General features: G+C 45.7%; 1 protein-coding gene and 1 pseudogene across 4 annotated transcripts; both read right to left on the bottom strand.

Moving 5' to 3' along the window:
• Nucleotides 1-55,882: 55,882 nt before the first annotated feature.
• Dnajb6 (DnaJ heat shock protein family (Hsp40) member B6) lies at nucleotides 55,883-113,669 on the bottom strand. Of its 4 annotated transcripts, XM_051152230.1 has the most exons (10): nucleotides 113,518-113,668; nucleotides 99,271-99,361; nucleotides 95,891-96,000; nucleotides 94,448-94,510; nucleotides 93,061-93,171; nucleotides 80,319-80,450; nucleotides 78,871-79,012; nucleotides 77,933-78,003; nucleotides 60,773-61,057; nucleotides 55,883-57,221 (listed from the first exon to the last, which is right to left on the bottom strand). In XM_051152230.1, exons 2-10 carry the CDS (start codon nucleotides 99,333-99,335, stop codon nucleotides 57,139-57,141), a joined length of 1,062 nt encoding a protein of 353 aa, XP_051008187.1. In that variant the 5' UTR covers nucleotides 99,336-99,361; nucleotides 113,518-113,668; the 3' UTR covers nucleotides 55,883-57,138. The 4 variants fall into 4 exon arrangements, with proteins under 4 accessions (XP_051008187.1, XP_051008189.1, XP_051008190.1 ...); XM_051152232.1 differs by lacking the exon at nucleotides 60,773-61,057; XM_051152233.1 differs by lacking the exon at nucleotides 55,883-57,221 and having other exon boundaries at nucleotides 60,201-61,057; nucleotides 113,518-113,639.
• A 10,338-nt stretch (nucleotides 113,670-124,007) lies between these two features.
• LOC127194932 (uncharacterized) lies at nucleotides 124,008-124,163 on the bottom strand (annotated as a pseudogene).
• Nucleotides 124,164-144,179: the final 20,016 nt, after the last annotated feature.

Genomic DNA, 144,179 nt, shown 5'->3' with positions numbered 1-144,179 from the left:
AACCACCACGTGGTTGCTGGGAATAGAACTCAGGACCTTTGGAAGAGCAGTCAGTGCTCATAACCACTGAGCCGTCTCTCCAGCCCAAGGTCCTCAATTTTTTAAATAGCATAAAGGGGTCCTCTTTAGATATCGATACACAAGTCTTCCTAGTTGGTTTTTCTCAAGTTAATTCTTTAAGCATTGTAGTCATCTGCTGTGGTTTGGGCATGGTTTAAGGCTTCATGATTTTACAAGTTTGGTCCTCAGTATGGCTGTGGCGAGGTAATAAGCACTCGGGTCATTAGGGTCACTGATCTTGGAAGAGATTAAGGGATCTCTCATGCAATCCCTAGGATTTTACATGAATCAGTCATGAGAGCAAAAACCCTGAGCTTCTCCCCAGCTTCCTATTTTGACATGTGTCCTCTTTCTTTCACATGTCCCAACCAATGTCATCCATCACGTGGGGACCCACATGGGCTTCTAAGCAGAACCTGTGCCATGCTCCCTGGAGCATCTCCCAAACGATGAGCTAGGTAGGATTCTTTTTGTCCCAGTTAGCCATCCCAGACAGTTCCTTAGAGTGGTGACAAGTGGACTTCTACGCCATCTACAACCCACTTCCTCAGCTTGGGTTTTCTACTGCCTCCAAGCTCCCCTCCACCTCCCAACAGAATAATTATATGCAAGCAAGTTATTTTTAAAAAAAACAGCAACTAGGTAACAATTGGCGTGACACAGGAAGCAACTAATCTCAGTAATTTCCCAACTAAAAACAAAGCTTCTGCCCAAAAGGAGCAAGTTTCTCCCCTCCCCCAACTGTTTCTGAGCACCTAGGTCTTTTCTCCCCCCTTGTAAATTAGTCTTTCTCGGCTATATAAGAGTAAGTCCATTCCTGGCAGGAGACTCATGGAGCTTAGCACTGTACCTGGTGCGCGCTAGGCGCTCACAGCTCTGCACAAGCTTTTGACTTCAGGCAGCAATAGTCCTCAATGGAAGAGCAGGAGGAACAGTCTTTTGGAGCAGCAAGAAGGAACCAAGTCTCCAACCTAAGGAGATGGTGCTCCAAATATTATGCTTCCGTCCAATCGCTTGAGTGTCAGGCTCACTTAAGCAGAGGCTAAGTGGAATGCCTCAGGAATCTGGTCTTAACAAATATGACAAATTAGTTTGACTAAGACCTGGTTAGCACATTGCAAAGCGTGCCAGTGGATGCCTGTCAGAAACGCATGGAATGTACTTAGATGTCTCTTTTCAGTGGGATGAAATGCTGAGAGCTGGAGAAGCCAACTGCAGGGAATGTCCAGGGGTCTGAGGCTAAACACAAGAGTGCCAAGTCTGCACCCTCGATAGTGTCCCTCTGCAATGGGTGTCTCCTCAAGCCTTCGTTCTTCCTTCTTGCTGCTCTTATGAATGAAATTGTGTCTTCCTCACCACATCCCTAACTCCGACGTTGAAGTGTTGGCCCTACTTCTACAGACAGGTGGCCACCAACCTGTCTGTAGATACATACATATCTTTCATGTTATTAAAAAGAAATTTGAAGTTCAGTATTTTGTTTACGGTGATTAAAAACTCGTGTGAATGTTAAGGTGTGGACAACTACTCACAAAACGGCAATATCAGAACATTATGGATAACTGCAAAAGCTCCCAATTCGTTTGAATTTCCTTTCTCTGATACTGTATTTTCTGCCAGCATATTTAGTTGTGATTTGGGTTAAATGCTCTGTTTCATTTGTTCACATGGTCAACAAGTGTTTACTGGGCAATCTTCTTGTAACTGAAATTTGTAAGAAATGAGATTGAGCAAAACCTTGATATTTTCCTACCCTTCTCTCCTACAACTCTTACTCCAAATGATATTTTAAAGTTGATTCTTAAAGAGCAAGTCATCAAATGTATATGACATCAATTTTTAGCCCATTTTCTACAATGAAGACACCAAAGGGTAGATAGTGAGTGGCTGGTGGGGTGAGAGCAGTAAGTCATGCGTTTCTTTGATTGTTTTGATGAAATGGGAAAATGTGGGGGCATTTCCCCAAATGGAGAAATCTTCTCCCTTATGATATACATTTTTGTTTTCCATTTCCAATTGTTAAACTTGAGAACTCTTTTTGTATAGACATGTGTCTGGGGAGCGGGGGAGGGGGGTGGGGGGTGCGCACGTGCGCATCCAAGCCCACCTGTTAGGGCATGCCTGTATATGCACTGTGCACGCGCACATCTTCGGGGCATTTGGAAGCGTGAGTGTCTTCCTCCATCACTCTGCACTGTATGTGTTGAAGCTGGGTCTCCACTGAAGCCAGAGCTTATGCTTTTGACTAATCTAGCCAATCAGCGCACTCCAGAGATCCCTGCCTCCAACACGCCCCGCCCCCCATCTCCTGTGATTGCTCGAGGACCTGCTACCCCCATGCACCTTCTATGTGGCTTCCGGTGAGCTAAGCTCCAGCCAGCCCTCATGTTCTCCTGGTAAACACTTTTCTAGTCTGGGAACTTGGAAGCTGACTTTTTTTAAAGTTTATGCAAGGTGAGCAAACCCGGTTGCTTGGCTGCTGCTTATTCGGACTCCTCAGTGAGGTAGAGCAGTGAGGTAATCAAGGCAGCTTCCTGTTGTTAGCATGGGAAGGCAAGAGTTCAGTTACTTATTGGCTCCATCTTTCTCAATCACTTGTGTTTTATAAAGATATCAGTCATAATAGATGTGTGTGTGTGTGTGTGTGTGTGTTTTGCAGGGCCAATTGGTTAAAACTATATTATAATTATACTAATTATAATGGGTATTTTTTTTAAAGCATCTACAGCACAGACCTCACAGGCAGTCAGGGATTATAAAGTATAAACTGCTGAGTGTTTTCTGGATTAAGCCAAATAAAACAAAAGCCTGAAATTGCATTGGGCAAGCACGAAGATGGGTGCCATCTGTGACAAGTGCTTCAATCCATCGTATTCAACATCTCCTTCCGGTCTGTCGGCTTCATAGATACGGAGACAGTTGATTGACAAGAGGTAGGCGAGGGGAAGCCGGGGGAAAGTGCTGTCTTTACCCCCAAGTCTCCCAGGATATACGACTTGGCTGAACTTGCTTGCATAGTTTTTAGAGAAATACCTCACACATGACGAAGGCAGTTCTGGTCATAGAAACAGGAACTTCTTTATACTGCCCTGGGGTCACAGTCAGAGAGGCCAAGGGAAAGAAGCTTTGCTTTAGGAGTGTGTGTACACAGGGAGAAAGAGATAGGAGGCGGCCTGTGAATACTTTGTGTCATAAAGCCAAGTACGTATGTTCATCCTGAGCCCTGGGGCTCATACATGAGGTACATACCAGCCACACGTGGCATGTGGTTTTAAATTGAGGGAGAGCTCTGCAGGTGCCCTGAATACCGCTCTTTGAAAGAACTGACTTATTGCTAAGTCATTGATAAGATCATAGCCCCAGTACATGCAGAACACTGAGGCCTCAAAAAAAAAAAAGAGGTTTTGAAAGTTGCCAAAGCTTAGGCAGGCATAGTGGTGCACTCCTTTCATCTCAGCCCTGAGGAAGCAGAGGTGGGAAGGTCTATGGGGGTTTGAGACCAGCTTGCTCTACAACGTGCATTCCAGGACAGCCAAGTCTGTCTCAAAAATACAACAAAAATAATAAATAAATTAATTATTCAATTAATTTGCCACAGGCTTGGTCTATACACACATACACCAGCACCACATCTCTCAATGCTATCTAGTGGAGGGTTTTCCCTTTCTAAATTTGTCTTTCAAATTTTTTTTCTGAGAAATAAAAGCAGAAATCATCCTGTGTGCCATCAAAACCCACTTGCTCTCCAGTGCTACATGCTGGGTATTTTCTGAATGGAAATGATAATACATGTCTGTGCAACAAATGGCTCTGTGTTCTGTTCGTCTCTGCTCATTCACCATGCTCTTGTCTGTGCAGGAAACTTGGCCTCAGTGGGTTCCTATCAGGAGTGCACAATCTATAGCCTGTGGGTTGCATGTACTCCAGGATAGCTAAGAAAGTGGCCCAACACAAAATTATAACCTTAAAACATTTTAAGGGTTTTGTTTTGTTTTGTTTTTGAAACAGGCTGTCCTGGGACTCACTCTGTAGACCAGGCTGGCCTTAAACTCAGAGATCCACTTGCCTCCCAAGTGCTGGGATTAAAAGTATGTGCCACTACTGTCCACCATCTTTTTACTTTCTTAATAAATCAATTGTGTGAATTTTGTAGATGACAACAGCATATTGCAATGTCACAAGGCTGAACACACTATGTGAAACATTGAGAATAAAAAGTCAAATAATCTGGGAGGCAGAGGCAGGTGGATCGCCGTGAGTTCGAAGCCAGCCCGGTTTATAAAGCCAGTCCGGTTTATAAAGCCAGTCCAGGACAGCCAAGGCTACTCAGAGAAACCCTGTCTCCAAAAAATAATAATAATAATAAAAAAATCAAATAAGATAATGTATTTAGTATTAGCAATGAATATAAAGTACTAATAATGATGCTGACATCTCTTGACATCTCTTATCTTAGTGTATATCAGCTGCCAACTTCACTACAGTCTTGTGATCCACAATCTTCACTTGCTAGAGGAAGAAGCCAAGACTCAGAGGCAGTAAGAAACTTGGGATGGAGCCAAGGCTCAAACTCAGGCAGTTCAAAAAATCAGACATGAACATGAGAAACAAAAACAACAGGAAAAATATGTTCAGAATGCAGCAAAGCAAATGATAATTGTGGGTAGTCCATGACTGTGAGTCAGGGGAGTCAGTGACCACATAGGCCAGTGTCTAGGCCTCAGGAAGGTTGCCTTGTCTGCTCAGTGGGTGTGTGGCTCTTGCCTGACAGGTTATCAGTATTGGCCTGGAGTGGTGAGATACTAGCTTATTTGAGGTAGAGATGATTTTGAGTGTGTCTGGGAAGGGTCAGCAAAGTGGTAGGAATCCTGGGATGGTTATGTCACATTAGGATTTAAATTCAAGGGTTTCACATAGTGTTCATTCATTCATTTGATAAATAAACACCTGGTAAGTGGCCACTCTCTGGCTAGAAACTTCTCTAGACATGTGGGATACTTTTAATGAATATATCAGAAAAAAAAATTCTTATTATTATAGAGGTTGTCTTGAGACTGAGACAAGCAATAAAATGAGCATAATAAACAGTTATATTACAAATTAAGTCATCTTGTCATCTCAGCCCTCAGGAGGTGAAGTCAGGAGAGTTTTGAGTGCAAGGCCAGCCTGGACAACATACAAGAAACAACACTAACAAAAAATAAGTTAGACAACGGTAAGCATTATAAAAAGAACATCAGGCAGGAGCTGAACGTGGTCCTAGAGGAGGTCAGACTAGGCCAGGGATGAAGTCCTAAGGCAGGAGATGCCTGATGTTTCAGCTAATACGTAGTTAGCAAGCAGGAGGCAAGGTCAGAGAAGGTGCTTGACGTGACACACACGATGCTGTGAGGCTTTTGCAATGCAGACGACAGTGGTAATGGAGGTACTGAAACAAGTTGATTGTGAACATACTTCAAAGTCCACAGACGCACTGATGGGAAAATGGATGTCAGAGGAGGGGCATCGCCTCAGGTGGGAGATGCTACTAACTGTAACAAGGAGACTTCCTCCAGATGGTTTAGATCTAGCAGATTAGAAGAGGCTGTTAGGTGGGACTCCCAGCAACGGGATAGAGGGAAGCTTCTCTTTTGTCTGTACTCGGGACCGTTTTCCTCCTACTGGGTTGCCATGCCCAGCTGTGATATGAGGATTGGTAACCAGTTTTATTGTATCTTATTAGGCCATAATCAGTAGATATCCATTGGAGGCCAGCTCTCTTGAGCTCTTGACTTTTTTTTTTTTTTTTTTTAAGGGAAATGGAGAAGGAGTTGATCTAGGTGAGAGGGGAGGTGGGGGAAGGGTCTGGAAGGAGTGGCAGGAGGGGAAACTGCAGTCAGGATGTAATTTATGAGCGAAGACTAAAAATTGTTTTGTTTTGTTTTATTTTGTTTTGTTTTAAGAGGCTGTTAGACCTTGAGGTGGAGACTTAAAGTCGACTCGGAAACATGGGCTGATGTGTAGAAGAGAAATCTGGGCCAGGAATCCTTGAAACATGAGTGCTAAAACAATTGCAAGAAAGGATGTGGTGGGGCAGAGGGGGAAAAAAGATTGAAGAGGCCAGGGAGGACTCAGAAAGACAACCAGGAGCACCTTCTTCAAAGGAGGAAAGCAACGGGGAAATGCGTCCATAAAGAGGGCCCCTGTGCGAGTCATGTCAGCCTTTCTCCAGGAGTGAGGAGCTGGTTAGACAGTTTTAAGGGTCAGAAAAGCAGCTGCTGCTGCTTTTTTCCTCTCTGCAGCTTGCCTTGACAATTTGCATAATTGAGTCCTGAAAGGCATCTCTGAGTCCAGAGGTCACCAGAGGAACAGTTTGTTCATCATTAGCCCACTTCTTTACCTCCTGTCCACATGAGGTTTCTAGCCAGACTGGAATTTGTTTAAGAAAGCAACACTGGCCTCCGATCCTACACACACACACACACACACACACACACACACACACACACCATCATCGTCATCACCACCACTACCATCATCCTTGAAGCATGCCCCTCCTCTAGTATAGGCTGTATTGTCTTAATTTTCAGTTTCCTAATTTTATAGAGAAAAAGACATACGGAGCCCTGTACTTTTACAATTAAAACCCAAGGTGTCTTACATACACAAATCTTCACCTTTTTGTGCCTCCAGAGTATGTTCTCCAGTCCTGCAGTCCCAACAGCTGGCTCTTACTAAGAACTAACACTGTCCATTCTGAAAATGGATCCACTATTTTTTTTTTCCACTCATTCTGGCTACACTCCTTGCTTTGGAATAAATCCCAGAGCAATTCCAAGGGTTTGACTGTGCATGGTGTGGAAATGAAACAAGGGGAAAACAGAATCGGAGTCCTGTGCAGACGCTGGCAGCAAACAGGAAATCATCTGAAGACTTTGGCCACCGGGTCTGCAAGGTCAGGCCACAGTGAGCTGGGAGGGTAGGCAGAGCAAGGCACTGAGTGTGAGCTAAGGGCATTTGGGAAGCCCAGCTCTGGACTGCTGAGCCTGTGGGTGGAGAGGGAGCTGATAAGAATTCCAGGCCTGTTATCCATCCAACATTCCCAACATCCCTCCACGTCTCGTGGATTTGCTTCCCCGTGAGCTACCAAGCAGCATGTTTATTATATTGGAGAAGCCAGGCATAGCCTGAGAATGGCTAGTCTGGGAAAGGATGGCACAGCGCTGGGGAGGCAGCACCGGCTGTTAAGTCAAGCTGGCTGGGGTTCTGCTTTACCCCTGACCCATTTCTCTTTGACGCCCCACCTCACTTGCCTGGAACCCAGACGTTTCCTTCAAAGAGGACGTGGTGGTATGCCGCCGGAGGAGTGTCTGTGAGGATCTCTGATAAGCTGTAGAGAACAGCTGATTCTGAAAGTGGGCCGCTTCCAGATGCTTCAGTCAGGACTCCGCATACTGGAAAGTTATTATTATGTTTGTTGTATCACGTTGTAGGGGAAATACCATCCAAATGAGTGTTCCACATTGAGGCTACAAAAGATGGTGGTGAGTGTATCGCATTCAGGCAGCTAATTCTCACACTTACACTTTTCCCCTCAAGCTGGGCAATAGCTGCAGCTAGGACTGCAGTGAGGCCAGTACCAACCACTGGTTACCAGTCATCCAGAGCAGTGTGTGTGTGCGCGAGCACGCGTTGAGGCCTTTGTAATGAGAGAAAGGATTTCCCTCAGAACCTCCAACAGTGAAAATTGAAGTGACTTTGTGCCTCTGCCATCAGCACTGACCCATGGAAGGCTCCCTCAACAAGGAGCACATTTAGGGGGATGTTCCACAGGCTCTGGATTTTCTTCTCAGTAAGTGAAGTCTCCCAAGGAAGAACAGATTCAGGCGTAGTCAGTCCTGTTTGCCTTGGGCCTACTGTGTCCCTTCAAGCCTGGGGTATCCCATTATCCCTAGGTACAGCGTTCCCAGCTTCTATCACCAAAGGCAACCCTTGTCCGGGGGGAGCAGGAGACGGATCTGGGGCTCAACTGCCTTGGTCAGAGCTGCCACTAAGGAAATGAGAAGGGCATGTCTCCCCTTCCCGTGACCCAGACTTTACCACTGAGCGGAGATCCCCAGTAAGAGACAAAGTCTTGGTGTGCTGTCACCCACCCCCAAGTACAGGCCTTGAAAGAAGATCACTCGTAATGAGTAAGTTCGTCTAGGCATGAAAACCAAGGAGTGGGGAGAACCAGGGGATTCTTGGTTTCAAATCCCTAATTTGGCCTCATCCTGAGCAATCTTGTTGCTTGTTAGGTAATCTTCGCCCCAACTGGCAGAGCACAGTGGGAGAAGCTGTGGCACCTGTTTGTAGATGACTCAGCCCATCTCAGGTGTTTTAAAAGGCATTTCCTGGAGTTTCTCCCCACCCGAAAACTTCTTCAAAGACTCAGGAAACAGAAACCACCCTCACAATGTTGGAACATTGGGCAGATCCTTTCATATCCCAGACCTGCCATCAGGTCCACAGGCTTCCGTTATGCTTGAGTGGGATGAAAGTACAGATCAGAAGATGCAACGTAGCAGGGAGCAGGGATGTAAAAGGCTAGAGATTTAGTGCAAGCGGGCAAAAAAACAAACAGAATGCACTCTGGGAGATCTACTGGAAAATGCAAAGGGTCTATGAGTGAATGCCAGGGGCCCAACATATGAACCATATGCACAAGGGTACGCCAACCTCCCAAGCTCTGCTAGAAGGCAGAAGGCAAGGGGGAAACTCAAAAAATCACTCAGGGAAATCACTGGGTTCCAACCTGAGCCAATAAGTCTATAGAGAGAGCATTTGGAAGAGGCTGTGGATGAAGGTTAGTGCGTAAAGTGGCTGTGTAGCTTATACACAGTCCTGAGTCTGATCTAGAGCACCACACAACAAGATCTAGTGGCTCACATCCTCAGTCCCAACACTCCAGAAGCAGAAGCAGGAGAATCCAGAACTCAAGGTCATCTTCAGCTTCATAGAGAATTAAAGGCCACCCCAGGGCTGGCTCAGCCAGACAGTGGTGGTGAAGGCCTTTAGTCCCAGCACTCAGGAGGCAGAGGCAAGCAGAGCTCTGTGAATTTGAGGCCAGTCTGGTGTACAGAGCTAGTTCCAGGACATCCAAGGCTACACATAGAAACCTTGTCTAATTGGACTTCTAGTCAGCTGAATAGGAGAGAATTCAAGCCAGGTACAATAAACCTAGCCAACTACCTGTGGCTGGAGAGGTCACTACTTTCCTAAATCAGTATCATTTCTGGCTTCATTCTGAATACTGTTGCTTATCCCCACAAGATAAATGCAGCTCTCACTCCTCATCAGAGAAGCCTCTATTATCAGCACAGAGGCTACTGCAGAAATCCACAACTGGTCAACCCGCAGAGCTAAGGACCAAGGAGTTCCCAGCCCAAATTGGTATATCTACAATGCAACCTATACCAAAGGAACATTGGAGAAGACGGAGTTGAAAGATTATAAAAGTCCTGGCTAGAGAGATGGCTTAGCAGGTAAGACCATTGGCTGCTCTTCCAGAGGTCCTGAGTTCAATTCCCAGCAACCACATGGTGATGCACAACCATCTATACTGAGATCTGGTGCCCTATTCTGGCGTGCAGGCACACATGAAAGCAGAACACTGTATACATAACAAATAAATCTCTTTTAGAAAAGATTATAAAAGCTGTAGGACTAAGACACCCTGCTGCTAGATAGTGCCTTCATGACAAGGAAACAGTGCCCAAAAATATAGCTGCCTAGGCAAGAACTGTGTAAAGACACCACCAACTGATATGCCAATGTGCCAAGACCCTACCCCTAGATGAAGAGCTATAGGCAATCAACAGCTGCTGAGAGAGGGAGCCAGTCTGCTTCTGGGCCAAGGCCCTGTCAAGGTTAACCATCCCCAAGTGGTCAGCCCTAACATGTACACATAAAAGCAACACCACATGGGCTCAGTTAAAGAAAAAGATTGGGGGTAGGGACACAGGAGGAGTTAAATGAAGAAGATGTAAATATTATACTCATGGATAAAATAATAATAATAATAATAATAATAATAATAATAATAATAATAATAATAATAATAAATTTTCAAAAGCCTGGGTCAGGAGAGATCATTTAGTAGCCAAGAGCAGAGGACCTGGGTTCAGTTCCCAGAACCTACATGTTAGCTCACAACCATCCATGACTCCAGTTTCAGGGGACCCGACTTCTTCTTCTTCCGACTCCCCTGGATATTGGGAGCACAGCAGTCTTTGTACTCAAAAAAGCACTGGGAGAACCAGGAATGTTATTCACACAGGGGTATCACCTCAATGGAGGAGATAAAATCAAATATTTGTATCCCATCCAAAAAGCTGAGAGTGTATTTTGTTAATGACCTGGTGACCTTTTTGCTATCTATAGAAGCAGGCCTCACCCAAACCCCCCAAAAGGATTGATTATCCCAGACTCTTCCCTCCCTAGACTGTCACCCATCCTTAGGGGAGATGTCACATGTACTTTATGGCCTGCTGACCCCAATGCTGTCTGTCAGAGACCACACTGGATTCTAGGCCTGTTAGTTATAGAACCCACCTCATGGCCACATGTACTTGGAAAAAGAATTTCTATTATTCACACCTTAAGCTTTATTGTGCACCTGGAATCTCACTGAATGAACTGATTGTTGCCTGCAGCCCTTTTCCCAAATTGTACTGTGTTTTACATTGCCAGCAGTGAACCGCCTGGTATTAGACTTCCTGAAGTCTGATCCAGGTTGATGAAGTCAAAATCTGCTCCAAGTTTTCTTTGTGGGATTCACTTCCCTGTCTGACACCTGTAGGGACCTCCTCACATTGACACCGTGTCCACGCATGATGCGCGCATGCACACGCGCGCACGTGTGTACGTATGTGTGTGTGTGCAGATAGATAGTCCTACACATAAAAGGAATACATCTAAAAAAAATTGTTTAATATATAAAAAAGAACCTCTCTTTTAAAAACACCTCCATCTGCAGGTGATTTAAGCATCACTGCAGTTCTCCAAGGCCTGGTGGAGGATGAGACTTGGAATCCACAAGTAGATGTAAGAAAAAAAAATAGCCCCTGGACACCGAACTATAAGAAAATGAAAGTCTCAGAATGAAGGCTCAGACGGGTCCGGCAGTCTTTCTTCCGGGTGCCTGTTTTTATAGACGGCTGTCAGGTCTGAACCCATAACAAAGAGACGACCTAGCTGCCTGACTGCAGAGAAGTCACGTGTGCTTGGTGATGAGCCTAATCATTCTTTTGCTTTGCAATAGGATCCATGCTGGTGGACTCTAGGCCTCGGTGTGACAGAATGCTGTCTTGGACTCAAGGAGATGCCAGACATTGAACAGTTTGATGGTTCTATGTTAAAATCAGAATGGGACAAACTAAAAGGGGCATTTGACAGTGTTTGCAACCAGTGCGTGGATGCTGAACCTTGTCAGTGACACGTGAAGAGGCTGCTTTCCCCAAGGCATGCCGGTGACCCCATTGTCACCAATCGTATCGTTGTAGCTGGTGGGCTTATTTATCTGTTCCCTGTGCTGCTTTGTTGATTTAAATATCTGTTTCAGTCTGATCAATATTGTTTTTCTTACTGTGGCTCTGTAACATAATTTGAAATCTGATATTTGACATACTTCTAGCATTTTTCTTCTGTGATTTCAAATAAATTTAGCGTTGTTTTCCACCCAGTTCTGTAAGAAGGATTTGTGTTTTAAGGAGGATTGCATGAATCTGTAGTTCACTGCTATTATATGCTGTCATTATATGCACTCGGAAAGCATGCACAGAGCTAGCTATGTGGCTCACACTGCTAATCCCAGCGCTAGGGAGACTGAAACAGGATTCCAGTGAGTTTATCCTAAGCTATGTGATGACTTCCTGCCTCAAACAAACCAAACCAGAAAAAGCAAAAATTTTTCCTTTATCACTGAATAAAATTGTGAGGCATTAAATAAATAAATACACCTCCAATAGTCTATAACAAGAATGAGATTAGAAGAAACTGGTTACTATTTTCTAATTATTAAAAGTAAGTGTTCTTCAAGGAAATCTTGAAATTTGTGGGCAAATGGATGGAACTAGAAAAGATCATCCTGAGTGAGGTAACCCAGACCCACAAAGACACACTTACTTGTATGCAGATATTAGCCACATAATACAGGATAACCACACTACAGTCCACAGACCTGAAGAAGCTAAGTAACAAGGAGGAGCCTAGGCAGGATGCTTAGTTCTCACTCAGAAGGGTAAATGGAGGTCCTCTGAAAGACTCTACCCAGCAGGGGATCAAAACAGATCCTGAGACTCACAGCCAAACTTTGGGGTACAGCTCAGGGAGTCTTATGGAAGAGTTAGGGGATTGAAGATCCTGGAGGGTACAGGAGCTCCACAAGGAGACCAATGGAGCCCACAAATCTGGGCCAGGGGGCCTGCAGAGATTGATGCACCAACCAAGGACCATGCATAGTGATGACCTAGACCCCCTGCTCAGATGTAGTTGATAGGCAGTCCAGTCCCCATGTGGGTCCCATAATATGGGGCATAGGGGCTACCTCTGACATGGACTCTGGTGCCCACTTGCTGGTTACTTCCCCTAGTGTTGCTGCCTTGCCAGACCACAGAGATAGAGGACACAGGCAGTCCAGATGAGACTTGATAAGCTGGGGTCAGATGATAGGGGAGGAGGGCTCCCCCTTTCTGAGGACTAGGGGAGGGAGGAGGCAAAGGAGGAAAGGAAGGTGGGACTGGGAGAAGATGAGGGAGGGAGCTACAATAGGGATATAAAGTGAATACATTAAAATCTCCCATTCAGCGTAGACTCAAGCCAGAGCTGCCTGGAGTCACCCACTGCACTCCTTGAGCTTTTGTATGGCTCCTACTCTCCAGGTCAGTGTTTCCTCAGTCTTACAGTGTAGGTACACAACCACCTGCAGGGTTGGTACAGTTGTGTGGCTAGGCCTCACCCTAGAGTTGCTGTCTGGGGTTATATCTGGGGCTGGAGGCTGAGAAGTGACCTTGAACCCAGTCTCATAAAGCTGGCAGTGGGACACCACAGAGCCACAGCTGGGAGTGCAGCATTAGTGTTACAGAGAACCCACTTGAGCAGTAAACAAACAGTACAAAGCGCAGGCGCTGTGATGATTGGCGGGAACCAGTTGGCTTTTTCAGCAGTTGTAGATGTTCAGTAGGCCCAGGTGAGTGGCCCATACATCAGTGATTTGCTGTGATCATGCGTTTCCCAACTCCTGGCCTGCTTTAGGATGTAACCTGCTAGAGAGCCAATGTTTCCTGAGACCTTTCCACTGGCTTGTGCTCAAGCAGGATGTGACCGATGAGTGTATAGATGTTTCTTTTCCAGCATGCCTGCCAAGATGCCAGACCTCAGCACAGGGATGAGCAGAATGCTGGGCACTGACAGCTGGGCTGGAGCCTGCCAGTCCCAGTCTCTCTGATTTCCACCTCTCTTCCCACAGTCGTCGGCATCCCCTACGAGAGTCTGGATGATAAAAAAGACACTATGAGCATACATTATTTAATTTTGTTTTCCAGTAGCCACATTAAAGCATAAAAACAGATGGACACAGTGGCTCATGTCTGTAGCCACGGCATTCAGGAGGCTAAGGCAGGAGGATTACTGTAAGCTCAAGGCCAGCCTGGGCTATTGTATTAGTCAGGGCTCTTTAGAGCAGTGGTTCTCAATCTTCCTAACTCTTCAATCCTTTAATATAGCTCCTCATGCTCGAGTGACCCCTAGCCGTAGAATTATTTTATTGCTACCCCACAATTATAATTTTGTTACTGTCATGAGTCATAACGTAAATACCTGGTAAGCAGAATATCTGATATGTGGCCCCCTGTAGGGCTTGCGACCCACAGGTTGAGAACCACTGCTCTAGAGGAACAGAATTTATAAAATATGTATGTGGGTGTATATAAATCATATATATGTATAAATTCCACATGTATACACATACATGGGATTTATACACATGTGCACACAGACACACACACACATACACATGGGATTTATAAGACCTGGCTGGGAGCCAGACAGTGGTGGCACATGCCTTTAATCCCAGCACTCAGGAGGCAGAGGCAGACAGATCACTGTGAGTTCAAGGCCAGCATGGTCTACAAAATGAGTCCAGGACAGCCATGGCTAAAACAGAGAAACCCTGTCTCGAAAAAACAAAAGAGAGACAGACAGACAGACAACAGAGAGAGAGAGAGAGAGAGAGAGAGAGAGAGAGAGAGGGCTGGGGTCTAGTTAGTTCAACAATGGCTGTCTACCAAGAGAAAGTCCAAAACTACAGTAGTTGTTCAGTCCCTGAGAGTGGATGCCTCAGCTGGTCTTCTACATAGGCCAGAATCCTGAACAAGTAGGCTCTAACTCACTGAAGGAATGGCCTCACAAAACAAAGAGCAAAAGCTACCTATTCCACCACCTTTATGTAGACCGCCACCAAAAGCTGTGGCCCAGATCAAATGTGAATCTATCCACTTCAAATGATCTGGATTAGCCAGGTGTGGTGGTGTGTGCCTTTAATGCCAGCACTTGAGAGGGGGAAGGCGGCTCTCTGTGAGTTTGAGGCCAGCCTGGTCTACAAAGCAAACATGCAGGGCTCTGTTATGCAGAGTAGGGGGTGGAAAAAAAGATCTGGATTAAAATTCTGTCTTTCCATCTAAAAAAATTGGGTTAAAAGTGAATCTTTCCACTTCAAATGATTTCATTAAGAAAAAATTCCTCATAGAGATACCCAGCTGCTTGCTTTAGTTAATTCCAGATATACTCAAGTTGACAGCCAAGAAAAGCCATCACAGCTATGTAATGAGACCCTGTCTCAAAAACCACACAAACAAAAAGACAGGGGGAATTAATTAAAATGTTGTGTTTAATCCAATAGGATATCAACATGAAATCAATGTAAGAGTGACTAATGGGGTATTTTTACATCCTTTCTCGTCATATGAGTCTTTGAATACTATCTCATGTTTCAGTTCAGACTTAGTACACCTGCAGTGTGGCACCTAGCTTCCTGAGATTGGTGTCTCTGGCTGACCTCTTGGCTCATGTGCATTTGCAGCCCTAGAGGAGACCAAAACTGCAACAAATCATACTGTAAAAGGAAAAAGCATCCAACATATCTACCGTATTTTTTGGACCACAAGATGCACCTGATCATAAGATGTACCCAGTTTTTAGAACAGTAAAACAAGGGAAAATATTATTGTGAATCAAATTAGTACTAGTATAATAAAATATTTATTAAAATATGATAATATTAAACAGTGTTAATTCAACAGGAGGAAAGACTTAGAGACTCAAGCATGTTTCTAGTTTTCTGGAAACCCCAAAATGTGGCCCCACTGGAGTCAAAGAGGGACAAATGGTAGCTAGAGTTTCCTTATTGCTACACATTTTACTGCACCTCCCCTGCCAAGCTCACTACAGCAAGCTGACATGCACCTGCTTACCCAGCAGGCTAAGATCAGCATTCAGCTCAGATCAGTGTGATGGGGGGGACCCGGGGGCAGCGGGGAGAGACCAACCTCTGTGTGAGAAGGGATTTCGGTGATACCACCCACACTTCTTCCTGTTTCCCTGAACACACTGAACCTTGCGCGTGTTCCTCTGTTTGGCACACTGAAGATATCAGTAAGTGACCTCTTTGTTGATGCCCAATGGACAGCAATCAGACCAGAAGGAGCACCTTAACTTTCCCCCCACCTTGGGGCCTGGGAGATGTGTCTTACGGTTGGAAAAATAGAGTATGTTTATCAAAACAAGACTCAGGCTTCCGAAGACCCTTGTCAAAAATAGAATGGCCGCCTCCTAACCCCAGATGTGCCTCATTACAACAGAGCAGGGGAGAGGATTGCGCAGTTGTAAGAAGCTCCTTGAGCAATTGTCTGCATCTTTGCCAGACTCCAGAGAGAGAAAAGTTCTGAATCACCGGATGGAGGAGTGACATTCCACGAGGACTGTCAGGCTAGAGGCCCAAAGCCAAGAAGCCCAGCTCCTTTCCCTGTACTCACATTTGCAGCCTGATTTACATAGGTATGTGTTAGTCACAAGCATTTTAACTGCCAGGCTTAGATTCTCACCCAATTTGTAGAACTGTAGAACAAACACAGTTCATGACACTTTTTTTTTTTTTTTTTTACTCACTTTACATCCCGGTTGTGGCCCCCTCCCTCCTCTCAGTCCCACCTTCATTCTGCCATCCCCCCGTACCCACCCACCCCAGCTCATCAAGTCTCACCAGGACTGAGTTTGTCTTCTTCCCTTGTGGCCCTGGCAAGGCAGTCCTGTCAGGAGGAAGTGATTGGAAAGCTGGCAACAGAGTCCAACATGTCAGAGAGAGCCCCTGCTTCCCTTACTAGGGGACCCACATGAAGCCTGAGCTGCCCATTGGCTACATCTACCTCGGTCCAATCCATACATGGTCCTTGGTTGGTGCTTCAATCTCAGCAGGCCTCTCTGGGCCCTGGTTAGTTGGCTCTGTTGGTCTTTTTGTGGAGCTCCTGTCACCTCCAGGTCCTTTTCTCCTCCCTCCCCCCCTTTTCTACAAGGCTCTCTATGCTTCACCCAACATTTGGCTGTGAGTCTCAGCATCTGTTTTGAACAGCTGCTGGGCGGAGGACAACTCTTCAAGCATAGCAGAGTATTGTTAATAGTGCCAGGAGTTGGTTCTCTCCCATCGGGTGTGTCTTGGTTTGGGTTAGACATTGGTTGGACATTCCCTCAATCTCTGCTTTATCTGTTCTATCTTTATCCCTGCACGTCTTGTACGCGGGGTAAGTTTTGGATCAAAGTTTTTGTGGGTGGGTTGGTGTTCCCCTCCCTCCACTAGGAGTCTTGTCTAGTTAGTGTCCTCTTCTGTCTCCATGGCCCCTGCTACTAGTAATCTCAGCTAGGGTCCCCCTCATATCTTCCCAGGGGCTTATTTCTGACTTAGGTTTCCAGTATGTTGCAGAGATGCCCCCACCCCAAGTTTCTCTTCTCTACAGGCCTTCTATCTCCCACAACTGCTCTCCCCGGGTCTGATCTCTACCCTTATTTCTCTCTGTGCTCCCTCTCTCCAACCACTGCCTCTGTCTATTCTATTTCCCCTTCTGAGTGAGACTTACGCATCCTCCCTTAGATCCTCCTTGTTACTTATCTCCTTTGCGCCTGTGCATTATAGTATGTTTGTCCTGTACTAAATGGCTAAAACCAGCTTATAAGTGAGTACATACCATGTGTGTCTATCTGGGTCTGGGTTACCTCACTCAGGGTGCTCTTTTCTAGTTCCATCCATTTGCCTGAAAATTTCATGACTTCCTTGTTTTTAATGGCTGAATAGTATTCCATTGTGTAAATGTTCCATGGTTTCTTTATCCATTGAGGGGCAGCTAGGTTGTTTCTAAATTCTAACTATTACAAATAAAGCCGCTATGAACATAGTTGAGCAAATGTCCTTGTTCTATGGTGGAGCGTCTTTCAGGTCTCAGCTATACCACACCTGGGCATACATTCATGGTGTTTCTTCAGCTTACTTGCTGGGTGGCTTTTTAACTACAGCAGACTTGTGTGTAGAGACTTGTATACAGGTCCTGCCATCTAGTGGTGAAAGAGACTACTGACACCTGTGGAAAGGAATATGGCCTCCCTGCCTGCAGCACTTAAAGGCTGGTAACATAAAACCATGGGCCAGATGATGAAGTCACTGCTGACATTTTCAGCCGAGGTTCTCCACGTGTGGTTCTTGGACCAGCATCAATAGCACCCTTTGGAACCTGTCAGAAATGTGAATTATTGGGTCCTGCCCCAGAACACTGTAAGAATCTTATTGGTGTGTCAACAAGCCCTCCTCCTTATTCTAAGGCAGGATGCAAGTCAAGAACCACAGCTACAACATAAAATAATGGCACTGTGGTCTTAAAGATTATTTATTTATTATGTTTACAGTGTTCTGCCTGCGTGTACACTTACCTAAAGGCTAGAAGAGAGCACCAGATGTCATTATAGATGGTTGTGAGCCCCCACATGGTTGCCGGGAATTGAACTCAGGACCTTTGGAAGAACATCCACTGCTCTTAACCTCTGAGCCATCTCTCCAGCCTGGCTCTTGGTTTTTTTTGAGGTGAATATTCTGTGGCCATCATAGACAATCTTGGGGGGGTGGTGCACGTGTGCAGGCTACAGAGGAGGATGTTAGGTGCCTCGCTCTATAATTCTCTACTGTATTCCTCAGAGACAGGGTCTCTTACTGAACCTGGAACTAGGCTGGCAGCCAAAACCCCCAGATTGCAGAGGCGCATGACCATGCCCAGTTTTGGTTTGGTTAGGTTTGGTTTGGTTTGGTTTTTGAGACAGGGTTTTTCTATGTAGATTTGGCTGTCCTAGACCTAGCTCTGTGGGCCACGTTAACTTCAAACTCACAGAGATCTGCCTGCCTTTCTCCTATTCAGGATTAAAGGTGGATGCTACGGGGTTGGGATTCAGGCTCCCATGGCTGCTACGGGGTTGGGATTCAGGCTCCCATGGCTGCTACGGGGTTGGGATTCAGGCTCCCATGGATGCTACGGGGTTGGGATTCAGGCTCCCATGGCTGCACAGAAACCACTTTACCATTGCCACAGCCCCTATACTGTATAGAGAGCCAGGTCCTGCTTTGATGTGCTGGCATTTTAAAACACTGTGAGCCTATACTGTGGTTTTTGCCAGGTTAAAAAAGTTACACATATATACCAACTTTTTATTGGTTCTTTATGAATTTCACATCATGCACCCTAATCCCACTCATCTCCCTGTCCCTCCATATCTGCCCTCCCCCCTTGCAACCTCCCCCTCAAGGAAAAACAAAAACTCTTCATGAAAGTTGTGGATTGTCACAGTACATCCCAAACAGCTTAACTTGCAAATGTTCACTGCAGACGAGTCATTGGTCTCGTTCAAAGCTATGTCTTGAAACAAAATTTCAAGAGCACACATAGCTAGACTTTGGCACCCACATGAAGCTGCCCAGGGTTCCTAGTCCCACCTCTGGGCCTGATCACAGTGGATGTGGGGAAGGGTGTGGGTGCCAGCAAGGAGGAGGATGTCTTTCTGCTACCTGGTGTCAGTCAGATCTCTGATTTGAGAGCCAAGTCCTGCTTTGATGTGCTGAGATTTTTAGAACCACTCTGAGCATAGACTGCAGTTTTTCCAGATTAAAATACCTTTAAACAGGGAGCTGGAGAGATGGCTCAGAGGTTAAGAATACTGACTGCTCTTCCAAAGGTCATGAGTTCAATTCCCAGCAACCACAGGGTGGCTCACAGTCATCTGTAACAACAAAATCTGGTACTGTCTTCTAGCCTGCAGGCAGAATGCTGTATACATAATAAATACATAAATTTTTTTAAACTTTAAACATTTTATTTATTATGTAGGGAGATGTTATGAATGTACATCCATGTTATGGTGTGTGTATGTGTGTGTGTAGATGCCAACTTGCAAGAGCTGTGATCTCCTTCCACAGTGTGAGTGGTGGAGGTCAAACTGCAGTTGTCAGGCTGATAACAATCGCCTTTACCCTCACCGCCATTCGCTGTCCGCCAGACAGATCCCTTTACCCAGGTAAAATCACTCTATTAAAACAGCATACTTTAACTAGGTGGTGGTGGCGCATGCCTTTAATCCCAGCACTGGGGAGGCAGAGGCAGATGGATCTCTGAGTTTAAGGCCAGCCTGGTCTACAGTGACAATCAAGGCTACAGAGAAACCCTGTCTTGAAAAAAGAAAAAAGACAACTGGGCATGGTGGCGCACACCTTTAATCCCAGCAGGGAGATAGAGGCCAGTTTGGTCCACAAAGCAAGTCCCAGACAGCCAAGGCTAACACAGAGAAACCTTGTCTCAAAAGGAAAGGAAAAAAAAAGAAAAGAAAAAACAGCATTTTTAATCTTTTGGTAGTGATCATTTTCAACTAAATTAGTTTTTGTATAAATCAAATTCTTGATGATAAAATAATAGAGAAATATTCTTGTGAATTTCAGGCACCCTGGGAGGCAATATTAAACAAATCAAATTCCCGATAAAATTATAGAGAAATATTTTTCAGAGTGTTGTGGAATTCAGTCACCCTGGGAGTCAATAGCCCTTCTCTTGCCTCCAAAGCCTGCTGACTCCAGTGTCTCATTTTCTGTAATGATTATTACTGTGTTTCACAATCTTTCCTATGCTAACAAAATTATACTGTGTTTCACACTCTTTCCTGTGCTAACAAAATCCTTATATTTAGCATAAATTTACAGTAGTCTCTTTTAATTAAATTTTGAGAGCCTATCTTTCATACTGATTACCTTCTTCACTGGCTTAAATAGCTATAAAGTTACAAAGGTGCTTGGAAATTTATGACAGATTATTGTTCCAAGCCTATTACAGTTCCTGAAGGAAATTCAGAATTTAGATTTTTTGAAACAGGACTTTACTTTGTAGCTCAGGCTGGTCCCAAGGTCACATCCCTCCAGCCTCAGCTTCCTGAGAGACACCCATGCCTGGATACTAATATTAGAATTTGGAAAGCACTTTAAAATTTAGTTTCTCTGGGTGTCATGGTGTTTGCCTTTGATCCCAGCACTTTCTAAACAGAGGAAAATTGATCTCTCTCAAGTCCAGCCTGGTTTACATGTGGAACTTCCAGGCCAACCAGGAATGGGACCTTATCTCAAACAAATAACTAGATAGATAGATAGATAGATAGATAGATAGATAGATAGATGATAGATAGATATAATAGGTGAAAAAAAGATAGGTAACATAGATTATACTCTTTTAAGTATTTAAAAAGGAAGATTTGTATCTCCTCACAATCAGTCACCCATCAGTACCACATCTCATGATGACTTCGTAAGGTGTAATTTCATGTGTAAATGGAGCTGAAGTAATTTACCTTTAATTTCCAATGCCACTAAGAATATTGGGATGGCTGTGACATTCTTTCAGTATTATAATTCTTTGAATAATGAAAGAATAATGTAGAACAGTTGGCTTTAAAATCTAGCTCAGGGTCGTCCGGCTAAACTGATCCTGAGGTTTTAAGCTGGAGGCCTCTTCTTCCCCTCATTTGTCTTTTTTTTTTTTTTTCAGTGATGGATGTTTAATCTGGCTTTCAGTTGGATTGTCCCTTCAGCACAGATAACCTATCAATGGAGAAGTCGGTATAAAAAAAGATTTGTGATTTGGTTTATGAGGGGTGTTAACTGTTGTTGTTTTGGTTTTTGGAGACAGGGTTTCTTTGTGTAGCCATGGCTGTCCTAGAACTTGCTCTGTAAACCAGTCTGGTTTCAAACTCACAGATCTACCTACCTACTAGCTTTCCTTAGAAAATTTAACTTTTTTTTTCTTTTTTCTTTCTTTCTTTCTTTTTTTTTTTTTTTTTTTTTTTTTGTTTTCTGAGGCAGAGTTTTTCTGTGTAGCCTTAGCTGTCCTGGGCTGGCCTTGTAGACCAAGATGCCTTAAATTCACAGAGATCCACCTGCCTCTGCCTTCTTGAGTGCTGAGATTACAGGTGTGTAGCCCATGACCCACTCAATGCCTTAACTCTTGATTCTTTGGGATCATTGAGCACATTGACAAGCTGGGACGGTGTTGGGCATGCATGAAGATCTGAATCTGCATGCCCAAGAACCATGCAAGAAGAAAAATGCAAGCATGGCAGCACATGGCTGTAATCCCAATAATGAGAGACAGAGACAGGTAGATCCAGGGCCTAGCCGGCCAGTCAGTTTCACCACAATGGCAAGCCCTAGGTTCAGTGAGAGACCCTGTCTCAAAAGGTCAGGTGGAGGTGGGGCAGTGGCGGTACACACCTTTAATCTCAATACTCCATAGGCAGAGGCAGGCGGATCTCTGAGTTCAAGGCCAGCCTGGTCCACAGAGTGGGCTTCAGGACAGCCAGGACTATACACACACACACACACACACACACACACACACACACATTATACATATTGGATTTGTTGCTGTAAAATTGTATCTTATATTGTTAATTTTATTTATGGTACCTAAATGGGTCAGGAGGCTGACTTTCTAAAATCTATATCGACAAAATCGCCAAGCTTTGGAATTAGCATTCTACACTGTTCCTTTACCTGAGCCTCGCTCTAAACTTAGGTTTGCTGAGTGTTTTCTAGTGTGTTTCTTATTTCATGTAGTTGCAGAGAGCAATGGTTAAAAAAATCTCCATTGAGAGGATTTTTGTTACATATGTATTTTGTTATATTGTCTCCTAAGGACACGGAGTGCTTTAGAGGACTTCTTTTTGTGACTCACTGTTTTCTGCATATGCGTGCAGCTTTATGCTGCCCCCCCCCCCCCCGCCTCTCACTACTTTGTTGAGATGAAGTTCTCTTAATTGGCCTACTGAAAATACATGATTTCTTTTATAAACTAGCCACTCTACCCACATGTGTACATATGAGAAAGAAACAACTGAATAATAGCTGTTACTTGCTTGAAAAGTTTAGATAGGAGCAGTAACCCTGACAACTTTAAAACTTAACTGTTTTACGCAAAATGATCTTCTAAACCATCCATTACGCAGCATTTCAGGGTGCACACGCAACTGGTCTGAAAACATTAAATGAAAAAAAAAAAAGCCAGAGATGTAACAGTTCCCATCTTCATAATTAATTTTTTTATTATTACTTTTTTAAATTGTGTGTATATGTGTCTTTTGCCTGCATGTATCTCTGTGCCCCAAACACAACCCTGATGCTCTCAGAGGCAGAAGAGAGCATTAGAGTCCTTGAACTGGAGTTACAGATGGTTGTGAGCTACCACATGGGTGCTGGGAATTGAGTCTGGGTCCTCTGGAGGAGCAGCCAGTGCTTTCAGCCACCGAACCATCTGTCCAACACTGTTATTGCTAACCTCTGAGCCTAGTTTATAAATGAAACTTCAAAGACACGTACATTAGGAAAACCAATACAAAGGATTCATCCCTCTCCAGTTGGTCTTCTCCTTGGGGCTCTCAGTACCTGTGTCCCATGTATAAGTGGGTAGATGCTGTAATTCTTCATCTGTGATTACTAAGTTCTGATGTTTGCCTCCTAAATAAAACACACTATTATTTGGAGTTGATGTTTATAGTCTATATAAGCCTATTTCTATAATCAACATAAGCTATGACTTTTGAGACATGAAGATATCATACATTCTAAGAATTATAAGGTTATGATGTTTACATAGTGTTTCACTAGAAGTCCGAGAACTCCCATCATGTGCTTAACAGAAGCAGTATGGTGTGTAGATTTTATTACATGTGTCCTCTGCAGCACTGACAGTGGGGTGTGTGTGTGTGTGTGTGTGTGTGTGTGTGTGTGTGTGTTGACAGGAATGTAATCCAGGGCCTGGCACAGGCCATGAAAGCACTATACTCCTAAGCCAAATGCCCAGACTATTACACATTTTGAAGTAAAATTTCACCACTGGGTGTGCACATGGTCCTACCATGATGCACATCGTCTTTTTTTTTTTTTTTTTTTTTTTTTCCTATTGTATTTACTAAGAATCCATGATGACTCTGACATTCTCTTATTCATCCTTAGGCTTTGATTTTTAATTCTCGTATAAAAGAGTTATAATACAGATAAACTAGACTGCTTAGTGAGTACAGTAAAATAATCTAATGGTGTTCTTTTCTTATTGTCAAGAAAGATGAGTATTATGATTATCAGTCTGTAGTTGTCAGTCTGTCTCCTGGGTGACTTTCAGTCTGTCTCCTGTGTGTGTGACTCTCAGTCTGTCTCCTGTGTGACTTTCAGTCTGTCTCCTGTGTGTGTGAGACTCTGTCTATTTCCTGTGTGACTCTCAGTCTGTCTCCTGTGTGACTCTCAGTCTGTCTCCTTTGTGGTTATCAGTCTGTCTACTATATGGCTCTCAAAATGGCTCCAAAATGGCTCTCAGTCACAAAGAATAAATTGTAATGTTCAAGTCGTGAAACCCCCAAAGACCAAGAATCAGTCAGATGCATATCACATAGGGTCTTGTTTATTAGTCAAGCTCAGAGCCTGGACCATCAGCCTCCTCATGAGGAGGGAAGATGGTGGCCCCTAGTGCTAGGGGAACAGGGTTTTTAAAGAAAAAACTGTAGGGGGGTTTCTAGGCCATTTCTAAGCCTTGCTGTTACATGATAGGTCAGAGGTGTACAGAAATGTTGCCCTTTAAGCTGATTGGCTGGGTGACCAGGGCTAAGCAAAGGGACCAGGGCCAGACCGCAGGGGGCAGTTTTTTGTTTGTTCTACTCACTGTGGCCTGTAGTTCTGATCAATTGGCCCGGGGTGCAAGCACTTAGAAACAGTTGCTAGCTGTGCATTTGTGGCTATCCCTGAAAACTCTGGGGTGGAGGGGGCGGGGCAGGGGAGTGTCTTCCTGAAATTTATTTCTCTGAGTCGGCCTGTTGTAGGGCCAGGTACTGCACCCTCATGATTAGCTAGATGGCGCCCAACCTTTGATATAAGGGGGACACAAAACCTGACTGGTTTAAACAGAACTAAGAGCCTTTTTTTCCCCCAGCCATTTATCTCTCATTCCAGAGAGTTGCCCTTGACTTAGCATCTCCACCTGTAATGTGGGAAAATGGGCGGAGTTTTTTGCTTTTTGTTTTGTTTTGTTTTGGTAACTTTTCCTGTTGATATTAGGGGCACTGTTTCGTTATCAGGGCCTAGAAAGGCTGAAAAGCTAGTCAAAGGCTAATGGGGCACTTCTGTTTAGCTGATCCAGTTGAAGAGGCAGGGCGTAGTCATCTCTGTAGGATGGTTTATACCAGTTTCTAGCAGGTTCAAATCCCAGCAGCTCTGGATGGAATCTGTTAGCCAGATGAAAATCTGCTGAGATAAATACAAACTAGAGACAGAAATTAAGATTGTATCTATAAGACAGCTGGAGTAGGCTTATTTCTTTGAAACCCAGTAAAAGTATGAACTTTTTTTTTAATCTAGAAGATTTGATATACAGATTGGGCAGATTTATTTTTTATTAACAGTAGATCTAATTGTCTTTTAGCTGTCAAGCGACCATTAGCTTAGTCACCAATGTAATCAGAGACCTGAGAAGGATAAATTATAAAACCTAGATGAATTTATGTATCAATTAAAATGACAGAGATGGAGCCAGGTGTGATGGCGTACACCTGTAATCCCAGCACTCGGGAGGCAGAGGCAGGTGGATCTCTTGTGAGTTCGAGGCCAGCCAGGTCTACAAAGTGAATCCAGGACAGCCAAGGCTACACAGAGAAACCTTGTCTCAAAAAACACAAAAAACAAAACAAAACCAAAAAAAAGGCCCATTGGTTATGAAGGAGTATAAGGTGGCTGCATTAAGCCAGGCACGGTGGCTCATGCCTTTAATCCCAGCACTCGGGAGGCAGAGGCTGGTGGATCGTTGTGAGTTTGAGGCCAGCCTGGTCTAAAAAGCGAGTCCAGGACAGCCAAGGCTATACAGAGAAATCCTGTCTCAAAAAACAAAACAAAACAAAAAAAAGTACCTTTGGAGGCCTGTTGGCTTACGTTACTTGTTGTTTAGAATGGCTCTAACTTTAAATTACAAGTTTTAGTTAACCAAAGTGTACAGAACACAAAAAATTTATACATTTAAATAAAACAAGTTGAATTAAACATATTGTGGCCACATATATTAATACATTTAAGATAGACGGGGGTGAAAAAAAAACCCTTTATTTAGCAGCTATACTGTTAAGGGAAAAGTACCTTGTCACCTGCTAAATCCAATGGATACAGGCAGGAGCTGGTGCTCTTTAGCAGTGCTTGGGGGGCCAGGCTTGTTACCAGACTGCAAGCTGAAAAGAGCTTTTACCAAGGCCAAACAGCAGACGCCCAGAGGCCCCACCACAAGCAGGTGGAGAGCAGGGCAGGTCACTGTTGGCTGTGCACTTAGGTGTTTTGAACCAGCACTGGATCAAATAGCCCCCATATTCTTGTGGCAGGGGTGGGGTCTCCAGAGGGCCTTTCATGTTTGGGACAGGCTCCTCCACCCAGGACTCAGAGTGTTTAAGAAGGAAGTGGGAGGCACCAGGCTTAAGCTGCCACTTTTTTTTAGCAGGTAGTGGAAAGCCTTGGCCAGAATGGCAGCTGAGACCTGGCCCATTTCTAGAACTGGGATGGTTACAGGCAAACAGAAACACAAAAAGACCACACAACTAGAAATGTATCACTACAGCGAGAGAAAAGGACCAAAATTCAAAATGGGCGGACTGTCCCGAGAGCCAGCGGGCTCTGTCATGTTCTGTCAGAAACCAAACCAGAAGCAGCATATCCTGTAACAGGGCTCTGCCTAGATTTAAAAAAAAAAAAAAAAAAAAAAAAGACCTGTTCTGGATGTCTTACGAAAGAGTTTTAGTCACAAGAGCCACACAAAAACAAGAAAACAAAGCACAAATCAGAATTCCCTGGTGCACACAGGTAATGTGATGTTAGCATCTCACCATACTTCAAGAGGGGCCCATTTAGTCTCCCAGACAAACCTGAGGTTGAACAAGGACCATTTTGTTGAACAAAAAGTTGTCTTTTTTGTTTGTTTGTTTTTTCCTAACGTCCACTGACAAATTGTGTGTTCCGGCTCTAACTTTCTTAAAGTGAACCAGAACTAAGTCGTCTGTCTCATTTCGTCAGTTAAAGTCTCAACAAGGACCAAACACAGAATGGACAGAGTACAAATACACACAGACACATTTAGTTAGCTGCTAAGAGAAAAAAACTGGGTTAGCCGCCGCCAAGAGATAGCTGCTGGTTGAATCAGTTAGGTGGGGTTGAAATGTGCCTTAAGCAAGGTAGCAAGCAGAAAGCTGAGCTGCTACCAAGAAAAGAAAAAGGAAAAAAGAAAAGAAAAAAAAACCTGAGAGCTGGCCAGGTAGCACGGATATGCAGATTACAGAGGTGGGTTACAGAGGTGGCTGCTGAGAAAAAAGCTAAGAGCTGGTTGCCAAGAGAACCGGCTAGGCAGAGAGAAACGCACCTTCTCACAAGCCGGGTTAGCAACCTCCAGATGGAGACTCTCGTCTTTCCCACAGGGGACTGGAATGTCTTCTGAGCACCACCCCCCACCCCACCCCACCCCCGCAATGCTGTAACTCTCTAGTTTGTCCACTTGGCTATCTCTGGCTGTTCAGATACTGAGTCACCGAGGACACCTGAGAAACAAGAAACAAAAAACAAGAAACAAGGAAAACAAACAGAACAAAACAATGACAGGACAGGAGCGCTCAGACACTTACCTTGGATGTGGGGATCCTGGAGGTCTAGGGGTTCCCGGCCAATGGATGAAATGCAATGCCCAAGTTGTGAAACCCCCAAAGACCACCAAGAATCAGTCAGATGCAAGTCACACAAGGTCTCATTTATTAGTCAAGCTCAGAGCCTGGACCGCCATCCCCCTCATGAGGAGGGAAAATGGTGGCCCCTAGTGTTAGGGGAACAGGGTTTTTAAAGGAAAAGACAGTGGGGGGCAGGGGAAGGAGGGACCAAGCCATTTCTAAGCCTTGCTTTTACATGATAGATCAGAGGGGTACAGAAGGTACAGAAATGTTGCCCTTTAAGCTGATTGGCTGGGGGGGACCAGGGTTAAGTGAGGGGACCAAATCCAGACTGCAGGGGGGGATTTTTTGTTTGTTCTGATCACTGTGACCTGTAGCTCTGATTGGTTGGCCCACGTTTGTGGCTCTCCCTGAAAACTCTGGGGACAAGGGGCAGGGACGGCGGGGTGCATCATGTTCTCAGGCCCTGAACACAAAATGGCATTGGTTTGGTCTCTACAAAATAAATTAAAAAAAAAAAAACAAAAACAAAACAACAACAACAAAAAAAAACACAACAACTTCTCAGATGAAAGGAATTACAAGCAAACAAAGTTTAATAGGCCCTTGGCTAGTAGGTGGTAATTTCTGCAACCCATGTGGTAGTATGTATTCACATATTTGGTTTCATCATGTCCCAGACTTCTGCCTTAGATATGTTTCTATTGCTGCAATAAAACACTATGACCAAGGCAGCTTATTTTTTTTTAAGTGTTTAATTTGATATATGGTTTCAGAGGGCTAGAGTGGAGTGAAAAAACAGCTGAGAGCTCACATATTGATCTGCAAGCAAGAGACTGAAAAAGAGAGGCGCATTAAGAATGGCTTTGGAAAAACCTCAAAGTCCAGTCCCAGGGCCACACCTCCTTCCTCAAGGTCACACCTCCTCCATCAGGGACACACCTCCTAATCCTTCTCAAGGCAGTCTACCAACTGAAGACCAAGTTTTCAAATATAGGAGCCTATGGGGCCATTAGCATTCAAATTCCACCCTCAGGCACGACTGCTCCACTGCCAAGCCACTTAGCAGCTCCCCTCCATCATGGCGGGCCCAACTCCTCACTGGCCGGCTCAGCATCCAGCCAGTATCACACCCTCTGGGTTCCTAGAAGTCTCCCTTGTTCAGGTGTTATCTTTGTTCAGGTCTGTTGTCCTTAAAACTGTACCAAAGGCTCCAAAATCTTCTCTTCTCTCCTCCCCACTGGGCCAGCTCAGGTCTCCTGGAAGGTGCAGGCAAATTGACTCTAAGTGTTTTCAGAGGGCACAGACCACAATAGCACCTTTCTTTTTTTTTTTTTTTTTTTTTTTTTTACTTTTTTTTTTTTTTTTTTTTTTAATGTGCACTTGGTTTTGCTTGCATGTATGTCAATGTGAGGGAACCAGATTCCCTGGAACTGGAGTTACAGACAGTTGTGAGCCTCTATGTGAGTGCTGGGAACTGAACCTGGGTCCTATTGAAGAGCAGCTAGTGCTCTTAACCATTAAGTCATCTGTCCAGTTCCAATAGTGCCTCTCTTTAGCTTTCTTTTGTTATGGGGTGATTTTTGTCCCCATGCATTGTAAGCTAAAGCATCATCAGTACCTCAGAAGGCAACTATATTGGGAGGTTGAATTGCAATGAGCGGAGGAGAAGAGGCCTTGATGCAATATGACTTATCCTTAGGAGAAGAGGAAATTTGGGCACAGAGAGAAAGGACACTATGGGGACACGAAGATGAAAGACTTGACTTTGGACTTCTATTCCTCAGACTGTACAAAAACAAATGTGCATGTCTTACTCTACCTGATCTGTGCTGTTTTGTTTTGGCAGCCTTACAAACAAGTATATCTCCATCGCCGGAGTTAATTTTGTTCTGATTCAAGCAGCCAGTGGTCACTAAAAGAGGTGTTGATCTGGGGGCTGGAGGGATAGCTCAGTGGATAAGAGCTCCTGCCACTGTTCTTCCAGAGGACCAGGATTCAATCCCTAGCACCCATATGGCAGCTAACAACTGTCTGCAACTCCAGTTCCAAGGGATTTGATTCCTTGTTCTGGCTGCCTTAGACACCAGGCAAGCATGTGGTACACGTATATACATGCAGGCAAAATAATCATGTCCATAAAATAAATTATTTTTTTAATTAAAGTTTTTAAAAGAGGCATTGATCTGACATAAAGAAAATGCAGTAGGGCTGTAGAGATGGCTCAGCTGTTAAAAGCTAGTCTCACAGCCAAAGTATAAGAAAATACAGTAGAGTCTTCCTTGTAGCATTCCGGAGGTAGTGCAGGACATGTCCTTCAGGAACTACCAAGCAATCTGAAATATGAAAGACTGAATAGGAAAAGGGACCGCTGGTAGCAGGACTCCAAAGAACAGAAGAACAGGGAGATGCCACTCAGTGACAGAGCACATGCGTCTGGCTCTGGTTTCCCAGCACTGCCCCCCCATCCCACCCTCACCCCCGCAACTTGCTCCCCCAGAAAAGAACAGCATCCTAGGGAGCAGCTTAGTGAGGCAATCACTCACGGAAGAAGGCAACTTGGCAGGGAACCTCTGTTGGACAGGATGTGGTGGTGGCCCAAGGACTGATGGGGAAGCTTCCGATGCCAGCTGCATGTGCCAGCGGAACTGCACAAGAAGTCACCCGAAGGCATGCTGTCTAGGCTAGACCCCTGCGTGCTCTCGTGCCGCTGGCCAGCACAGGCTGAAGCAGCACGATGCTGTTCCCTCCAAATTAAGGGATGTTAAAAAAAAAAAAAAAAAAAAAAAAAACCAACTTTTAAAATATCCTCTTTGTGGCTACCACAGGAAACAAGATCCTTAGTAGAGACAGGATCTTGCCCCTTGCCCCTTTCCCTCCCTAGGCCCCAACTCCCAAAGCCAGGAAGATGCAACAAGGCCTTCAAAGAGCCAGAAGAGTGATTTTGTGACTCATTTCCCAGCTCAGCCCACTGGGAGCCACAGCTGGATCCCTGGCTTCCTGCCATCCAGCCATCCCGCACAGACTGCCGTGGAGCGTGGAGAAGGCAGAGGCAGGCTAAGCCATGGCTCTCTCCCCAGTTCGGATCCAAGCTGTAAATAAAGCATTTCTCTGCTTTGTGTGTTTTATGCTGATTTCTGTTTTCACAGCTGAGTGACTGGACACAGGACCAGGCCTTTGGGACCAGGAACTCTGGTAACAAACTGTGTCACACATTAAGGAACACCACTGGACTGGATACAACCACAGGGTTGTCACTGTCCCTGAGCAGAAGGGGAGAATGGAAGTCATCACAGAAGCTTTGAAATCTAGTTTCATTGGGGGACTTTTCCTTCTTTCTCGTTGAGCCAACACAGATGGTCCTTGGCAGTTTGTGATAAAACGGAGGATGGGGGAGGATGAGTGTTATAGAAGCCTGAAGTCTGTTTCTGGGGTATCTGTCTTGTCAGTAGTGGAGCATGCCAACTTCCTCCTCTCTCTCTCTCTCTCTCTCTCTCTCTCTCTCTCTCTCTCGTGTGTTTTCTCATGAGCCAATTTGAACATTCCTATGAGCCAATTTGGAGATGCTCTGTTGAGCCAATTTGTTTGTTCTGTTTGAACTATCTGAAGAGAACATTTGGATTACTTTGTGCTCTGTGGTGTTCCTGCCAATCCACGGCATCCAGGGCACGGGATTCTGACAAGTTTGAAGAGTTCTCTGTGATTGGTGAGAGGATTGGACATTGCTGAAAGGCCCATGGCTAGAGTCACGTAGCCTCTGCGAGCACCGGCCAAACCCAGTGAGAGTCAATGTAGCCACAGATAGGGTTCCCCTAGAAGCCTTTAAAAGAGCCTCCAAGTTCCCCCTCAGGTCTCTGCCATTTTGTATGGATGGTTAACCCCCTACATGCAGGCTGTTTCTGTAGAATAAATGCTCTTTGGCTTTACATACTATTTGAGTCTGGGGTCTTCCTTCAGTGATTTTCAGACCCTTACATTTGGCATAGGAAGGAGAAACCCGAATTCTACTTTGGAGCTCCCTGGAGCAATCATGATAAGCTCTGCAGGATGCAACTGTCTTTTAGAAGTGTCTGGCTGTGATACCCACATGACTTTTCGGGCTTGAGTCTTTGTTGTTGGTTTTTTGGTTTTAACTGATGGACTCACCTGTTTAGGCCTGCATACTCAAGTTTATTTATTTATAAATGTGAGACATAGTTAGCATATCTCCTTTATACTGACATGTAATTTAATGTATGTATGTGTTCATTTGTTTGAAAGTTTTGGCTCCCTATCTGGCTTTTTTTTTCCCCTGCTGAGACAATCTGTTATTTAGTCACTCAATTCCTGTTACTCAACCAGGCTGGAATGAGAACATCCAAACAACTAATTCTTTAGGACTGGAAAAGGAAGATAAAAATTACGGGGTTTTGAATAAAAAGTAGCAGTACAAAAAAATTGAATGTTGAATTAAAGAATTTTTTTCTATGCCTGCTCTAGCTCCCAAATACTGAAAGACCTATTACGTTGACTAATAAGCTTAGATCATTACAGCTGGTCAAGTGTTGCTCTATTCTAACCCATCTGCACTAGCCTGGCTACTTCCCAGCTGTGTGCCCCATGCTGCTCGCCATCTAATCTTGCCCTGGCCACTCCTGCTCCATCTTAGTCCTCATGGCGACTCCTCATGCTCTCTACCTGGGACCCCCGGACAAGGAAGCCCTGCCTACAGTCTCCTCTGCCCAGACATAAGCTCTTCAGCTTCTTTATTAACCAGAGATAATTGGGGAGTGCTTTACACAACGTTGAGACAGGCGATTTCTCAATCGCAATGACAATATCAGAATCTGTTAGCATTTAGCTGTCAGCTCAGCAACTAACAGTCAAGTATACAGAGGTATGCCTTAATACAATGTGAATGAAGGCCCCCTCTACAGCGGGGTTTGGTTTTGTTTGTTTGCTGTCTTAGATTGGATTTTATTACTGTGAAGAGACACCATGACAGCACCAACTCTTATAAAGGAAAATGCTTAATTGGCACTGGCTTATAGTTTTAGACGTTTAGTCCATTCTTATTGTGGTGGTTTGAATAGGTATGGCCCCCATATACTCATGTGTGTGAATGTTTGGCCCATGGAGAGTGACACTATTGTGGCCTTGTTGGAGGAAGTGTGTCACTGTCGGGGTAGGCTTTGAGGTCTTCTATGCTCAAACTCTGCCCAGTGTTGCACACAGTCCCCTTCTGCTGCCTTTGGATTAAGATATAGACCTCTCAGGTCTTCCACTACCATGTCTGCCTGGCCATTACCACATTTCCATGATGATAATGGACTGAGCCTCTGGACTGTAAGCCAGCCCCAATTATATGTTCTCCTCTTTGAGTCCCTGTGGTCATGGTGTCTCGTCACAGCAATAAGACCCAAAGGAAGACAATCATCATGGCCCCACAACAATTCTTATAATATGTATCCAAAATCTTTGCAGTTCAAAGGTCAGCCAGTCCAGGACAGCCAAGGACTCAAAAAAACAAACAAACAAATAAACAAAAGTTGTTATTTTCAGTGCCAACTTTAGACAGGAAATATGCCACGGACAGAGACACCTCTCAGGGGCCCTTTCCCCTGGCCCTAGGAGATGCAACAAGAACCCAAAAGGTGACACTTATGATTTTTGGGGGTTTTTTTGAAACAGGATTTCTCTGTGTAACAGCCCTGGCTGTCCTGGAACTCTCTTTGTAGACCAGGCTGGGCTCAAACTCACAGAGATCTGCCTGCCTCTGCCTCCCGAGTGCTGGATTAAAGGAGTGTGCCACAATGCCTGGCTGTGACTTTATTATTTCTCTCCTAGTTCAAGTCGCAGGGACCCACAGTTCCTATGGTTGTTGTTGTTTGTTTGTTTTTTAAACAGGGTCTCACATAGCCCAGGCTGGCATTTATTGTTTGGCCAAGGCTGGCCAAGAACCCCTGAATTTACATGTGTGTTTCCAAGCTTCTGCTCCATCCCATCTACAGATTGTAACACTGTTCCGAGGGAGGAGACAGGCAGAGAACGGCTCTCCAATTTTGATCAAAGCTGTAAATATATCCATTTTATGCTGTGTTTTAGTGGCTCACAGAGGTCATGTAGGTGCTGAAAATTGAACTTAGGTTCTCTTTAAGAGTTACAAGTGAAACCGGGAGGCCAGCCTGGTAACAAAGAGTCCATGACAGCCAGGGCTATTACACAGAGAAACCCTGTCTTGAAAAACAAAAAGCAAACAAAAAAGGGGGCTACAAGTGAGTTGAGGGCGGTGGAACATTAATCCCAGCACCTAGGAGGCAGAGGGGCAGAGGCAGTCAGATCTCTGTGAGTTCAAGGCCAGCCTGGTCTACAAATAAAGTCTAGGAGAGCCAGGGCTCTGTTATACAGAGAAACTTTGTCTCAAAAAACAGAGTTCTTATACACTGAGCCATCTCTCTAGTTCCTATGGTTGTTGTTGTTTGTTTGTTTTTTAAACAGGGTCTCACATAGCCCAGGCTGGAATTTATTGTTTGGCCAAGGCTAGCCAAGAACCCCTGAACTTTGGTCTCCAAGCCCCAGATGCTGGGACTACCGCATGCCCTACCATGTCTACCTTAGTATATGAGTTTATATTTTAAAAATAAGGTCTCAGAGGGGCTGGAGAGATGACTCAGAGGTTAAGAGCATTGTCTGTTCTTCCAAAGGTCCTGAGTTCAATTCCCAGCAACCACATGGTGGCTCACAACCATCTACAATGAGATCTGGTGGGCAGACACACATGTAAGCAGAATATGTACAAATAATAAATAAATTTTAAAAAGTAGGGTCTCAGCTGTGTATGGTGGTACACATCTTTAATCCCAGCACTTGGAAGGGAGACCCAGCTGGATCTCCATGAGTTCCCGGACAGCCTGAGCTACATAGCAAGTTATAGGACAGCCAGGGCTACATAAAGAGACCCTGTCTCAAACAGCAAAATTTAAATAAATAAATAAATAATATGTGCTCATTTTCCCAGGCTGGTCTACGCAGCCAAGGATAACCTTGAACATCTCATCTTCCTGCCTTTACCTCCCACGTGCTGGGATTACAGGTGTGGCCACCTCCCCTGATTATGCAGTGATGGTGATGGGATTTGTGTCAACTGCGCCACATCCTTATGTTGTAGGAAACTGGCTGGATCAGAGCCAGGGAGAGGAGTGTACTGGGGGGTGCAGAAGCCCTGTCTTCTTCTAGGGCCCCCTAACATCCTCTACTGACAAGGCTTCACACTGTGCCTTCTGACAGGGAAAGGGCTCCAGCTTAACCCAGGACAGCAACAGGGGAGGGGAACGGGACCCCACCACCCCCCACTCCTCCACCCCCCACTCCTCCACCCCCCCACCCCCGCTACTGAGATGATACATGGCGAATTGGCCCCAGCTGTGCAGGGGATGAATGCTTGGCATAGCACTGATAACTGCCTCTTAACTTTTTCTGAGGAAGAGAAAAAGCAGCACTCAGGACTTGGGGGCAGACATTCCTTTAATTCCCCCAGGTTAGCTAGGCATGCCTGCTAGAACATTTTCTGGATTTCCCAGCAAAGCTTCCAGAGAAATGTTCCCACCATCAGGATGTCTGAGGGACCTTTGCTAGAGCATTAACAAAGCTTACTAGAATATTCTCTGGCCCTCCACACCCCCTAGGAAAGGCAAGGTCCACTGGAGTAAGGGATGGAACAGGAATAAGACTCAGACAGCGTGAAGGTCTGACGTCACCCTTTCCTGACCTGAGGGAAGAGAGCATGCCCATCCTGGCCTACTCATTCATGACGGTGAACCCTTGCTGCCAGCTAAGCCTAAGGCGACAGGAACCCTGACTTCTGGACTTTGGAGTTGAGCAGGGACCTCCAGTATACAGGTCAAGGAGAGCCAAGAAGGGTTAGATAAGAGGAACACATGGTCTGAGGTTTCCATGGATTCTCTCAGAAGGAACTGAAGCCTCTAGCAATAAGTAGATATTGCCAGATTAGGAAAAGAAAAAAAAAAGCAAAGACGTGATCTGAAACTGTCTATGTCAGCTTTGCCCTACTGCCCAGGCTCCAGTTCCACACATTCTGAATGGCTGCCCCTAATTTTAAAAGATCATGACCAGCCGGGTGGTGGTGGTGCATGTCTTTAATCCCCAGCGCTCAGGGAGGCGAAGGCAGGTGGATCTCTGTGGGTCTACAGAGTGAGCTCCAGGACAGCCAACACTAGGCAGAGAAACCTTGTCTCAAAAAAACAAAACAAAACAAAAGGTCATGACCTTCTGAACAGGACACAGCACACCTTTGCTCAGGGATGCAAAGCTCTTCCTCTTTATTCATCTGCCTTCAAGTGAGATGTCCCTACACTCTGGTCTTCATCCTTTGCTTAGGCCATCATGGTACTTCCTAAAAGTCTGTGCATGGATATAGCTAGGAGCTGCATTAGGAGAGACAGTCACCACTGATAGCATGACAGGGTCCTGAAGGGAGACACTGACCCTCTATTTCCAGATAAACAAAGGGAATCCCATACCTGTTGGGAGGCGTGGCGGGCGGGGGGGCGCTTGTCACGTGACCTAGCCTACCGTGCCACAATCACAATGCAGTTCAAGATGGTCTTAAGTGTGGGCGTAGGAGTGGGACTGCACTCACAGCTTTGGGGTAGAAGATGGAGTAGGGTACTATAAGGCCACAGCCACCTTGCTCATCAACTCAGAGAGAGCTACAGTAATGGCACCACCTAATTTGAGGAGAAAAGTGGGCCAGGGGAGCCTCACTGTGACTGAACAAGAAGGGAAGGGAGGAAGTCCCAGACCAATGAGAGACCCTGTCTGAAACGAAAAGGTTAAAGAAACCTGAGGAAATTCAATTTATATAATTTTTAAGTCAGTTTGTAACTGTTACAACAGCGATAGGAAGGTTATAGGTCAAACACGTATTGTCAAGTCCAGGCTTTTAATCAATGTCACTTCCAGACTTTAGGGTCCACATATTAGACTCTAAACCTCAGATGTGTTTGCCCATGAAAATAAAGTTAATCTTAGGAAGTTTTAGTGGGTTACTGACAGATGTTTAATAGTCAGCTCTCAGTGGGAAAAAAAATTTGACCTGTGACATTTGCTGTTTTCTGACTCCAAATGCTCTCCCTGTGGCTCAGTTCGAGCTATGAAAGAAGTGGAAGCAGAACACGGAACCTGAAATAACCTAAATCAGTGCACAGTCACTCAAAATGGCTACAGGAAACAACTATTTCTTACTTTAAGGAGAAAACTGTATTTTTTGCACTGACCGTTACGGTGCCACAGTGTGGGTCTTTCAGAACGACCGCTTTTTACTCAGGAATCAACTGCACGGACCTGTTGAGTCCACAGCATCTCTCTTATGTCCTCAGGCTCGTGTCCTCGGCTCCCTTGTGGCTCTGAGTTGGCAGCTTCGGTGGGGTGGGCTACAGAAGAGGCTGTCTTCAGTCTCCTGAGTGTCCCTTCCTCTGGGCTCACCCTTCCCACAGTCCTTTTCTTTATTAGTGCAAAATCACTCAACAAAAACCTAGATTTCAGAGTGGAATTTCCTTTTTCTATGTGACATCATTGTGCAAGTACAGCAGGCATTTGACCATATTGACCCTCTCACCCTCTCCTGTCCCCTCCCACTGTCTGCCAGGCCTTTCCTCCACCCAAATGGTTCCCCTTCTACTTTCATGCTGTGTGTGTGTGTGTGTGTGTGTGTGTGTGTGTGTGTGTGTGTATGTCTGTAGAATCTAGATTTAGTGTGTGGGAAAAAAATGTGATAGTTCTCTGAGTCTGGCTTTCCATTTAGCAAGATAATCTCCATTCTCACTCATTTTCTTTCAAATAACAATTCTTTATGGTTGAACAGAACCTCATGCTGTGTTTTCTTTTGTTATATGCGTGTGTGCATGTACACATGGGCAAAGGTGCATAATAACTTCACTTGGTATTTTCTTCTGTATATCCATATGCGCATGTACGCATGGGTATCAGCACATACAGAGGTCAGAGGTCAAATCAGATTGTCCTTCTCAAACTTTCCCTGCCTTTCTTTGAAAACAGGTGCTCACTGATCCTGCTAAGCAGGCTAGCTAATGAATGAGCTTTAGGGGTCTTCCTGCTGCCATTCCACCCAGCTCTGGATTTAGAGACACTTCTCCACATACAGCTTTTACGTAGGTGCTGGGGTCTGGACTCCGGTCCTCATGTTTGCATGGCCAACACTTTGCCAACTAAGCCATCTCCCCAGCTCCTCGTGTTAGTTTGTACGGTCTCCCCTCCCTCTCTCAGGTGTGGGGCCATCTATGTGCACATAAGAAATCCAGAAGTTGACTTTAGGTGTCTTCCTCCAGATCTTTTTTTTTTAATTTAGGTAATTTATTCATATTACATCTTATTTGTTTTCCCCTCACTTATATCTTCCCATTCTCCCTCCCACCCTCTTTCATCCTATTCCCCTCTCCTAGGTCTGTGACAGAAGGGGACCTTGTCCCCCACTATAAGATCACAGCCTACCAGGTCTCTTCCTGGTAGCCTGCTTACTTTTCCTCTGAGTGTCACCATGTCTCCTCACCAAGGGGAAGTGGTCTAACAGGAGGCACCAGAGTTTATGTCCAAGTCAGTCCCTGCTCTCCACACAATTGTAGAGAATTTACTGTCCCTTGGCTAGATTTGGATAGGGGTTCTAGGTTTACTGCATGCATTGTCCTTGGTTGGTACCATAGTTTGAGCTGACAAGGTCTCTCAGCTGAGCAGTGGTAGGGCATGCCTTTAATCCCAGAGTTCTGAAGGCAGAGGAAGTCAGAGCTCTGTGAGTTTGAAGCCAACCTGGTCTAGAGAGAGCAAGTTCCATGACAGCCAGGGCTTCCCAGAGAACCTTGTCTTGGGGGGAAAAAAGTCTCTCACTGATCCTGGAACTCACTGTTTCAGCAAGCCCGCTGGGTTCACCTGTCTCCTCCCCAGCTCTGGCATTCCAGTGATGTAGTCATATCCACCCACACACAGCATCTGTGTATAGGTGCTAGGGAGCTGAACTCAGGTACACGTGATGTGCTGGGAGCATTTGGACCATCTCTCCAGAGCAAACCAAAGACTTTCTCACAGTTCTGCTGGCTGCCTCTTCATGCTGAAAGATCCTGCCAATGGTTCTGAGCAACCTTGACTGCAGCAACACTACCGCCCATGCTAGAGCCTGGAGCTGGCTCATGGGACACGTGGAGTGGTCACGCCTGACATCCACTCTCATGGACATAGACACTGGATGCTGGAAAAAGAAAGAGGATAAGGGTCAAAGCTTCTGTCCTCTGTCCCCTGGAATCAAGGCAGTGGGGTAGTGCCAAGGCCACTATGCTGGCAATGACCTGGCCTCTAATACCTGCTTACTTTTCTGACCAGAGGCAGAGGCTACACACTTAGAAAATGTCACATCTGGGGCTGGAGAGATGGCTCAGAGGTTAAGAGCACTGTCTGTTCTTCCTGAGGTCCTGAGTTCAATTCCCAGCAACCACATGGTGGCTCACAACCATCTACAATGTGATCTGATGCCCCTTCAAATGTACACACAAGCAGAGCACTGTATAATAATAAATCAATCAATAAATAAATAAATCTTTAAAAAAAAGAATGAAAGAAAGAAAGAAAATGTCACATCTATACCCCATTTTGCCTCTCAGCACAAAAGACAGAGAGAAAAGAGAGAATGGCCCACAGAGTCGCGGGCCCAGAGAAAATCCTGCAAGGCCCTCAGCACAAACAGCAGAGCCTGGCCAGGCCCTCTGCATGAGAATCAGCACCAGCCTCAACAGAAGCCACTGCCAGGGGCAACTGGGGCTTGGACAGCACTGTTTCAGATTTTAAACCAATTTTTTTTCCTTAAGAAGCCAGAAAAAAAAAGGGGGGGGGGAGTGCTTTGAGTTTATCTGTGCTGTAGCCTCTCTCAGGCCTCTGAGAGAATCAGCCATCCATAACTGATATTTGCACAGAGGACAGAGACAGCCTAATCCTAGCAACCATGTCATAGTAACTGGAGCTGAAACAGAGCTGCTCGGTGGGCAGGACAGGGATGAGTGAGGTGCGTGGCTCCTCACATCAAGCACACGGGCTGGCAAACTTCATAGCGGTTACACAGGAATATGGAGGCAAAAAAAAAATGAGGGTGGAAGTGAAGAAACTGGGGCGATGGGGTGGAAGGAGGGAGGATGGGGAAGGGGTGCCTGGGGATGGAAGGAAAAGCATGTGAGTTGAGCGGGATAAACCCTAGCTAAGCTAGGAGGCCACGTGTGTTTGTAAACATCCCTGCCAACTGCCACACTGCCCGGTGTCCATCAACTCAGGGGGCACTAGAATGCATTTCACTGTCAACTGTTCCAAGAATTGTATGAGTCTTATGGGCGCCTGACTGGGAGGTGCATGCGAGGGGAGTCCGGAGGTGCTGGAGGGAGCACTGTGGAAGGGGCAGCAGCCCTCAACCCTCCCTTGGTTCCTCACTGTCACCATCTGGTATAACACTGCAACATGCCTGCTGTTTGACCCTTCACTACCAAATAAGAAGTCCGCCTGACTCTGACCACTTCATCCTGGGCTCTGTGGCCCTATGAAGAGGATGTGTTCCTTCTATATTTGGCACTGTTGAGGACACTAGAAACACCATCGAAGTTCTGTACAGAAGATACCACTGGAGACATTGACAAACCGCGCCCCTCAGCTGTGTGTAAGTGACTATCAGAGCCCCATAAACCCTCAAAGCTGTCAGTTCACGGTCAGTAGAGAATGTGACCCTTGCCATGTGGGTGCTATGACTCAAACTCGGGTCCTCAGAATAGCCATCTCTCAGGCTCTGAGGCCTTGCTTCCCAAAGCTTCATTTTTTTTTTTTTTCATCCTTAGAAATGGTCCTTGAATTCCAGGACAGTCAAGGCAACACCGAGAAACTGCCTCAATAAAACAAAAAAGAAAGAAAGAAAGAGAGAGAGAGAAAGAAAGAAAGAAAGAGAGAGAGAAAGGATTTTTTATCACAGCAAGCCACCATGTGGTCCCCTCTTGATGGAGCCAAGGATAGAAATACAGCAAGTCACCCACATAGTTCTCTAGAAAACCCAACCCTCCACAACACAACAGTGGCCTCCAGGCAGCTGAGACGAGCTCAGAGCTCTCAGACATCACAGGCATCCCGCTTACCTTTGGCAGGCGTTCAGATGACTCAGGTTGTCTGCAGAGTTCGTGTGGCACCTTCAAAGTACCCCAGGCTCAACACACAGACATAGATGTGAACACTGTTCTATGATATGTGTTCCCCTGAAAAGGAAGCCACTGAGCAAGTAGAAGCATAGTTCCCAGTCAGGCACCTGTCAAGTTCACCTTGGCAGGGAACAGGAAGCCCTGAGTTCACTATGAGTTAAGTGGAATACAATTTGGTTGGAAGTTCTGGTCTCAATACGTTTGCTCCTTCCTGGTTGGAAGAGTCACTGTCATACCCACCGGAGGAGTGCACAATCATCTTACCAAGTCCTTCTGTGCCACCCCCAAAGGAAGTCTTCCAAGGTCATTGTCCCGCTACAGGTAAAGTGGATAGTTCATCTTCTCTGTGCTGTGGGACCTTGTGTGTGCATCCAGAATCCCACTCCATAGCCATTGCTTTATTATTTTTTATTAATTACTATTTCGTGTGAGTACATATGTGGAGGTCATAGAACAACTTTGGAGGGTCAGTTCTCCCCTTCCACCATGGGGGAGGCTTCCAGGGCTTGAATTCAAGTTGTCAGACTTTCAAGGCAAGCACCTTTGTCCACTGAGCCATCTCATCTTGTCTGCCCTAATGCTGTCTATCATCTATCTATCTATCTATCTATCATCTATTTATTCGTTTATTTGGTTTTTTTTTTTGAAAGAGCATTTCTCTGTGTATCCTTGGCTGTCCTGGAATTCACTCTGTAGACCAGGCTGTCCCCAAACCCAGAGATCCACCTGCCTCTGCCTCCCGGGTGCTGAGATTAAAGACATGGGCCCCCACCGGCCAGCAAGCCTAATGTTTTTAAACTAATAAAATGCTGTGGTGGTGCTTTCTATTTCCAGCATGTTCATTCACCCTCAGAGGGATCTATGGTCATAAGCAGCATCCTCTGGGGTGGGAAAGGGAGACCTCCAGTACTCAGCAGATCTGTGTGGATCCGAAGACCATGCAAAACATGGAGGGAGCTGAGGGGGGACTGGAAGAATGTGCTGGAATTCAAGAACTGGGGCAAATGTCCATGGCAGCCAAATAGATCAAGTCATGGCTTTCCCTTAACATTAATGTTAAGAAAATCAGAGATTGTAACAATAGAAATTGCTCCCCACCACTTAAAACTTCTCTGGGCTGGCCTCCAGGCTTCTCCCACACAGGCGAGAGCACGGAGAGTGCAGACTTCCATTGCTCCCTGTTTGCCAGCGATGGCGCACTGCTGTTCCAGGAGGAACTCTTAGTTGGCCTTCTGTGATGACAGCAGGAGCTGGAAGCAAGGTAGACCCTAGCTAGAGCCAGACAATCCTTACACTTGTCCTCATGGATCTTAAGGTGGCAGCCTATACGTGGCCTCAAAGATGCACACACATGCATGCATCCACACACAGGTTCATTTCTCGACCTTCTGAACTCACTGCCTCTCTACTTTGCGGATAGAGACAGACCAACGGGGTACCTGTCACTCATCAGTGTTTGCAGGCCAATCATAAAACAGCTTCATGACCCAGGCATGGTGGCATACACCTGTAATCCTAGCACTCGGGAGGCAGAGGCAGGCAGATCACTGTGAGTTCAAGGCCAGCCTGGTCTCCAAAGCAAGTCCAGAACAGCCAAGGCTACACAGAGAAACCCTGTCTCGAAAAACCAAAAATAAAAAAATAAATAAAACAGCTTCATGTCTTAGCACCTTATCTCAGACATGGTGTGTTCAGCCATGTCCTCTACGGGGCTGCAGAGATGGTTCAGTGGTAAAAGAGCTCACTGCTCTTCCAGAGAACCTCAGCATCCACATTGGCTGTAACTTTAGCTTCAGTGAATCTGATCTCCTCTTCTGGCTTCTAGAGATACCCTATACACACACACACACACACACACACACACACACACACACACACACACACACACAAATAATAAATAATGTTTTAATGCCCTCAAGCCCAAGCTTTAGTTACTAGACAGGAGGAAGCAAAGCTCTGTCACTAAACAATGTTTTTGCTATGGTGGTATTTTGCTTTTAAGGTTTGTTTTTAATTATGTGTATTTATGTGTGTCTAAGTATAAGTTTGCTCATGTGCATGTAGGTGCCCATAGAGGCCAGAAGAGGGTATTGGATCCCTTGGAGTGGGAGTTACAGGTTGTATTGAGCTGCCTGACATAAGTGGTAAGAATTGTGGACTCAGGACTCCTTTCTCACACAGTTGTCAGAAAAGTAATCAGTAAGTGGGTTAAAGCTGAGTTCAGCCAGGTGTGGCACACACCTTTACTCTCAGCCCACAGGAGGCAGAGGCAGGCATATCTTTGTGAGTTTGAGGCCAGCCTGTTCTACAGAGTAGGTTCCAAGGACAGCCAAGGTTATTCAGAGAGACCTTGTCTCAAAAGACAAAAACAAAAACAAAAACCCAACAACACAAAACAGTTGAGTTCAATGTCGCCCTCCCCGACTCAGCTCCCCAAATAGCACAGGACAGATTGTCCTGCTGTAAATGCATCATGTTTGCCAATGTGACCGACACCAGGGCGAGGCCCTGCAGTGCACAGACACCTGTTGCCTTGCTCCAGCCACCAGTCTCACCTCCCAGCAGCCCCAACTTAGCCTGAAAGATGAGGGGGCACTCTCCAGACTTCCCTGCTGGCCTCAAGTAAAGAATTCCAGCTGCTCATCCTCAGGATTGCCCCCACCTTAGCAGCTCCTTTGAGCAGAAATACAAACCAGGCAGTGGTGGTGCATGCCTTTAATCCCAGCGCTTGAGAGGCAGAGGCAAGCGGATCACTGTGAGTTCGAGGCCAGCCTGTCCTACAATGTGAGTCCAGGACAGTCAAGGCTACACAGAGAAACCCTGTCTCAAAAAACCAAAAAGGAAAGAAAGAAAGAAAGAAAGAAAGAAAGAAAGAAAGAAAGAAAGAAAGACTTTGTGGGGAGGGATGGTACTTTGTTCCAAATGACCTTGGGGTCGTGGCCTGTGTGTCCTGAAGCATTTGTGACTGGGGCAGCTGTGGGCATGCTTCTGTGCTCTGCATGACCCTGCCACTAAGGAGCTAAGGAACTGCTCTCCAGGACCAAGAACAGGCACCTCTATGTACCCAAGGACGACCTTCTACCAGTTGCCCTGGGCCTGCTCCATCAGCTTGATCCTGCTACACAAGAAAGGGACATAACCCTGTGCGGTCACCTCACTGGCAGAGGCAGTGCCCTGGCAGAGGCCTACAGTGCACCTCCCACTTGGAAGTCTTCCCTCTAGTGCCACGCACACAGCACATTGCCACTTCCCTGTGCTGCTGGGCTCAGTCAGAGCTTCATTATAGCATGTGAGCTGGACAGGGCCTCTGTAGGACTGCAGCTCTCACAGCCTGGCTACCACAAGCTGCAGCTGGGGAGGCTTTGCCATGTAAGTGGGATGGATGGGTTCAGAGATGTAGAAAGGTGTGCGCTGATTCCACCATGAGCAGCTACAGGGTGTTCCCTGACATCGACACAGGCTCTGTAGCCATGTGTGAGTCCTGGTCACCTGAGGGTGGGGGCCTGACTCGGGAAGGTCTCAGGCAGCCTAGGTGTTACTTAACACCTAGAAAGGACGCTCCTCTGGGCGCATGATTTTTTTATACCTGCTCCAAAAAGGCCCTCTACACTAAAAGTAAAGCATTTTCAATTAAAAACAATGGTGAAAAGGGAAATGTTCACATTTTTCCCTTAAGACATTGTGGTGGTTTGAATAGAAATGGCCCCCCAAAGGCTCATGGGTTTGAATGCTTGGCCCATAGGGAGTGGCACTATTGGGAGGCATAGTCTTGTTGGAGGAAGTGAGTCAACCTGTTGGTGGGCTTTGAGGTCTTCTATGCTCAAGCTCCACCCAATGTTGCACAAGTCCCCTTCTGCTGCCTTCAGATCAAGATCTAGAGCTCTCAGCTCCTTCTCCAGCACCATGTCTGCCTGCATGCTGCCATGCTTCCCGCCACGATGACAAAGGACTGAACCTCTGAACTGTAAGCCAGCCCCCATGAAGTGCATTCCTTTATAAGAGGCGCTGCCGAGAGTGGGTGAGCCAGCCCTGCTGTAACAGCTAGCCCTGCTCCGATGACATGGGAACGGGTGAGCTGGTCCTGCCCTGATGGCAACAGGGTGGGAGATGGGGGGGGGGGTCTTGCCCTGGGGACACAGGAGCAGGTGGGCCAGCTCTGCCCTGATGATGTGGGGGTGGGTGAACCGGCCCTGCCCTGAGGACATGGGAGTAGGGAAGCTGGACCTGCCATGATGACACAGGAGTGAGAGAGCAGGTCCTGCCCTGAGGACAAGGAAGTGGGCCCTGATCCAGGACTCTGAGTGAACCTCACCCCAACATCTACCCCACGTGCAACCTGCTGGAACACATGAAGGGGCTGGATCTGCAGATTCAAAGATTAGGAATCTCCTTGACACACAGCAACAATGGGATATCCGACAGCAGTCCCAGTGAGGATCCGGTAACGATAGTGTAGGCCTCAAACCAGACCCATGACTCGTAGCAATGAACATTTGAAAGTAAACATATGTGGACAAAAGGCTGTACTGCGTGATACACTACAGCTTCTGTGACAAGACTTTTTGTTTGTCTGTTTTATTTTACTGGGGGAAGGAGAGGGATTTTGGTGCATGACGTGTAAATCATAGACACTCAATAAAAGTATTTAAAAAAAAAAACAAAGAGGTGCTGCGTTCATGGTGTCTCTTCACAGCAATAAGAACCCTAACTAAGACAGACGTGTTACCATGTCTTGTGCGAATGACAGCAGCCAGCAGAGCAGACTATATCTGGATCATCAGTCCCCACAGAATAAGATGAGGTTCACAGCTTCTGGAAATGGCCACAGATGATGTGTGACAAAGGAATGTCAAGCTGATGTTTGAACTTTCAGTTCAAAAAAAAGTCTTGCTGTCTTTTTTAATTTGGGCTTTTTTTTTTTTTTTTTTTTTTTTTTTTTTTTAAGTTTCTCAAGACAGGGTTTCTCTGTGTAGCTTTGGCTGTCCTGGGCCACTTTGTAGACCAGGCTGGCCTCGAACTCACATGATCCCCCTGCCTCTGCCTCCTGAGTGCTGGGATTAAAGCCATGCACCACCACCGCCCAGCTTAAATTTGGACTTTCAATTTTGTCCCATATCTATCATTTAGACTCTTTGTAAGTGGCTCCTAACTCTGACTTATATTAAGTACCCGAGCATTCCCTTGGCAAAATCCATAGTGTAATTGAGTCAGCCCTTGATAACGTTTTAGACTCCAGTTGCACGGTTTCTTGTGACAGCTATAATCTTCTGCTAGTCATGTCTATTTGACACTTTTGATTGTGTCCTTGAAAGTGGTAACAAAAGTATTTTATTTCAAAGCAATATGTTTGTTTATTTCAAGACATATTTGTTTGTTTGTTTTGTTTTTCCAACACAAATTTCTCTGTGTATCCTTGGCTGTCCTGGACTACCTTTGTAGACCAGACTGGCTGCAAACTCACAGAAATGTGCTTGCCTCTGCCTCCCAGAATGCTGGGATTAAAGGAATGCACCACCACACCAGGCCAAGTAGTCATACTTCATAACTATTTACAGTTTTGTTTAAGGATCTGACAATTGAGCTGTCCCCTAATTAACTCCAAATCTGACTAAACTGGCTGAGATAAACAGAGCCACTACTGAAGAGGAGCGATATAAGAGGCTGCCAGAGGTGAGGTACCCACAGGAGTTTCCTTATGCAGGGCCCAGCCTGACGCTGATGCTCTAGCATCCGGGTTGATAGACAACCATGTTTAACAGAGATAGAGACCAGCATGCTAGCAGCCACTGGGTCTAAAACAGCTGCCTAACTGTGTGAAATAATCTCAGTTGGAGTATGTCTTAAGTTTAGGATCTCTAAGGTGTATAGCACTTACAGCTAAGTGTTTGTCAATACAGCAAAAAACTAAGGGGTGAGACATAAGAGCACATAAAAGGAGGAGCTAAGTCTCCCACTGTCAACCACTGTGTGTGTGTGTGTGTGTGTGTGTGTGTGTGTGTGTGTGTGTGTGTTGAGTCTATGCCTAGAAGGCAGTTGGGGTGTGCCTACATGGAACCTCCTCCTCAAGGCAGCAGGGCTTCTGAAGTTATCCAGAAAGGTGCTGGAGAACCCACTGCTACTGTCATGTGCTACTATTTTCAGTTCTAACAATAAAGTTGGCTAACTAGTCTCATGTCAATCATAAGGCACCTCAACATCCTCAAAACTGAAGCCAGGAGGAAGGCAAGATAGCTCAGTGGACAAAGGTGCATACAGGCGTGGGTGCCTCTGTGTGAGTATATACGTGATCATGTGTGTGTTATGTACATGCAAATGCCCATGTGTGTAAAAAGACATGTATGCACCCATGCTTTGTAAGAACGAGTGTGAGTTGTATGTGTATACATTTCTGTATGTGAGCATAAATATGTGAGTACAGGTATTAGTATGTATGCTCATGCTTGTGTGCATCTTCAAAGGAAGCAGATGATCTGTGTGGTCCTGTTTTCTTTTGTTGAGGCGCCCTCTTGTGGTTACTGAAAATGCTGCAGCATGTAATGGATGGCTTTTGTTGTTTGTTTTAGATCTTGGTTTTTGGTTTTTTTTCTCTGTGAAGCACTTAGATTCTTGGTGTAGCAATAATAATTGTCAGTAAGCTACAGAAACAAAATATTTATCTGTGGCCAGATACTAGTTTTGGGGGTTAATATCACTTACTGGTCTATCAGGGAAATAAAATTCAAATGCAAACACCCTCCTTAGTAAGCACTCCATCACTTGCAACTCCAGTTGCAGATCTGATATCCCCCTCTGATCCCTGTGGGCGCCCACCCCCCCGCACACACACACATTTTTAAAAATAATTTATTTATTCTTAATTTACATGCGTTGGTGTTCTAGCTGCATGTATGTCTGTGTAAGAGTGCCAGGTCTTCTGGAACTGGAGTTACACAGACAGTTGTGAGCTGCCATGAGGGTCCTCTGGAAGAGCAATCAGTTACGAACCACTGAGCCATCTCTCTAGCCCCCACAAATAACTTTTTAAAACATACACAAAACCCCACCTCAAAAGGTCCAGAGCTGGGTATGGTGGTATGCGCCTTTAACGGCAGGTGGATCTCTGTGAGCTCAAGGCCAGACTGGTCTATACAAAGAAACCCTGTGTCGAAAAGCCGCCCCCCCAAAAGTGAGCTCATCAGTTAAAGACCCTGGCCACACAAGCCTAATAGCCTTTCTTTGATCCCCAGAACTCAGAAAGTTGCCCCTCTAACCGTCACATGTGTACTGACATGAGTGTGCCCCATAAACACATCAGACACACAACACTCAATAACCAGTGTTTGTCAGTTGGGATGCTTAAGGACTAAGCCACGGAAAGTTCCAGTGGACAGCAGCATGCCTAGGGCACACAGCCAGTGCCTGGTGCCTTAGGCTGCATTAAAAACTGGCCCCAGTCTTGGGAGGTTACAAATTTGGAGGTTACCCCTATTCTCTTAAAAGTTCCAACTCTAGTAGCAGGTTTCAGGGGTCCTAGGCAGCCTGGCTCCTGCCACAAACTCACACTCCACTGCGGTCTGTCTGCCTCAATTCCCCTGGCCCGCCCATTCTCCTACACCTAGTAGCCCAGCACTCCAGTGTCCACCCTAAACCAAAGTCTCATCTAGATGCTTGTATTCAAAGGCTGGGCTCCCCATAGGGTCCCATCCAGGGGCCCCAGTCGGGATGTGCAGTTTCTCAGGGGCCACAACAATGGCATTATGTCCAGGCCCGCCTCGCCTCATCTGGGGAGGTCCCAACCTAAATAATGGTCTTATTCTCCTGGCTCCATTCCTACCTCCCAAATCTGTGGGGCCTGACTGGAAGGTGGGAAGCAGATGGTCGCATGAACGGTATGTTGAATGGATGCAAAAGCAGGCTGTCCTTCCTCTCCCCGGCTCCCAGCTTCTGGGAACCTACAGGCTGCCCCTGTTCCCAGGAATGAAGGGCAGGAAGGAAAGTTCTCCAATGAGGCCCATGCTTCAGAGCCAGCCATGCCTTCCTAAGTCAAGGGGGCTGATGGGGAGGACCCAGGTACTGTGACCTAGTGATCCAGCCTACTGCACACCCACACACAGTACTTGTAGAGGAAGGAAGCCACAGGTTCTTGCCATTCCCAAAGGAGTCATCCCAGGATTCCCAGCCCCCAGTGGGGAACCTGCAGGTGCTGGACACATACTTGTGACTATACTTTATGGAAAGACCCTAATTAAAGCAACAAAAACTGGCACTGGGCTGGGAAAATTAGCTAAGTTGTGGCCCAAGTGGCCTGCTGCCCACCTAATATGCACAAAACCACAAACAGTACAGAGCTAGGATGTAGTGGGGATGAAACTAACCCCCATGCCTGTCTGTGGACCCTAGAGACTTCAGTGTCAACTTGGAGTGCATATTAGACTAACCTCCACTCACCCCAGCCGTGAGCCTCCTAAGAGCCCTTACATAGCCAGTAAATAGCCAGGACAAAAGTTAAAGAGCTCTGCAACACACACCCACATGCTAAAGGTCTTCTGTGTGGACAGGGAGGGCCATCCTTGTGTCTGCCCATCCTGTGGTACTCATGGGCAAGCTGGCCTCCAGAATGGCACTTTAGCCCATCTGCCCAAACCTACCCAGCTGAGTACTAATTCCATAAATCAAAGGCACTTTCTCAACAACAGGGAGGTTCATCGTCCTGTGTCACCTGTGCCCTCCTATGTCACTGTACAATGGCTAACTCATCAGAGAAACAGTCATTTTTTTATGCCACAAAAACCAAATTCTGCTTGTCTACAAATACACATTATGGCAAAACCCCATGACAAAAAGAGAGGCATGCAGCTGACAAGCTAGCCACTCCGAGGCCCATGGAGCATGGCTGTCCATCTGGAGCCCCCTTACCAGTCAAGAAGGCTGCAAGAGGCAGGTGAAACCTGAGTATGGCTCTGGACTAGCAGACCCTGCAGTGATCATGGTACTGAGCCAGCTAACAGGAAAGCAGCTAACTCAGGCCTACCAGGCTGGATTGTGCCCTGGAGTCTGCTAGTTGAAGCCCTAGTCCCAGAATGTGACAATCAGGAAATAACAGTATTTAAGGTCAAGACATACAACCCAGAGGGATATTGAAGAACAGTGCTATCTACAAGACAAAGAGAGAGGTCTCAGAAGAAACCAGCCCTGAACTTGAACTCATCATCTTGCACCATGAGAAGTAAGCCTGTGATCTGAGCCCTACTACAATGGCCACACAGCATGTTCTCTGCTTTACAAGAAAACCCACAGCCTGCAGTCCAGGCAGGGGCAGCCCTAACCTTGCAGACAGAGGGGAAACAAGACCTAGCAGCTGCACAGCAGTCTCATCCAGTAAGCATCCTGAAGAGACCGCTTAATGCCCTCACCCAGAAGATGCTCGAATCCTGGAGATGGCTGAGTGTCTAAGGTGTGCACATGGGAATGGGCTGCCCACTCAGCTCACCTTGTGTCCAGCCTGTCTCACTCCAGAAGCTGCGGATATGGGACAGAGGGAAATGTGGCCCTTGCTATGGTCTTCACCACCAAGCTTAAACTGCAGAAGCTGCTGTGCGATCTGCCTCTGAGGGCGCATCCTCTTCACTCAGTGCACCAGACACTCAGGTAGGGCTGTCCTGCACTATTTGTCTTTGGCACATCCACATGCAGACATGGCCCTTACAAGCACTTCTTCCCTCCTCTTCCTTCAGGACCCAGGGCTGTGGTCCTTGGCTCGAATTTGGACCATGGTGCAGCTCTCTGGCAAAAGTACGCATGAGGTCCCAAGTTCCATCTCCAATGCAAGGGAAACAGCAAAATGCCCTGAAAGGAAAAGCCTAATGCAGATGGCCATGATACTCAGGCCATGCATCTGGCATTCCAAAAAGTCTAAAGAACCACGGCAAGCAATAAGCTCTCTAGAATGCGCGCGCGCGCGCACACACACACACACACACACACACACACACACACACACACACACACACACACACACACACACAAAAACACCACAGCAGAGGAAGAGAGAAGAGATAATGCATGCCTGGCAAGATGGTGTGCACTCTTATTAGTTAGTGAGTTCCAGGCCAGTCAAGACTACATAGTGAGACTTTGTCTCAAAAAGAGTAAATGAGGTTATGAACTGTTGGTGCTAGGAACTGGGGAGAGAGCTGAGGAGTTAGTATGTCATTGGGTTCTGAGATTAAGTTTGAATAAAAAGGCCATTCTAAGTCAGACATGGTGGTGCATGCCTATAATCCCAGCACTCAGGGAGGCAGAGGAAGTTGGATCTCTGTGAGTTCGAGGGCAGCCTGGTCTACAAAGCTAGTCCAGGACAGCCAAGGCTACACAGAGAAACCCCGTCTTAACCAAAAGCCTGGGGGGGGGGGAGAAAAAAGAAGAAAAAAGATCATTCTAGAGATGGGTGGTAGAAATGGCTAGATTGTGCACTTAAAATGACGCATTTCAGCTGGACATGGTGGCACACGGCTTTAATCCCAGCACTCGGGAGGCAGAGGCAGGTGGATCGTTGTTTGAGGCCAGCCTGGTCTACAAAGCGAGTCCAGGACAGCCAGTGCTACACAGAGAAACCCTGTCTCGAAGGAAAAAAAAAAAAAAAGACATTTTATGTCATGTATATTTTATTAGGAAGATTGCCTAAGAGTATATGATACCGTCCCCAACACACACACACATTTTTTTTTTTTTTTTTTTTTTTTGGTTTTTCGAGACAGGGTTTCTCTGTGTAGCCTTGGCCTCATGGACTCGCTTTGTAGACCAGGCTGGCCTCGAACTCACAGCGATCCGCCTGCCTCTGCCTCCCGAGTGCTGGGATTAAAGGCGTGCGCCACCACGCCCGGCTCACACACATTTTTTTAAACATGGTTTCTCCTTGTAACCCTGGCTGTTCTAGAACTCAGCGATCCACCTACCTCTTCCTCCCCAATGCTGGGATTAGAGACATGCCATCACTGCCTAGCTTCTTTATATTTGATGCACATGATTTGCCTACATACAAGCTTGGCAAAGTTCCAATGGAGAAGATGGCATTGGATCCCTTGGAATTGGAGTTACAGTTTCAGCTGCCATGTGGGTACTAGGAATTGAACCTGAGTCCTCTGGAAGAACAGCCAGTGTTTTTAACCATCACTGAAATCATATTTTATTTTTAAAAAAATTTAATCAGGCGGTGATGACACACACCTTTAATTCTAGCACTTGGGAGGCAGAGGCAGGTGGATCTCTGAGTTGGAGACCAGCTGGTATACAAAGAGGATTGTACTACAACCAGGACTACACAGAGAAAACTTATCTTAGAAAAACAAATTTTTTTGTTTTCATTTTCTTTTCTGGTTTTTCGAGACAGGGTTTCTCTGTGTAGCCTTGGCTGTCCTGGACTCACTTTGTAGACCAGGCTGGCCTTGAACTCACAGCGATCCGCCTGCCTCTGCCTCCTAAGTGCTGGGATTAAAGGCGTGCGCCACCGCCCAGCCTTTGTTTTCAGTTTTGAAGACAAAGTTTCTGTGTAGCCCTGACTATTCTGGACTTCTCCGTGCATGTGACAACATCTTTAAACAGGTGATAAAGGGCTTAGTGACTGCCTTAGGTTCCCAGACCTTTAGGAAAACCACTTCTCCTAAAGCAAGGTTATCTAGCTGTGGGCTGCTTTCTTGTTTGCAGATGTGCAGCCTATGTCCCTGCAGATCCATCACAGCCTAGCTGAGTGAGAACGAAATTCAAAGGAGAGGCAGACACACAGACAGTCAGACTTCCTGCCTTCTGTTCCGGTTCTGTTTGTTTTTAGGCAGTGTAGGCGTAAGGTTATTGTGTAATTCAAATGCCAATTTCTGTACACCCCCCCCCCCCGCATATCTGGTTGTAATCCTTGTTTTGAGAATCTCAACATTGTGTAAACTGCTTCCCAAAATCAACAGGAAGCAATTTTAAGAAAACTATGTGCCACGCCAGGCGTGGTGGTGCATACCTGTAATCACAGCACTTGGGAGGCAGAGGCAGGCAGATCTCTGTGAGTTCAAGGCCAGCCTGGTCTACAAAGTAAGTCCTGAACAACCAAGGCTACACAGAGAAACCCTGTCTCAAAAAACGAAAGAAAGAAAGGAAGAAAGGAAGAAAGAAAGAAAGAAAGAAAGAAAGAAAGAAAAAGAAAGGAAGAAAGAAAGAAAGAAAGAAAACTATGCCTCATTTCCAAGAGGGTAGATGGTTTTTGGTCATTCTATGGGTGATAGATGTTCATTATTGTTTTAAAGGGGTTGATTACAGGAATGACAAGTAAAAGGGTAGGTTATTGAATCTATTTTAAACCAAAAATATTACACTGGTATAGAACTTTGTATATTAATACAGATTTAAGATTATATTTTGTTACAATTCTTAAAACTGCAATGTTAAATTCTAGTCCTTTTGAAAAACACTGCTATACCAACTGTTTAGGATAATTAAGAAATACATAGTAAGGGGCTGGAGAGATGACTCAGAGGCTAAGAGCACTGGCTGCTCTTCCAAAGGTCTTGAGCTCAATTCCCAGCAACCATATGGTGGCTCACAACCATCTATAATGTGATCCAATGCCCTCTTCTGGCCTGCAGGTGTTCTTTCAGGCAGAGCACTGTATATATAATAATAAATAAATTTTTTAAAAAAGAAATACATATTAGCAGTCAGACAATCAAACTCTTGGTCATGTTAGAGACTAGTTAATTATAAAAATGCTTCCTAGAATGAGAGATAAAAACAGCTAGAAACAATTTAAGATAGATGAGCCAAGCAGTGGTGGCTTTGCCTTTAATTCTGGCACTCAGAAGGTAGAGGCAGGTGGATCTCTGTGAGTTCAAAGCCATTCTAGTCTACAGAGAAAGTTCCAGGACAGCCAGGGCTACACAAAGAAAAACAAAAACAAAAACAAGATAGATTATAGATAGACACTTAGATACAAGAGCCATGTGCAGTAGAACTTTCATGACCCCCAGGCCCTCCACAACTCAGCGATGTCCAGCCAGAGCCGGGAGGCCGACCACCTGCTTCAGCCTGTCATCTGTTCTCCAACTGTGGATGAGAAGGGTTCTGACTTTAATTTAAGGGTAGCCAGGATGCTGTGAGTGGAGGGCTTGGCTCTTCCGAGTGCTGCTGGGTACCAGCTCAGCTGGCAGACCTGACATTGTTACCTAGCAGCTACCCAGTGACTCGCAGCCCTGCAGTTTAGGAGGCAGCATGGCTTGTCCACAAGAAGCCTGCTACATATTTGACAAGAGCCTACAGTGACCAACCTGGGCTGGCTTTCAGGCCCCACCTGCCTCGTCATGGCTCTCAGACAGATGGCATCACACTAGGTGAGTTAGTTGACAGGAACATCTCAGAGGCAGCAGCTTGTCACAGACCAAGCATCACCTTTGGGTGAATGAAAACACTCACACGGGGCATTCTCAGCAGAATACAGTAGAAAGAAAATTTTGCTAGTGATGGGAGCTGCTCCAGACCAAGGTCCGAGGGTACCAGATGACTTTAACTGCCAGATAAAAGCTACAATAGTGAAGACCCTTGAGGAGGGGTGCAAGGACCTAATCTGGTAGCCAATTAAATAAACAAGATCCTCTCCGAAGTGACCTGCAAAGTAAAACCTTATTTAAGTCATATATTGCAACTTTTCTTCTTGGGGGGCAGGGTACACGAGCAGAGCATTTACTGCATAACCCTCACTGGCCTGGAACTATCTATCTAGATCAGGCTTATCTCAAACTCACAGATTTTCAGCCTGCCAAGGCATGTGTTATCACGTGGCACTGTGATCCTTTTTTTGGGGGGGTGGACGAAGGGGGCACCTGGAGATGGTTTCTTTGTGTAGCTTTGGCTGTGTTGGACTCACTTTGTAGACCAGGCCTGCCTCTGCCTCCCCAAGTACTGAGATTACAGGCATGTGCCACCATACCCAGTTGGCACTGTGACTTTTACTGCCACTTTGAAGAGACACTGGCTGATAACTAGAGAACTTTTCTAGGGCACAGTATCCCTTCCTGGGTGTCTCTATCTTCTCTGCAGCTATGATATCATGGCCCAGACCTTGAGCCTCCAATAACTCATGCAGAAGGTGGGCTCTGACACCCTTCACTTCCTCTGAAAGGTCAAAGGGTACCAGGTAGACCCTGGGCATGGTCCTGTCTCGCCAGGTTCCCTCTCCCACACGCCACAGCCAGAGTTCCATCTTTCATCCAACATGCGGGAGATCACAAAGATGGCAGCAGAGAGACAAGGGCCACCACAAGTGCATACCAATACAATGTCACTTGAAGTGCACAAGAGTTTGCCAAGTGACGATGCTGCTCTACACTGCCGCTCTGGCAGGATCCTGCACTGTCACACCGGGAAGCAGTGGACTGGTGTGGCATTTAGCCTGGACTGGCTAGCACCCTGCAAACCACTGAACACCCAGGGCTGACTACATAACGCACCGGCCCAGGTATGGACCAGCAAGCCCTGGCTTTTCTGTGGATGTCTTCACCTAAGCTGGGGCCTAGGTGCACACAGAGTACCCTACACATGTTGGCTCCTTCCTGTCGGCTGTCACACTGCAGCAGCATAGGCAGAGCTGCCTGTGCACTTGAGTTCATCTGAAAAGCCAGCTACCTGAAGTCATACAAAGACTCAGGGTTAGGGTTAGGATTAGTCTACTGGCTACACACCTGTGACAGGCCTTGAGGGAGTTGCTGTGGCTGAAGACCTCTGTGGCCATGACATCAACTGCTGGTGTCATTTGAAGGGGCCTCTCACACATGCATCCCAGCACCTTCCTTTTCAGTGCTGGAAGCTTGAACAGTATATTGTCACAGCCATGAGGACAGGTTGAGAAGGGGCCTCTCCTCCAGGCTCCCAGCATGCTCTGTCAGGTTGCTGGTCCATAAAGCCATGCTCACTGGGTGACAAATGCCCTTTGTATGGGACACCAATACATCTTTTGACCCCAAAATGTCACTTTATCTTCCATAGCTGAAAATGTAGGGGCTAGTAAGTTGGCTCAGTAGGTTAAAAGTATTTGCCACCAAGTCTGGCAACCTAAATTGGGCCCCCAGAACTCACATAGTGGAAAGACAACTTCCACAGCCGTCCTGACTTCTTTACACGTGGACCATAGCATACCCTTGCACGTGTACACAAACACCCACAATAAATGTATTAAAACCATAATAAAAAAAAAATACAAGACCTGCTTTTATTTTTCTTAGTAACAGTGCAACTTACAGGCAGGGAATGACCACAAGAGAGCTGGACTCGGTGACGTTTACATTTTATTTACGTCAGTAGCACTAAAATACATCACGTCTTGAGGGTCACATTTCCACAACACACATTAAATACCAATCCACACTCCATGGTAACTGCCCACACCTCTTCCCACCAAAGCCAAGCAAACACAGCAAACACTTCGTGGTCTCACCCTCAAACCTCAGGTGACCCTGTCCCAGCTCCTACCTACGGCAGTGCCCATACCTCACACACTTCTCCTTTCCACACTCCTAGACCCAACTGCTGGCATCTCAAGCCCACCAACACTTTTTATGATGTGCTCACTTCCAAGAGGACAAAGTTTGAACAACAGATCGTCATGGCCAAAAGAAAAGAACATGTCCCCAAGAGGCACGTGCAGCCCAGAAGTGAGAAGGCATCAGAACTCCTTGGTGTTCAGTGCAAACTACAAGTTAGGTGACAGCATGGCATGATTTGTGACAGGACGATGCTCGTGAAGGGGCCATTATTTGCAATCTAAAGAACTGAGGTCAAGCTTTTGGCTCCAAAGCTGATTATTTTGCACGTGCCACTATATGCTGTGTGTGTAGTCAGTAGCACTGACCTACGAAAGCTAGAAATGGTACTGCTAAGCAAAACCTTTTGACTGAAAAAAGAACGAATATTTCTAAGAAGAAAAGATGAGATTTTCCAAAAACTAAACTATATTTGGTGTCTAATTTTGACTACCTGAAGATTAAAAAGTTGAACAATAAATATAAGGAAAGACACTCCATCTGAAGTGGCTCCTGATGTGTTGCCAGAGTACCCTGAATCAAAAGCAACCTGACATCCACGGCTCAAGGCACAGCTTATGTTACCTGTAAGTTCTGCTGGACTTAAAACTGCACACTGTACAGCCGCCAGGAGACAGTCTATCCCAAACACATGCCACACCCTACTGGACACTATGGACTCCTACAGCTACAAATACCTCAGTGCTGGAGCAGGGCTTGGGCTGCTGCAAAAAACGAGGCAGATCCTTACAATCAAGAGGAAAACGCTATGGATTTAGTACTGAGGAAAAGCAGAGTTACAAGGCTGAGGTTGTGTCACAAGCTTACTCGGGCCACCCGGGATTGTCACCTTTGTCTCCAACACCCCTGATCCTACCGATCCGTGGGCACACGTCCATATCCTTCTAAGCGAAGTGGCCCTGGGCGGCACTGAAAGGATGCCGCTGCCGTGCGCTTGCGCACCATACACGAGAGCGGCTGCTGTGGCTGCCGCCAAGTCCAGCCTAGTGGTTCCCTTTGGTCGACTTCTTCTTCTTCGAGTCCTCTTTCTGCTTCTGCTTCTTCCTCTTGCCACCTTCTTTGAGCCCTAAGGAAACACGGCTTGTGAAACACTGCACACCAGCAACTGCATCCCCATGAGGTGGCTCACTCACACACACTTCCCCGTGTACAAAGAAAGCACCAGAACGTTTACAGTGTCCATCAAAAATGGAAACATGAATACTGTTTGGAATAGCATGCTGAAGACCTTCCATGTTGTGCCCAGAATGTCACCACCACACAGGGAAGTGTGCAACTCACAGCAAGCATCCTGCATTTACCAGCCACAGAACCAGCTCTGTGGAATAGGCTCCATCTCAGTCCTCAGAGGCCTGCCAAGGCCCTACCTGCAGAATGTACAACCCTGTCACCTGCACAGCCAGGTAGATCAGAGGCCCTCCCTCCAGAGCTCCCTTCTGCAATGGACAGCCCATTTTTCTTCCTTGAAAACAAAGTCTCATATTTCTTGTTATTAAAGCCAACAGGTCCATGACCTTACCAACCAAGGCCACAGTAAGATGGACAGAGAGGCACAGCCTCTGGACACAGCCAGAATGAATGAGCCAGAAATGAATGACTGCCTTCAGTCCTGCAGAAGCTCTCGGACCCTGGCCATGGCCATATGGAGTGGCTGGGATGTGGGCCTAGTGTTGAACAAGAGCCACAAAAGAGATCTCAGAACCCATAAAACATGCCCACAGACCTCAAAAACTCCGAGGGTGAGATCCACCAAAATGTCAACACATGAATGAGTTGGGGAGGTGGGGAGGGAGAGCATGCGAGGCAAGCCAGCAGCAGGGTTAGACGTAGGCTCTAGCTCTATGAACTGCAAGCCGTGCTCTGTGAAGAGGGCCACATCCACAGCACTATGGGCAGGCAGGGCCAAATTTAGCAGAAAGGGGAAGGAAGGAAACGTGTTTTTTTTTTTTTCATTCATCACTTTTCTCATGTTGAATAATTTCCATTTTTAATGGTCATGTATTTTTCACAGTTCACAGACCCACGTTGTGTGTGGAATCCACAAACTGAAAAATGCCACTAATCCCTTTTCCACCAAAGTGCAGCTTGCCTTCTGTAGAACAAACCTTCAAGGCCACAGAATAGCCCAGAAAAAAAGAAGAGCCAACATAAACGGGACCCAAGACCTGCACCCCCTCTTTCCCCCCCTTCTCTCTCTCAGTCTCTCTCTTCCCTCCCCCTCTCCCTCACCACCACCACCCCCCCACACACACACCACTAGCACAACTTAGACCAAAGCCACTTAAACCACTGCTATTCTGGCTGACTATAGTCAAATCCATGAAACTCCTGGGGGCCTGACAGCCCCATGTGACTTCAATTGCACAGTAAACCCTTTTCTAGGAAGACACCTCAGTGAGAATTGTGCTCATCTAGGAAGCTCTGGTGGTACCAATCAGTAGGCTGCATCTGGCAGCTCCAAGGCTGACAGCCAATGGGAGCTGCAACTGTAATGGTCTGCACCAAGTTTCTCTTTGTGTGCTTTTTAAGGATAGCTTGCCCAAGACTTGCAAATCTAACCAAAACCAGTAACAGCCCAACCACCACAGGCTGCACTGGGTGCAGTGTGGAAAGCCTGGCCCAGGACATCTTAGTTCCTCAATGCTGGCCCTCAGAGTATGAGGCAAGGTCTGGGCTCGGTCCCGCTAACCAACAACAGAGCACCACACTTTGCAAAGGCTTCTTTGTTGGCCGGAGGAGGATAGTGGTTTGCAGCAGGGCAAGCAAAGCTGCCCAGAGGTCACAGCTTTGCTGTTGTGGAAATCAGAAGCCACTATGTACAGTAGCTAAGTTTCTAATGTCCCTACCAACGGGTTTTTGTTCTCACTTTGTTAAGCCAATCTCTTGTGTAGCTCAGGAGGCAACCTAGAGAATCCCACTTTAAAACAGGTCATCATTTCTGAGAGAAAAGGTAAGTGAAGTGTTACTCACATGGGTGGGTTTTTTTTTTTTTTCGTTCTTGTTGCTTTTTGGTTTTTTCCCCCTGTACGAACGCATAGCTCCTTAATTTAAAACAGAAGGAGCAAAGAAAGGGACGAAGCAGAGGAGGCACCAGCTACACTCAGAGCCATGCTGGCAGGTGCTCCTGCCTCCACTCAGAGCACACAGGGAGATTACCTTCGGCACAGTTTTCCCTGTCTCTCGTGCCAACCAGGACTTTCTACAGGGATCCATAAGCTCACTAGTTCTCCCCTTCTCCCCCTCCCCCCCCACACACATACACACATACACACATACACACACATACACACACACACACACACACACAATTAGGGGAGGGTGATTTGGTGTTCTTACTACTAAAATCAACTGTCTCCAGATGAGCCTTTTGCTTAACAAGCGTGGCCCCAAACTGAGAGAACCGCCATCTGCTGCAGTCACACTTCCTGTCCAGATCCTGTGGGAGGCCCATGTAAACAAGCTCTGCAGGAAAGCCTGTCCTTGCATACCTTCTAGAAAGCAGGAGAGCTTACATGGCACTTCACAGGCCAGGCTTTATGGCATCTTTATAAGTGAACAAGAATCGGGGTGAGGGGGTGGGGGTGGGGGGGGTTCCAAAACCTACAAGCCTGATGATCTGTTCTGGATCTCTCACCAGCCCCTCCCCCACACCCCAATCCTCTAGGGACCACAGGCACTGAGTCCACTCAAGTTGCCCAGAGCGCATGTCCCCGTCACCCATCTGTTTTTGCTGGCACCTCTCCACAGCGAGGTGACTATGCTGGCTACCCAAAATCCCAGGAATCCCTCTCCCACGGAGGCTCTAGATAGTATCTCCTCTGTTAGTAGGACCCTAGAGAACATCTGCTTCATTTGCTAAGGAAGACCAGAGGGGCTTGAGGGCTTGACTTTAACACAAAGTTCTGGGAAGCAAAGGAACAGACCTTTGCCCTGTTTCCTACTTGGAGCACTTCGCAACACAATGTGACACGGAGCACCAAACCACATCTCCATAGGTAGCCAGACAGAGAAAGATCTATGTATACACACTGACCACCAAGAATGTTCTGTGGGGACTATGAAGATGTCCATGCTGCTGGCTGAGGCAGAGCTGGGCGGTGGAGAATCCCATCAGGAGCACAGAGGGAGGAGGCCCCCTCACCTGTGGCTCACACGAGAACTTTACTAGGAACCTAGCTGGATCTTTTGTCTGAGAGTGAAGCTAAGCTAAGTGTGTAAGTGGCTGGGGCAAGTCAGGGGAAGGAACAGATCTCAAGCTCTAGGATCAAAGTTATGAAAAAGAAGCCATTACGGACAGAAGCAGCACCTAGCAATTCCTTAGCAGTCAACCTAACCCAGACAACATACTCCGTACACAGCAGAATCCTGGGACCCCGTTTTAATCATGGGGTTGACTTTGAGCCACACAGCTAGACAGTACATAGAGCAGCTGTGGAAGGTGAGCTGGGCACAGGTATCCTCTCTGCCCCTTCTCGGCAGGCCTGGCACCTACCCCCCAGCTCCCCATGCCCACTCAGGTTAGAATGCAGCAACATAGGCCTGGCTTCTGTTCTTGCTGTCCCGGGTGTGGGGGCAAACCACTTTGGGGCTGCGCCACACCAGCCCCCTTCTGCACACCTGCTGAGGTCATGGGGGCATCCCAGTTGCCAGGAACCCGCTGCCTGTCCTGCTCTTCATCTTCCCAGTTGCTTTTAGACACAAGTTTGGCTGTCGGGGCAGGCCTGGTTAGCTTCTGTGGGCGGGTGCTGACAGAAGGGGTCGGAGTCGGGGCTGAAGCTGGGGTCTGGGGCCGGGCCTGGGAGGGGGGCCGAACTGTTGCTGGGGATGGGCCGGGGGCCAGAGCTGGTGTGTGTTGGCCTCTCCGCTGGCATTCTTCTGCAAGGGCGTTCTCGTCGGCCACACCTGAAAGCATAGCACACCAGGGAAAGCTGTAAGCCTGGACCCTCCCTTGGGAGCAAAAGGCATCACATGCCTTCTTTCCCAAAAGCTGGCTCCATCTCTAGAGCCACCATACATTTATAAAAGTAGACACTATCCTGTCCCTCCACTGTGCTGCCGGGCCCGAACATTTTCTTCCCAGAGGAGAACAGAAAGCAATGCCAGAGAAATCAACTGTCTGCTGCAATTCCATAATCCAAATTCTCAGCAAACAAGGCACAAAGCCTGGCGGATACAGTTGATTCTTGGCAACTCAACAATTCAGCCCTGCACAGATGCACCAGCCCCAGGCCCGGCATGTTCACAGGGCAGCATATCAAGGGGGCATCAGTCACCTCTGCACAAGCATGAAGTGGCATAGAGGGCTGCAGAAGCCTCAGGCAGGCACTCTGCCCATCATGCCTGCAGGGTAGAGCCAGGCCCCAGGCAATCTCCCAGAAGGCTCCGAGCCAGGTCTGCAGCACAGCTCACAGCACAGCTCACGACACCTCCTCATTATCACACTGTTATCTTTAGCCAAACAGAAAAAAAAGGCTCTGAGGGTTTTATACCCTAGATGGATACTGAAAATAAAACAAGAAAGCAGCAATTAAGGATTAACTTAGGTTCCCTGGAACTTTGAGTAACAGCACTGTTAAATTAAATAATTTATACCAACCATAAAACTGAAGGCTGTGACTCTCCATTCTCAACACCCAGCTTGCCAGGAGGATAAACTGCTCATCTCCCAAGGAGCCACCCCCTGCAGCCACCCATTGCAACCTGTGTGTCAATAGGAGGCGAGCAAGAGTGGCCTTCCTGTGGTAGTCACCCCACATGCAGGTTCTCCTTTCATTCCTGGGAGGCACTCACTCAGGGAAATGTGGTAAGTATTTTAGACCCGCCCTCATCTGGACATCTCTCATGGACCCAGGTGCTGCGATAGCCAGCTTTGTGGAGAAGGCTATCTAGTAGGTAACAAGAGGACTTGTCCACCTTCCTACTGTGTGAAGACGCAGTGCCACACAGAATGGAACATATTTTTGAAGACGTTTTTTTTCCTTTTTTTCTTTTTCAAGGTTTTTTTTAACACAGGGTTTCTCTGTTTAACAGCCTTGGCTGTCCTAGACCAGGTCAGCCTTGAATTCACAGAGATCCACCTGCCTCTGCCTTCCAAGTGCCCAGCTTCTGAGGGCTCTTAAAACTGGTGATGCAGCTAGGTGGGCAGAGGCAGGCAGATCTGAGTTCAAGGCCAGCCTGGTCTAAAAGGTGAATTCCAGGACAGCCAAGGCTACACAGAGAAACCCTGTGTCAAAACCAACAAACAACTGGGATAGTGCATCATACCTGGGGCTGCAGGGCGACCCAGTCACAAGGTCCATTAAATACCAAGTACAGAGCATTGAGCTTGCAAGCTTTAACACGGTACCTGGCTATTTTCTGGCATTCAGTGAAGAGGTCTTACACGTTCCATTTTGCATCCATTTAACTAATCATGCACAAGATAAGCCAGCAGCTACAGCCTGTGCAGAGGTGTACAATGTGAGGGCAAAATGTGGCATGGGCAACCTTGCAAGTTCATAGACAACTCTGCAAACACCGAATATATCTGAATAAGACCATGACCTGAGATCTGGAGGCCATCAGAATGGGAAACTACCATGCACCCCGTCTTCAGGCACCATGTTGAAACACGGTATTCAAAGAGTGTGCTGGGGAAAGGCACAATTTGGGGAAGGACCAGGGGGCAGCACCACCCCATGGGGTTTCTGAAATAAATGCCCAACCCATGATGGTCAGCAAACAGAACATATATCCTGACTACTCAGCAGACATATGGTGACAGGGGGAAGAATCTGAATGACACAAATGATGGCATGTGGGAAGATATGTGAATCATCAGCTGGTCCCTTGGGGTATTGCCAACTATCTAGGGTACCCCACAGGTGGCCAGTCACCCTAACACTACGGAGTGACTGACCACATGAAGGAAGCCCAGACAGACTCCATGCCAGACTATTCTCTCCTGAGCAGAGAACCATGCCTATTATTTCATTCTAGGCACAGTAGTGCCTTCCTGGGGAGACTGAGGTAGCGTGACCATGCACTGGAGGTCGGCCTGGACCTTATTGAAAAAGGCAGGGTGGTGATGGTACACAGCTTCAATCCCAGCACTCCAATTAAAGGGAGGCAGAGACAGGAGGATCTCTGTGGTTTCCAGAATAGCCATGGCTGCACCGGGAAACCATGTCTTGAAAACCAAAACCAAACAGACCAGGTGTGGTGGCGCACTTTAATCCCAGCACTCGGGAGGCAGAGGCAGGTGGATCTCTATGAGTTCAAGGCCAGCCTGGTCTACAAAGCAAGGACAGCCAAAGCTACACAGAGAAACCCTGTCTTGAAAAAGCAAAAAAACAAACAAACAACAAAAGCAATCCAAGGCTAGCCTGGGACTACATAGTTTGAGGTGTATACCCCATATTTAATTAAAGAAAGGAGAAAGGAATGGTTGATCATGTTTGTCAGAGTGTAAACTTGTGAAGGAAACCACTTTTTTTCTTGTGTGATGCCACACAAACAGCTACCAAAGCTTTCCTGGGGGGGGGGGGGAGAAGGGGTTCCCCAGCCTCAGGACAGCAAGCAGCCTCTTGCTCGTCTCACTAAGTGCACTTACCTCAGTGCCAGGACAGGTATCCTCAGGTCTGCCCAGAAGTAGGCTCCTATCCAGCCACAAGGGGAGACAAGGGGCTCCCCATGTTCTGCTTCAGAAGCACCCTTCCTCTGCAGCCTCCACCTAGATGCACCCCACAAGGTCCAACCCGCAACAGGAGAAAGCAAATGTCCTAGTAGAGGTTTACAGGCCTTGGCCCTCAGTGGAGCAGTCTTAAAAGCTCACCACCCATATTGGACAAGCTCCCTACACTCTGACTTTCAGAGCGTGACTGGCATACCCAGAGCAGAAAGCCAGTCTCTGGGAGGACGGCAGGCTTCTCGCTGCAGCTTCTCTGCACTTCCACCCGCGCTACATTCCTCAGCCTGGGAATACAGAGCATAGCTGCTTTCAGAGCACCTTCTAAGAGCTGTGCTTACCTGTTGAGAAATCGAACTAAACACGCAGAGAGTAAACTGAGTGGCTCTTTCTTATCTCAGGACTGGCAAAAGGCAAGATAGCTCAGAGGGTAAAGACGCTTTGCAGCCAAACCAAGCCTGATAGCCTGAACCTGATCCCCAGGACCCTCCAGGTGGAAGGGATGAAACAATTCTCAAGTTGTCCTCTGAACTGCACTTGCACAATGTGCACACACACAAACACACACACTCAAAAGTATATGTAATATTAGAAAGAAATAAGCGCTTTAAAAAAGGGGGGGGGGGGGCTGGAGAGATGGCGCAGCGGTTAAGAGCACCATCTGCTCTTCCAGAGGTCCTGAGTTCTGATGCCTTCTTCTGACCTGCATGGAGGCAGAGCACTGTATAATAATAAAATATAAATAAATCTTTAAAAAAAAAAAAGACTAGCAGAAAGCTGAGCAGAAGTACTACGATACTGCCTCACAATCCTTCCAGAACCTGGCCATCGTTCTCATGACAGGAGACCAGTAAGCCAGGATTCAAAGCACATCTGGTTTTGTGCTGGGGGACCAGGGGTGGGAGGCCAATACTTCCTGGTAGCCTATGGCAGCCATCCACAAACCCTCTCATGGTTGCCTGTTCAAGTGTCCTCCAGCTTACAGGGTTTTCCTGAAAATCTCCAATCTGAATCCCCCGGCCCTGGCCCAGCACTGGAGAGCATGGGGCCATGGGCAACAGGGTACTACAAACTGCCTGGGAAGTTAGGCTATTTCTCTCCCAAAGGCATCCTCACTAGGTACTTCCTAGAAGGGATTGCTCGCCATTTATTTGTCCAAGCACTCCTTCCAGCCTACTGTCCTCACAATACACGAGGTAGTGGCTCTCAGCCAACAGCCCCAAAACAATGACCAGGCTGCTGGGAAGCTTATCCACTTAGCAACTGCTGCCTCTTAAGGCTGTGGGAGCCAGAGCAGTCACAGCATGACCACTGGTATCTGGGACATTTCCAAGCCTGATTCCCATGTGAAAGGAAGAAGCTGGGTTGGGCTACTGACCACACAGCCTGGATCCAGCCCCAATACAGATAGCCCTGTGGACTGACTGCTCTGTGCTTGCAAGCTGCAACAGTGAATCCCAACACAAAAGGCAGCAAGTCCAAGGCTCTCACAGTACAGCACACCAATTTCTCAAGTGCCACGCTGTGACTTTCACACTGTACCCCCAGGGTGTGCCCCTATCTTGCTTCACAACCTCTTGAACCCTCTGGTCTTTATTTTCATGGCTGCCTATGAACAGGAGTACAGGTACTTTGTGGGCCCAGGAGCATGGCCAGTCTGACAACAGTCCATGAAACTGCTTTCTACATGGGATGGTATCTTAACTGTCCGGTTATGGTGGGAACTCACAAAGGTACAGATAACCATCACACCACCACCTTCAAAATGATGGCAAGCACCTAGACTCAAATACCTTCATCCTTATCCCTTAAGGTAGAGATGCCTTACAAACTTTGAGAGGTTGGCAGCTGAGTGAGGACCATCTTCATATCTTGGCCTAAAGCATATCACTCCCAGTTTACAGTGGGCTGATTCTTCCCAACCACAGCCTTCACAGTAGACTCCAACAGAGATGGACAGACACACACATGCATGCGCGCGTGCACACACACACACACATACACACACTCCCAGCACACACTGCTGCCTCATCATGGAGCAGACAGCCAGACATCACAGAACCCACAAAGGACTTCATTCCCTGTCCCGCTCAGCACCCTCACATGACAAAATGCAGAGTGGCTGTATGACCTGGCCATGCTGTTGGAGGGCTTCCTTCTGAAAGTAAAATCACATGTGGTACTGCCACCCCCTTGAGTTATCCCTCAACACCCCATCAGGCCTGCAGTAACAGGCAGGGCTAGCCCATAGCATAGAGGGTAGAGCTCAGAGCTCATCTACACGGCCCTCAAAGCACACCCTGCCCTGGCCAGTGGCTGGAAGACCAAATATTGAAAAGTGGAGCTGGGGCTGGAGTAGCAGCTCTAGGGGAGGGTGCACATTCAGCAATGTGAGATGGTGGGTTCCATGCCCGGGACCCAAGACATGGTTTAAAAAGGATAATGGCACCACAAACCAGCAGCTTTCAATCTGTGGGTCATGAGCCCTTTGGCGGGTCAAAGGGCTCTTTCACAAGGGTCAGTATCAGAGACCCTGAATATATGATATTTACATTACAACTCATAACAATAGCAAAATACAGTTATAAAGTAGTAACAAAAAATGTTATTTTGCTGGGCCTCATGAGGAACTATATTAAAGGGATGTTGGACATCAGGAAGGTTGAGAACTACTGCCATAAACTCTAACAGCAGATATCCTCAATGCTTGCATCTCAGAAATGAAGGTACAGTCCCAGCCCTCACTATGGCTTGCTGTGTCTCTTCCAGAGACCCATGTGCCAGGAGCCTAGCATGCACATCAGTGAGGCCGTTCCCTTATCAGATATGAATTATACAAGTTTAACTTGCCAATTTAACAGATCAGACTGGAATGAGGACAATAAGCCCAGGATCACAGAGTCCAACAATCAAGTAAAGCCCACACTCCCACACTGACAGGAAAGCACAGGTACGAGAAGCTCACGTATGTAACAAGAAAGTGCACTGACAGAACCCATCGGAGTCCTAGGGAAGGACAGAGCTGTGACTCCACAAACAGCAGTTTAACCTAGATTTCCGGTTCCTAAAAATCCACAGGATCACCTGGCTGCAAGGTGGCTGGGCCCCAGGCAATCTGCCCAAACCTGCATGGCTTGACTGAAGCCAATGTCAACAGCCACCAGTTTCCAGAAAGAACCTGCCCTTCAGGTGCCTCACTTCACCTCACCACACTCCCTTAGCCAAGGCAATCTGGCCCTAAGCCTTCCTCCACACTTTCCAACCCAGTTCCATCCCAGAGAACCCAGCAGCAGATAGACACGAGTCAGTGTGTGGAAGCAGAGGAGTAAATGACTTCAGAAGGCCTGAAAGCACAGAAGGCCGGATCCAAGGGCCAGCTGGATCTTCTCATCAGGAGCTCCTGATAGTCCTGACTTGCAAAAGGTCCAGGAGAATGTGCCCTTGATATGACACAGTAGAATCAACACTGAGTCAACTGCCATAATGGAAGACAAGCCGGGCTGGGCTCACAGCCAGCATGTCTCAGAGCATCACCACTGCCAGCTCTAACACGTACATCCAGGAGAAAACATGTGGGTCTGCGGGCACCCTGAATCTCAGTGGGAACACCAGAGCTTGCTACACTTATCTCACACACAAAGCCACCTGCACTGAAATGTCAATAATGTGCTTTACCTCTAAGATTTACAGTGCAGGGTCAACAAGAAAACTCAAAACAAGGGTGCCTGCAGCAAAGCATGATGACCTGAGTTTCATGGAAGCTACCAACTATTTATTTATTTATTTATCTATCTATCTATCTATTGTATATGAATGCTCTGCCTGCATGTACACCTACATGCCAGAAGAGGATATCAGATCACATTATAGATGGCTGTGAGCCACCATGTAGTTGCTGGGAATTGAACTCAGGCCCTCTAGAAGAAAAGCCAGTGCTCTTAACTGCTAAGTCATCTCTCTAGCCCAAAGCAACTGACTCTTAAATGCTGTCCTCTGTCTTCCATGGGTGTGACAGAACACATATGCACACAAGCAAGTGTAATTTAATGAAAGATGTACAAAGCCATTTCTGGAAGGTTCAAAAGTGAGCATTTTCTACGCCTTAAAACAGATATGCCAGGTCCTCCTGGCAATCCTTCAAAACTAGGGAAACCACCTGAGATTCAGGAGCATAGCCTTCCTGCACACTATGTTACCAGGCAGGGAAGGCAGTCTGCTGCAGACCTGGGCCCTGCTCCCATCACAGCACTCTCTGTAGTAACTCTCAGGTACACAGGAACAAAGATGTTTAAGATGACGGCTCACCATCTCACCCAGAGCCACTTGCTCCTTCCTGAGCACAGCCTAGCAAGCACTGTCTGCCACTGTCTTCTTGTATCTGGTATGACGCCTATGAACATACTGGCCATATTACTGCATCATCGCTCTTCTTTGAACGTTCGCCACGGTAACAGTGTTGGTTTAGCAATATGTAGCCTGAGTGTGATGAGCATTAGGTATAGAAAAACTGGCACAGGGACTAGAGTCTTTCAGGGGTTAGGAGCAATGGCTGCTCTTGCAGAGAGGCCAGGCTAGATTCCTAGCATCCACAACTGCCCCGTTCTGGCTTTTGGGCACCAGGCATGTATATGGTACATGCAGCCAAAACGCCCATACACAACAAACATAACCCATTTTTAAAATCTGGCACAGCCGGGTGGTTGTGGCACACACCTTTAATCCCAGCACTTGGAAAGCAGAGGCAGGCAGATCTGAGTTCAAGGCCAGCCTGGTCTACAGAGTTCCAAGACAGCTAGGGCTACAAGGAGAAATCATGTCTCCAACCAAAAAACCAACCAAACAAACAAACAAAAAAACCAGCAAAACAAAACCGCACAATTTCCGTTAGCTAATTATTGAGGCTTTGTTTTTTTGTTTTTTCATTTTATTTAGAATTGAGGGGAGGGCCTGAAACTCGCTGTGTAGACCAAGCTGGCTTTGAACTCAAGAGACCTCCCTCTACTAGAATTAAAGGTTTGCACCGCCACACTACACACTAACTCAATTTTTTTTTCTTTTTGTTTTTCCAGATAGTTTCTCTGTGTGACCCAGCTGTTATAGCTAGAACTCACTCTGTAGTACAGGCTGGCTTCAAATACAGAGATCTGACTGCCTCTGCCTGGGATTAAAGGTGTCGGGTTGTTTTGATGCTGGGGAATCTAAGCCAGAGCCTAATGCAAATCAAGCACTGAGCCGCATCCCAGATCAAATTTATAAAACTATTCAAATTATTCCACTACAGATATTAGAGCGCATGTTTCTTTTCTACTTGGGGAACTAAACACACCATAAAATATCCTGCTTTGGAACAAGTTAAATACATTTTTAAAATAAACCCATGATCTGCCAGTGTCCTGAACCAAGACTCTGAGGTCACCCAGAAGCTGTAACAGAAATAAATACTTGGCAGCTGTCACAGTGTGGTCCGACTTCAGATGCCACCAAGTCTAGCTCAATATGAGTGCATTCCTGCTGACTTCACATAGCACCCTCCCCAAGTACACACTCAAGTCATTAATGCCACCCTATCCCAAGATTGCACTGCCTCACCTGCTGGCCCACAAGATGCAGTCACAGAGTTGGTGTCAAACATGTGCCAGGCACATGGAGTTCTTGTTCTTTTTTCTTTTCTTTTAAGATTTATTTATTTTATGTATATGAGTGCTCTTATCTGCATGCATGCCTGCAGGCCAGAAAAGGGCAACAGATCATATTGTAGATGGTTGTGAGCCACCATGTGGTTGTCACGAATTGAACTAAAGATTTCTGGAAGAGCAAACAGTGCTTTTAACTGCTTAACTCTCTCTCCAGCACCCAGGGTTCTTGCTCAACTCAGTGCTGAGTAGTTTCAATCAAGGGTAGCAAGAGTTATGTGCTGTCAGTCTCCAATGAACACACACAGAATGGGGAGCACCTCTGAGGACACATACGAGTAGAAAACAAAGTATGCAGCAGACAGAAGGGGAAAACCAAGTGAGGCCTATGTATACCAGAATAAAGGAGAGTTGGAGGAAGGGAGGGAGGGAGGGACGGACAACAGGGTCATCTTGGAAACTGCCATAATCTAACCCTGACTAAAATGAATGGAGAAGAGTTAGGGAACACAACGAGGCAGAGAAGCCAACGGATCCCTAAAGCAATGACTTCAAACAGGACAGTAACTAATTTCTAACTCAGGCTAGACAAGTACCCTGCCACAGAGTCACATCCTCAGCCTATGAGGAATCTTTAAGGGTACTAGGGTACTAGATAGGAGATACACAGACCAATTTTGAAAGTGCCCGATGAGCTGGGTATGATGGTATACACCTGTAATCTCAGCACTCAGGATGCTAAGGCAGGAGCTCTGTGAGTGTGAAGCTAGCCTAGGATACAAGGTGAGTTCTAGGATGGAGACTCTGCCTCTATGAAGAGCACCACAATTGATGAAGAGGTGCCCAGCTTCTGCTGAGAATTTTGTGTCACAAGCACCCAGAAGTCCCTGAGTCACCGTGGACAAAGAACCAAATGACCTCCAGCAGTCCCAGTGGAGTTGGTATCCCTTAAATGGAAGAGGATCTTATCAGTTCCATGTGATGTTGTCCCCTTATGGGGCACAAACCATGATACTCAGACCCATCAAAAGCCAGGATGGCCATAACCAATCAGTTATCAGGCCAGCGGGGCTGGGACTTAATGGACATCTTAAAAACACCAGCTGTTCCCATGACTGAGGCCAAATGTTGTTAGTTACAAGAAAGCGCTGCTTAGCAACTCCCCACACCCCACAGCTGTGGCCATTCCTGAATGCCTCTTGTAGCACCTTCTAGGACCAAAGCCAGGTTTTGTGGGGAACACATGCAAGGCAGCTCCCTGCACCCAGGCAGTGAGCCAGACTTCACTGCCCCCTGTCACATGCTCACCAGTAAAAGGGAAAGAAACAGGACATAAACCAGATGCCACGTACTAAATTCTTTATTGTAAGGCTCATTTTGGAGCTGGACAAAGGGCTCAGCACCTAAAAGTCTGCTCCTAAAAAACAAAATTATGCTGGGCCGTGGTGGCACACACCTTTGATCCTAGCACTCAGGAGGTAGAAGTAGTCAGATGAGTTCAAGGCTAGCCTCACAACCAAAAACACAGGAGTTCCAGGACCAAGAGTGAACCAAAACCTGTCAGGTTTGTTTTGATTCTTCGAGGCAGGGTTTTCTCTGTGTAGCTGTCCTGAAACTCAATTTGTAGACCAGGCTGGCCTTGAACTCAAGAGATCCACCTGCCTCTGCCTCCCGAGCACTGAGATTACAGATGTGCCACCACACACAGCTGTGATCTGAAATCTGAATTCGCTGCTTGTGTGTAATGAGCTTGTTGTGTCTGATCTTTTGACTGCGTATCTGTCTAACAAGGGCTATGCTCTCTATTGAACATCAGCGAAAACAGCATTCTTAGAGAGTTGGGCTTCACAAGGGAAGGTTACACTACTGCTCCCAAAGACTAAGAACCACATACTTCACTGTGTAATGATGATTCTAAATTCTGACTATAGATCCATCTCCTCTTGACTGAGGGCATGTAGTATGTTCTCCTTTAAGGCCCAGAAACCTAGGATAAGGCCTACAGCCACCCCTATCTGAGCCTGCTGCGTTGCCAACTCCCTGATAGAATTATTCACTTATAAAGCAAGTAGCACCATCGCTAATGACAAGAAAATAACAGAACACAGAGCTAAAGTGAAGCTTGGGAAAGGCAAGACACAGAACCCAAAGCCAGCTACTGAGTCATGTCCTGTCCTCCTAGACCACACACTCATTATACAAGGCTAGAACCTTGTAGTCTGCAGATTGGCACCTCTAAGAGTGTAGAGTCTCTTCCTGCTGTTCCTGACAGAGAGTAGGGTGGCACAAGCAGGAAGCAGCTCTCAGCCAGAAAGAGCAACTTGGGCTGTGGATGCCTTCCACCATTTTATGTCCCCGCCACAGAATGCCAACCACCACAGGTGCAGGTTTTCTCATCTCAAAGTAATCATAATCAAGACAATTCTCTAGACATGCCTAGACATCTATCTCCCAACTCATTCCAGGCTCTGGATCAGAGGGGGAAAAAAAAAAAAAAGGGGGGGGGGGGTGGTGGTAACTGTCCTATTAGTACAAAAAGTCCTAGAGATAATGGATATATTTCAGAATCTATTTCCCCAAAACTGGTTTTTCAAGACAAGAAATTTCTGTGTACTCATGGCTATCTGGAACTGGCTTTGTAGACCACCAGGCTGGCCTCTAACCGATTGACCTGCGGCTTCCTCTGCCTCCCAAGTGCAGGGATTAAAGGCCTGTGCCACCACCTTCAACTTTTTGTACACTAATCTTTCTAAAACCAGCCCATCACAGAACATAATGCTGACAGTGGGCTGGAGAGATGGCTCAGCAGTTGAAGCTTGGCTCCAGCCCCCAGCAACGTTCCCCTTACCACCTATGACTCCAAGGAATCAGACACCCTCTTTCAGCCTCCAAGAGAACCTGCACTCGTATGTGCAGACAGAATCAAAATCAAATCCTGGAGCTGAAGAAAAGATCAGCAGCTAAAGAATTTGCTCTTCTCTAGGACCGAGATTCTATTGCCCGGATCCACATGGCAATTTACATCTGTTAAGTCCTTTTATTCCCAACGGTACTAGACATGCCTAGTACAGACATACATGTGACAGACATGTAGGCAAAACAACCATACACAAATTTGTTTGTTTAATTATCTTTATTTTATGTGCATTGGTGTTCTGCTTGCATTATGTTTATGTGAAGAGTGTCAGATCTTGGAGTTACAGACAATTGTGAGCTGCCATGAAGGTGCTGGGATTTGAACCCCAGTCCTTGGAAGAGCTCTCGGTGTCCTTAACCCGCTTAACCATCTCTCCAGCCCACACAAGTTTATTTTAGACCCACTGTCACTCTATGACATGAATAACATTACTTTTACAATTATATGTAAATATGTACATTTTTTTAATTGAGAATGGGAGGTAAAGGGACAGCTCAACAGTCAAAAGCATCAGCCAGTCTTCCAGAGGACCAGAATTGAATTCTTAGCATCCATGGCCACTCACAACTGTAATTTTAATTCCAGGGGATCGAATTCCCTCTTCTGGCCTCCTCAGGCACTGAATATTTATGGTGCAGAAGCATACATGCAGACAACACTCACATATAACATTAAGATAAAAATCAACAATGACTAGAGGCAGTGGCAAGGCAGGCTCTGTGGTTGAACAGCTGTCAAGCTTATAGAAGGCACTGGATTCTGCCCCAGCACTGAAAACAGTTTAAAACAAACAAATTAAAAACAAAACAAAACCAAAAAACCCTGAAACTTGTTATGCCAGGAGTTCACATCTGGATATTTGTTGAGCCTTACTTAACCTGAAAACCACCCTGATAGAGAGTCACAGGCACCACACCTCCAAAAGTCTTAAAATGGTCAGGAAAAATAGCCACTCGTTTAATTCCAGTGTCCAGAAGGCTGAGACACAAAGATCTATACATTCTAGAGAAGCCTGGTCTACACAGCAGGAAGGATTTTGTATGTGATGAGTGCTGCTGGAGAGAATGCTTACTCTTCCACTAAGACCTGGGTTCAAATGTCAGCAGTTTATTCCCACCACCCACATGTGCAAGGAAAACATTCATAAACAAAAAACGTAACTTGAAAAAAGTGACAGGAAGGCAACCTACAAATGCTTAAAGTGAGCTGCCCTTCCAGAATGAACTTACTATAATGCAGTTTTAGGTACCCTAAAAAACAATCTGGCCGAGCAAGATGGTTCAATAGGTGAAGGTTAAACCCCCAGGACTCCTCCACACTGTTCTACTTCCCCCACACTCCACACAGTGAACACAATACAAACTTACAATAAAATGTAATACTTTTAAAGAATAGAAACATGGTACATCTAAAAGTTTAACAAATAATATTGGCAACAAGTTTATGAAAGAGCCAGAAAGATGGCTCAACAGTTAAAGGAACTGTCACATCCTGCTACAGAAGTTGAGCCCCTAGGTCCTGCATGGTGAAAAATCCCCTACAGGTTGTGTCTCTACATGTATGCTATGGCGTGTGCACACCCAGACAGACATGTATGCACACAAAAACAAACAATGTAACTAGAATAGTCGGAAGGCACACCCTTAATCCTAGCACTTGGGAGGCAGAGGCAAGCAGACCTCTGAGGACAGCCTGGTCTACAGAGCAAGTTCCAGGACAGCCAGGACTACACAGAGAAAGAAACTTAGGAGTAGGGAGATGGGAGGTGGGGGTGGAGGTCATAACTATAAACAATGTGATTTTTCCTCCTAAGATCATTGTCTGACAACAGAGTTCAATCCCCAAATCCCACATAAAAACAGAAGTGACTCTTTTATTTTTACATCTGTACAGTGAACATGGGGAAACAGGCACACATAAACACAAATTCAATACTCGAGCACTTCTTCCCTGCCCCAAACAAGTTCTCATATTTCACAGAGCCCTGCGAAGAAGCTACCTGGTCAAAGAAACCCAGTTTCAAAACACACCAGACAAAAAGGAGGCCTGGAGTGATGGTACACACCTTTAATTCCAGCACTGAGGGGTAAGACAGCCTAGTCTACATTACTAAGATCCGGTCTTAGCCGGGCATGGTAGTGCAGGTCTTTAATCCCAGCAGAAGCAGGAAGATATCTGTGAGGTCTACAAAGCAAGTCCAGGACAGCCAAGGCTACACACATAGAAACCTTGTTGGGGGCACACACATTACCTGTCTTAAAAACAAAACCCAACGAAGAAGGGCTGACAAGTGTTGTCTGTAGATCATCCCAACACTTGGGGGGGATCAGGGCAGGAGAACAAAAGACCCTCTCTACCATCACACAATTCTAGGAAAAAGAAATTCTGGAAGAGAGATATTTCTTGATTTTTGTTTGTTGATTTGCTTTTTGGTTGAAATTTTTGTTTTTGTAGACAGGGTTTCTCTGTGTAGCCTTGGTTGGTCTGGACTCTCTTTGCAGACCAGGCTGGCCTCAAACTCAGAGATCTGCCTACCTCTACCTCTGCTGGGATTAAAGGCATATGCCACCATGCCTGGGGAGATGCTATTTCTTAAGAGGCCACGTGTTTCATGTTGCTATTAAGAGGCTCGTCCCACTGTACCTCACAGCTGAGCACCTGGAAGTACCCCATACCTTAGCAGTGTAGGTCCACAGGCTAAGAAAACTCTGACGTGTGGCCAGACTGATTACCCACTGCCATTGAAGCCTGACAGTTGGTGGCACATGTCTTTAATCCCAGGACTCAGGGGGCAAAGGCAGAGACAGATCTCTGTGAGTTCGAGGCCAGCCTGGTTTACAAAGCAAGTCCAGGACAGCTAAGGCTACACAGAGAAACCCTGTCTCGAAAAATCAAAACAAAAAAGGATTTGTCCTGAACTTCCTTCCACAGAGCAAGCCACTTAATATTACTTGTTTGTTACATATGTGACTCAGCTCCAGATTCAACCCTAGAACTTTTTTTGCTTTAGAAAAAGAAAAAAGGCCGGGCATGGTGGAACACACCTTTAATCCCAGCACTGGGGAGGCAGAGGCAGGTGGGTTGCTTTAAGTTCCAGGCCAGGCTGGTCTACAAAGCAAGTCCAGAACGCCAAGGCTACACAGAGAAGGCCTGGGGGTACTGGGAACGGTCGGACATGGAGAATAGTCCTTCACTGCACTGACTGAAACAAGTTAAGGATACAAAAGAAAACGAGTGAGGCAAGGAGAAACTCACAGAACACAGACACCAATGACTGCACCCAGCGGCCAGCTCCTGAGGATGACTGTGCATGACCTCACAAGCTTTCAGTCAAATTTTGTAAGACTTTTCTTTAAAAAAAAAAAAAAAAGAGTTCTTTCTTTTCAAGGGGGCCTGTTATTTAGTAAGTCACTGCTGAATTTTAACACCATCACCACACAGCAATTCAAACCCTTCCAAAGTGGCATGCACCCTGGAGATTCAGGTGTGTGAATGCACAGCCAGCAATGGAGAACAGGACAAGAACAGCTCGGAAGCCCTGGTCCATGAGCCCTCCTCCACCACCAAGCATCTTTGGGCTCTACCACAGCTTGCGCTGTGTGACCACCAATTCTTCAAACTCCAATATCCCAGTCTCCTCATACATGTGCAAAACTAAAACTGAGGCCAAGTACTGCTGCTCACTCCTTGCCGTCCCCATATCCTCGGCCAACACCAGAGCTTCTGTATCATCCTGTTTCCAGGTACCTATTGATGTGACCAGTTTTCTAGTCACAAACTATTGATAAGCAAAGCAAAAGGCACTATCTTCAAATTTGCAGTGTGTCTACATACCCACCTTATCCAAAGGCACAGAAGTCACAGCAAGCTCACTCCTAACACACATTCAAGTGCTTCATCCACTGCTGTCTTTAGAACATTCACTTTGAGATAAAACTTTTCTTCCCTCCTAAGAGAATTTGCAAAACAGCTATTCCTTATTCCAGGAGTGTTGGGGTCCTTACAGACCCAGGAGAAATGTTATATCATAAAGATATCTACACACTACTCATTTCTTGAATGATGGGACAGGAACTTAAATGGCAAATTTAGCTTAATATCATATAACTTTCAGATGAGATTGTCATAAAGGTTGGTTTTGCAAACAGAAAGTTGATTTTTACTGGCTCGTTAATCATACCATTGTGTTCCATGTACACTGCCCTGGAAATGATCTTCTGTAAAATATATCCTAAAAACTACAACATAAGCTGGGTGTGGTGGTGCACACATGTGATACCAGCACTCAGACAGCAGAGGCAGGCGGATCTCCGTGAGTTCAAGGCCAGCCTGGTCTACAAAGTGAGTGCAGGACAGTCAGAGAAACCCTATCTCAAAAAAACCAAAAACAAACAAAAAATTACAACATAGTTTACAATGAAAAATTCTGGACCAGTTCCTTTTCCACACACAAATATTGTACTAAAATTTGTAGAAACAAAGCATGTTGGAGCATACCTATAATCCTAGCACTTGAGGTAAAGGAGGAAGGTCTAAAGCATTCAAAACTAGACTGAGCTGCTTAGAAGATTATTTCAAAAATAAAAGGATGAGGGGTTATCAATGGTAAACTTCCTGTTTAGCATGCATCAAGCCCTGGGTTCAATGGCCAGAGCTGCCCCCGCCCCCACTAATCACACTGAATTGTTGCTCATTATTTACAGGTCTTCATTTATCTCTGCACACACTGAAGACAGATCTGTATGTAACTTCCACTCAGAGCCACCTTACAATAGAAGGAAGCACTAATAAAGCGACACTAGAAGCCCAGGCACAAAATCACACAGACACAAGAAGGCTGCAGACCCCACTCATGAAAGAATGCACCAAACACATTCGCATTTATTTTCTTTTTTTTTTTTTAAAGCAAATGACAAAAGACCCAAATTACCAGTTTTTAAACCTAAGCTTAACATTACATATTTAAACAATTGTCAGAATTGACGAAGTTGCCAGCATCCATGCACAACTAGAAAACATCCTTAATTTACACTAAACCAGAAATGTATTACCATTAATGCAGTAATAGCTTTCCTCACTAAATATTGAAAATAAAATTGAAGTATTTCTGTAGAAGGTTCACCTGGCAATGTTAACTTCACAGCAGGCTGACACTACTCACTCACATTTCAACACAGTGGGAAGCAGATCCATGCTGGTGTTAAAAAACAATCTTGTCCTAGCACTACTCAAGAGTCACAGGGCTCACCTCAGTTTTGTTTTGTTGAAAGCAAAGTGCATACAGAGATTACAACAATTTTAAAGACAAAAAAAAAAAGAAAAGAAAAGAATGGTCCTATTTTGTGGTCCCAACAACAGACTCAATTGTCTATGACAAGTAGGGGCTCCGATGAGCTGTTTTATAAATACTTCAGATTAGGTACAAGTATACAGAAAGTTCGTTTGAAATCTTCAAAAAAAAGTTCCTGTTATTCCTCAAATGGTGCTTGTTATGGTTTAACCTTTCAGTTAAATGCGTGCGTTGAATTACTTGTTATCCAAGCGTAGCAGGTGCTCCTTACCATTTATCGTCAAGGACTTTAACTGTCCGTCTTCTTCAACTTCTACTCTTTCTTGACCATTCTCCACAATTCTGTAAGAAAGGAATAATTTAGAAACCTCTGTTTAAATAAAAAAGAAACCTCTGTTCAATGGGGGTGTATTATAGGCAGTTTCCCTAGCAAACATATGGCCTGGGCTCAGTCCTCAGAACCACAAAAAAAACTTTATAATATTCTTAAATGTCTGAATATTTATACAACAGGCCTATGAAAACTAAACTCAAACATTCTAAAATTCGTATCCTGTTAAAACACAAGATGTTACTGACCACAAAGAGTAAGGGTGAGGTTGGAGCATTGTTAAGTAGTTCCAGGCCAACTCCACCACTAGGGCTTTCTTCTTCAGAGAGCCATTTTCCCTTTGCAACACTGACAATGCCAGGCAGCTACACATGACCACATACTGGCATGAATTAAAGTAAAAATTAAGCAACTATTCTAAGCAAAAACTTTTAAAGCTTAAGCTGATTTAGAAATTAAGCATACAGCCGAGTGTGGTGGCGCACGTCTTTAATCCCAGCACTTGAGAGGCAGAGGCAGACAGATCTCTGTGAGTTCGAGGCCAGCCTGGTCTATAAAGTGAGTCCAGGACAGCCAAGGCCACACAGAAAAACCCTGTCTCGAAAAACCAAAAAAAGAAAGAAGGGGGGGGGGGGGGGGGGGGGGGGGGGGGGGGGGGGGGGGGGGGGGGGGGGGGGGGGGGGGGGGGGGGGGGGGGGGGGAGAAGATCACCTCTTTGGGCCAGGCGGTGGTGGCACATGCCTTTAATCCCAGCACTCAGGAGGCAGAGGTGGGCGAATCACTGTGAGTTCGAGGCCAGCTTGGTCTACAAAGTGAGTCCAGGAGAGTCAAGGCTACACAGAGAAGCTCTGTCTCGAAAACCCAAAGAAGAAAATTACCTCTTTGTAGTGATTTTTTTGCCATTAACTATCTTGGTTGAAGTTGATATCGATTTGAAGTTGCCCATTCCACTGCCGCCAAATGACGTTGAAGAGAATGAAGTAAGACCCCCATGACCTAGTGACCCAAACGAAGTGAAGCCTATAAAGAAACAAAAACTACAGTTAAAGGCTGCATACATCAAGGTTAATGGCTGCAAAACTCACAGGCCTCAAAGAGAGCCAGTGAGATGAATGAGCTAAGTTACTAACTGTCAAGTCTGAATTTGACCCCCTACCCACATGGCAGGAGAATTGACTACAAAAGTCTTTCTCTACCTCCATGCATACCAAGTGGGCCCCACTAAGTGCCCACACATACATACAAACATGCAGAAGTACATATAATTTAAAACTCCCCCCACCAAAACCTACTTCAAAGAACAATATGCTAAGTTCCTGTTGTGGTGCTTGGCTTTAAAAGTAATCTAAGTAGGTGGGGACAAAGAGATAACCCTAATCTCAATAAAGACCTGGAGGTGGAGAGAGGGGAGGGAATGTATGTATGTCTTTTTAGGGAGAGGGGACTAACATCAGTTCAGCTTGGCCATCTACAGAAAGAGCTGTGACTACTTTCTTTCAGTGGACTCTCTCCTCCCTGTCAGAGAGGGGACAATCAGGGACGGAGGAAGGATGGGACAGGAGGGAGCTTGCCATTAACCTTAGTGTCGTATCTGAAACCCATGTGGAAGAAAAAAAAAAGGGGGGGGGGGTCAACTCCAAGAGATCGCCCCTCTGGCCTCCCAACAATATGGCATGCCTATGCCCAGATACACAGAAAACAATCCTTTTTGGGGGGGGGAGAGAAGGCACGGGTCCAAGACTGGGTTTCTCTGTGTGATAGCCTTGGACTTGCTTTGTAGAGTAGGCTAGCCTCAAAAACACAGCAATCTACCTCCCAAGTGCTGGCCTTAAAGGTGTGCACCACCACTGCCCAGCTCAATTTTTTTTAAAGATGGGAATAATGCCCTGATTTCTCATACACAGATTTTGAGAATGCCACATGCACATCGCACCTGGCCCACCCCTTATGAGCACTTTAATGCAGGGCTACTACACACCTCATATAACCACAATGGTGACCATGGCTTTTATTGAAGCAGGGTTTCTTTACAAAGCCCAGAGAGGGCTCAAACCTGGAATTTTCCTTAACTGGCATCCAGTGTGGTAGGATTACAGGCATTACCTTCACAAAAGAACTTCTATGTCTACACGCCCACCCTCCAAACAGGAAACAAGTAAACAGATTTCCAAGCAAAGAGATTCACCTGTTCAGCCCCATAAAAACTGCAAACTATGCTAGCTAAAAATGTCTCCCTCTGGCGTGCAAGCATATATAGACAGAATACTATATACATAATAAATAAGTAAATCTTTAAAAACAAAAAACAAAACTAAGACCTTAATACCTGTATCAAAAGCAGGAAATCCACCTCCAAAAGAAGGAAATCCACTGAAGGCAGAGAAAAATGAGCCAGCACCTCGGCTTCTAGTTCCTCGGTGACCCCTTCGGTTCCCAAAAAAGTCATCAAATGGGTCTTCTAGAAATCAAAAAAGAAAAACAAAGTGTTATGAAAATAATTTGAAGTTTACTTCTTCTATAGAAGGAAAATGAGTTAGTGCCTTGTGTACATCAGTCTATTACGAACAAATGCCTTACTATTAAGAATAACAGGTCTTGCCCGGTGTGGTGGCGCAAGCCTTTAATCCCAACACTTGGATATCTGAGTTCAAGGCCAGCGTGGTCTACAGACAAAAGTCCAGGATAGCCAAGGCTACACAGAGAAACCCTGGCTCAAAGAACAAAACAAGAGTAACAGGTCTTGGCAGGTCCAGTGCAGCAACGTTCACTTACTTTCATTTAAATACAGCCCAATGTTGGAAATCAAATGACCAGACTCCTAACGAGAACAATGCATCCACATATACCTTGCTCTTCATTAAGCCTTCAGAGGTCCATTCAACAGGTTTTTGCTCGGTAAACAATTGGACTCATTACAAAAGATGGTTTTAGCCTAAGCCCTCCCAAAGATAGGCAGATCTCTTCACATTCAAGGTCAGCCTGGTCTACACAGCAAATTCCAGGATAGCCAGGGCTACACCAAAAAACCCTGTCTCAAAAAAAAAAAAAAAACCATAAACAGGGCTGGAGAGATGGCTCAGAGGTTAAAAGCACTGCCTACTCTTCCAAAGTTCATTTCCCAACAACCACGTGGTGGCTCACAACCATCTGTAATGAGATCTGATGCACTTTTCTGGCCTGCAAAGATACATGCAGGCAGAACACTGTAAACATAATAAATAAATGCATCTTTTAAATACATATATATATTTAAAGACAAAAACAAGCTGGGCTCCGTGATAAAGGCCTTTAATCCTGGAACTCAGGGGTGCAGAGGTAGGTGGACCTCTGAGTTTGAAGCCAGCCTGGTCCACAAAGCAAGTCCAGGAAAGCAAAGGCTACACAGAGAAACCCTGTCTTGAAAAAAATAAAAACAAGCAAATAAATCTGTTTAAACCTTAAGTCCAGTTTGTTGTTGTTTTTCAATTTTTAATTATTTTATGTGCGTGTGTGTGTCTTTGTGCAGGTTAGGTGCATGTGCATGCAGGTGCACACAGGCCAGAAGCATCTGATCACCCAGGAGCTGGAGTGAGAGGTAACTGTGAAGATGCCTGACTTGAGTTCTCAAAACTGACCTTCCACAAGGATATTGCCAATGAGCCACCTCTCCAGCCTCCAACTTTAGATGCTTGTACAGGGAGGAGGAAGAGGAGCTTTCTCCAAAGTAATCCAGAGTCTAAACCAGTGGCCCAGCTGAGACAAACTGATGTCTGAATCTGAGAAAAGCCTAGTCTACAAAAGTTCCAGGACAGCAGCAGCATGTAGATGTAGCTGCTGCTGAGCCTCAAGTTGTCCCAAAAATTCCTTCCTCGCTTCTCTTCGGATGTGATGGCTCAAAAATCTTTACAAGATAGGGCTGTAGAGTTGACTCAGGTGAAAAGCATGTGTGGCTCTTTCTTACAGGTTCAGTTCCCAGCCCCTATATGGAGGCTGACACCCTCTTCTGGCCTCCTGGGACATTGCCCATGTGATACAGACACACAGGTAGATAGAACACTCAAGAACACACAAGAATCTTACATTTTAAGCCAGGCACAGCAGCTTTTTTTTTTTTAAATAGGGCTGGAGAGATCACTCAGAGGTTTAGAGCACTGGCTGTTCTTCCTGAGTTCAATTCCCAGCAACCACTTGGTGGTTTACAACCATCTATAAGGAGATATGGTGCCCTCTTCTGGCCTGCAGGAGTTCATGCAGGTACAGAGAGCACTGTATACACAATAATAAATAAGCAAAGAAATAAATTTGTAAAAGTAAATTTTATGAGAACTGTGGGTTCTGAACCAATGTTAACTGGTACTGTACACTTCAGAAGTACTCTTGCTGGAACCACTCAACTGGAAACAGGATGATGTTCCTGAAAAGAAAAGGCTTAACAATGACTCAGCAAGGAATACTCTACATACAACATGTATCAACCTTGCAATCTACAGCCAGCAGCAAGTTCGGTTTTTCATTATGGCAGCTAACAGCACAGAACTTATAGCTAAACTTACCTTAGTGCTTTCACTTCACCTAGGAAAGTGGAAACTCTGTTAAGAACCACACACTACATACCTTCAAAAATAAATGCATAAAGGTTGTCAGAGACAAGTGAATGACAAAAAAGCACGAGAGTACAAAGCCAAGAACTGGCTGGTCTGTCTCAAGTCAGATGAATACAAAATCCTAGTAGGCCCTGCTTCCACAACAGGCATATTATGTCGAGCATTCCCACACACAAAAAAGGCTATGTTTCAGGGTTAGACCACAGCGACCAGAGCAAAGGTGTGGACTGCTCCAGAGCTGGGGATGGATGCAGCGCAGAGACGGTTTTCTGAACAAGGCTGGCCAGGCAGCTCTCTGCCAGAGGGTCCTGCCTAAGTGGCCCTGGCTGGCTTCTTCACAGTCTAGTGTAGTTGTGTTCACCAACAGGACCCACTCTATCCAATCCCAGAGCAGGGAAGTTTAAATAATACATGGTAGACAAATGGAGTAATCTGCTATCTGCGCTGTGACTAAGGGATATCATTTTTTATGACAACACTTTTCATCTTTAAGTGTGTGTCTGTGTGTGCAGTTTGTTCACTTGGGAATAGTGTCCAGAAGGCAGAAGGGAGCCGTGAGTTATGAACGGTCTGGCGGTGGTGCTACGATCCAGTATAGGCCATCTCTTAAAGACTGAGCCATGAGCCAGGCATGGTGGCGCACGCCTTTAATCCCAGCACTCGGGAGGCAGAGGCAGGTGGATGGCTGTGAGTTTGAGGCCAGCCTAGACTACAAAGTGAGTCCAGGACAGTCAAGGCTACACAGAGAAACCCTGTCTCGAAAAACCAAAAACACACACAAAGACTGAGCCATCTCTCCACTCCTTTCCTGTTCTTCCATCATTTAAAAGAAAAAAACTACAAACAAAAATTTCCCAGTATCTACAAAGACTGCAGATAAAACTTGCACATTTCCTTTACTAAGAGGCTCTCAAACTAATTAGCAGCTAATAAACGAAGTATGCATGCCACTGAAGTTTCCTAGGCAGCAGACCTATAACATGTATAAGTGATTCTTGTTTATATAATGCCCGAAAGAATCACAAGCCAAACAGTGAATGTAACTTTAATCCTAGCACTTGAGGGGCAGGGTTCCAGGCTAGTCAAGACTACATAGTAAGACCCTGCCTTTTTTTTGTTTGTTTGTTTGTTTTTTATTTTTTGAGACAGGGTTTCTCTGTGTAGCCTTGGCCATCCTGGACTCACTTTGTAGACCAGGCTGGCCTCGAACTCACAGCGATCCACCTGCCTCTGCCTCCCGAGTGCTGGGATTAAAGGCGTGCGTGCCACCACGCCCGGCTGACCCTGTCTTTTTTTTTTTTTTTTTTAATAATGTGTATCTCAAACAGCTGGGCTGGGGGTGGAGCTTAGTACAAAGTCTTAGGTTACATCTCCAGCATCTGTGAACACAGCACTTGGAATAGACAGAAGGATTAGATGTTCAAGATCATCCTCAGCTACGTAGCTGAGTTTGAAGCCAGCCTAGGCTCTGATACCCTGTCACCCTAATTACAAGAAGGTAAACACAGAAACTGGAGTCAAGCCACATCATCATCATCATCAAAAACAAATTCTCTACAGCTAATCTTTTTTTTTTTAAGTAATTAAAGTATTACTTAAGTAATTAAGGCATACAGTGTTATGCCTCCATGTACTAATGCAGGCCAGAAGAGGGCACCAGATCTCATAGATGGTTGTGAGCTACCATGCAGCTGCTGGGAACTGAATTCAGGACCTTTGGAAGAGCAGCCAGTGCTCTTAATCTGAGCCATCTCTCCAGCCCTACATAACTAATCTTAATCTAACCAAATTTTTGTCTTTTAAAATCTTTAGAAGTGTATCTAATGTATACAATTTGTAGCGGAGGTACTTACATAGCATGCTTATGGAGGTCACAGACCAGTTCTCTCATTCCACCTTTACTACCTTTGGGTGTATGTAAGTTATCAGGCTTGCACGGCCAAATAGTTTTACCAGCTAAGCCATTTAGGCCCCACCCAACCATGTCTTTATTTTGCAAGTGCTAAAGCTTTATTTAGTGGTCTACTTTTTGTTGTTTTTTAAAGGGTACAAAACAATATAAAAGGAGCCATTTATACTAAATTCAAGAGTTGTAACCTGCAATTTCTCCTTACTGGCTGTTCTGGGTTATTTGGGTGCTGCAGTATAGCTCAGTGGGAGCACTTGCTTAGCATGTGCTAGGCTATGTGCTCCATCCCAAGAGCCACCAAAGCACTGTTTCAGTTACAGTGTTACATTTCATCCTCTAATAGCAATCAGGAAACTGAAGAGATCACAAGTTTGAAGCCACCTACAGCTATTACATAATAAGACCACTGGCTGCTAAGATGCCTTAGAAGGCAAATATGCCGCTGACATGAGTACAATCCTTGGTGCTCTCAAGGTAGATGAAGAAAACTGCAGAATGTCCTCTGACCTCGAATAGCCAACACTGAGAGAACTGTGTTCTGGCCTTGAACTCAGAGGTCCAACTGCCTCTGCCTCCCAGAGTGCTGGGATTACAGAGATGCACCACAGTGCCCAGTCGGCTAAATACAACTTTTTAAAGGGTGACTGAAGATGGCTCAAACAGGTACTGACTGCTCTTCCAGAGAACCAAGGAGGGTCAATTCCCAGCATGTACTTGGTGACTCTCAATCATTCATAACTCCAGCCTTAGGGAATCAAGAGGTCTCTTCTGAGCCGGGCGTGCTGGCGCACGCCTTTAATCCCAGCACTTGGGAGGCAGAGGCAGGCGGATCGCTGTGAGTTAGAGGCCAGCCTGGTCTACAAAGTGAGTCCAGGATGGCCAAGGCTACACAGAGAAACCCTGTCTACCCCCCCCCCAAAAAAGAGGCCTCTTCTGGCCTCTGCCAGCATCTGGCATGTATCCATACACATAACATTTTAAAACTGTTTTAAGGAGAAACTGTGTGTGATCCTGTTTTCTGACACTGAAGTAACCAACACTCCAGTGACTGACAAAAATATCTAAGTGTGTGTTGGGGGAGGAGGGAGGAAAGAGAGGAAAAAAAATTGAGTCGCATAAAAGGTAAAGTCTAAAGGAGGCAAACATGTAATACTGATGAAATCCCTCATTTCACAGAGCACTAATTTCAAATCTGATGCTGCTGAGAGCTCTCTACCAGTGAAAGCCTAACTCACAGCAGGGAGAATGTGCTAATGACTCGTGGTCCAAACACCCCATCCTGTGCTTCCATTATCAACTCCCAAATACAAAAGCAGAGGAGGAAAAGAAAGGGGGGGAGGGCGATGGAGGACAGAATATGTCATGGGCATTCGGGTGGGGGCTTTTGTTGTTGTTTTGTTTTGTTTTGGGGTTTTTTGTTTGGGGTTTTTTGTTTGTTTGTTTGTTTGTTTGTTTGTGACAGGGTTTTTCTCTGTGTAGCCTTAGCTGTCCTGGCCTCATTTGTAGACCAGGCTGGCCTTGAACTCAGAGATCTGCCTGCCTCTGCCTCCCGAGTGCTGGGATTAAAAGCCACCACGCCTAGTTACCATGAGAATTTTTTTTTTAAATAATTTATTTAATTTTATTTTGTGTGCATTGGTGTGAGGGTGTCAGATCACCTGGAATTGGAGCTACAGACAGTTGTGAGCTGCCATGTGGGTGCTGGGAGTTGAACCTGGGTCCTCTGAAAGAGCAGTCTGTGCTCTTAACCACTGAGCCATCTCGCCAGCTCCACCATGAGAATTCTTAAAACCTAAAAGCCCTGTGTGACTTTAAAACCAAATTACCAATACTACATAGTAGCACAGCACTGAAGAGCTAGGCTTTCCAAGCCCAACCTGGGCAATTCACTGGGACCTGAAAACTGCCAAGTAGTTACACATGGCTCCTAATCCTAGCCCTAAGGAGGCAAAGGACTGCTATAAATTCTCAGCTAGTGCTGGGCATGGAGTTGTCCAACTGGTGTGGTGGCGCACACCTGTAATCCCAACACTTGGGAGACAGAACAGGTGGACCTCTGTGAGTTCAAGGCCAGCCCAGTCTACAGAGTTGAGTACAGGACAGCCAGGGCTACACAGAGAAATGATGTCTTGAAAAACCAAAAGAATAGAAAATTACTACTTGGAACTAACAGAAATAAAACCAGAACCAGGAAGTGACCCATAGAATGACACCCAGAATGAAGACAAGTAAAAGATGTCACATATGTTAAGACAAATTCTCGCCAGGCGTGGTGGCACATGCCTTGAATCCCAGCACTCGGGAGGCAGAAACAGGCAGATTGCTGTGAGTTCGAGGCCAGACTGGTCTACAAAACGAGTCCAGGACAGCCAAGGCTAACACAGACAGACTCTGTCTCAAAAAACAGACAAAGATAAATTCTCTGTCACTTCAATTTCCAAGTGACTTTATTTACAGTTAACTAGTCTACATCATGAGGAGCCCTGGGGACAATAATCACAGAGCATCCCCCCTAGAAAGGACATGCTAGGGCACCCAGTGGCTGCTGGGGGCATAGATAGGTATTTAGTTCTATCTTCTATGCTGACTGCTCTCTCACACAACCTGAACCGAACCTGCTGCTTACCTTCCACAAGATAAATTAAAAGAGCAACACAATGCCATTGTTCCCTAAACCCATACCAGAAAGCTTGGGGTTGATTAAGCCACTCTTCCCATCCAAGAGCATCATGGATGTGCCCACTGAGGATGTGGGGCTCACCTGTGTGAGTTGCCTACTGTCATGAACAGAACATAAAAGTATGTGAACCAAACCATGTGTGATGCACACCCCTTTAATCTTAGCAACTGGAGAAAAGAGGCAAAGCCAGGCTAATATGAGTTTTGAGGCCAGCTGGGTCTATATGGCAAATTCCAGGCTAGATGGGACTATATAGAGTGACCCTGTCTCCAAAAAATTAAATTTTTTAAGGGTGCAACCAAACAAGGTACTTGTTTTGTTCTTTTTTGTGTTTTGTGTGTGTGCTTGTTTGAGAGAAGGGAGGAGTGGTAAATAGGGAATGCTACAGGAAAACCTTAGAAAAGTACATGAAAATCTTGCTACCCTGCTCAAGGAGTAGACCAGGTATCGGGCTCATACAACAAAAAAATACAAGCCCCAGAACAACTTCTCAAATACCATATCCTCTACTTCAGCAATCTTGAATCGCCTAGATCATTCCAGAAAGAATCAAACAAAGTAGCCTCCATCCTCCTTCCTCAAGGCCAGAACAAGTTTTTGAGAGCACAGTTAAATATCAATCTCTAATTTAATGTGACATCTATACTTTAATAGTCCATTTTCCTTTAAGAGGAAGCAAGGAAGCAAATGAAAGATACAGGCAAGGTATAGTCTAAAAGCCAATGAAAATGTAGCATTTGAACAACAAGCTGGAAACTGGACTATAACTATGTTTCTATCTATATACTTTTAAATCTTACCCACTCCTCTCCTTCAAATCCCAATGGGGAGAGATATAGTACTCTGTGCTTAGAGCAGTTAAGGACGTCTGCGACCACGCCTGAGATGCAGTCACCAATCCAAGTGCAGGAATAAGTCATCTGTTTGTTGCTACCATTCTATCTCTGCATTACATTTTTCCTAACTTCCAACCATTCTGAACATACCCAGCTTTCAAGATTTTCTACTTCTAAATTTACTAAATTCTAAACTGTATAGACTTGGATTTAAACCTGAGCAACTGCTGAGAGTTTTGCTGAGCTGGAATCTCATCTCAAAAGATCCTGGGCTCTTACTATCAGCTCTCTGAAGTAATAAAGACCAAATGGAATTGTAGACTGGACTCATGATCATCACTGGTCACAGGACAAACTGGATACAGAGATAATATGAAGACTCACTGGTGCCTCTAACAACTGGGAGCGGTCTACAGCACATCGGCCTCCGGTCAGCAGGGACCCCGGCATACATTTTACCTTGGTTGCAGCAATCTGAGAAGTTCCTGTTGTTTAAATCACTAAGTACTCTGTTATAGCACTTCCAGTGCTGGCTTGGGGCATCTGGGCCCCCCTCCCCTCCCTGGTCTCCAAGTCAACTCTAGTAATCTGACCAAATACAACATGGTGGTGATAGAAGCATTTCTTTTTATTCTAGATGAACTTTAAATAAAATAAACCTTCTTATAAAACAGAGACCCAAGCCATTCCTTTGTTTATTGTTGAACAAGCAGCAGCTCGGGTTCCGGACCACCATGCTCCTCCTCGCTCAGCAGCTCCTCATACTCCTCGCTGAGCTCGTCCGCATCCCCGAGACTGGCTTCCTCCTCGCTGGAGACGAGGTCCAGGTCCTCACTGAGAAGTCCGCCCTGGCCCCAGCTACAGCCTTCACTTGACTCATCTTCACTAAGGTCCAGCTCCTCACTGGATATCACATCCAAAACCTCACTGTGCTCGTCACTCAAGGCGTCTTCTACTGACTCCTCAAAACAGGGCTGGTCTAGTTCTTCACTAGGCTCCAAGTCCTCACTGGCCACTTCCTCGAATCCTGGGGAGTAAAATGACTGACTCACTACATTAAATTTACCGCTCAGAAAAATTACCCTCCACATAATGACCCTCCCCCAGAAGGCTTCTTCCCAAGGTTCTACACACCACGGGCTGTTTTCAATGGCTTAGGCCATTCCTTCCCCAGAGTTCACAAGCCTTTGTGAAGAAAGAGCATACTATGAGGTGAAGGGAAAGGAAAGACCCTCTGCCAATCAAAGGGAGCTTGGCCATTCCTAAGAATGGAAATTAAACTGTCGAGTTGAATCTACATAGTTCTCTAAGAGATACTTCCTGCCATGACTAATAGAATCAAAAGCCCTACTACTACCAGGTACTTGTTGGTCTTACACTACTAGGTTTATATATCCAGGACACATGAAATAATGTCCTGGGTAGGTAAAACACATGAGGAGACTATTCTAACTTGAATCCTGTTTTCAATCAACGGTTTATTTCAAGGAAGACTCATTTGTGGGAGATCCATATTCTGGGAAATGTAAAGGTTAGCTAGCCTCAACATTCCATGTGCACTCCCCTCCACTACAGAGATCCTTCTGCAAACTGTCTATATACTGGCCTTCCTGGAAAAGTTGCTAGCCACAGGGAGAGGCGTTTCAGCTCCTGCAGCATCCCAGAGCCTCTCCCTTCTCCAGGTCTCTGAATCTGAGGCCCCCACCTCACACCAGGGTAAGAGACCAAAAAAAAAAAAAAAGAGCATAGTGTAGCTCGACAGTACCTCACAACAGGACATGAGGACACTCTGCACTATCAGCACTTGGAAGGCTGACGGTCTGGACTACATTTTAAAACAAAAATCTTTAAATGACTTTGAGAGACAGAAAAGGGTCTATAAAACCCAGGAAAGCCTCAGACTAGGACCTTCTATCTCAGCCTCCAGGTAGCAGTGTTACCAGCACAACACTGCATCCAACATATTTGTAATAGACTGAGCTACTCTAAAAGGCCCCCCAAAAAAAAAAAGAATATAGAAATTCCTTGGTTATATGAAACTAACTGGCTACAATCAACACCCTGTGACTGGGTTTACAGAGCTCTGGGTGCTGCTGACCGTTTAAGCACTAGGTCCCCCAGCCCTGCATGAAGGACCCAGGCTACACTCCACATACCACCAGCAGGCTGCACGGTCACCTCATACACGTAGTAGCCATGGAGCAACTTCTTTTCCTGCGCGAAAATCCTTACTGCCTGAAAATGGAAGTCCCCTAGAAGACCTACAAGAATGGATTGAAGAAGTATCACTGCCACACTCATCACGGCAACACAGGGAGGGAGTGCCTACCTGAGCCACACCTGAGGTGGTAAACATCTCGGCAAGCCTAGTGTGTTCCTACACTCTGATAAAAACTTGGGCACAGGGGCTGGAGAGATGGCTCAGAGGTTAAGGGCACTGACTGCTCCTCCAGAGGTCCTGAGTTCAATTCCCAGCAACCACGTGGTGGCTCACAACCATCTATAATGAGATCTGGTTGGTGTCCTCTTCTGGTATGCAGGTGTACGTGCAGGCAGAACACTACGTAATAGTCAAGAAATCTTTAAAAAGAAAAAAGAGGGGGGAAAACAGGCACATCTAATTAAAAGCTCTAATATATACCTTCCATAGAAAGAACTGTCCAAAGACTGGAGCGTCAGATTCTTTTTCTCAAGGAAAACAAACACTGACTCTGTAACTCTCTAAAAAGGAACACACGATGCTGCTTTTTCAGTGACAGTGCTGGAGACAGAATCCAGGGTTTGTGCACACTAGTCAAGTGTGCACCGCTGAGCAATGCCCACAGCCCTTAAATACTTGCTTTCAAGTAGCCTGGGCTGGTCTCAAAATATCTGTCATCTATCTTCCACCCAAAGTGAATTTTTGGAGTGTTTTTTTATTAGTTTCTTGTTATAGCCTTAACGGGCCTCAAACACATGATCCTTCTGCCTCAGTTTCCCAAGATCTGGATTACAAAGATATGCACCACACAACTGGCTTTCCCCCCCCCCCCTTTTTTTTTTCTCCTTCCCTTTTTCTTTTTCTCTTTCTCTTTGGTTTCTTGGGTTTCTCTGTTTGGCCTTGGCTGTCTTGGACAGGGATCAGCTTCCCTCCCTGAGTGCCAAGATTGAAGGAGGGTGCCACCAAGCCCAGCTCAACTTTTTTTCCCTTTAATCAGGCAAGATAAAGCAGTATTTCAGACGCTTGACTTCCTCAGTGACAGAAGTTGGCCTCCTTCATCTTATTAATGCCCAAACTGTAGAGGACAAGTCTTTCACTCTGCTAACTACCAGCAGATAGGACAGATGTCAGAATAGACTCCAACACTGCTGTCCCACAACAAACCAAAGTGTAAGTTACTAAACACTATTTTTGAAGAAAAGTACTATCAGTAATTTTTTTGTTTTGTTTTACTTATTGCTAGGTAGAGTAGGCTGCCTTAGAGCTCACAGTAACATCCACAAAGCTGGTACTGTAGTTGGGCATGATCACATCTAGCCACCTAGCTGTATTTTAGTTTTCTTAAAGTTACGTCTACACTTCAACATTCAGGTAACAAAGAATACTATCCTATTACAAATTACTTAATGCTCATCTGAAGCAAGTAGAGGTTGTTACTTTTTTTTTCTTTTTAAGCACACATTTATTTGTGTGTTCCAGTGCAAACACTCAAGCATCAAATTTAGGTCCTCGGGTTTGGCGGCATCTGTCTTTACCTGCTGAGCCATGTTAGATTGTATACTGCTAGTCAAGTATTCCTAATCTAAAATTTCAAATGCTCTACAATCTTTGTGTCATTTGCCTAAGTCTTACTAATTTGTTTATTATAGGGGGTTTTGTGTTTTTTTCTTCATAATATTAAACAAACAGGTCTTCAATGTCAAACTGCAGTCCATCCCAATCCTCATTCACAATAATAACCTTTCTACTTAACTTCAATTATAAGTGAACATGCTCTAACACTTCACCGTTTTGCTTTCCTCAGGAAGGCAAAATAAGAAAATCTCTCTTGCCCCCCCTGAAGGTAGGATAAAGAAAAATTGTCTCTCTTTCTCTCTCTCCCTCCCACCCCCACGCCCATTAAGATCAACTATAGTGTCACAACATGAAAAGTCCAAGACCTACCAGATCCTGGGTCACTTGCTCCTCTTCTACCCATGACATCATGACACGCAGGAATCCCACCTGTCTCCCTTTGCTATTATTGGTAGACACAATTGTCTTTTTTTCCTCCTGGAGGGTTGCTGGTGGTGTTCAAGTCTCTTCAGCCACACGGGGTATGTTTCCCTCTCAGTGCACCAGGACGAAAGAGGCAGCAATAACATGTTCAACCCTGACCTCCCATATCAAACGCTCACCAAAAGTGTATCAGCAATAAGGAAGATTCCTAGTAACTAAATAGCAACTAACAAGGACATGGAAAGGCACCTGGACAGGCATCAGACTAAAGAATATTTCTCCACAATCCAACAGCTGCTATCCTAACACCGTCTCCCTTAACAAACTACCCTCACATTCTTGGTTCCTGCTGCCTTGTCTAGGACAACAATAACACAGGAAAGGGCATATTTATGGAACCTATATGTTCTGAACGGCACCTATGATACTTAGTGAATTCCACAAACTCACTAGCTTGTACATAAACTAGCTTGTACAGTGACGATAAATCGGCACTAAAGTTGTCAGTATATCCAAGATCCTGGGTTCAAATCCTGAGCACCAAAAGCAAGAAATCATTTTTGAAAGAGATTAAGATCAAATTTCCAACGCCCTACCTATCCTGTCCCATCCATGGACTCACTATAGGGGAAAAAACAAATTAACTAGAATAAATTAATACACATGAAATTAAGAAATAATACACTAAAAGCTTTGTTGCTGAAGTCACAATTCAAAAGCTCTGAAAAGATTGGCAGAAAATGTTTAACGACTCCACTGGTCTATAAAGATAAAGCTCAATAACACAGCATAATGTTATCTGCAAAGGGTACCACCAGCCCTCACCAGGCCAGACAAAAGGATGGATAAAATAGGTACTTACCAAAGAAGTCAAATGAAAATGGGTCCCTTCCTCCAAAAAATTCCCTGAAGACATCATCTGGGTTCCGGAATGTGAAGCCAAACTCAAACGGACTGTCAAAATGACTTCCACCTATACAAGCACAGTAAAGTGTTTAGCCTATGAACTCTGGTATTTCTAAGCAACTGTTTGTTCAGAAACCATTATATGCTTGTTATGGTCTAAGAGAGAGAACATAAGACTCTTAAAAACCAAGAGCCGGGCTGGAGAGATGGCTCAGTGGTTAAGAGCACCACCTGCTCTTCCAGAGGTCCTGAGTTCAATTCCCAGCAGCCACATGGTGGCTCACAACCATCTATAATGTGATGTGATGCCCTCTTCAGCAGATAAAGCACTCATATACAATAAATAAATCTTTAAAAAAAAAAAAAAGAAGAAGAAGACCAAGGGCCTTATCACTTATGCTAACTGTACTTTGCCTAGCATTGACCCTATGAGTGCTCAAATGTCTAGACCTATGAATTTCCCAATCTCTGTCTACAGTGCTCTTCCAATATCCAAAACATAATTAAACACTGCCCACTGTTTCTGTCACTAGTTATAAAGACTTATGAAAGCCAAGAATATATTCATCGCACCAACTTCCCCATAGGTGCATTAGGTCACAACAAGAATTATAAGGATGGTGACGGAGCAGCTCATCTCCTGAGCACCATTCTTTTTTTCTTTTTGTTTTGTTTTTGTTTTTTCAAGACAGGGTTTCTCTGTGTGGCCTTGGCTGTCCTAGACTCACTTTGTAAACCAGGTGGGCCTCAAACTCAGAGGTCCCCACCTACTTCTGCCTCTTCAATGCTAGAATTATAGGCATAAGTCACCATACTCAGCTTGAGCACCGTTTTCATGATAGGTAGTGTCTGTTGTTTAGACTTTAATGAGTTTACTGCTAAAAACACAGCAAAGTTATTTATCATAGTAAACAACTCAACATAAATTTCCAACCTTGACAAATGTATAGTAGGTTTTCTTCCCTTATTCCCTTTCTTTAAGCAAGTTCACACCATTTAAAACAGGCTGGCCTTGAACTCTCAGTGCTCCTGTCTACGTCTCTTTTGGTTCTATTTTTACGTCATCATCATCTATATACTATTATTCATTTAAGGAGGCAAGACTTATTTATTGCAGGACGAACATCATCATAAACAGAATGAGTGACCAAAACCTATCAGGCAGGCTTTCAACACACAGGCACTGCCTCCTAAGGTGTCAGTATTAAGCATGCACCACTACGCCTGGCCAACAAGAGATTCTAATTATAAGTGTCCATTTCTCCATGTTTACCCAAATTTGCCAATTTCAAGGTTCATCCATATTGACTATCAGGTACAAATTATAAGCTTCATTGACATACCTCCTCCTCCTCCACCATTTAATCCTTCTTTGCCGTATTTGTCATAGATGTCCCGCTTTTTTGCTTTAAATTTGAGAAAAACAATCGTTATCGGTAAGTTCTTTCAATCACTCAAAATTCAGTCAGTATTTCCTGTTTTAAATCTATGTCTAGACTAAAAAGACCCTAACTTTAAAAGAAAAGACAGGAGTCTTAACTCTCTCCCCTCTCTCCTGAACAACCAGTTAACAAACTTACTTCTACTAAGTGCTACAGATACTTACTACAAGTCCAAGGGTAGATGTTAAGCTGTGAGGCCTGCCTGGGTAGAGTGGAAAGTGGATAAGCATAAACCATAAAGAGGCAGGCTGTGTGCCACACTGCACAAGCTCAGCTGAGCTGACCTAACACTTGGCTCATCATTGGTGCTGTGCTGGTCCACAAGCCCTGCAGCCTTGGCACTCCCAAACTAGGAAAGAAAAAGCACAGCTGCCACTTGCATGCAACCCAAAAATCTCATTCTACAACAGGGGAAACAAAATGAAAAACAACCCCATTTTGAATAAGAGGCCTTGAAAGAACAGTAACATAAGCTCTGAGGCCTACCTAAGCTCCAGCCACTAGAGCTCAAAAGTCCCAAGATTAGGAAGACCTTGCCATGTTTGCAGGATTCCTGTTATCAGTGCCTTAAGTATAAAAAATAAAGACACAAACAAACAAAAAGTCCCAAGACAGTTGTGGAGTAAGTTTCCAGGGTTGCCTTTAAAACTGGGGGGAAAGGTACGTATCAGAATATAGATAATGCAAGGGGTTCTATGTCAATAAGCTGGCTCACTACATCAGGTTCCTTCTAGAAAGAGATTTTTAAAGATGGTGGTGTATTATTATTTCCTATGGTCAGTAGATCAATATCTAACTTTTTAAATGCTTCTGCCTTGATTCACGTCAGGCTACCCAGTAGAGTAGTGCTTAAAGTGTGGGCAGTACTTTTCCAGCCTCTGGCACTGTTGCCGGCCAATATGCAACATCTTTCCTTTACTACAAACTCAAAATGTGGTGGCTGCCCCTAGCTGACAGCTACCCCTTCACTTAACTGCAAAATATAACCAACCTTTACAGAGGTATCTAATGTCTGTGGCTCTAGATCCAAAGTGTGGCAATCAAAGTCTAAATTGGAGCAGAATGTTCAATCCTTTACTCATCCAAATACTAAAAAAAATAAAATAAAGTAAAAAAAACTCCATTAATAGGTCCTGCTACAACAGAACAATGGCTAGAGCGCCTCAGCACTCACAGTTAAGATGTACCAGACACAAAGACCACATGAAAATAAAAAACCCTGGGTTGGGAAGGGTAAGCAGTCTTGCTGAGAGCAAACAGATTTTGTGTCTATGCTCTGCTACCTCTGGAAAGCCCTGTTCTGTGGCCCCCTCTCAGGGCCGTCACAAGCTCAGATTTACTTACCATCTGATAACACCTCGTATGCTTCGGCTACTTGTTTGAATTTCCGTTCTGCTTCTTCTTTGTTTTCAGGATTTTTGTCTGGGTGCCATTTAAGTGCCTGTTTCCGATACCTTAAAAGATGAAAGGAATGTGCACTGAGCCCATGTAAGCAGCTAGGCATGGTAGTGCACACCTTTAATTCCAGCAACGGGTCTGAGTTGAAACCAGGCTGATATAAAGAGACAGAACAAGAGAACAAAAAACTAAACAAAAGACCCTACCCCTAAGCAGAAAATGGCTACACCATTAGGTGAAATTAACACTATTTTAGCAGTAAAGCCCCTTTTCCTGAGAATGAAATAAGCAAGTTATAACTCAGATTACTAACACAAAATCACAAAAATTAGTTTGAAATTTTAATGTGTCTGATGATCCATGTGCCCAAATTATAGGTTCTGGTGATCAGGCTAAACATATACAAATATTTGTCTAGACAAAGCCTTGTCCACTTAGCAAAACAGATATAATTTAAATAAATTCCCTTATATTTCTATTTGCTCAGCCCACTACTCCTACTCTAAGTGCAAAGGAAAGACATCTCCCATAGCACGAGCCAGACTACTAGTATCTTTTAAACAGCAACCTTTTCTGAATTTAGAGTCTAAAGAAAATTGAAACATCAACTTTTGTGACTAAAGTATGGCCCACAATGGAGCTCCTAGCAATGGAGCCAACTTTACGCAAAACGTAAGTGGTAAGTTAGGTAAATTCAGTAGTAAATAAGCTGTGTCCCTTATGACCCAATGAATTAAGACTGGCAAATACCCAGTGCCCTGCATTAACTAAGGAGCATATGAAAACCCAAGTGTGGTGTTAAATTGTCAACTTGACACAACCTAGAATCATGAAGTTTGGTGGGTTTTTTGTTGTTGTTGTTGTTTTGTTTTTAAGTTGTCTTTTTGGCTTGGTTGGTTGGTTGGTTTTGGTTTTGGAGATGGGGTTTCCCTGTGTAGCCTTGGCTATCCTGGGCTCACTTTGTAGATACATCAGGCTGATTTTATAATTCTTCTTTTGTTTGTTTGGGCTTTTTTTTTGGGGGGGGGGGGGGTTGGTTTGGTTTGGTTTGGTTTTTCGAGACAGGGTTTCTCTGTGTAGCCTTGGATGTCCTAGACTCAACTTTGTAGAACAGGCTGGCCTCAAACTCAGAGATCCACCTGTCTCTGCCTCCCAAGTGCTGGGAATAAAAAGCATGTGCAACCATTCCCAGATCAGTTGTACCTATTTTTTGAATGAGGCAATTTTTCTTACATAGAGAACTTTTGTTTGGAGGGTATAAAACCCAGGATAGACATAAAGTTGTGGGGCTGGAGAGATGGCTCAGTAGTTAAGAGTGCTGCCTGCTCTTCCACGGGTCCTGAGTTCAAGTCCCAGCAACCACATGGTCGCTCACAACCATCTATAATGTGATCTGATGCCCTATTCTGCAGATAAAGCACTATATACAACAAATAATAAATGTAAAAATAGAAAGAGCCAGGCGTGGTAGCACACACCTTTAGTACCAGTACTCGGGGAGGCAGAGGCAGGTGGATCATTGTGAGCTCAAGGCCAGCCTGGTCTACACAGTAAATCCAGGACAGCTAAGGCTAAATGGGAGAAACCCCTGTCGGAGGAGGAGGAGAAAGGAGAAAGAAGAAAGGAAGTAAGAAGAAAGAATGAAGAAAAATGAAGACCAAAGAAGAAAGAAGAAGAAAAAGAAATAAAGTTGTTGTTGGTTAATGGAGTTTTCCTCCATCGACCACACACCATGCACCAAATGTGTCTATCTATCTGACTGTGTCTATGTGTACACACACACACACACACACACACACACACACACACACACAGATGCCTGTCTGTCTGAATATGAACGTATGTGTGTATACACACACACATATATATAAGTAGCTGTTTGTGTATATGCATGTTCATGTATTGATGGGGGTGGGGGGCTTGAATGTGTGTATTGAGTGTACGTGTCTGCGTGTCTGATTGTTTACATATGTATGTGTATGTGTGTGTGTTTATATGTGTTATATGTGTGGAAATGCATGATTCCCCTCCCTCTCTGGCTCATCATGTGTTAAATGTGCCTCTGAGCCAGAGCTGCTGCTTATCCCTGACTCAAAGAGCCAAAAGGTTTTTATTAGTGTAAGTAATTAAGTAGTAAACCCTCAGAGAAAAGTATGAAGAATAATTAATCCACCAGACTCTGCTTAAATCTTCTCAAGTTTTGCTGGGCACACACCTTTAATTCCAGCACTCAGGGAGGCCGAGGCAGGCAGACTGCTGTGAATTTGCCAGCCTGGTCTACAAAGCAAGTACAAGACAGCCAAGATAATACAGGGAAACCCTGTCTCGAAAAAACAAACAAAAACTCAGGTTTTTCCCCCCTGGCCTGTCAAAGCTGGACTTTGACAGCCAGGGCTATTACACAGAGAAACCATTGGGAGGGTTAGGGAGAAGGAATCACATTATGGACATAGCTTCGTGGAGACAACAGGCCTTGGTTAGAATTCAGAAACACAAAGGCAAGGAAAAAGCCAAAATAAAGTATCACAAAGTAAATATAGATAGTACCAGGAACTGTAGATGAACACAGGGCCTCTAGCATAGGAGGGCAAATGCTCTCATTTTAACATTTCTATTTTGGGACAGAGTCTGGGTGTTCCCCCCACCCCTACCCCGTGTGTGTCTGTGTAAGAGAGAGAGACAGAGACAAACAGAGACAGAGAAAACCAAGTCTACCTCCTAAGAACCAACCACTCAACCTTTTTTTGAGACTGGGTGGGTCTTTCTTCGTAAGAATACAGAGATCACCCATGAGGTAGAATGCTATATAAGCTCCAGGTTTGAGCACAAATGTTAGCATTTAACTTAAAATTAAACCATAGGTTAAAGGCCACTGTAGGCCTGTGGTGGGCAGTAATCTAGTGCCTGCCTGTCATGTATGAGGCTCTGGATTAGATCCCAGTTGTTACTCTTACTGACAGCCCAAGTTTGATTCCCAATATACATATGGTGGTTTGTAACTATCCATAAAGCCAGTATTAGGGGGATCGTATACTGCTCTCTTCACTTTCCTTGGACACTGAGCACACACACATACATACAAACATGCAAAACATTCACACATGAAATGAGTAAATCTCAAGCCGGGCATGGTGGCATACGCCTTTAATCCCAGCACTCAGGAGACAGAGGCCAGGGGATTGCTGTGAGTTCGAGGCCAGCCTGGTCTACAAAGTGACTTTTAAAAAGGAAAGCAAAATAAAAGGTTTAGTAGGTGACACAAGTAACATTATCCAATTACCAATGAATCATAGTAGAGACTATCATTTCAGAAATGAATCACTTACGCCTTTTTAATGTCCTCGGGTGAGGCATGTCTCTGCACGCCCAGAACTTCATAGTAGTCCACCATGTTTTCACAGAGTGTTGGAACAAATCCTGCAAATACAAAAATACAATCTTATCAATGAAAAATGGGAGGCAAAAATGAAATGCTCTGGCACTTACTGGCCCAGAGAGAACTTCTGGTAGCCAGTCACAAGGGCCTGCCTTGTGACCTTGTCCATAAAGTGGGGAAAATAATCATTTCCCATCTGGGTGATGGTGCGTGCCTTTAATCCCAGCTTTTAGGATGCAGAAGCAGGCAGATCTGAGATGTCTACAAAGTAAGTTAAAAGGGGGCGGGGGAGGAATCATTCCCAAAATCTATCTAGAAAAAAATGCTTGAGTGATCTAGTAATAGCCTAAACTATAAACAGGTCACTGGGCTCTGAGGCAGAGATCAGAAGCCACTTGACTAAAAGGACTGGCTACATCTGCTTTCATAGACCACAATGCGCTTTGAGAGATTTGATGAGTTTCTGCACCGGGCACTAGGCAAGACTGCAAGAATGAACACACTATCCCTGCACTGAAACGCACCCTTCCTCAGCCCCGTGGCTCTCTCATGGGAATGGCAACAGCCCTTGCATGAAGTTATCCTTGAGAAAAACCCAACAGCACAAATATTCTGTCTATCAGAAACCAAATGGGCTGAGCAATAAACAACAAAAGCAGCAAAAAACCTACACCTCTTCCTCCTTACTTCATTAAGGGATACCGGGTTGTGGCAACAAAGAAGGGTCTAAAGCAACATTTTGAAAGCAGTGCTAGCTAGGCGGTGGTGGCACGCGCCTTTAATCCCAACACTCCGGAGGCTGTAAATTCAAGGCCATCTTGGTCTACAAAGTGAGGCCAGGACAGCCTAGGCTACACACAGAGAAACCCTGTCTCGAAAAACCAAATAAATAGATAAATGCATCGCTAACTGCTGGACCCAACAGAGACAACTAAGGCAAACACTGTTATGCGAATCCACTCTAGAAAACAAGAAGTCTCAAGACTGTTTCTAACTCCAACTGTGTGAGCCGTACGAAGTGAGCCATTGTTAAGTTAGGCATTGCTACTCCTCTCCTCCCTCTCATTTCAGTTGTCTAATATTCCCACCAATGTTCTTGTTTTCAGTATGCGTAATGCCAGAACTGGAGCTGACACATTAACCAGCCATGAGTGCTGACTACAAGGCAGCATCAACTAGCCGTGTCTTGTATTCGGACAACACTTGAATCTTGGCCATCTTAAATGAAGAGTACCCCTTGAGTACTCTTCTACAGAACTTTGATGCTTTGCTAGAGCTGCCAACTTCTAACCAAATCCCTTGAAATGGACACTGATTTAAGGTCAATGATAGTTCAATATATTTCTCCACAGCCTTGACTCACTCACTGGTTTCCACTTCTGTCCTATCTCATCATTTGAAATCATCTGGTTTCAATAAGCTCAGGAACTCCTAAGCCTCCTAGTACTCTCCTAGTACACTCTGCTGACATCGGAAATCTTTCCTGTCTTCTTACATCTGCCTTCTATGGCCAACTTCCTCATTGAAAGGGGCTCAAAGCCTCTTCTCACCATCTATCTCCCGTTATATAACAGGAGTCGCAAATGGAAGCCTAACCTAGTAAACATGCACATGACTGTGCAAAACAGCCGCTTGGATGCTGAGCAGGTTGTCTCAAATAGAACATGACCAACACTTAACTCCTGAGCCACCCCACTCCACCCAACATGTAGTTCTCTAGAAAATTTTACCTTGATTATTCTACCTTGATTACCTCAGTGTTGCTACACCCACCACATAAATAAATTATACACAAGTAGTATCTATCTTACAAAATATCTTCAGCTCTTCTATCTTCATTATGGCTCTGGGTCCTTACACCTGCAGAAAGCAGCCTTTGGGCCACACCTCTTCTCAATGAAGACAGAGATTCAAAAGTATAATACACTAGGCAATACCAGCCACAAGGGATTCTAAGTCAACTGGGAAATTAGGGGGACAATCACTGTTGTATTGACTGGTGTCAGGTGTGACAGGAAAAGAGTTACAAAGTATACCAGAGCACATCACCCAAGTTTAAGAGCTATCCTAACTTATATCAATCAAGCTGGGTGTGGTAGGAGGATCAAGAATTAGGCCATAGTCTGACATAGGTTTTATAGCCAACAGAAGACATATGTCTGTCTCAGAAAACAAGCAAATGGCTGGGTGTGGTGGCGCATGCCTTTAATCCCAGCACTCGGGAGGCAGAAGCAGGTGAATCGCTGAGTTCGAGGCCAGCCTAGTCTACAAAGCGAGACTAGGACAGCCAAGGCTACACAGAGAGGCCCTGTCTTAAAAAACAAAAAAGAAAACAAATGGAAAAACATCTTTCGGGTTTTGTTTTTTGTTTGGTTTGGTTTTTTTTTTGGGGGGGGGGATTGGGTAGGGCTAGGTTGGGGTGGGTTTTGAAACAGAGTTTGTAGCCTGAGCTGTCCTGGACTCACTTAGGAGACCAGGCTGGCCTCAAAGATCCGCCTGCCTCTGCCTCCCAGTGCTGGGACTAAAGGCATGCACCACCATACCTGGCTGGATGTTTTGGTTGGTTGGTTGGTTGGTTGGTTGGTTGGTTGGTTTGGGTTTGTTTGTTTGTTTGTTTTAAGAGTCAGGGCTTCTTTGTGTAGCCCTGGATATCCTGGCAATCCATCTGACTCTGTCCCTTGTGTGCTGGAACTAAAGGGGTGTGCTACCACTAGTACTTTAAAAGTACCTTGCAAGCAGGGCATGATGGTACATGCCGTTAAACCCAGCACTCAGGAGGCAGAGGCAGGAAGATGGGCCAGTCTTGTCTACAGAGTTCCAGAACAGCCACAGCTACATAGAGAAACTGTGTCAGAAGTCTGTGGAAGTCTGAGTCTCTGTGGGTCGGGTATCTTGTCTGTTTCTTGTGCAGCAAGTTATCTGGCCTGTACTCTTCAGGCACCCACACATCCATCTATCCAAGTTGTGACCATTCAGACATTGCTAGAAGCTAGGCATGGTGGCATACACCTTTGATACCAGCACTAGGTGGGCAGGAGGAGCAGGTGGCTCTCCATTGAGTTAGAAGCAGCCAGAAGTACATAATGAGACCAAATCTCAAAAACACTGCTAAAAGTACCCTGAAGCAGCAGCCAGGAAAGAACTTTTTTTAAAAGATTTATGCATTTATTATGTATACAGTGTTCTGCCTACATGTAGGCCGTACACCAGAAGAAATCATTAGATCACATTATAGATGGTTGTGACCCACCATGTGGTTGCTGGGAATTGAACTCAGGACCTCTGGAAGAGCAGCCAGTGCTCTTAACCTCTGAGCCATCTCTCCAACCCCAAGAAAGAACTTTCCTGACAAGAGGGCAGACCCCTGAGGAGACAGTGGGATGGCAGTCTGAGGCAGGTGGGCTGCTAAAGAAGAAAGACTAGACTGTACAAACTTCTCCGTCATAACAGGAACTACTGTGCAGACCTATAATCTGAGGTAGGTATTCTAGACCTCGGGATGAAGGTGGAGTACAGCTGGTAGAATGCTTGAACAAAAACCCTGTGTTCAATTCCCAGCAACTCATGACCAGCACTGAGGTAGAAAAGGGGATCTGAAGACAACGGCTATCCTTTACACACAGCAAGTTCAATGCTAACCTAGGCTACATAAGACCCTGCTTCAACTATACATGAATATATAAATGATTCTGGACTGGGAGTCATTGCCCAGGGGCAAGGTGTTTGATACCATGTGTTTACTAAAATATTCAAGGCCCTGAATTCTACCCAAAACACTAAATTTTAGCTGAACAGCCACAGGTGTAGCCACTTTGCATTCTGACTCTACTATCAGCATCAGTAACAATTCTGGCTCCTTCTCTCATACATGTGTCGTTTAGTGGGTGAAAGGTTATTCTGGCGTACCAGAGCGCCTGAGTTCTATCTCCAGTACCAACAAAAAAGGAGTGGTAGAAGCACACAGGTCCTTAATCCCATCCACTCCAGAGGTGAAATCTGAGCAAGAACTTCAAGTTTATCCTATCTCAACCAGCTCCAGTCTGTGCTACTTTTAGACTCTACCCCAAAAGAAAAGGCTGAGTTTAGTACCTTTTTGTGTTAGTGCCATGTCAGGTAATATGACTCAGTAGTAAAGCACTTACCCACAATGCACAAGCAATCATGTTTACACACATGCTATATAAAGCAAGCTTGTGTCCATAAAATCTGGAGGTAAGAGGGGAAACTACAGCTTTGACTCCTATTAGTTGATTACCCATTGTCTATTTTCCATCTAAGACTTGTCATTTCCTGTTGAGATCACTAAAAAACAAGCTTTGACTGTCTTCCAGTTTTTACTCTTTCAATACAGGGATGCCCAGCAAAGGCCAGGTTCCACTGAGTGTTGAAGGAGGGGCATCTGGTGGTGTAGGGCCTTTAATGCAGGCCTCCCATATGCCAACTACACTCTACCACTGAGATACAGTCTCAGGTGACCAGTGCCCCTTTAAAGCAAGGTTTCACTAAATCAGACTGACCTAGATTCTGGCAGTCCCCCTGCCTCAGACCCCTGAGTGGATGGTTATTACAGGCCTCAGCTACCGGGCTCTACAAATGTATTTAAGTTACACTTAGTCTTGGCAATGTAGGATACACCTTGTCTGAAGCTTTTTTATTTATCCCAGATGAAACTGCTGCCAAAAGTTTCTGTCTTGTCTAATTCAACAAGCAGTGGCAGTGTAAAAACTTTATCTAAGTTTACTCATTATAATTTATAATTTCTCACTTCTAACTCAAGGTCAGGTCCTGCTTATCCAACACTCTCATTTTTTCCAGACAAACCTACAATATTTAAAAAAAAAAAAAAAAAAAAAAAGGCTGGAGATGGCTCAGAGGTTAAAGACACTGACTGCTCCTCCAGAGGTCCTGAGTTCAATTCCCAGCAACACAAGGTGGCTCATACCCACCTATAATGTGATCTGATGCCCTTCTGGCCTGCAGGTGTACATGCAGGCAGAGCACTGCATACATAATAATAAATAAATCTTTTTTTTTTTTTTTAAGCCTGAACCAAGTATAGTTTACATAGTTATTAGTTCCAGGCCAGTCAAGGCTTGTCTAAAAAGGAAAGAAGGGAAGGAGGGGAGGGGGGAGGGAAGGAGGGAGGGAGGGAAGGAAGGAAGGAAGGAAGGAAGGAAGGAAGGAAGGAAGGAAGGTGTGGAGAGATGCAGCAGTCTGAAATTCCAGTTCCAATAGACTCAACATCCTCTCTTCTGATTTCCTTGGACACCAGTCAAGCACATAGTGTACACATATACATGAAGGCAAGATACTCATACATGTAAAAAAAATTTGTTTTTCAAAACAGGGTTTCTCAGCCAGGTGTGGTGGCACACGCCTTTAATCCCAGCACTCGGGAGGCAGAGGCATGCGGATCCCTGTGAGTTCAAGGCCAGACTGGTCTACAAAGTGAGTCCAGGATGGCCAAGGCTACACAGAGAAACCCTGTTTCGAAAAACCAAAAAAAAAAACAAAAAAAAAAAAAACCAGGGTTTCTCTGTGTAGCCTTGACTGTCCTGGACTCGCTTTGTAGACCAGGCTGGCCTCGAACTCACAGCACTCACCTGCCTCTGCCTCCCAAGTGCTGGGATTAAAGGTGTGCGCTACCACAGCCTGGCCATAAAATTATTTGTAAATTATTACAAACATATCTATTTTGACAGCCATAGCAGTGCCAAGAGTTCAAGAGCAACTTGGGTTACAAGATAGTTAAAAAAAAACAAAAAACAAAAAACAAGATAGTTTCAAAAGACGGAATACCCCACCCCACTCCCATAAAAACAGTGTGGGTAGAGAGGTGTACGGGGAAGAAAGAAAAACAGACACTAAACCAAGGTGTTCAAACTTTTACACAAGTTGCTAACTCAGAGAAAGTAATCAACTTTTTAATATCTCCTGAAATACAAATATCCTAAGCCACTCCTGGTTGACTTACGTTAACATTTTTGGGGCCAGCAAGACAAGACCTACCTGGCCTTTGATCCCCAGACAAGACACACACATGTTCTCTGAACATTACATTCATGTTGTGCTATACATACATGTGTCCACAATTCGTACACTAACGTGCACAGCATAGCCACAGGGTTTCTCTGTAAGCCCTGACTGTCCTGAACTCACTCTGTAGACCAGGCTGGCCTTAAACTAGAACTCCTGTGGCACACTAATTTTAATTTTAAAGACAATTTCTGATGGTAGAATTCCAGGTTATAAAGATAGCTTCATTTTTAACTTTATGTGAATGCAGGTACCTAGAGAGGCCAGAAGTGGCATCTCCTGGTAGCTTCTTAAGTACAGGCGTTTGTGAGCTGCACCTGATGTTGCGTGCTGAGAACTGAACTCAGATACTCTGCAAGAGCAATACCAGCTGCAGGACGGGAAGTTAGCTGCCCCTGACTGAGAGACGGGGGCGGGTGGAGTGCAGGCCAGTATGAAGGAGATCAGCAGCTCGTAGATCTAAATTTGCCCTAGTTTAGTGATTGATTTTCAAGTAAAATACGTTCAACCTCCAAAATGATCTCATTTCTACTCTGTCCTTGGACTTTTCTCCTAAAACCACTAGCAGGCACAGAAGCCTGCTAGAGCAGACCTGTTGTTACTGCACCCCTGCCACTGTTGTGTTGTTTAACTCTAGAATCATATTCCTAGGCTTTATTGCTTGCTGCCAAATACACTTGATTTTTCCTGATGCACAGTTGTCTGTCCATAAAGGCCTGGGCAACAATTTTTTGTAGGAGTCTTCCCAGGTCACCAACAAAAACAGCTCTTTTCCTTTCCCACAAAGGAGAATGAATACTGAAAAGGAGAAATGCAATCAAAGGCCATATCCACTAAAGACTCTCAGCTATTTTTTCTCTTATAAAAGAGTAAATTAGGCTAGGTGTGGTGATAAGCACCTTCAATCCAGCATTCTAAAAGCAGGGTTACATAGAGAGCCTATCTCCAAAAAAAAAAGCAAGAAAAAAAAATTGTATGTTTTACTGGCCATGCTGGCAAAGGCTTTTAATCTAGGCACTTAGGAAGCAGAGGCAGGAAGGTATGAGTTCAAAGTTAACCTAATCTACATGTTCAACTTCACACCAGCTAGCACTATATAGTGAGAACCTGTCTTAGAAAAAAAATTAAAAATTGTTTAAAAATATTAATTAGCAAAAAAAATATTAATTAGCCAAGAGTGGTATCAGGCTAAAATGGCATCATACTCAATAAATATGTACAAGAGTTATGTTTACGTGTGTGTGTGTGTGTGTGTGTGTGTGTGTAGTTTTTTGAGACAGGGTTTCTCTGTATAGTCTTGGCTGTCTTAGACTCACTATGTAGACCAGGCTGGCCTCAAACTCACAACAATCCACCTGCCTCTGCCTCCTAGTACTGGGATTAAAGTCGTGAGCCACCACATCCGGCTACGTTTATCATTCTTAAAACTTTAAAATACAAGCACATTAACACTATTAAAAGTAAAGCAAAAGAAAATCTGGGTTTCGTGAAGAAATCTTAGACATAATATTAGAAACATAAACCACAAAAACAAGCACTTACTTGGGAGGCAGAAGCAGGCGATCACTTTATGTTCAAGGCCAGCCTTGTCTACAAAGTATGTCCAAGACACAGAGAAACCCTGTCTCAAAACACAAAAATTCCTATGTGGTGGCATCACACTAAATATAGTACTCTTTTCTTGACAGAATAGAAGCAGGATGCAAATGTGAAGAGAACCAAGCCAGGTGAGACAGGCCTACAAAATGCTAGGAGGCTGAAGCCAAGCCATGGAAAACAGTTAACAAAAGATGTGTGTCCCGGGGGCTGGAAAGATGGCTCAGAGGTTAAGAGCACTGCCTGCTCTTCCAAAGGTCCTGAGTTCAATTACGAGCAACTACATGGTGGCTCACAACCATCTATAATGAGATCTGGTGCCTGCTTCTGCCGTACAGGAAGAATAACTCTGCCTGCATGAATGAATGAATAAATAAGTATCTTTAAAAAAAAAAACAAAAAGGTGTGTGCCCAAGGAAGCACTAGGGGAGGCAGAGGCAGGTGGGATCTATGAGTTCAAGGCCAGCCTTGTTTACAAATGGAGTCTGGGCCAGCTAAGGCTAAACAGAGAAATTCTTTGGGGGGGGGGGGGGGGGGGAACCGTAACAAATTATTTAGAAGGAATTATAAATCCAGATACGTTTCCTAAATATCACTTCATAATTGTCCCATGAACTCCAAGAATATATTAAATGTACTGGCTGAGAATTGTGGCCCACACCTTTAATCCTAGCACTCAGGAGGCAGAGGCAGGCAGATTGCTATGAGTTTGAGGCCAGCCTGGCCTAAAATGCGAGTCCAGGACAGCCAAGGCTACACAGAGAAAACCTGTCCCGTAAAACCTAAATAAATAAATAAATAAATAAATGAACAAATAAATAAAAAGAAATAAGTGCTGATACCTCAACAAGTTAAGGCACTTGCCATCAAGTCTGAGTTCAATCCCCAGGACCTCCATGGACAGAAACTCCTACAAGTTGTCCTCTGACCTCCACAAGTACAAAACCACAATACACACTCCTTACACACCTTTGATGGTAAGAGTTTTACCTAGGATCTTACAAAAAAGCAAGTGTGTAATCCCAGCTACTCAAGAGGCTTAGGAGGGGTTTGGGGAGTTTTTGTTTTTTGGGTTTTATTGGTGTTGGTTTTGGTTCTTATTGTTTTGTTTTGAGACTAGGTTTCTCTGCATAGCCCTGGCTGTCCTGGAATTCCCTCTGTAGACCAGGTTAGCCTGGAACCCAGAGATCCATCCAGTGCTGGGATTAAAGGCATGTGTCACAATATACCCGCTAAGAACAAATTAAGAGCAGTGTTTGAGGGGCCGGGCGTGGTGGCGCACGCCTTTAATCCCAGTACTCGGGAGGCAGAGGCAGGCGGATCGCTGTGAGTTCGAGGCCAGCCTGGTCTACAAAGTGAGTCCAGGACAGCCAAGGCTACACAGAGAGACCCTGTCTCGAAAAACCAAAAAAAAAAAAAAAAAAAAGAGCAGTGTTTGAGGAGCTGGAGAGTTGGCTCAACCCATTAAGAGCGTTGACTGTCCTTCCAATGGACCTGGGTTCAATTCCCAAACCCCACATGGCAGCTCACAATTGTCTGTAACTGCAAGATCTGACAACCTCACACATACACACATGCAAACAAAAGGCCAATGCACATTAAATAGTTTGCCAGGCTGTGGTGGGTGCACACCCGTAATCCCAGCACTTGGGAGGCAGAGGCAGTCAGATCTCTGTGAGTTCAAGGACAGCCTGATCTACAAAGCAAATCTAGGACAGCCTGGGCTACAAGAGAAACCCTGTCTGGAATAAACACACACACACACACACACACACACACACACACACACACACGGAGCTGAAAGCAATGGGGACACCCAATGGCTATCTCTAGCCTCCACAACCACATGTACACATGAGCACATACATATACCTCAAGGTCATTCCCATCCCCCCAAAAAATACAAAATTTTACAGGGGACAAAAATCACATGCTAGCCGGGTATGGCAGGGCATGCCATTAATCCCAGCACTTGGGAGGCAGAGGCAGGCTGATCGCTGTGAGTTTGAGGCCAGCCTGGTCTACAAAGGGAGTCAAGGACAGCCAGGACCATTACACAGAGAAACTCTGTCTCAAACAAAACAAAACAAAAATCGCATGCTGCCTAAGGAAGCCACCCTTCTGAAGTTTCAACATTGCTAAAGTACTCCAGTACAGTTCAGCAGTGTGGAAGCCAGAAGCATTGCTGTTTCTTCAGAATGCCCAAAGGGCCTTATGACTCGGATTAGGTACTCATTTTAAGAGTAAACTACAATATAAGCCAAATGAAGTAGCTTTTGAAACTGACAAAAACTGAAACCTCAGCCAGGCGTGGTGGCACACACCTTTAATCCCAGTGCTTGGGAAGCAGATCTACAAAGCGAGTCCAGGACAACCAAGGCTACACAGAGAAACCCTGGGAGTGGGGGAAGACAACAACTGAAACCTCTTAAATCAACACTGTGACCCTTAGGAGATTAAAAAAGTATTTTTAGCGTTTTGCACTGTATTTTTCCTTGGCCATCCAAAATTATGGAGTTTGACAAAACACTTTATCCATAGCATTAATTAAAAACAAAATTCCACCCCAGGCGTGGTGGCACTTGCCTTTAATCCCAGCATCAGAAATGGTCTAAAAGTGTATTGAGCATCCTCAGCATTATAGTGCAAAAGGCACACTATCATACCAGGAATGGACAGTGACAACAAAGGAGCTGGAAAGACGGCTCAGTAGTTAAGAGCACTCACTGTCTGCTCCTCCAGAAGTCCTGAGTTCAATTCACGGCAACCACACGGCTCACAACTATCTATAATGTGATCTGATGCCCTCTTCTGGCTTGTAGGTGTACATGCAGGCACAGCACTGTATACATAAAATAAACTACCTATGTTGCAGTTCCAGGGAATCCAGTATCTTGTTTTTGTTTTGTTTTGTTTTTATGGTTTTTTGAGACAGGGTTTCTCTGTGTAGCCTTGACTGTTCCAGACTCACTTTGTAGACCAGGCTGGCCTCGAACTCACAGCAATCCGCCTGCCTCTGCCTCCAGAGTGCTAAGATTAAAGGCCCCACCACTCCCCACTTGGAATCCAGTATCTTAAAAAAACTCTTAAGGATGTGGAGGGTAGTGGTACATGCCTTTAATTACAGCACACAGGAGGCAGAGACACGCAGATCTCTAAATTTGAGACCAGCCTGGTCTAGAGTAAGTTCTAAAACAGCCAAGGCTATAAAAAGAAACCCTGTCTTGAAAGCAAAAAACTTAGGTTCTGAGTTTGCTGCATGAAAATTTAAACAGTTGCTATGGGCACAATGCTGCTGGTTTACACAGGAAAATGGTACTACAACTTAATACTGACAGGACTGCTTGAAGAGCGGTCTAATGTTCCAAAGAATTTCTAATTTCATTTTTACAGTTTGCAATTATATTCACCACCACAGCCAAGGCTAACATAGAGAGACCCTGTCTTGAAAAACAAAAACAAAAAAGAATATTCGCCACCCAATAATACTATATGTCTGCCCATAACCCAAAAATCTCACACCATCAAACACTGATAACAAGAAAATGCCTTGCTTGTTTTTCTTTTGAAACAGGGACTCTATATGTAGACCTAGCTAACATTCACCTAAATAGACTAGCCTGTCCCTATCTCAAGTAATAATTTCTGTTTGGTATTTTTGTTTTTCCTGAGACATGGTTTCTCTGTGTGGCCCTGGCTGTCCTGAACTCCCTCTGTAAACCAGGCTGGCTGTCAACTCACAGAGATCAGCCTGCCTCTGCCTCCTAAGTGCTGGGATTAATGGTGTGAGGCACCACTGCCTTTCTTTTTTTTTTTTTTTTTTTTTTTTTTTTTTTGGTTTTTTCGAGACAGGGTCTCTCTGTGTAGCCTTGGCCATCCTGGACTCACTTTGTAGACCAGGCTGGCCTCGAACTCACAGCGATTCGCCTGCCTCTGCCTCCCGAGTGCTGTCCACTGCCTTTCTATAAAGCGTTCAACTCTACAAGCTCAGAGATCTGAATCCAGTTTGTTCATCTTCCCCTGACAAAAGCCAACTTCTCAGGCTATGGGCCTAGCTCAGCTGGCCAAATAATTTGGTCCCACAAATCTAGCAACATAAATTCCATCTATCCTAACTCCAAAAGTTGTACTCTGGGCCATATAGAACACTGTTGAGGTCCTAGCATTCTGGAGGCAGACAGGTGCATCTCTGAATTCAAGACCAATCTCATCTACATACCCAGTTCTAAACCAGCTACAGCTAAAGTGAGTCCTGTAGCCAAAAGAAAGTAAAAGGGGAAGAAAGAAACAGTATGGTGGTACACACCTTTAATCCCAGCAGTTGGGAGACAAGGGCAAACTGATCACTGAGTTCCAGGGTAACACAGTGTGAGACACTAAACTCTAAAACTAAACAAAAAGAACGAAGTCAGAACTGGCACTGTAGAGCTATATATAAATACAGATGGAGCTGGGCGTGGTGGTGCATGCCTTTGATCCCAGCACTGGGGAGAGGCAGGCATATCACTGTGAGTTTGAGGCCAGCCTGGTCTACAAAGCAAGTCCAGGACAGCCAAGGCTACACAGAGAGACCCTGTCTTGAGGGAAAAAATAAATAAAAAACAACAAAGAAAGTACAGAGGGAACTGGCAGGAAAGACAGATCGATGGAAGATGCCTACTTATATGCCCTAACATTTCATACACACACACACACACACACAAATAAGTACAATAAAAGTACTTTAAACCAGTCGTGGTGCAAACCTTTAATCTCAGCACTTGAGGCAGCAGCAGGAAGATCACTGGGAGTTCTAGCCCAGCATTGTTTACAATGAGTCCAGGACAGCCAAGGCTATACAGAGAAACCCTAAAGGGGGTGGGGGGGTGGGGGGCGGGGAGAAGAGTACTTTAAAAGCCAACTCAGCTGAGCATGGTGAGCCTTTAGTTCCAGCACTGGGGAGAACATAGGCAGGAGAATCTGAGTTCAAGACTAGCCTCATCTACAGAGCAAAGTTTCAGGACAGCCAGAAGTACATGGAGAAAACCCTATCTCAATGTCTCAAAAGAAAAACAAAACAAAAGCCAACTTCAACAGACACAGCGAAGCCAAAATCTGAGATAAAATTGGGTAAAACAGTGAACAGAAGAAAAGACTTCAAACTTTCTGTTGTTGTTCTATCAAATCATTCATACCTACAGAAAGGAAACATTTCTTCCCCCAAATGTCAAGATCCTCCTAATTCCAAGGCCCCACGTGCGGCTCATTGCAAGCTGTATGCACTGATCACAGAGCAATCACACCGGAGGGCAATTCTCCTTGTGGTGGTGACATCCTCAAGGAAACCACGGGAGTCGGGTGACAGTTGCAAACAATTCCTTCCAGGGATCAATCAGTAAGTCTAGGGTGAGGCTTACACAACCAAGAACAGACTAAGTTCAAATATCAGGATGCTTTTTCTTTTGGTTGTACTCTCCTTTGGTTGCTTAAGTCTAAATTTTCTACTACAGCAGTTGCCTTACAAGTAGCTACCGCTGCCTAGGACAGCCAAGGCTACAGAGAAACTCTGGGGGGGGGGGGGGGAGTAGCTATCACTTCCCTAGCAAGCCCTAGATTCTAGGGCCTAGAACGTGAAGGATCCTATAAAGCCTGACCACAAATCTACGGTTCTAATAAACACGTTAATAAAAACAAAGTGGGCGCACTGAGCCTCCACTCGCCACCTGCTTGAGCATGCCTTAGAAGGCGGGCCCATCCTCGTTCCCTTTCAACGGTTCACTTCGCACACAACTTGCGGTACCAAATCTTTTCAAACTTAACCCATCTCATAAAACTTAAAAAAAAAAAAATTCGCCGTCTCCAAGAGTTTTTAAGACAATCTTACAGACTGCACTGTAGAGTTCCCTTGTCTACACGACCGAAGTGAATTAAGACTTACTGTAAACCTCAGTTATATAAACTTTCGTTACATAAAACACAGTAAAGTAACCTTCAAGGCCAACAACCAACGAGTTTTAGAAAAGTAAGCTGAGGCAGGCAGGTCGCCTAGCAAACTTCCCCAATAGTCCCATGCGGATCCTGGAAACCGCCTTGGTCCTCCCACCCGGCCCCCTAGGCAGCCTGGGCCGCCCGAGCCAGTGATGGCGCTTTCCATGGGGAGCCCTGCTTTTCGCAAGCCATCTGACCCCCTGCCTGCAGAATGCACCAAGGAGGCCAGGACAAGGTGACACCCGCCTCGCCGACTCCTGTGGCTCTGTGGCGAACTTCGCGCGTGCCGGGCCCAACCGCCACTGCCGACCTGGGAGAGGACCCCAGCTAAGCCCCCCGGCTAAGCCTGACCCGGAACCGCAGAAGCGTTCCACGGACCCAGTCTAGAAACCACCCGAACCAGGAACACCTTAGGCCTCAGGCCTATACCTCAGCTTGAACTGGAACCGTTCAGCCCTAGCCAGCAGCCCCGGCCCCACTGTCGGCTCGGCTTCCCGGCGCCCGTGTGCCAGGCGCCGGGCCGGGTTACACCTTCCACAGGCCCTCCCCTACCGCCACGGCCAACCCTGCTCTCCGCCTCTGTCCGAGGGACCCTCACCGAGGACGCGGCGGCCGGCAAGCGGGGAAGTCGGGCGGCCGGTCTCCTCGCGGCTCTGGCACAGCTGCGCTGGTGGCTGTGGCGGCGTCTCCTCGCGCTTTCCTTTCTCTCCTTTTCTCCAACAACAAACAGGAAGTGCGTCAGGCGTTGGCGGCGCGGGGACGTCGACTTCCGCCCGGCCCTGAAGCCACGCAAGCGCAGCAGCACTTGACCCGCTTCCGTCTATGTCGGATTCGATAGCGTCCGTCTAGCGTTCGGGAAGATTCTGCTAGTCTAGGACGGTGGTGGGACGCAGGAGAGTTTATATAGTCAAGATGGCTGAGCGGAGCAGGAAGCTCCGCCCAGCGATACTTCTGAGCCTGGAGGCCTCCAAAACCTAAGGCGACTTGTAGGTGACTGGCCCAGGGACCCCCGCACTTGCCCGGAAGAATGCAGGAAGGAAGGACGCCTCTGACTGTGGAAACTGACCCATAAAGTTCGGAGATAGCTATCTGATAGCAGAGTGTAACTCATACGCCCTATGGATGTGGAGAGTTGGTCCCGAGGTTTGGAAGAAAGGCTAACACACTGGAGGTTCGGCCCGGCCAACAAACAGCCCCAACTTAGATCCCCCCTTAGTCCCCAGTCTCCAACTCTCATCACTTACTTGAAGCACGAGAGGCCCCATTATTGCCAGCACACAGTGCCTAATCAAGCATCTGTTTGGGGGGTTTTGTTTTGCTTTGTTCGAGACAGGGTTTCTCTGTGTAGCCCTGGCTATTAATCCAGCATCTAGATTTCAACCACCTTTTCATCACACGGAATTTTTTTTCCTTTGCTCTTTGGTTTTGTTTTGTTTCCCCCGAGGATGGAATTTTATTTTCGCGATGCCAGACATTGAACCCAAGGCCTCGTACATGCTAAGCATTCTACCATAGAGCCAAATCTGAACCAACCCTCTTTTATTTCCGATAGGGTACCACTTAGTTGCTCCCTCTGACCTTGAGCTTTCCAGCTCACAGACTCCAAATTAACTGAGATTACAAGGGGTTTTCTGTTTTTGTTTTTGCTTTTTTTTTTTACAAACCTCTACCACTACCAGGCCCAGTTTACCCTGAAATGCTGGACAGAAGGCATTTTGCACATTTTTTTCTACTTCGGAGAGAAACAGCAGTTCCAGTTGGGCTTCCTCAACCATTCCCAAGTCCGGTGATCTGCCTAAAGACACACCCTCCAAAACTGACCTTAGGGACTAAGGTACATGCCATACCCAGTCTGCCCTGCCCTTTGAGGGCCCAGTGCGCTGTTTCTCCACAGCTCCTCACACCTTCTGCTCATCTCCCCTCTGAAGAAAGTACATAAGCTTCTAAAGCGGCCCAGCATGATGGCGCATGCCTTTAATCCCAGCACTCTTGAGAAAGAGGCAGGTGGATCACTGAGTTCGAGTTCCAGGCCAGCCTGGCTTACAAAGCAAGTCTAGGACAGCCAAGGCTACACAGCAAGTGTAACAAGCTAACAAGAGTGCTGAATATTGGTGTTCATGAATGCCCTAATGGCCGGGCGTGGTGGTGCACGCCTTTAATCCCAGCACTAGGGAGGCAGAGGCTGGTGGATCACTGTGAGTTCGAGGCCAGCCTGGTCTACAAAGTGAGTCCAGGACAGCCAAGGCTACACAGAGAGACCCTGTCTTGAAAAACAAAAAATAAAATAAAATAAAATGAATGCCCTAATGTGCTTGAAATTATATATGCTTTTTTCTTGGTAATATGCCTACTTCCCATCAAATACACCTGTTAGATAAAAATTACAACAGGTCATTTTGTAAACTTTTTCACTGGGCCAACAGACTGAGCTAAAAAATGAAGATGGAGCTGGGCGGTGGTGGTGCCTTTAATCCCAACACTTAGGAGGCAGAGGCAGGTGGATCCCTGTGAGTTCGAGGCCAACCTGGTCTACAACACGAGTCCAGTACAGCCAAGGCCACACAGAGAAACCTTGTCTTGAAAAACCAAAAAACCAAAACAAGATGGAGTTAATTGGGATCAAAAGTCAAACAGAAACAACAGTTAACCTATTTGTGCTGGCTAGTTTTAGGTCAACTTGACACAAGCTAATAATTAGAAAGGAGGGAGCCTCAGTTGAAAATAGGATCTGCCTAAGGTAGGTGGATTGCTGTGAGTTCGAGGCCAGACTGGTCTACAAAGTGAGTCCAGGACAGTCAAGGCTACACAGAGAAACCCTGTCTCCAAACACAAAAAGAAAGAAAAAAGTATCTGCCTGCAGGCAACCCTTTAGGGCATTTTTTCTATTTTTTTTAATATTGGGGGGATTCTTTTTTCTTTTTCTTGAGGGGCGGGGGTTGTTTCACGACAGGGTTTCTCTGTGTAGCCCTGGCGTCCTGTACTCTTTGTAGACCAGCCTGGCCTCGAACTGAACTCACAGAGAGCTTCTTGCAATGAATTCCACCAGAGAAGTGATCTGCCCAGTCCTAGATTGATCAAGGACTCAATCTCCAGCAACACACACATACACACACACACACACACACACACACACACACACACACACACCTCTGACTAAATAAGATTTTTTAAATGAGCTGGAAAGTAATGGGGTTCCTGTTGCCAGAGATGTTCAAGCAAAGGTTATTGTGGACAGCATGTCCCAAAAGTCCACAGTCCATCAAACTTGGCTTCCTTCATTGTCAGCCATCTGTTATTCACTCAACCAATACTTACTTGTGTGTACAAGTTCCAAGGTAGCCAGGGCTATTACACAGAGAAACCCTGTCTTGAAAAACAAACACAAAAAAGTGCTGAGAGAGAGGGAAGCTCCCAAGCAGTTTCTTTCACGTTTCCCTAGGCACAGGAAATAGAGCCGGGCTGTCTTCAGGGTCCTAGCAATTGCCTATGCCATCATCTGCGCACCCCAGGTGTGTGCGGGATATGAGGTCACCCGCCAGTCCAGCTCTCTCACTGTTCCAGCTTCTCTCTGTTCCCTCCCTTCCAGCTCCCTCTCTGTTCTAGATGCTCCTTTTCTCTCCCTTCCTGTCCTCCCTCCCCCCCCCACCCCACCCCCTCTCTCTCCCCCAGGGCTCACTCACTGCCTCTACCCCTTCTCCAGGCCCTCTACTCCCCTCCCTCAATACACTTCCTTATACCAGATCTGTTGCTGTTGCGTGGCAGAATTCCTCAGGGAGTACACCTTGGCTGGCCATGGTACCCCCTCACAGCATCATCATTGTAGATGATAACACTAGGGCCCCAAGCCAACTCCATTCTACAGTGACACTCATTTGGCATGAAATAAAGCAGACTTGAGGTAAAAGGGGCCTTGGAAGTTGGTAAACCAAGACTCCATTGCCCAGGCCAGAGAAGTGGCTCCAAGATGTCAGAAGCTTCCCAGCTGTTCTGGATTCTCAGAAATGAGAAAAGGTGGGTAAAGAGGCCCTCACCCCACCCCCACTTGCTCAGCACCGAGAAGGAGAAGTAGTTTTTTGGTTTTGTTTTGGTTTTTTTTTTTTTTTTTTTTTGTAAGATTTATTTATGCCAGGTGTGGTGGCACATGCCTTTAATCCCAGCACTCTTGAGGCAGAGGCAGGTACATTGCTGTGAGTTCGAGGCCAGCCTGGTCTACAAACAGAGTCCAGGACAACCAAGGCTACACAAAGAAATGTTGTCTCAAAAAAAAAAAAAACAACATTTATTTATGCCAGGTGTGACGGCGAACACCTATAATCCAGCACTCAGAAGGCAGAGGCAGACAAATCTCTGTGAGTCCAAAAAGAAAAAAAACAAAAGATTTATTTATTATGTATACAGTGTTCTGCATATATGTACAACTCCACACCAGAAGAGGACACCAGATCTCATTATAGGTCCTTATGAGCCACCTTGCCGTTGCTAGAAATTGAACTCAGGACCTTTTGGAAGAGCAGGCCGTGCTCTTAACCTCTGAGCCATCTCTCCAGCCTAAGGAGTACTTTTTCTATCTTGCCCAGCAAAGTTCCAAAGGCCAGCAGCTAACACAGCAAAGTAAGAACGAAAGTGAACGCACTGTTCTCAGAACTCTGCGGTTGGCCACCTTCTCAACCCCCAAGAATGACAAGCATATGCGACATGAAGGTCCATGCCCTAATTCACAAACCCTGAGCTGCTCCTACACATGTGGGATACACACCTCTCCAGACAGAACCCCCCAGAACGGCCCCTTGTCACCTTGCTTTTATTCTAACACCAAGGTTCCCAAATACTACACTTCCCCTTTTGAGAAAGGTAGAATTTGAGCAGAGATCTGCCTGCCTCTGCCTCCTGAGCACTGGAATTTTTTTTTTTTTTTTTTTGAGACAGGGTTTCTCTATGTAGCCTTGGCTGTCCTGGACTCACTTTGTAGACTAGGCTGGCCTCGAACTCACAGCGATCCACCTGCCTCTGCCTCCCGAGTGCTGGGATTAAAGGCGTGCACCACCACGCCCGGCTTGAGCACTGGAATTAAAGGCGTGCGCCACTGCGCCCAGCTTGCAGACCTTTCCTAATTGACCTTCAGCCTTATGAGATGGCTGTGCAGGACTGATATGAAAGCTAAAGACACAAGAATTCTAACCATTCCCTTTACTTCTCCATCTGCCTTCCCACCCTCAGTCCCCATACCACTGGCATAAGCCAAGGAGCTAGATAGTGACAAGCAGGCACCCTACTCTTCTACTGACTGTTCACCAACACAAGCATTCCACTGAAGCAGCACAGAAAGCCAAGGCCAGTTATAAGGCAGTGAGAAGGAAAAAGAACGCCTTCACCCCAGAATCTGGCTGAAGTCTCTTGGCAGATGATGGTTAAGAATTCTAGCCGGGAGCTGGGCGTGGTGGCGCACGCCTTTAATCCCAGCACTCGGGAGGCAGAGGCAGGCGGATCGCTGTGAGTTCGAGGCCAGCCTGGTCTACAAAGTGAGTCCAGGATGGCCAAGGCTACACAGAGAAACCCTGTCTCGAAAAACCAAAAAAAAAAAAAAAAAAGAATTCTAGCCGGGTGTGGTGCGCCTTTAATCCCAGCACTTGGGAGGCAGAGGCAGGGCAGGTGGATCAATGTGAGTTCGAGGCCAGCCTAGTCTACAAAGTGAGACCAGGACAGCCAAGGCAACACAGAGAGACCCTGTCTCAAAAAACCAAAAAAAAAAAAAAAAAAAATTCCAACACAGGGTCTGAAGAGATGCTCAGTAGTTAAGAGCATTAGTTGCTCTTCCAGAGGACCTGAGTTCAATTTCCAGCACTCACACCAGGTAATTCACAGCTACCTACAGCTCCAGCTCCAGGGCTCTACCCCTCTGACGTGCGCATGCTTCTTATATGGCTTACCCTTTAGAGTGCCTCTCTTTCAAAAGACTCAAGTTATCACATCTATGTTAAAGTATTTTTTTAAAGATTTATTTATTATGTATATAGTGTACATCAGATCATATTATAGATGGTTGTGAGCCACCATGTGGTTGCTGGGAATTGAACTCAGAACCCCTGGAAGAGCAGTCAACGCTCTTAACCGCCGAGCCATCTCTTCAACCCCTAAAGTCTTTTTTCTTTTAGGCTGGGAATGAACACATCTTTAATCCCAGATTTTGAGAGTCAAAGACAGAGGATCTCTGTGAATTCAGTCCATCCAAGAATACAGAATGAGACTGTGTCAAGAAAAAAAGATTCCCAGAATCACTTGAATATCGGTCTCTGTTTTGTTGTTGTTGTTGTTGTTTTTCGAGACAGGGTTTCTCTGTGTAGCCTTGGCTGTCCTGGACTCACTTTGTAGACCAGTCTGGCCTTGAACTCACAGAGATACTCCTGCCTCTGCCTCCCAAGTGCTAGGATTATAGGTGTGTGCCACCACGCCTGGCTGATTATAGATCTCTGAAAAGAAATCCACAGGCTGTAGACACAGACATTGTTGATATTACTACCTCCATCTTCCTTTTTTTGATTTTTTAATATTTGTGTTTGTTGGTTTGAGGCAGGGAGGGTCTCACTGCTGGGAGGGTCGTCCTGGCTGGGAACAGATAATCCTTGTGCTCAGAGGCTACAGTTGTGAGTCATTGTGTGCAACAGCACTTGGCCAAACCATTTGGAAAGAGGTGTTCATGGATCTGGGAGCATAAGCCAGAGCTCCAGGCAAGCTCCTCGATTCAGTCTCTTGAAAACAATATTCTCAGCCACATACAAGGGAGCACACATTTAATCTCAGCACTCAAGTCAACAAATTCCTGAAAGAAGCAGTGGGCCTTTTTGTAAGCAAAGGTATTACTGTCTGTGTCTGTCTGTCTGTCTGTCTGTGTGTGTGTTGGGGTGGGGGGGGAGCAATGGAAACATTTGCATAAAATCTTACAAGATTTATGCCAGGTGTGCTGGCCCACACCTTTAATCTCAGCACTTGGGAGGCTAAGGCAGATGGATCTTTATTCAAGGCCAGCCTGGCCTACAGAGTAAATTCTACTACAGTGAAGGTTACACAGAGAAATCCTGTCTCCATAAAACAAAAACAAAATTAAAACAGAGATGTGATATTTCCTCTCTGGGTATTTATCATACAACCCAGGAACAAAGTGGGGAGTTGCTCTGTAACCTCCCTGCTAGCTCTCCATGTAGATAAAGCTCTTGGCATAGATGCTTTGGGCTGAGCTCCTGCATAGGACCCCAGCAGAGTAATTCAGTCACTCATAAGAAATTCCCCAAAGTCAAACAAACCTAATGACAGGGCCCCAAGCAGACCAGGCCTTCCTGAAAATGGAGCCTTTGGGGCTAGTGAATAGAAAGTCCCCATTCTCTAAGGCTTACAGAAAAATACCCAAGCTACCCAGTGCTCCCACATTTCAAACTTGTTTAGCTATGGCCTGGGGGAATGTCCCTTCTATTTTTGGTTGTTGTTGTTGTTGGTTGGTTTTTTTGTTTTGTTTTGTTTTGGTTTGGTTTGGTTTGGTTTGGTTTGGTTTTTTGAGACAGGGTTTCTCTGTGTAGCCTTGGCTGTCCTGGACTTGCTTTGTAGACCAGGCTGGCCTCGAACTCACAGCGATCCACCTGCCTCTGCCTCCCGAGTGCTGAGATTAAAGGCGTGCGCCACCACGCCCAGCTGTTTTGTTTTTTTAAGTTACATGTTTCCCAGGTAGCTGCAACCTCCTATGTAGCCAGAAGACCATCTCCTGATAGTCTTGCTTCCAACTCCCAAGGGCTGAGGTGGCAAGTGTCTCACTATGCTGGGCTACTGGGTATTTTTTTTCCCCAAAGTCTCAACCTGAAGACTAGGATATGCTGCAATTCTCTTGCATGGGCCTCTTCCATGCTTCTCAGGTGTCACGATCCACCTGTCTCTGCCCAGAAAGTGCTGGAATTAAAGGCTTCACTTGGCTGTTCTTCATGGGATGCACCAGTCGCCTGCCACTAGTGCGGACGTGCTTAGTTTTGTTGTTTTGAAACAAGGTCTTACTAGGAAACCATGCTAGCTTGATTCACGGAGACCCACCTGCTTCCGCCTCCTGTGTCATCATGGGGTTCAAGGTTAAAGCACAGGACACCACACCCAGCTGTCCTGTTGGTTTGCTTTGTCCTATTTGTGTGTGTGTGTGTGGGGGGGGTTGGGGTGTTGTTGGGGGATGGTCTGATGTATTTTGATGCTAATTACTGCTTGCTGTCTTTGTGACCCACCTTTTGCTTAATAAAAAGCCATTCCCACCTGGACAGGGTAAAGGAGATAGGTGTGGCTGGGAGAGAGAGGAATTCTAGAAAGAAGAAAAACCCCCATGAGGAGAAAGGAGAGAGACATGAGGAGAAGAGAGGAGAAGGCCACCATGAGTTAACTAGAGGAAAAACACATGGCTGGCGGCATGGATGGAGAATCCAGCCCAGATAAAGAACATTAACAAGAATATGGGATTATAGATGGGAGATTATTAGAAACAGATGTCATGGGATTAAGACAGGGCTCCCATGCCTGAGGCTCTACTATGGAAGGTAATTTAGAAGATTGATATCTGACCTGCCCCAGGTTAACTAAGGCTATTTTAAAATATAACAAGTGTCAGTGTCTTAATTGATCGCTAGCCACCCTGTGCACTCCAGAATAGCTTTCTATGGGTTCTGAAGATTCAACTCCGGCTTGCACAACATGCTGCGCCTTCTCCCTGGCCCTCCCTGGTCTGTTTTCACTGCCCAGTCCTCTCAAGTCACTGTGCTATGTGACTGGATCTTAAGATAGTCCAGACAAGTCACCCTGTGTAATATCCCAAACAGCCTCTGTCACCTCCTTCCTCGTGATTATTCATCTCACTACAACAGACTGAGCCGTGAATGAGGATGACTTCCAGGAAAGTGCCTGTTCAAGGAAGAACTCCACAGAGAAAATAGGGTAGGCCAAGACTTAAAATTCCAGATACTAGACTCAGCTTAGCTTTCAATGCCCAGCCTGTGTGCCCTTAATCTGATGCCCTTTTGCATCCTCATTCATGGAAGTAAACCTTGATGACTTGCTTGTTCTGCATGGGCCTTGGTGCAAATCCTCCTCAGACACCAGGAAAACCAAGACTCCTGCTAGAGCTGGGGTGACAGGGTATCTTTCCTCATCTCTAATACTTATGTGTCCTTTTACAGCACGAGCAAGACTAGTTCTGGAAAGAAGCTGTGTTTACAAAAGCTGAATAAAACATCAATGACTATGGAAAGGAGGGAAGGATGCAACTCTACAACTTAATTACAGTTTATCTTGGGCTATCTTTAGTCATCTAAATAGCCATCCCTTGACCCTCTCTGTCACATCCCTAACATTGTGATAAGCAGAAAAAAACCATTGGAATGTCCTAACTTAACAAAAACCTATGCTACACTAATCAAAGCTTTAAGAATGCTATTAGGGCGGGGCAGTGGTAGTGCACGCCTTTAATCCCAGCACTCGGGAGGCAAAGGTAGGTGCATCACTGTGAGTTCGAGGCCGGCCTGGTCTACAAAGCGAGTCCAGGACAGCCCAGGCTACACAGAGAAACCCTGTCTCAAAAAAAAAAAAAAGCAGCTGGGGCCTATAGCAGAGTTTCCTGATGTTTCTACCACTGTATTGGTTTTTGGTTTGTTGTTGTTATAGTTGTGTTGTCTGAGGCTGGACCCGTGGACCTCTGGCACTCTAAGCAGGAACTGAGATCTATCCCTGAGCAGCACCTAGCCCTGATTCATTTCCTGTTTTAGATGCTGAGGGAGGTGTGAAGGTCAGAGCAGCTCTGACAAGCTAGTATCAAGCATTCATCCTCAATACACCAACTAAACAGACAAGAGCAGAAAGCCACCATGAAAGAGGAACAGACAAAGGGGCCCTATGGTGTCCCCAAGACTGTTTTCAGGGTACCAACATAAGATTTAGGGTTCCTTGGTTTGTTACTTTGAGACAGGGTATCAGCTCTGGCTGTCCTGGAACTCACTGTATAGACCCAGCTGTCCTCGAACTCACAGACATCTGCCCTCCTTTGCTGAAATTAAAGGTCTGAAACACCACATCCATCAGGGTTTAGGCTTAAGTACAGAACAGGAGGTATGCGCAGCTAAACAGTCCCGTTGTGCTGTGGTCCAGTCCACCGCTGACCCATCGTTATCTCAGCTCCAGTGTCTCTGGCAAGCGGTCTGACACATGGTCAGGACTTGGTAAAATTTCTTCCTAGAAGACAAATTCTCTTTAGGTTTCTACCAGAGCTCCAGCCTTCTCCTTCTCTTAAAGGATTCCTGGGAAATTTTTAATTCTTTAGAGTCAATTGTTTTGTCACTGGTAGTGGCGTAGGGCATAGGCCAAAAGACTAGCTCTACACTGCTGCCTATGCTACAGTGGCCTAAGTTTTTCCTTTTTTTTTTTGTAAAGTCAATAAATTTTTTTTTTTTGGTTTTTTGAGACAAGGTTTCTCTGTGTAGCCTTGGCTGTGCTAGACTCACTTTGTAGACCAGGCTGGCCTCGAACTCACAGCGATCCACCTGCCTCTGCCTCCCAAGTGCTAGGATTAAAGGCGTGCGCCACCATGCCCGGCTAGTCAATAAATTTTTATTTGAGGAATGAGTCCTTTCTTTTGCTGTCCATCCCGGTCACATGTGTTCAGCATTCAGGATTTCTGAAAACAGCCCTCAAAAATGGCCCAGTGTACTTTTTTTTCAGCCCTTTATTTATTCCTTGGTTTAAATATAGCTATGACAACTTCAAGGTTCTCAGCCAGAAGATTTTGGATGATTTCTTCAATTTAAGAACCATTTTCGAGTAGGCTCCACTTGTTGACCCCAACATTTCTGAAGAGGCTGCTTATGTTCATTCCCAAGACTCAGAACATTCATCTTTGTGAAGGATATGCCAGCAAACGCTGAAACAAGGACCCACTCATGGGCATCTTCCAATTCTGACTTCAGAATCAAGAGAAACCTTTAAAAACAGAATATTCATCTAATATACTGTCTTAATGGGATAAAGTATAAATAACATATTGCTAGAATCAACCTCATCAATGTAATACTTGTGTTATCTTATATCCCTTCTTGTGCATATTAAAACTCATATTGAACAATGAGTTCTGGGTTGCAAAAGAGGATTTATTTTTGCACCTGTTTAAACTGCCTTTGTCAGCCGGGCGTGGTGGCGCACGCCTTTAATCTCAGCACTCGGGAGGCAAAGGCAGGCGGATCGCTGTGAGTTCGAGGCCAGCCTGGTCTACAAAGTGAGTCCAGGATGGCCAAGGCTACACAGAGAAACCCTGTCTCGAAAAACCAAAAAAATTTTTAAAAATTAAAAAAAAATAAACTGCCTTTGTCCACCAGTTTCGTTTTGTTTTGTTTGTTGGTTTGTTGGTTTGTTTGTTTGTTTTTGAGACAGGGTCTCTCTGTGTAGCCTTGGCTGTCCTGGAGTCACTTTGTAGACCCCGCTGGCCAACTACCTCTGCCTCCCTGAGTGCTGGGATTAAAGGCATGTGCCTTGTTTTTTTATAATTATGTGTGTACTGCTCCTCTAATAAAGACTCTAAATGAAGTCTCGGGAGTAAACCTTCAATATGAGGTTGGGTGCATCAGGGTGGTATGGCCATAGAAAAAAATAAATGTCCTTGCCACTTCCCAATTTATGTGCAATTTTGTCTTTTTTTTTTTTTTTTTTTTTTTTTTTTTTTTTTCTTCCTTTTTTTCTCAGAGCTGAGGACTGAACCCAGGGCCTTCTGCTTGCTGGGCAAGTGCTCTACCACTGAGCTAAATGTGTAATATAACTGTTTTATTCTGGTTGTTTTATTGAGACAGAATCTCACTATGCACCCCAGACTGTAGACCAAGCTGACTTGAACTCACAAAGATGCCTCACAAGTGCTGGAATCAAAGATATATACCACCACACCCAGATAGCAATTTATTTCTTATGAGTCAGACACCAAGAATATGGAAAGGTTCAATCCAAGCTGTAAAGGGTTCCCTTTATCACCCAGTAACAAGACCCTGCCTCAAAAATCCTAGATAAATAATTAGATGTGTGGGCCAGTGAGGTGTGCATGCTTGTATCTCAGTAGTTGGGAGGCTGAGGCAGGAGGATCCTAAGTTTCAGGCCAGCCTGAGCTAAACAGTGAGACCCTGTCTTAAAACAGATGCGGGGGGTGGGGGGTGGGGGTGGGAGGACCAAGGGAAAGAGAGAGAGGGCCAGGTGGTGGTTGCATATGCCTTTAATCCCAGCACTTGGGAGGCAGAGGCAGATGGATCTCTGAGTTCGAGGCCAGTCTGGACTATACAGTGAGTCCAAGATAGCCAGGGTTGTTACACAGAGACACCACTTCTAGAAAAAAAACAAAAGACAAAAACAAAGAGTACTGTCTGCTTTTCTTTGAGGCTCTGAGTTCAAATCCTGACAACCACATGTTGATTTACAACCATCTATCTATACAGGGATCTGATGGCCACCTCTAGCATGCAGGTGTTCATGCAGACAGAGCACTCCTATACATAAAATAAATAAATAACCCTTAAAAAAAAACAAAAAAAATAAAATGGAGAAGACGGGCGTAGTGGCGCTCGCCTTTAATCCCAGCACTTGAGAGGCAGAGGCAGGTGGATCGCTGTGAGTTCGAGGCCAGCCTGGTCTATAAAGCGAGTCCAGGACAGCCAAGGCTACACAGAGAGACTGTGTCTTGAAAAACAAAAACAAAAAAAACAAAACAAACAAACAAACAAAAAACCAACAGAGAAAGGGAGGGAGGAAGGGAAGGAGGGAAGGAAGAGAAAAGAAAAGAAGCTAATTGCTTGCAGACAATGCTCAAAGCACTATATAAAATCCAGGATGGTAATGCACAGATGTAATCCCAGTCTTGGGAGATAGTTGCAGTAACATCAAGAGTTCAAAGTCATTGTCAGCTACATAGCAAGTTTGAGACCAGTCTGGGCTACATAGACCCTGTCACAAAAATATTATATTTTAGCCGGGCAGTGGTGGTGCACGTCTTTAATCCCAGCACTAGGGAGGCAGAGGCAGGCGGATCACTGTGAGTTCGAGGCTAGCCTGGTCTACAAAGTTAGTCCAGGATGGCCAAGGCTACACAGAGAAACCCTGTCTCGAAAAAAACAAACAAACAAAAAAAAGCACTGGCTCTTCCAGAGGACCGAGGTTTACTTTCTAGCACCTACAAAACAGCTCAAAACTGTCTAACTCTAGTTCCAGCAGATCCAACACCCTCACACAGACATACATGCAGGCAAAAGACCAATGTACATAAAATAAAATTAAATAAGCCATTTAAAAATTTTTTTTCTACCTCAGGAAAGCCAGATCCAAAATGAGCCTGAGAACAGGAAGGTCCTGTTTCCTTTAATTTGGCACTTCACTTCAGAGAGAAATGTATTTAAAGTGGGAAAATTACAGCAGCCGTGTTACTCATTCATGAGAATGACATCACAATGGTCTCATTATTAGGATGCCAAGGTGACAGGTGATGAAGCCTAACAGTGACTCTCACCGCTCCACCTCATGGGATGCCAGTTCAGAATTAATGAACCTGAGCCCCAGGCTGCTCTTGCCAGGCCAGTGTGACTGTTTGAGCTTCCTGGCCCCCTTCAGCACAGAGCTTCACAGCACACTTCTCAACAGCCCTGCCCCGTGTGCTCAGGCTCCCCCCAAACTTTCAGTCGGTTGGGCACTATGCGCTGTACATAAGTGTTGTTCGGAGCAGTGGAGGGTAGTGGACGGGCTGGACAGACCCACAAGTCGCAGACCTGTGGAATTGTCAGAAACAGAACCTCAAGTCAGGGCTCTTAGCAAGCATTCCTGTAGTCAGGCCACACAACTAAGGAGGGCAAGTGGAAGAGGAGGCATAATTAGCATCTTCAGTTTTTTTTGTTTTGTTTTTTGTTTGTTTGTTTGTTTTGTTTTTGAGGGTAAAACCCAGGGTCCCATACATGCTAAACCCCTAAAGCCTAGTTCTTTCCTTTCTTCATTTTTCTCTCTGTTGCTTTCTTCTTCCTTCCTTTCTCCTCTCTCTTCCTCATGACAGGGTCTCATGTAGCCCAGGCTGACCTTAAGGCTTTGATATGAACTTCTGATCCTCTGATGGCCTTTAATATAAAGCAGCTATATACAGTGTATTCTTAGACCAGGCTGGCCTCGAACTTACTGTGTTCCCCCTGCCTCTGCCTCTCAAGTGCTGGGATTAAAGGCGTGTGCCACCACCGCCCAGCTATATAGTGTATTCTTTTTGTTTTGTTTTGCTTTGCTTTTTTTCAAGACTAGGTTTTTCTGTGTAGCCTTGGCTGTCCTGGACTCACTTTGTAGACCAGGCTGGCCTTGAACTCACAGCGATTCGCCAGCCTCTGCCTCCCAACGGCTGGGATTAAAGGTGTGCACCATCACCACACGGCTATACAGTGTATTCTTATCTCCTGTGGCTGAGACACTGACATCTCAGAAGCCAGGCCCTGCTGTTGTACAGGGCTGGGCAGGCATATGTCTTCTGGATACTGGCATTAGAGACAGAGCTGCATTCAGGGTCCCACCACAGCACGTGGAATAAAACACAGCTCTTGCTTCATGAAAATAAGGGTGCATTCTGAGCCAGGTGATGGTGGTCCACACCTCACAGGGCTGATCTCTTGAGTTGGAGGCTAGCCTGACCTACAGAGCATCAAGCCCCAGGACAGCCAGGGCTACACATAGAAACCCTGTCTTGAAAATCAAAGAGAGCAGAATGAATGATTGGAACACAGACTCACTTTGCCCCAGTGGCCTCTCACAACAGGTAGAAGTGGTAGGTGAACTTTTATAGTCACTAATCAAAACTCTGTAAATTAATGCATGTACCAAGTACATGGGTAGGGACATCAAGCAAGACAATTACAGCCAAGTGGGGACATGTTTGCTGTAGATCTCACGCTAGCTGATGACAGCTGTAGCCTTTGGGTTGGTGGAAGATGGTGGTCCAAGTTAGTGCACCCTAAAGGTTTTGAAACAGGCACTTAGCACTTGTTTTCACTAAAAAAGTACTGATTTTTTTACTCTGGTCCCAGAACAAGCTGAATGAAGGCCTGGGCATGGCTGCTCACACTTACATGTAATCCTAGTACTTGGGAAGGCTGAGGCAGGAGGATCACTGAGTTCCAGACCAGCCTAGACTACAGAATGAGACACCCACACCCACCTCCATCTCATAAAAACAAAACTTTTACTTTATTTATTTATATGTATGTTTGCTTGCTTTGTTTGCATGAGACAGGATGGCCAGGGCTGTCCTAAGGATCCCAAGCTGCCGTGGGACTCACATGGCTCCTCCTGTCTCTGCCTGCTGAGTGCTGGGATGAAAGGTCTGTGCCAGCACACCAACGCCACTCCAAGCCCTAAACCAAAACAGTGAGCCATCACATCATTTAGTGTCTGTGCCTTTTACTTTGGCTGCAGGCACAGACAGACAGAGACAGAGCATGACCTGGAAGGTGAGGTCACCTTGATGAGGGCACTATTTCCACAGGGATGAAGCTGCACCCTAAAGTAGAAGTCGCTATCTCGTAGGAACCAGGTGGCCTTCCCAAGTGAAGGCAGGAAGCCTGTTTTTGAACCACCTTTCAGAAATGAGGCTGTGATGGGCCTCCCGACCACACCGGAACCACATAATGTGCAGACTTTCCCGTCTGCCCCAGCCCCTCCTCTTCTTAAACCCGAAGCCCATGTCAGTACCCTGAGAATGGATCCAGAAGGCATTAGACCCCTTTGTCTGCTCCTCTTCTCTCTGAGACCACACTGAGTAAATCTCTCTCTCTCTTTGCATTTCACCATCACTTCACTCTTTAATTGATGTATGGAGACAGTAACAGCCTAGCTTGTTGAAACTGCTGAGCCTGGGTTTTTGTCCTAGTTAAATATTATTTGTTTGTTTGTTTGTTTGAAGAAAGGTCTCAGGCCTGGCATGGTGTCTCACACCTTTAATCTCAGGACTCTGGAGGCAGAGGCAGGTGGATCTCTGAGAGTTCAAGGCCAGCCTGGTCTACAAATCCAGTCCAGGTCAGCCAAAGCTACAGAGAGAAACCTTGTTTCCAAACACAAAACAAAACAAAAAAGAAAGAAAAGGGGGGCGGGGTGGGTGCCTCACTGTGTAGCCCTGGCTGTCCTGGGACTATGTAAACCAGGCTCACCTCAAATTCAGAGATCCACGTTCCCGAGTGTTGCAGGGAAAAGTTCCCCCATCACAACACCATCCAGCCACAGGGATGGTAGGGCAGAAGCAGAGGTACGCGAAACTGGTTGTTCAGACTCTGGATTTTTTTTTAATTTTAAAATTTTATTTTATTATTTGTATTACATCTCAATGGTTATCTCATCCCTTGTATCCTCCCATTCTCCCCCTATGACTGTGACTGAGGGGGACCTCTTCCCCCTGTATATGATCATAGGGTATCAAGTCTCTTCTTGGTAGCCTGCTATCCTTCCTCTGAGTGCCGCCAGGCCTCCCCATCCAGGGGATGTGGTCAAATATGAGGCACCAGAGTACGTTTGACTCTCTATACTCAGTCCCCAGAGAGAGTTTTCAGCTCAAATGTGGGTCTCTGCCTTTGGTTGGTTTACAGTGACTCACCCTATCAGCAGAAATTACCATGGAATTGGTCCCAGGGAGACTCAAGAAGAGACAGGGGAACTCAAAATCCACAGGCTAGGTGGCTGCAGCGATGGCCACTGGCTCATCACTGGAGCCACCTGGCCCAACGGAAAGAAAGCAACAGGTCACTTACTGGATCCGGCTCCAGGAGCTTTAGTCTCTAGGGTTAACTAACACATCCTATTTAACAGGAGAAAAACAGCTTCATTATGCACATATGCAGAATACCACCAAAAAACATTGCAAAGCAAGGCTGGCGTTCAGAGTCCTTCCAGTGGGGGCCTAGAGACTCCTGGTGGGGGGTAGGGGGGACGGGGGGCCCACAGAGAGACGTTTAGGAAGCAAAAGGAGAGGACTTTAGGTGTGGATAAAGGGTGTCTTGTCATGCAGAAAGCAGTTGCAGGGTGATTAAATCAGGCAAGAATTTATAGTGGTGCAAATTTCCCATCAGCAGGGCACCTTTCAGAGCTGCTCTGCAGGCCGCCTACTCTTGGATATTAGAAGCACGTTGTGCACGTACATACGTGCAGGCAAACACTCATAAAATAAGTCTTTTTTTGTTTTTTTTTCGGGTTTTTTTTTTTTTTTTTTTTTGTTTTTCGAGACAGGGTTTCTCTGTGTAGCCTTGGCCATCATGGACTCGCTTTGTAGACCAGGCTGGCCTCGAACTCACAGCGATCCGCCTGCCTCTGCCTCCCGAGTGCTGGGATTAAAGGCGTGCGCCACCACGCCCGGCTTTTTTTTTTTTTTTTTTCAAGACAGGGTTACTCACTCTGTAGACCAGGCTAGCCTCAAATTCACAAAGATTCTCTCTCTCTCTCTCTCTTTTTCTTTTTTGGTTTTTCGACACAGGGTTCCTCTGTGTAGTCTTGGCTGTCCTGGACTCACTTTGTAGACCAGGCTGGTGGCCTTGAACTCACAATAATCTGCCTGCCTCTGCCTCCCGAGTGCTGGGATTAAAGGTGTGCGCTACCACTGCCCAGCTCACAAAGATTCTCTTGCCTCTGCCTCACAAATGCTGGGATTAAAGGTGTGCATCCCGCCATCCAGGATGGCCAAGGCTACACAGAGAAACCCTGTCTGGAAAAAACAAAAACAAAAATAAATAAATAAATAAATAAAGGTGTGCATCCCTACCATGCCCTTCTAATCTTTTGTTTGTTGGTTTGTTTGTTTGTTTTTGGAGACAGGGTTTCTCTGTAGCCTTGACTGTCCTGGACTCACTTTAAAGACCAAGCTGGCCTGGAACTCAAGAGATCCACCGAGGCCAGCCTGGTCTACAAAGCGACTTCAGGACAGCCAAGCCTAGCACAGAGAGACCCTGTCTCAAAAAACAAAACAAAACAAAAACAATCAACAACAAGAAAAACAACAACAAAAAAAACAGGAGAAGCCAGACATGGTGCTGCACACTTTCAGTCCCAGTGCTCAGGAGTCAGAGGCTGGTGGATCTCTGTGAGTTTGAGGTCAGCCTGGTCTACAAAGCGAGTCCAGGACAACCAAGGCTACACAGAGAAACCCTGCTTGGGGGGAGGGGAAGATGAATTCTAGATTGTTCTACCTGGTCCCATTTAACACCTATCTATATGTGTTAAAGGTCAATACTATCTTGAGGATAGGCAGAGCAGGAGTGTGAGGAAGGAGAAGAGGGTCTGGAAGGGTATGTGGCTCAGGCAGTGGCCAGCAAAGCTGAGAGCTCAGCTTGATGAAGAAGCCACAACTGAGGACCCCTGGTAGATGACGCAGTGCAGCTGCTGCTCAACGAAGGGTTCCAGCACTGACCCCAACATGACGCAACATGAGACAAAGGCTCAACCTGAGAAGCAAGGTCTCAGGGTTACATGAAGTGTGACTATTGAAGCGGTCCTCTAGATTGAAGGAGTGGAAGAACATTTGTTCCTGGAAGTGGGTGGATCCGGTGAGGGAGGGGAATAGATTAAACAGGTAAAAGGATGTACTGCTGCCTGGTCCTGCGGCTGTTCTTGGCTTACAAAGAATGTATTTGCCCCGAGCTATATGAATAACAACAGAGACATCTCCTTCAGCCTAAGCCCAAGATTCAGGAACACTGAGCAGCACTTCCGTGGCCAGCCAGCTTCTTGGAGGGTAGGCAGCAGGAGAGGTCTTCTTGAAGTCCCTAAGCCTGGTGGCCAGAGACATCTTCAGGAAGCTCCACAGGCTGGTAGCAAAGGCTGAATGGTGTCCTCCATAAGATAAGTGGAGGCAGGGGTAGTCCTGGAGGAGTTGTGAGGTCTACCTCAGTGTAACCCTGTCCTTAGAAGTGAAGGGTTTGAGGAGGCTGGAGAGATGGCTCAGAGGTTAAGAGCACTGCCTGCTCTTCCAAAGGTCCTGGGTTCAATTCCCAGCAACCACATGGTGGCTCACAACCATCTATAGTGAAATCTGGTACCTTCTTCTGGTATGCGGGCATATATGAAGGTGAAACACTGTATAATTAAATAAATCTTTGAAGAAGAAGGAGAAGAAGAAGTAGTGAAGGGTTTGAAACTTGGCAGCTGCAGGCTGAGGAACACCCAGAACTGTCAGATGCTCTGACAGGAAGAGACCCTCCCTGATGAACCTCCTCAATCCCACAGTTCTGGACTCAGATGTGGCTAGAGGGTACATGCCTGAAGTTTGTTTTGTTTTGGTCATGCTGGAGACACCCCCAGGGGTTCCCTGAAATCTGGACACCCAGCCCAGAACTTGCCTGTTAGGATCATGCAGCTATGCTCCTTTCATTTGTAGACTTAGGAAGGTGCTCAGGCGAGCGGAGCAGAGCAGAGGGTGGCTGCAGAAGCACCGTGGTGACTGCGAGGACCTTAGGGTGAGCCTGTGGGCTCCACTGGATCTTTTCTCCTCAAGGGGACATGACACAGCTCTTCCTTCTCCTGATGGCTGCGAACCAGTCCCTCCTCATCTGTTATTTCAATCTCTGATATTTGGAAACCTGGCCTAGTTTCAAAGTTTGCTGTCCTGGCACCTGGCCAGCAGGAGTGACTCTGCATTACATTTGGGTCAGTCTGCTGGGCCTATTATAGAAGCTCACTGTAGAATAACTTCCTCGAAGTTTCATCTAATAAGCCCAGTAAAAGGACTAAAATTTGTTTACAAACCAACCAACCAACCAACCAGAACCTGTGGTTGATGGGGATTAAAGGAGAGTGTAAATAAAATACCCGGTAGCAGTAAACACCTTTGAACCCGCATATGAAACTGTCATCACCAAAGATGAGTGAGTGTCCTTTCACCTATAATAGTCACTTTTCTTTCCATTTTCTTTCAGTTTGGGCAATGAAACCCAGAGCCTCAGGCAAACTAAGCAAGTGTCTCTATCACTGAGCAACATCTCTCATTACAGTTAATCTTTAAAGATGGGCGTGGAGTTGGAGAGTTGGCTCAGAACTCTTGCAAAGGACCATAGCTTGGTTCTCAGCACCAATGGCCGGTGGGTCACAACTGCCTGTAACTCCAGTTCCAGGTTAACTGATGCCTCTTGCTTCTGTGAGCACCTGCATTCACACATATATAACCCCTCTACAGACACAAACAGACACATTCACATAATTAAAAAAAAAAAAGGCAAGTCAAAGTTGAATGTGACAGCACATGCCTTCGATCCCAGTCCTTAGGAAGACAGGAAGATCCCCAAATTTGAGACCAATTTGTTTACATAGTCTATACAGCAAGTTTAAGGATAGCCAGGGATGTATAGTGAGATGCTGCCTCACACAAGGGGCTGGAGAGATGGTTCAGCGGTTAAGAGCAATTTGTTGCTCTTGCAGAGGACCCAGGTTCAATTCCCAGTACCCCCATGGTGCCTTGTAACTGTTCAGTTCAAAGGGATTTGGTGCCCTCTTCTGACTTTCTCAGGTACCATGGTATACAAACATACCTGCAGGCAGCAGGGTTTGGTGACACACACTTTTAATCCCAATACTCAGGAGGCAGAGGCAGGTGGATCACTGTGAGTTGGAGGCCAGCCTGGTCTACAAAGAGAGTCTAGGACAGGCAAGGCTACACAGAGAAACCCTGTCTTGAAAAACAACAACAATAAGCAACCAACCAACCATCCAAACAAACAAAAAATATTCCTGCAGGCAAAACTTCCATGCATGGGAGTGCAGGTGCTTTCAGAATCCGGAGGCAGGTGAATCTGTATGATTTTGAGGCCAGCCTCCTCTACCTAACAAGACCTTGTCTCAACAAAGAGAGGGGATGGAGAGACGGTTCAGAGACTAAGAGATGGCTGCTCTTCCAAAGGTCCTGAGTTCAATTCCCAGCAACCACATGATGGCTCATAACCATCTATAATGAGATCTGATGCCCTCTTGTGGTGTGCAGGTATACACGCGGGCAGAACATTGTATACATAACAAATAAATCTTGGAGCCCGGCATGGTAGCTCATGCCTTTAATCCCAGCACTGGGGAGGCCAAAGCTGGTGGATCACTCTGAGTTTGAGGCCAGCTTGGTCTACCAAGTAAGTCCAGGACAAGCCAGGTGTGGTGGGGCACGCCTTTAATCCCAGCACTGGGGAGGCAGAGGCAGGTGGATCGCTGTGAGTTCGAGGCCAGCCTAGTCTACAAAGTGAGTCCAGGATGGCCAAGGCTACACAGAGAAACCCTGTCTCAAAAAACAAAAACAAACAAACAAACAAAGCAGAAGCCTATAACTTCAGCTCGAGGCTAGGCCCTCTCTCCAGCACTATTATATAATTTTTTTGTGTGTGATTTCCATTCACGTTTATTTAAAAATGCTGAATTGTTGTTGGTGTTTTGTTTTGTTTTGTATTGTTTCTAGACAGGTTTTTTCTGTGGTACAGCTCTGGCTGTCCTAGAACTCTCTTTGTAGACCAGGCTGGCCTTGAACTCACAGAGATCAACCTACCTTTGCCTCCTGAGTGCTAGTATTAAAGGCATGAGTCACCACACCGGGCTGAAAATGCTGAATTTTATACACGCATGCAAACACAGATTACCTTTAAGCACACTGAATACTAACTTGGTATGACTGAGCATCCAACACTTAGATGAAGTACAAAATACCCTATCATCTGACTGAGAACATGGGACCTAGAAGTCATCAGAACGGCCAGGCGTGGTGACACATGCCTTATTTCCTCAGAGATTTCCTTTTAGGCTTACTTTGGTTTTCAGAATGTCCGATTAAAAATGTAGTCACTAGCCAGGCCTTGCTCCCAGCACTCGGGAGGCAGAGGCAGGGGAATCTCTGTGCGTTCGAGGCCAGCCTGGTCTGCAAAGTGAGTCTAGGACAGCCAAGGCTACAAGAGAAACTCTCTTGAAATCTCTTGGAAGAAACAAAACAAAAGTAGTCACTCATTTCCCTGGTCCATAAAGATGACTTCCACAGCAGTGGCGTCTGACTGAATAGCTCCAGGGTTTTAGGGTGTGGCCCACAGTTAGTAATGTTCTTTTTTTTTTAAAGTATTTTGTTAATTTATTCATATTACATCTCAATTGTTATCCCATCCCTTGTATCCTCCCATTCTTCCCTCCTTCCCACTTTCCCCCTATTCCCCTCCCCTATGACTGTGATTGAGGGGGACCTCCTCCCCCTGTATATGTTCATAGGGTATCAAGTCTCCTCTTGGTAACTTGCTATCCTTCCTCTGAGTGCCACCAGGCCTCCCCATCAAGGGGACATGGTCAAAAATGGGGCACCAGAGTTCGCATGAAAGTCAGACCCCACTCTCCACTCAACGGAGGAGAATGTCCTGTCCATCGGCTAGATCTGGGTAGGGGTTTGAATACTACTCAGCTATTAAAAACAAGGAATTCCCAAAATTTGTGGACAAATGGATTGAACTAGAAATTATCATAATGAATGAGTTTACCCAGAAGCAAAAAGAGACAAATGGTATATACTCACTTATATCTAGACACTAGCCCAAGGGCCATGTCCCATGAAAGTCTTCACTTATCAGGAAAGTGGGTCAGAGGAGAGGACATCCTATTGGGACTTTAGGTGAGAGAAGCATGGGAGAACAGGGAAATAGAAGGATCCAGAGGGTCCTAGAAACCTATAAGAAGAACATTATGACGCATGGATCTGGGTCCAGGGGTCCTGCTCAAACTGTGGCACCAGCCAAGGACAATATAGGCAGTAAACTTCGAACCCTTACCCAGTTAGTAAGGTTCTTATGAGAAACTTTTCTATCCAGCTCTTCTCCAGTGGCAGGCCGACATGGAATACAGCAGTTGGCTCATGTGCGGTCACAGACTGCAGAGCGTGAGGCATGATGGGATCTGTGACCTCCAAACTAAACTGATCTCTATCCAGAGCTTGTGTCTTTACATTAATGCTTCATGCTGTAAGCATTTGCATTGAGGCACCTTGGAAGGCTATGAGGATAAGTCAGGTGGGAGGCCTGACTGTGCACCTGAGGTAACAGCTAAACTCTTACAGTTGATGAAAACATCGAGCAGTGTGAAGGTTTTGAGTCCTTTCACCAGCACAACAGAATCAGGTTGGTGATCTAGGATCCATTTGTACTTCATGTTTTTCTTTACATAGCTTGATAAAGATCATGTCTGAGCCAGGCGTCGTGGCGCACGCCTTTAATCCCAACACTCAGGAGGCAGAAGCAGGCGAATCGCTGTGAGTTCAAGGCCAGCCTGGCCTACAAAGAGAGTTGTAGGACAGCCAGGACTATATAGAGAAGCCCTCCCCCTGTATATGCTCATAGGGTATCAAGTCTCTTCTTGGTAGCCTGCTATCCTTCCTGTGAGTGCCACCAGGCCTTCCCATCCAGGGGACGTGGTCAAATATGGGGCCAAGGGGCATGTCCCATGAATGTCTTCACTTATTAGGAAAGTGGGACAGAGGGGAGGACATCCTATTGGGACTCTAGGTGAGAGAAGCATGGGAGAATGGGGAAATAGAAGGATCCAGAGGGTCCTAGAAACCTACAAGAAGAGCATTAGGACTTGCTTTCTTATTTACACAGAACTTATAGGCATGATGATGTCAGCCAGGGCTGTGGTCATAGTTCTCAGAAAGGAGTGACTCAAAACCTCAGAAATGACTGGGTGTAGTGGCCATACCTCCAATCCCAGGCTCCAGGAGGCTGAGGCCAGAGACTGGACAGAGAATGACCAGTTCGGGCTGGAGGCCAGAAGTCCAAGGCTGAGATGTCACAGGGCTGTTTCTCTGCAGGCTCTGGGAGGACTCAGGCGCCTCTGTCTTGACTTCGGTGCTCATAGTTGCAACAGTCTGCATCCCTCTTTCCTCCTGAGATGGATACTGCCGTAGGGTTTAGGGCCACCCTAAGGCAGCAGGACCTAATTTTTTCTCCTTTGGTTTTATTTACTTATGTATTGGGACAGAGTCTCACTGTGGCTCTGCCTGGTTTGGAGCTCTCTCTGCAGAGCTAGCCTGTTCTGATTTGTTTGTTTGTTTGTTTTTCAAGACAGGGTTTCTCTGTGTAGCTTTTGGCTTTCATGGACTCGCTTTGTAGACCAGGCTGGCCTCGAACTCACAGCGATCTGCCTGCCTCTGCCTCCCAAGTGCTGGGATTAAAGGTGTGTGCCACCACACCTGGTCTAAACAACTCTCTCTCTCTAAAGATTTTTTTATTTTTTTTATTTTATTTTATTTTTATTTATTTTTTTTTTTTGGTTTTTCGAGACAGGGTCTCTCTGTGTAGCCTTGGCCATCCTGGACTCACTTTGTAGACCAGGGCTGGCCTCGAACTCACAGCGATCCGCCTGCCTCTGCCTCCCGAGTGCTGGGATGAAAGGCGTGCGCCACCACGCCCGGCTAAGATTTTTTTATTATTTATACAATATTCTTCCCACATGTGTACATGTCAGATGAGGGCACCAGATCTCATTGTAGATGGTTGTGAGCCACCATGTGGTTGCTGGGAATTGACCTCAGGACCTTTGGAAGAACTGACATTGCTCTTAACCTCTGAGCCATCTCTCCAGCCCCTAAACAACTCTGTTAAAATGTACAATTTAGTGGCTTTTACAAGTTCACTGATCTATACAATAGTCCTCATAATCCAAACCCAGAGCCTTCCTACACTCCTAAATCTGCTCCGCTTTAGCATTCGCACTCTGCCCAGTACCCTACACTGCTCCAGCCCTTCCTGCTTCATCTGCCCAAAAGGAATTCAAGTAAGGCATGGTTTTCTTTCTTATTTTTTTCCATAAGTAGATTTATTTTATCAGACACAGCAGTATCTGCCTAAGTCTGTTGTCAATGTGAGGATTGAACCTCAATTAGCAGAAGAGAAAAATAGGTATCACCTTTGACACAGCTAAGTGGAAGTTATTCTTTTTTTTTTTTTGGTTTTTCGAGACAGGGTTTCTCTGTGTAGCCTTGGCCATCTGTAGACCAGGCTGGCCTCGGACTCATAGCGATCCGCCTGCCTCTGCCCCCTGAGTGCTGGGATTAAAGGCGTGCGCCACCACGCCTGGCAGGAAGCTATTCTTAGATGCATTTGCACAAGAGGACAAAGTTGGGCTTGTTAGATATGTACTGGAAATTCTGCTGTGTTGGTCTCAGAGCAAAACCACCTACCAGCCCCAGGTGAGATGTAATCAGAACAACCAGTGAGGTATAAAGTGGGACATGACAGAAGCCCCCAGGAGGAACCAAAGATTAGGTGTTCAGACTTGCCAGGGTTTATACTACACACAGACACAGACACACACACACACACACACACACACACACACACATCTATATACACACACACAATATATATATATTAGGGTTAGCTTTTTAAATTTATTTTTATTTTCTTAAAGATTATTTAATTATTTATTTTATGTATGACTGCTCTTTTTACATGTACACCCACATGCTAGAAGAAGGCACCAGATCTCATTATAGATGGTTGTGAGCCACCATGTGGTTACCGGGAATTGAACTCAGGACCTCTGGAAGAGCCGGCAGTGCTCTTAATCGCTGAGCCATCTCTCCAGCGCCAGGTTAGCACTTAAAAAAAAAAAATTTTTTTTTAAAGTTTTTTGGAGACAGAGTTTCTCTTGAAGCCTTGATTGTCCTGGACTCACTTTGTAGACCAGGCTAGCCCCGAACTCACAGAGATCCACTTGCCTCTGCCTCCCGAGTGCTGACACTAAAGATGTGTGCCATCATACCTGGCCTGTTTTTTGTTTCGTAAGCCAGAGTCTCATGTTCTGCAGCTGACTTTGAACTTTTTGCCTCTGCTTCCTGAGTGCTAAGATTTCATCCCTAATACTGGCAGTGTGCTACTTTCCAGCGTATGTATATATGTGTGTATGTGTGTATGTGTGTGTGCCCGACTCATTTGTTTTGTTATTTTGGTTTTTCTAGACAGGTTTCTCTGTGTAGCCTTAGCTGCCCTGGACTAACTGGAGACCAGGCTGGCTTTGAACTCACAGAGATCTGCCTGCTTCTGCCTTCCTGAGTGCTGGGATCACCAGTGTGCCCCACCACGCCCAGCTATGGCTATGGTTCAAGTTCAAGCACTCATATGGTCTCTTACAACCATTCGTAACTCCAGTTCAAAGGGATCTGACATCTTCTTGTGACTTCTTCAGGCACCAGGCATGCACACAGTGTATATACATACATGTTGAGAAAACACTAATAAAATAAAATCAATGAATCTAAAAAAGGAAGGAAGGAAGGAAGAAAGAAAGAAAGAAAGAAACCAAAGATGGGGTGGAAGATGAGGAAAAGAGAATCAAAGCAGCCAGATATGGCCTTGGTGAACACTGATCTCAGCACTAGGTTTCTGGAAATCAGGAGGATCAGGGGTTCAGTTTCAAAAACAATGAAACAAAACCTGGGCCATGGTGGCGCACACCTTTAATCCCAGAACTCCAGAGGCAGAGGCAGGTGGATCTCTGAGTTCGAGATCAGCCTGGTCTACAAAGTGAGTTCCAGGACAGCTGATGCTGCACAGAGAAACCCTGTGTGGAAAAAACAAAAGAAACAAACAAAAAGAAACAAAACAAAAGATGTTAAAGTAAATCCAGGAAAAAGAAAAGCAGATGACTAAGAAAAGCACGATATAGCTGGACACGGTGGCTCAGGCCTTTAATCCCAGGACTCGAGAGGCAGAGGGAGGTGGATCGCTGTGAGTTCAAGGCCAGCCTGGTCTACAAAGCGATTCCAGGACAGCCAAGGCTGTATAGAGAAGCTCTGTCCCAAAAAGGCAAGAGAGAGAGAGAGAGAGAGAGAGAGAGAGAGAGAGAGAGAGAGAGAGAGAAGCACCACACATATCACCCGAGACACACCAGCATCCCAGTCACAGGTGCTGCTCCCAGGTATGTGGCACTTCCTGGCACATAAAGCTCAGAGCCACCTTGGCTAAGCAGTGTCTTCTGAATAAGGCCCAAGGAAGGGGTCCTGTAGCAAGTTATTTTGATAGCTGTGCCAAGACTGTGAGGGTTGACTAGGCACTTGCTTTTAATCCTAGCTCTCTGGAGGCAGAGTTAGATGGATTTCTTTCTTTTGTTTCTTTTCTTTTTCTTTTTTTTTAAAACTTTGTTCATTCATTTATTTTCATGTGTGTGGGTGTATGCCTGTGTGCCACTGTGTGCCTGGTGTCCTCACAAGTCAGAGGAGGGCGCCGGGCAGTGGTGGCGCACGCCTTTAATCCCAGCACTTGGCAGGCAGAGGCAGGTGGATCTCTGTGAGTTTGAGGCCAGCCTGGTCTATAAAGGGAGTCCAAGACAGTCAAGGCTACACAGAGAAACTCCCATCTTGAAAAACCAAAAAAATAAAATAAAACAAAAAAAGGGGGGGGGAGATGATTGCACTTGGGAGGCAGAGGCAGGTGGATCTCTGAGTCTGGTCTGCAGAGTGAGTTCCAGGACAGCAAGGGCTACACAGAGAAACCCTGCCTGGGAGGGGGCAGGGAAGACTATACTCTCTCAAATACTCAAATAGCAGCACTCCAGAATTCCCGAGCTTTCAAGTCTGTGGGGACCATTCCTACTTAGACTACCACGCTTACTACCTATTAGCATATCAAAGCTCATGCTGGGCTCCAAGCTCCCTCAGAACCCCAAGTCCCTATTAATACACTTCAAAGTCCTTGTCCTTCTCAGCTCTTCTGCCCTGCACTCCCTCCTGATCCTGGCTTCCCCTTCCCACAGCCGCTCATTCTCCTATGACCCTGTACTCTCGTTCTGTTTTGTATTGTTTTACTTTTTGTTCGTTTCTTTTCTCTTTCTGCTTCTCTCACTATTTTGTCTACGTTGTTCTCTGTTTCCTGTTATTTTCTCCTCTTGTTCAGATAATCCTGGCCATGTCCAGTCTGCTGGCCTTGTTTGGTCTACTTCCTTCTCTCTCTCTCTCTCTCTCTCTCTCTCTCTCTCTCTCTCTCTCTCTCTCACTCTCTCTCTCTCTCTCTTCCAGATGCCTATGGCTGTTCTGTCTTAACCTTGAAGTGGTCCGTTTCTACTGGATCTGTGGAACAGCAGAATAAATTCTCTAAGCTAGGCCTGCAGAGATGTCTCTTACAGAGGATCTAGGTTCGGTTCCCAGCAATCACATGGCAGCTAACCAGATGTAACTCCCGTTCCAGCGTGTAGCGGAAACACAGGTCTTCCTGCTCATAGGCACGTGAGGGGAATGTTAAACACACTGAGTTGTTCTTTCAAGGGAAGGAATGCAAGACCTGTTCTCTGCCCAGAAGGCTGGAGTGGACGTGCGTTCTAGGGCGGTGACATCTGTGCTATCTGTGTGGCCTAGGGACTTTCCTAGCATCAGACCTTTAGCACAAGTTTGTTTTTCTCCGTTGATCTTTAGAACCTATCTTTATGAGCTTTACAAAAGAGTTTGATGTAGTCTTGTCTGATCTGTATTTCACTTTCTTTATTTCCCAAGGAGACTTATGTATGTTTTGTTGTGCACTCGAGAGATTGAGTTAATTGTCACCAGATAGTTTTCGCCAAATGGTGCTGTGCTTACATATGCTTACATGTGCTTACATACTCAGGAGCCTGCCATGGTGGCTCGTGCCTTTAATCCTGGCACTTGGGAGGCAGAGGCAGGTGGATCTCTGTGAATCTTGTCTACAAAGTGAGTAGGACAGCCAGGGCTACACAAAGAAACCTTATCTTGAAAAACCAAGAGACCACACAGCGATCCCCACACCAAGGGACCCAACACCCTCTTCTAGCCTCCTTGAGCACTTCACGAATGGTATACATACATACATACATTCAGGCAAAACACTCATAAAAAAAAATAGCCAGAAATCTAAAAAATATGCTCTGAACTGCTGCACAGAATTAAAAGCTCAGGGATTTTTGTCTTCCGTCTCCCCACCCTCTTTTCTCTTTTATGCCAGGGATGAAATCCAAGACGTAACACATGGGAGTCAGGGGTTCTTCCCCTGAGTAGGAAAGAGTCTTAGCTCTGTAAGATACGCAGCTGTGGTCTCTGTCTTGTCTCTCTCCCTGCTCTCTCTCTCTCTCTCTCTCTCTGATATAGGGTCTCATCATCTCACTCTGGTTGGCCTGGAACTTGCTAACTTGCTCTGTAGATCGGGCTGCCCTAAAACTCACAGAGATCTGCCTGCCTCTGCTTCCTCAGTGCTGAGATTAAAGGCATGTGCCATGCCACCTAGGTGGGCTATATCTTGTAATGTTTATCCTGTGGTTTTGGTAACTGCCCAGGCATTGCTGGTTTTTTTTGTTTTTGATTTTGTTTTGGTGTTTTTCAAGACAAGGTTTCTCTGTGTAGCCTTGGCTGTCCTGTACTCACTTTGCAGACCAGGCTGGCCTCGAACTCACAGCAATCCACTTGCCTCTGCCTCCCAAGTGCTGGGATTAAAGGCGTGTGCCTCCACGCCAGGCCCAAACATTGCTGTAATACCTGATATTTTTCTCTAGTCACTTGTCTAGGCGACAAATCTCTTTGTTTTGTTCTCATTTGTTCATCTTGACTGGATTTTTTTTTTTTTTTAGATTAACTTTCAAGTAGCCCAGGCTGACCTCAGACTGGCTTTACAACCCAGGATAACCTTCAGCTTTCAACTCCCCTGCCTCTGTTTCTCTAGTACTGGGATTACAGGCATGTACCATCCCACATTTACTTTATGCAGGGCTAGGGATCAATCCTAGTGATTTGTGCATTTCAAGGCAAACACACTGACAACGTATAGAAAAACTAGGGAGTCGGAAGTGGAACTAGGAGGTCCGCAGACCTGGATGCGATGTGGCAGGAGGGCTCTAGCAGGCCCCGCGCATCGCAAACATTGCACACCGGTTTTGCCCTTTTACTCCGTTTCCTTCTTCCTTCTGGAACACTAGCTCCCAACGACTATTTCCTTATTTGGCTACTGACTCATTCCTGAGACAAAACAGGCAAAGTCCAAAACACAAAATTCATTCTTTAGCAAACATGTCCAACCACAAGTTACTAACTCTGCCTAGCACAGACTCCCTTCTTTCTCTCTTAACACTCCATTCCTATAGCCGGGCATGGTGGCACACACCTTTAGTCCCAGCACTTGGGAGGCAGAGGCAGGTGGATCACTGTGAGTTTGAGGCCAGCCTGGTCTACAAAATGAGTCCAGGACAGCTAAGGCTACACAGAGAAACCCTGTCTCGAAAAAGAAGAACAAAACAAAACAAAAAAACTTCCATTCCTGCTGGGCATGGAGCCACACGCCTTTAATCTCAGCACTCGGGAGGCAGAGGCAGATGAATTGCTGTGAGTTCAAGGCCAGCCTGATCTACAAAGCGAGTCCAGAACAGCCAAGGAAACACAGAGAAACCCTGTCTCAAACAAAACAAAACAGAACACAAAATAAAAAACCCATTCCTGCAGAAATACTCTCTCTTACTTTTGTTACTTGCTTGTGCTTGCTGCTGCTGCCCTCGCACCCACACACACATTGTTTACCCCTCCAGGATAATAAATCTCCTTTGTGCTGAAAATTTGGTGTCTGGGTACATCCTGTAGCGATTCCAGGGGGGCTGGCCTCCTTTGTAATGACCCTGTTATTTTCAAGAGGGGAGAGTGGGTGTGTTGGCTGAAAATTATTTTTTAAAAAAATGCACAAAAATTGTTACTTTCTCTTGGGCTGCAAAATACCCACTCAAGTTGCTTACCATAAAGAAATATGGCCTGTCACCATTCTGGAAAGTGACATTTGAAATCAAGTGTCGTTAAGCCATTCCTTCTAGAAGAGGTCTGTCCTAGGCCCACTTCAGCCACAAGTCCTGATGTTCCTCATGCCAACCCACTGCTCTCCAAACGATCTGTTGCCACACAGCTTGGTTCCTTAAGAGCTGGTTTGGATGTTCTAGCAGGCACTTTTTTGCTTTTGTTTTCTCGTGGCAGAGTTTCTCTGGCTAGCCTTGGCTGTCCTGGACTCGCTGTATAGACCAGACTGGCCTCGAACTCACGTTGATCCACATGCCTCTGCCTCCTTCGGGCTAGGATTAAAGACGTGTGCCACCATGCCCAGCCCAATGTTCTAGCAGGGGAGTACAGCTAATCATTTGCCCTTGGCCACTCTTGACCAAAGTCAGGGTCTCCTCTATTGAGGAAGGTCATCATCTTCTACTAAGTGGACAGCTTCAAGGGGGACCTAAATGGAGCTGGAAGGGAGG

The sequence above is a fragment of the Acomys russatus genome, chromosome 10 (assembly GCF_903995435.1).
Source record: "Acomys russatus chromosome 10, mAcoRus1.1, whole genome shotgun sequence".
Lineage (NCBI taxonomy): Eukaryota > Metazoa > Chordata > Mammalia > Rodentia > Muridae > Acomys > Acomys russatus.
This window is presented reverse-complemented; position numbering and strand designations above follow the sequence as displayed.

What these genes read in the sequence shown, in the direction of transcription:
- Dnajb6 (XM_051152233.1), bottom strand. Translation starts at nt 99,335, where the DNA reads ATGGTGGACTACTATGAAGTTCTGGGCGTGCAGAGACATGCCTCACCC. An exon ending in AAATGGTGGAGGAGGAGGAG is followed by an intron (nt 93,172 to 94,447) that starts GTATGTCAATGA and finishes GTGCTTGTATAG; the next exon opens with GTGGAAGTCATTTTGACAGT. An exon ending in AAAGTCCTTGACGATAAATG is followed by an intron (nt 61,058 to 77,932) that starts GTAAGGAGCACC and finishes CTATGCTTTCAG; the next exon opens with GTGTGGCCGACGAGAACGCC.